At 38.8% G+C, this 144,179-nt stretch overlaps 9 protein-coding genes across 26 annotated transcripts in view; 3 read left to right on the top strand and 6 right to left on the bottom strand.

Annotated features, from left to right (window-relative positions):
• PHLDB1 (pleckstrin homology like domain family B member 1) overlaps positions 1-18,659 on the bottom strand; it is a 72,342-nt gene extending 53,683 nt beyond the window's left edge. For 6 of the 12 annotated variants that reach the window (XM_072426427.1, XM_072426428.1, XM_072426426.1 and 3 more), the window contains exons 1-2: positions 10,326-10,684; positions 2,505-2,612 (exon numbers count right to left, since the gene is read on the bottom strand). In XM_072426427.1, the coding sequence (XP_072282528.1) occupies positions 2,505-2,612; positions 10,326-10,559 (342 nt within the window). In that variant the 5' untranslated portion in view covers positions 10,560-10,684. Of the gene's footprint in view, positions 1-2,504; positions 2,613-9,589; positions 9,805-10,325; positions 10,686-18,582 lie in introns of those variants that run through there. The other 6 variants (XM_072426423.1, XM_072426425.1, XM_072426434.1 and 3 more) reach the window with 4 other exon arrangements.
• A 10,089-nt stretch (positions 18,660-28,748) lies between these two features.
• On the bottom strand, positions 28,749-42,373 carry ARCN1 (archain 1). Its single transcript, XM_072425770.1, has 10 exons — positions 42,240-42,373; positions 35,934-36,197; positions 35,067-35,246; positions 33,511-33,722; positions 32,893-33,057; positions 32,597-32,762; positions 32,315-32,462; positions 32,005-32,113; positions 30,032-30,236; positions 28,749-29,416 (listed from the first exon to the last, which is right to left on the bottom strand). The coding sequence occupies exons 1-10, from the start codon at positions 42,240-42,242 to the stop codon at positions 29,327-29,329; spliced, it is 1,542 nt and encodes a 513-aa protein (XP_072281871.1). The 5' UTR covers positions 42,243-42,373; the 3' UTR covers positions 28,749-29,326.
• Positions 42,374-48,431: 6,058 nt separating this feature from the next.
• Positions 48,432-60,732, top strand: IFT46 (intraflagellar transport 46). 4 transcript variants are annotated; one of them, XM_072427356.1, is made up of 12 exons: positions 48,432-48,721; positions 51,358-51,448; positions 51,543-51,616; positions 53,175-53,359; positions 54,275-54,346; positions 55,314-55,407; positions 55,956-56,084; positions 56,976-57,100; positions 57,438-57,504; positions 57,582-57,642; positions 58,681-58,766; positions 60,296-60,732. In XM_072427356.1, exons 1-12 carry the CDS (start codon positions 48,614-48,616, stop codon positions 60,389-60,391), a joined length of 1,188 nt encoding a protein of 395 aa, XP_072283457.1. In that variant the 5' UTR covers positions 48,432-48,613; the 3' UTR covers positions 60,392-60,732. The 4 variants fall into 4 exon arrangements, with proteins under 4 accessions (XP_072283457.1, XP_072283458.1, XP_072283459.1 ...); XM_072427357.1 differs by having other exon boundaries at positions 48,433-48,721; positions 56,979-57,100; XM_072427358.1 differs by having other exon boundaries at positions 48,435-48,643.
• FOXR1 (forkhead box R1) lies at positions 60,243-75,470 on the bottom strand. Of its 2 annotated transcripts, XM_072427361.1 has the most exons (7): positions 75,340-75,470; positions 71,900-72,001; positions 71,135-71,328; positions 70,508-70,707; positions 69,945-70,177; positions 62,123-62,311; positions 60,243-61,719 (listed from the first exon to the last, which is right to left on the bottom strand). In XM_072427361.1, the coding sequence occupies exons 1-7, from the start codon at positions 75,458-75,460 to the stop codon at positions 61,463-61,465; spliced, it is 1,296 nt and encodes a 431-aa protein (XP_072283462.1). In that variant the 5' UTR covers positions 75,461-75,470; the 3' UTR covers positions 60,243-61,462. The 2 variants fall into 2 exon arrangements, with proteins under 2 accessions (XP_072283462.1, XP_072283461.1); XM_072427360.1 differs by lacking the exons at positions 69,945-70,177; positions 70,508-70,707; positions 71,135-71,328; positions 71,900-72,001; positions 75,340-75,470 and adding an exon at positions 66,398-66,531.
• Positions 75,471-80,882: 5,412 nt separating this feature from the next.
• HMBS (hydroxymethylbilane synthase) lies at positions 80,883-94,256 on the top strand. Of its 2 annotated transcripts, none has more exons than XM_072427315.1 (14): positions 80,883-80,963; positions 83,293-83,346; positions 83,456-83,528; positions 84,015-84,064; positions 84,176-84,231; positions 86,077-86,154; positions 86,243-86,320; positions 86,935-87,010; positions 87,865-87,978; positions 90,165-90,203; positions 90,314-90,433; positions 91,613-91,666; positions 91,781-91,867; positions 92,649-94,256. In XM_072427315.1, exons 1-14 carry the CDS (start codon positions 80,961-80,963, stop codon positions 92,820-92,822), a joined length of 1,056 nt encoding a protein of 351 aa, XP_072283416.1. In that variant the 5' UTR covers positions 80,883-80,960; the 3' UTR covers positions 92,823-94,256. The 2 variants fall into 2 exon arrangements, with proteins under 2 accessions (XP_072283416.1, XP_072283415.1); XM_072427314.1 differs by lacking the exon at positions 80,883-80,963 and adding an exon at positions 82,070-82,976.
• A 946-nt stretch (positions 94,257-95,202) lies between these two features.
• H2AX (H2A.X variant histone) lies at positions 95,203-97,973 on the bottom strand. Its single transcript, XM_072427316.1, has one exon. The coding sequence runs from the start codon at positions 97,917-97,919 to the stop codon at positions 97,488-97,490; it is 432 nt and encodes a 143-aa protein (XP_072283417.1). The 5' UTR covers positions 97,920-97,973; the 3' UTR covers positions 95,203-97,487.
• Positions 97,974-101,453: 3,480 nt separating this feature from the next.
• DPAGT1 (dolichyl-phosphate N-acetylglucosaminephosphotransferase 1) lies at positions 101,454-110,479 on the bottom strand. The gene is made up of 9 exons (XM_072425930.1): positions 110,265-110,479; positions 108,816-108,936; positions 108,009-108,222; positions 106,876-107,022; positions 106,209-106,293; positions 105,008-105,196; positions 104,782-104,869; positions 103,485-103,637; positions 101,454-102,695 (listed from the first exon to the last, which is right to left on the bottom strand). The coding sequence occupies exons 1-9, from the start codon at positions 110,408-110,410 to the stop codon at positions 102,630-102,632; spliced, it is 1,209 nt and encodes a 402-aa protein (XP_072282031.1). The 5' UTR covers positions 110,411-110,479; the 3' UTR covers positions 101,454-102,629.
• Positions 110,480-113,421: 2,942 nt separating this feature from the next.
• Positions 113,422-129,599, top strand: C2CD2L (C2CD2 like). 2 transcript variants are annotated; one of them, XM_072426009.1, is made up of 14 exons: positions 113,422-113,864; positions 118,376-118,471; positions 120,214-120,333; positions 120,839-120,946; positions 121,549-121,659; positions 121,737-121,839; positions 122,926-123,046; positions 123,493-123,557; positions 123,657-123,784; positions 124,745-124,901; positions 125,141-125,239; positions 126,198-126,331; positions 126,933-127,197; positions 128,529-129,599. In XM_072426009.1, exons 1-14 carry the CDS (start codon positions 113,622-113,624, stop codon positions 128,735-128,737), a joined length of 1,959 nt encoding a protein of 652 aa, XP_072282110.1. In that variant the 5' UTR covers positions 113,422-113,621; the 3' UTR covers positions 128,738-129,599. The 2 variants fall into 2 exon arrangements, with proteins under 2 accessions (XP_072282110.1, XP_072282109.1); XM_072426008.1 differs by having other exon boundaries at positions 113,423-113,864; positions 126,177-126,331.
• Positions 129,600-131,810: 2,211 nt separating this feature from the next.
• On the bottom strand, positions 131,811-143,699 carry HINFP (histone H4 transcription factor). The gene is made up of 9 exons (XM_072425754.1): positions 143,384-143,699; positions 140,846-141,072; positions 140,068-140,179; positions 139,794-139,946; positions 138,223-138,300; positions 137,380-137,500; positions 134,330-134,468; positions 133,084-133,208; positions 131,811-132,522 (listed from the first exon to the last, which is right to left on the bottom strand). Exons 1-9 carry the CDS (start codon positions 143,547-143,549, stop codon positions 132,303-132,305), a joined length of 1,341 nt encoding a protein of 446 aa, XP_072281855.1. The 5' UTR covers positions 143,550-143,699; the 3' UTR covers positions 131,811-132,302.
• Between the last annotated feature and the right edge of the window lie 480 nt (positions 143,700-144,179).

Raw genomic sequence — 144,179 nt, 5'->3', positions numbered from 1 at the left:
ATCTGGTCCAGGACTGAAAACATTTGCTAGCAAGTTGCAAATGATTTTGAAGAAATCCATTCCAGGTTTTCTGGATCACCCAGCTTCACTGATGAAAGTGTGTTCTCTCCAGCCTGGGAGAGCTTTATTAAATCAAGACCCAATGTCTTCTATTACCATACCATAAGTCTATAATGTCTTTGACTAAAGTCAGCCATACAGTAATCGCACTACCTCTAAACCAGCTGTAAAACCTGCCCACAATGGCAGCCACCTTCACTTTTGTTTTGTCAGAGACTTGAAATATGTGGTGGGATAATGGAAGAACTGCCACAGTGTTACAAATCAGCCATTAACCTAACAAACATGCAAATTATTTAAATACCATTCTTCCAAAAGATCCTTTTTTTTAAATATTTATACTTCATTTGTCCAATGGTCTAAAGTCAGGGTATAAATATAATAATTTTCTTTTATTGTTGGTTCAGTAAATATACTTTGGCTGCTGTAGTAACAGTGGTCTAGTAACCTAGCAACAGCCGCTGCACGGGGAACCTTATAAAAGGGGAGAGGAACAGAGTGGGTGAAACAGGAGTGTGCAGGACAATTAACTTGTCAGGGCTTTCAGATAACCGCCCCAGCAATATCCCAAATGGGATCAGTAGAAAAATAAGGCTCAATCGCAGGCAATATGTTTGTCAGAATACACAGAAACAGCTAACCCAATGTGAGAGGCACATAATAGGCCACAATAAAGAAAACCTAGCCAAACACTTCATGAAGCTATGGGTCAGGGACATGTCACCAACCCCATAGTGGATGGTAGCGACCAAAATACATATGTCCAGACACAGTGCAAGTAGACAGCCTAGGCTAGTGATGACATGATAGGCACTAACATAATTATTATACTATGAAGTGAAGTTTTGCCCTATACATTTACTAATGGTTATTTAAACAGGGTGGTAGATGGCCATGAGGTTATGAAGTGACCTTCATGGGGCAGCGCAGTAGCTCGGAGGTTAGCATTCTGGCCTTTGGAACGCTGGGTCCCAGGTTTGAATCTTGGCCAGGACACATCTGCATGGAGTTTGTATGTACTCCCTGTGTTTGCGTGGGTTTCCTCTTGGTATTCTGGTTTCCTCCCACATTCCAAAAACTTGCAGTCAAGTTAATTGACTTCCCCAAAAATTGTCCTTAGACTGTGGTAGTCACATGTGACTATGGTAAGGACATTAGATTGTATGTCCATTTGATGGACAGTTGTAGTGTAATATTTTGGTGCTATATAAATACAAAATCATAATATCTGTGCTGACATTGAGCTTTATGAACAGGTACCTCAAGTTCATTCACATCGACATGTTCATATTTCTCCTTGCTCGGTGTCCTGGATGGGCACACCATAGAAGGTGAGTGGTCAGGAGAAGGACCCCGCTGGTGGAGCGGGGATTCTTGTCTGATATAGTCCCTGAGCTGATTATCGGACGAGAACTATTGGACTTGTGTACGCAGCCTCAAGGCCACATCCCCAATTAAATAATATAATTATATCAAATATAAAAAAATGTATCCATCATGTATTGGTACCTCTTGTAGAAAAGATGGATGGTGTTCACAGATCATGAGCTAATTGTGTTATTTTCCTGTGAAGGAAATGGGGGTAGAAAAGATTAAAATGTATAAACAAAAGGATCACTAGGAAAATTGTTGTTATTGGATATACAGAAATGGATGAACTGTTAGGCAAGTTCCAGATAAATTGGTACACATTCATGTGAAATGAAGGAGAGACTGTACATTTTGTACATAAATAATTATATTGTGGGGGCTCTAATAGAGAAGGGGTTGTGTTGCATAGTTTGGAGTCATACAAGGTAAAGTTGAACCCTTTTCAAGGGGTGTCCATTTCCATCTATTGTACCAAAAAAAGATCTTAGATGGGCCCCTACAGTGGTTAGTTTCTAACTACAATGTTCTCCTGATGCCCGTTTTGTATTGTGCAGGCATGAGTAAAAACCTTAGGCTATGTACACATGAAAAATCACTGTCTTCCAAAATCATTTTTAGTGACGAATAAATGAATGAGCAGCGTACACTCAGCGATATTCAGTTCTATGTAAAGGGAAGCACCAGTGGATGGTAGCACGCTCTGCTCTCCTTTATAGGAGTGAACAATGGTCATTCGTGATTGCTCATTCATCAATCCACATGTCAGATTTACACCCCAAATTAGGAAAGATTAATGTGGGCATATCTTCATTGCTGGATCACCAGTCACTGCACTTAGTTGAATATATATTGCTTTAAATGAAAAAAAAAAAAAAAACATTTACACAATAGGTTAAAGGAAGTGGTAAGGATAGAGTGGGATAAAATATCTTAGGAATAGACAGGTTTAGGTTAACATTTAAATAAGGCATGTGTATGGTAATTCATATCATGAAAGAAAAGACATTTGAATGTTCACCTTTTACCACATTTGACCCCCCTAAAAAATACAGCTAGGTCTGTATCTGTATTACCTGAAGGACAGTGTGAGCTTTCCTGCAGGGACTTGTCATCTCCATGTTTGATGCTTTCATTTCTTCTTCCACCTCTGTGTTGGGAAGGGAATCGGTTTCCAAATTATCCTGACAATGCAAAAAGATTTAAATGAAATGCAGCACATCTCATAGTTTTATTTACTGTATATATTTTACTTCATTCATAAGAAATTCACAAGAAATGTTTAATGAATCACATATTACATATGTAAAGTAACCAATGGTAATGAATCACAGTTCTGCTTTTGGCTATTTACAGTGATCTGACCACACAAATACTCATCACTATTGCATAATATTGTTTTTTGTGCTTTGGTATCTAATCAGATCACTTGTGTGGCTGGATACAGTTTTGTGAGCTCCATTTGTGTCTGATCTGATCAGTTTGTTTGTACTTGTGCCTGTTTGTATCTGCTTGGTTTATCTTTGGCTTGCGCTGTGCCTTAATTCGGTAACGTTGGAGGGTGTATAAGGAAGCCTACTTCCTGATGTGATTGATGGTACATTGTATGACATCCTGTGAAATCATGTCTGCAATGTAGTCATTATATTTACTGATCCCATTTCACTGTTACCATATTTAGATGTAGACACTCATTTCTGTTTCCTCGTTGTACCATGTGCATTTAGACCTAATAACAGAGCCTATGTATTAAACGTTTATCTAGATTATCATGTTTTTTTTGTGTTGCAAATCCATCACTGCTACCTTGGTGTATACACTGGCCAGATTTCTGAGGTCAAGTCTCCAACCATGTCAAGATTACTCTACATTTTATTGCAACCTTTGTCCTGGGTTTCAGCTCTGCATTTTTTCATTCTGCCCCAATTTTTCCTGTTAATAGATTACGTTTTATCCTGTGCATTGTGTAATTAATTTACCTGGCAAGCTGGGAGAGCTGTGTCTATAGTTAGGGCCACCAAATAAAAAGTTTCCGCTATAAGAGTCCTTATCCCCAATCCTACCTCATTCCTTTACTTAACAACTTTATTTTAAATAAATACCTTATGGTATAAAAGAAATTGTTACACCTAGGGTTACACCTGTGTAAGGCTGAGTATACACGTGCAATAATTGTCATTGGAAAGGATCTTTCATGATCGACAGATGACAAGCGCTGTACACACATCAAATTCTCGTCCGATATCAGCCGATTATGGGATGAGAATAATCTGACGTGTGTAGGGAGCCTAAGGAACAAGAAGTTGATCAATAAGTTAGAACAATATAATTGTTACTAAGAAGCAGAAATTTGCAAGGAATGTGATACTGGTTGTTTATACTCTTACAGTAACATACAAACAAGAACATACAACATAGAGTAACATACACAAACCTACATGTTTAGGAATAAACATGTAATATCTAAATGATGGAGAAAGTCTAAAATTTGCAAATATGAATGTTGTTTGGACTTTGCAGATGTTACATATTGAGCTCCAGATTCTCCATTTAAAACTCTGAGTCTTATTTCTGAAAAGCCTATTTCTAGAACTCCCTCTGATCACTGTATGCAGTCATAACCTCACATAGGCTATTGTTTCTTTTCTGAAAGTCCTTATTGTTTGGAAAACGTTTTTTTTGAGAGGGGAGAACTATGGTATGTATTTCTGACTTCGTAGATTACTAAATCTGTAAAAGCTGTCATGGCTAAGTTGCAAAAAAGATCATTTGTTTAAAGTGCATCTGTAAAGCAGCACAATGGCTGGGAGATCAGCACTCTGGTCTTTGCAGCGCTGGCCCCTGGATTGACCTTAGACTGTAATAAAGACATTTGACTGTGGTAGGGAAAATAGATTGTTAGCCCCTTTGAGAGAGAGTTAGTAACATGACTATGAACTTTGTACAGCGCTGCGTAGTATGTCCGCGCTATATAAATGCTGGATAATAATATTTCCAAAGGTTCTTTAGCTTTACCTAAGCTTCATACACACACTAAATAATTGTCGCCCAAAGTCAAACAGTCATGATCATTTTAGGCAAAAATCTAGCATGGCCTCCTTAGGCAGAGTTACTTTTCTATGAAAGAGAGCACAAAGGGGTGCCACTCTCTCATCCTCCCCCTCCCCTCTCCATAGAACAGAACAGCATTGTGTGTCCAGCCGCAAAAATCTGACTTATGCCTGACATCTGTACAAGGCTTTAGTTTACACAGGTTGTGGCAACATGGGAAGCTCTGATCATCCTTTACAAATGTGTAAGGTTTAGTAAATGTGCTGCAAAATAGTGATAAAAGCCAAGTTTATAACAAATGAGCTGATCCTGACAAATCGCTTTTAATTTTCCTGAATGGAGCAAATTAAATAATTCTGTTCTTATAGAAAAAAAAATCAGCTGAACTTTTCTGGCAATCTGCCCATTCGCTCTCTATTCATATGCCCTTTAAATCAAATACCTTTAAACCAGGCACATGTTTGCGATTTCTTTTACAGCTCCACAACTATAATCTGTGTATAGTAAAAGAACTATGCAGGGAGATGTAACAACAGCATTAAAACAGTGCCAAAAAAATCCATGTAACTGTTGCTGGGGAAGGGGTGATCATTTTAAAATCTAGTATTGGGATATGATGGTCTACTGGTTTACATAGGAACATGCAGAGAGCAGGAATCGGGGGCAGATTTCCTGTCACATTTCCTCTGTTACATATAACATCCTCGGTATCACCATGTAAATTCCTAGTGCTGCATCACCTTCCTCTAAATCAGAGGGGACATTTCTATTTACTCATCTGCAGCTTGTACACAAAAACATATTTGCTTTGAACATCTCAGTAATTTAAACCATCTGAGGTTCAGTTTTCCTTCAAGGCACTCTGCACTAAACAAGAACTGGCACACTAAACTATCTTAGGAAAGTCATAATGAGAATAAAATTCATTGTGTTGGCATACAGCTTTAGTTTCAGTTTAGGTATTTTTAAAATAAAAAGGGAAAATGCAGAATATAAACATATTTAAAACATTTTCTTGAAAAATTATTGCCAACTAATTTCAAAACGTTTGGTTTTGTTTTGAGTTGAGAAGGGTTATAACCTTTTATGAGGTTTATTGCTATCTGTGTTCATGTTGGGAGAGTTCAATTTAATTCTTGTCCTGTAGACCATAAATGAAGAGGTAGACCTCAATAGATTGAAAACAGGCAGCAGTATAACCTGGCTGAAAATCCAACCCTTTCCAGTTAATTTTGAAACAGGACTGACAACTTTCTAAAAGTTTAAGGCACTTTCTAAAAAATGTTTTTCCTATTAAAACTGTGGATTGGAAAAGCTGATAACAAAGTAGAAAGGTTAGACAATAAATGAACACTCCACATGTGCAGCCCTGCAGGCAGTTGATTTAATATTTGCTAAGCTTTAAAATGAACGTGCCTTCATGACTTCTTTGCTTACCCATTCCTTAACAATCTCTGGGCTTCTGTATTACTCACCCCTGGCCTCCTGCATAAAAAGAAGAAGATGGAGGCTTTAGCTGTTCTGCCACCTGTCCCCTGTGTCCACCCACACTGCAGACTCTGCATGAAATGATAAGTTAATTAAATGAAAGCTGTGCCAGGGGGCTGTGTAGGTGGCAGAATTGAAAATTAGTGTTGAAATTCCATCCTGGCCCTTACTGTCTAACTTTAACCCTTTTCTGCCCCATGACTAAGCATAACCCCCTCCTTTGTAATGCCTAACCTAACCCTCCCATCTGGTGTTTAAATTGAACCCTACCTTTCTGGTGCCTACCTAAACCCCTTTATTCTTGGTGCCTAAATTAACCTGCCCCGGCATATGATGTAACCTTAAAGCAAACCTTTTTTGTCAGCTCCCCAGAAGGCCATTTGTAAACCAAATATGCAAAAGAATGGGCACCTGGCTCCAGCCCTACTGGACGGCTCGGAGAATGTCACCTTGTCTTATTTCATAATTTAAATTGTCATTTAAAAAATGTTTCTTTTAAAATGTTCTATGTTTTTTGCAGTAAAAATATTGTCAGGGGTTGTAACCCTATTAGGAAGAATGTTTAATAACTGTCTGCGCTGGCATTGAGGAGATTTAGCTCACTTCTTGTCTCTAAAACCACACAGGAACCAAGAGAAAAATTTCCCAATGACATAAAAAATAGCAAAAAAAGACATCCTGACCAGTTTCTGTGGTTGGAGTTGTGCTTTAAATCAATGGAAGACCAATTGTTTCTGTTACAGTTTCAAATTAGGAAGTATACATTGTTGCAAAACAACTGGAAACATATAATGTTACAGCAGCTATACTAAAGCTAGCTACACACTTGCAATAATTATCGTTAGAAAACAAATGACTAACGATTATGCACAGTTATTTGAATGATCGTATTGTGCACAATTCTGTACATGTTGTAACGATGTTGTAACGATACGATTGTTCAAATATAATCTACCAATAGTGTACACACGCTAAATACGATCGTTTGAATGATGCAGAAAATGACGTGTAAAGTAGAAAGTGTACTGCAGAACCATCCACGATCACTGAACGACCGTACACACAATAGATAGTGAATGATCGTCGCCCCAATCAGATCCGCCAGTACAGTCATTCATTTCTAGCGTCATTCTTCTTTCATCGGCGTCGTTGTGCACTTTTTTTGTTAACGATTATGAGACGATCAGTCGTTAGTTGTTTGTTTCCAACGATATTTATTGCAAGTGTGTACGCAGCCAAAGGCTGTAGTGGGTGGTTGATTGTGCAGCCATAATATGAATCATGTTCAGGGAATGCTGTCCTCACTGACTGCACTATTAATTTGAAAGCTGAGCTTGACTTAACTTATAAGTGATTTAAAAAAAGTTGGCGGGACAGGGTAAAGAAAGTGCCTGCTGATCTGTGTACAACTATAGTGATCAGTAGGGATCATTTGCCTTGGGGATGCATTCAATGAAATAAATAATTACACTGCTGTAATGTGGCATGGCAGGAAAAAATATATATTTTAGAAACTAGATCATGACTTAACATACTCACTTTTGGGAGGTCAGCAATGTTTGCACAGGTTTTGGGATACTTCTCCATTGCTATTCTTTCCCTAACCATAACCCCAGCATATATATTGACTGTATCCTTCTGGGGTGTATAATTATTCAATTGCTCTCATTACTGGTGATGTCAGAAAATATGATGTGTCTGCCACAAATAAAGTTTGCCAGTTAGGGAAATCAGCATGGAGCAAGTAGGGATTCTGTTACCTTAAATGAACCTCTAGCTACAATAGATGTGCCAAGTATGTTTATTTTAGGAAGACAATGCATAGTCTAACAGCAACAAGAATGCATCCTAGACATGTTTCTAATGATGCAAATGGTATTTCTACAACACACATTTGGGAAAATATAAAACAAGAGTGGCCCTACAAATTTCCTCCTGTTACTATGAACATTGCTGCCCTTTATAAATCAAAAACATGGTTTGAGTTTTTTTTGCCATATAGATACTTAAAACATGTCTATGCTGTAATTATCAGAGCTCCTCTGTCTTAATGTCTAGATTCCTAAATACATTTTCCGGGTGTTATGCTAAATGAAAACTATAATATTGAAAGATGTCCAAACAGATGTCCATTAAAGAACCCTTAAAAATGTTTATTGCCTGACTACTATAATAACTCTGAATTATGTTTAGTACTATTTAGGCTACAGATTTGGAATAAGTATACATATCAGCAATATGGGAGTTGAGTAAAAAGTCCTTGTGAAGTCCCCATACTTCTTTGAGGTTAGTAGTAGTTGAATTAAACAGAGAATCAGCATGATAGGCAACTAATATTTTCAGAATAAAATGTCTGCAATGGCAGTGTTTCTTTAAGAAACATTTTCTTTTCACAAAGCACAAATATTTTCTCCACTCAGCATCATGTTACATACCTTTTGTAAAGATAAGAAAGACATTGGAATGCTCATGAAAAGAAATACCAGTACAATTCACATTACCATACGTATGTTTCTTTAGTAAAAACTATTGAAAACAATAAAATAAAATATAAAACGCTTCTTCTAAGATCTGAGGAACCAAAATTTCCTTTAATGGATTTTGTATAAAATACATCCAAAATGTAAAAAATATTTCTTTATTTCAGAGCAGAAGAGGTCATGTTAAAACCCCTCCTAGTTTTTTTTTTTTGCCCTCTGTATTCTATTAGGTAGATGTCTCTTTATTTCCTGAAACACAACTCAACAGAAAATAAAAGGACATTTTTCCAAAATTAGGAAAAATTAGGGAAATTCTCCTCCCTTATCTTTTTTAACAACTTATAGAGTTTCCATTACTTTCAGCCCTGGTCCTAGATGCACATTAACTGTGTTTAGAGGAAGCTGTTAACAAATTGAATGGTTAAGTACAACTAAGGAAAGGTCCAAATCCAGTTAGTATAGGATGAACAAGTCTCATAAACTAAACAAAAAACTTCCTTAACTTCCTCTGACCGAGCCAAATCTTCCCTCATTTGTGTCTCAAATATTTCCCCTCCCAGACACTGCAGATCACATCGGACCATGGGTGGGACTCAGCGAACGAAGGCAGAGCTCCCAATCCAAAAAACAGTGGGTATGGCTAGGCGTGGCCAGGTGATGATTGAGGAGCTACATGCTTGGGAATTAGAAATGATAGTACTGACAACCACAAAACCTACATGGGAACTGCAGTTCACAGTGTAGCATCATTGCCACCCCATCATAGAGAGCTACATTAGGTGGACATCATATCAGATCCAACAAATATTCATAGGGTTTTTTAGAGGCACTAAGACAATACCTGTAAGTTTAGATGCACATATAAAAAGTAATACTGCACATGTTTATTTTATTTTTAATGTGATCCATAGTTAGACTATTTTCTTCGTGACTGTGGTGTTTTAACACATTTAATGTAATCGTTATATTTCTTTTAAACAGTGCTAAATTGTCCATGTTTACCAAGCCACAATAATTAAAGTCTTTGATGAATGTTCAAAACTAAAGCACATGTGATTTCCAACAGCCACAAATCCTGGATATGGAATAAAAATATATATAGCCAAAAATAGGAACTTAAGATTTCTTTGTTATGTACTCACTTGTTTTTCTGTGTCCCTGCGGTGCCAGCAGGAAGGGGTAATTCTGTGGTAAAGTCTACTCAGTGATCCACAGCACCTCTCCATGTCTCCCCTCGGGGGATGTGGAGGGATGGGCCATTCACCATACCTGACCTCAGTGGCAGAGGTACCACTCCACCTTGCTTTGTTACTGTGCTTGTGAGCGGACAGTGACCTAGCTGTGTGATTTTGGCAGGATGTGAGTAAAGGAAGCGAGGGAGGAGAGAGCCATTGTGTATCCAGAAGACTGGGGGTGGAGGACAAAGAACAGAGCAAGTAGTGGTTTCTGGGATAACAGGAAGAATTATATACTGAAGCTAAAATGGTGAGCAATTTTATGAAGAAGCAGTATGTCACTAAATGTGAGCAAGTATACAAAACTTATAATGGGCTGTTGAGAGCAAAAAAATAAATAAACAAATAAAATACTTTACCGCCTGCTTGTTGTCAACTGTGAAAAATCATCCCGGCCTGGCCAATCAGGATGGTTTGAGATCAAAACAAGGTAGAAAAGAAGGAATAAGTTGGTGGTACCAATGACCGTGACAGTGACTGAACACAGGCAGGTGAGCGTATTTTAAAAAAATGTAATCCGGCAAGTTATTTTATTGCAGCAGGGATATTTGCAATTAAAGACCTACTAGATCACATTTTTTTAAAAGGGTTTAGTTCCGCCTTAATGTTTAATATAATACAGCTAGGTCATATTCCTTCTAACCTGTGATCGGGCAGTTGTCAGAATCCAATCTTCTGCTACAGTACCTCCTGTCTTCCCAGGGTCCTGGTGTTCACCTGTTGCTCTTGTTGCTCTTTTCCTCCTTGGGTCCTGCGGTCCCTGTTTCTTGTTCTTTGTGCCTTCCCTTTCCTTCAATTCTTTCTGCTTTTCTCTGCTCTCTAGGAATCTTTTCTGAGTCCAAAACCACATTACATATGTTCTGAAAGGACCATACATCTCTAAACTTGTACATTCACTAGTTTCTAGTTGTAGAATTCAGGTTGTTGTTTCTAGCATATGCATCTTTGTTATTCTGTTTTTTCCAATATTCTGTTCTTGTTTCTTGCTGCTCTTGGTATCCTGTCCTCAGAGTGTTTCTAGTTATTCTGCCATTGCCAAGTTTATGTTCCTGTATTCTTGGCTCTGTCTTCTAGTTTGTTTGACTCCTGGTTCCTGTCTGTTCTCAGTCTGCCTAGCCCCTATTACCAGGGCCATATTTAGATATCTTGTGGTCCTAGGCATGCTTGAATAGTGACACCCTTTTGTTCGAGCTCTGCCTCTTAAGTCATGTAATTATTTTGGCAAAAATGTAAAATGAGCTATTGGTGGCTGTATAAGTTTGCTTTATATATGAAGGCAATTTTTTGGCACTTACAACCAAACAAAGGAAAAGAAAATTGGTCTCACATTTCTTTAACCTTAGTGATTATATTTTATTGCCTGCACCTCCTTCACCCTATAGTCTTCTTGCTGAATTTGAAGAAATTTATAGAAGTGGCCACAATTCACAAAAAGGGTTAGCTAACCCCTGCTGCCCTAGACACTAACCCACATACCTTCCTAAGAAAATATCTATGATCTTGCTAAATGAACTGTTGGGATCTCTTGATGTGACTTGCTTACGTGATAGAATCACGTGACAAATTAGATTTGGGAGCTTAACAAACAAATCTGCTAGCCCTGTACCCTATCACTCTACCTAAAATTAACCAGGATCTCCAACACAGCTTTTTCACTTATGGGTAACTCACAAAATTTGATTACATAGCCTCGAACTGCTAGGAGACCTGTATTTGGACCTGTGCTTCTGAGACATACAACGTAAGGTGGTTAACACCTAACCCATATCTTGCCACTCCATCAGGGACCGCCTCATCCAAACTTTTATCCTCTAAACCACAGTCTTGTTCACCACTATTGAAACATTTTTTTGTGAAACGCGTTGGGTCAAAAAGACAAAAAAAGTAGATTACGTGGATACATCTTGCATTCTCTGATTGTGTCAGATCATTAAATGTACACAAGATAATAATATTCTGTTCATGTATAAATTATTGTATGAATAATTATTTTGTATTTACATATATTATTTTTGTTTAAACTGCCCATAATAAGTCCTCTACTATTACACTCATCCCTATCCTAAGAGATGTGTTTTTTTGATTCTTTACTTATAGAGTAATACTCTGCCTGCCCTAACCTTGGCTTGGTTAAAGACTACATTCCTGCTCCTGGTTTTGATACTCCAGTCTGGTTAACCCCAGCAACAATTTTTGGCTTTATATCCCAAATACTACATAGTTCCCAGCTCACCAAATCCATACAAAGACATCATTGAAAGGTGTCTGGTAAAGGGAAAACTCTTTTCTCCAATATTGAAGCATCAGAAGCATTGTAGCAGTAAACTATGGAGGTCAGGAAACTGAGAGGAATGTAATAACAGGTTGTCTTTAATAATGGTATTAAATATAATTTTAACCCATCCTGTGTTAGCTTGAATGGCTTAGGTAATACAGTCAGCCTAAAATAAAGTGTTTGAGGGGACGTTTGGGCAGCTGCAGCGCTGGAACAAGGTAAATCTGCCAGGAGATGGTGTGGAGACCTTCCTAAACTCAGTATTATGGCATAAACAAGGAAACAACCAGAAAGAAGAGAGGAAATGCTTCACCTGTGGAATGCAAAATGTAAGCACACACTTGTGCATGATTAAAGGACTGGCTGTAGGTGGTGACACCACTCATAGAATGAAGTGTGGATACACTCGGAAGCACCTGAAGCAGTTGTGCTTCAGTTCTTCAAGGTTGACCTGGACATACAGCAGATAAAAGGGCTGAAACACTGAAAGAAACTGCATTTGCTCAACGCTGGAACTGTAATGAAATTTGGAAGCTGCTTACAGTCACAGTGCAGCACCACAAAGCCCTGAGCAGTTGCTGAGTGAATGCAGGTGGAGTAACTGGAATGCTGTAACCTTCAAAGGAATTCTTTTGGAGTGGTAAAAAGTTCAGTTGGTATGACTTTGCTGTTTCCCTGAAAGGACCATTGTGCAGCATTGTTTAAAGGTCATCCTTAGCCAGCCTAACAAAGTTATATTTATGTTGTGAAATGCATTTATTAGCTGTGAAAAAGATTTGTATGTGAAATAACTTGCTGTTTTGTCTATTGACAGTCAATGCATTGCAGCAGGAAAATGTCTGTGATCACTGTGAGCAGACACTATTTCTTTATTATTAACTTTCTAAAGTTCATATTTATGTTTCTAAAGCTCCAACATGTTCTACATGACTCTAATAACAGAAACTCCTATTGGATAGAACAGTGTATCCACTTGGGCCTAGTGGGCAAAGCATGTTTCTCTGAATCGTTATCTTTTTGTCTTAGAGATACAAGAAGTGAGAGTTCAATCCTGCAAAGTGAGAGAAATAGCCATCATAGAAAGTTGTCACCAGAATGTTTGTCCCAAATGGAAGACATGACATATTGCCAGTTAGGAAGGTTGTTTTGTTGTTTTACAGTTACATGTTTTGTATAATTCTTGCTTGGCATAACATGTTTTTGTTCTAATAAAAACAACCCTGTTATTGTCTACCACAAGAAATTTCTGACTTCTGACATCCACCCATTATAGGACTCGATAGTGACTTTAGATGTCAGAAAAAGGAACCACTGATCACTGTAGGCGAACAAAGAGATTATCCATCAAAGTGTTAGTTTTCCTCCTGGCGTCAGTTGGGGATTTATCATGAACAGAGCGGCAATCTGGTAGCATGCATATCATAGAAAGTATCAACTTGCTTCCTTTTTTACAAAATTTTTTTCCATTGTGATAGATAATGACAGGGCCACTTTAAGAGCAACACTACCCTGAGTGATACAGAAACTGCAAAATGTTTGCATTATTCAGTTTTAAAAGGATTGAGTTAGCCAAGACCAATATAAATCATTGGTTACTTTGCTTGCTTTTGACTTTGTTTTAAACCCTGGATGGATTCTGTGTTTGCTCATAAAAGTGTCAAAAAAAGCTGATAACATTTATCGGGAAGGGACTGCTGTGTTTGTTTGCCCCTCAGAACAATGGAAACCCATTAGTATTACATATAGATCTTTACATTGTCACACAATGCATTTGTTTAGTAGAACATTCAGCTTACATTTATTCCACCCTAGATATATATATTAAATAGTAGCTGTAGGAGCCTTTTTATTTTTTAGATGCATCATATAAATAAAATTATTACAAAATTAAAGCATTAGTATCTAGTGCTCCTGTCTGATGCATGCTGGGTAAAACATCTTGATTACTACACTTTTCTGTACGTAGCTGTTTGTCATCCCTTCTTTTTGTGTCACCTAATATTTTGTACATATTAAGAAAAATCTCAAGATTTATCGTGGAAAATAACATTTTGCTTACCAAAGTAACAGCTAAAAGTGCCAGAATTCAGAAGACATAGTAAAGGAAAAGCACTGTTAAACCTATTGGAATTCTGAGCAAATGCTTAAAATAGATTTCCTGGCTTCATGCGGACTGCATAGTGTACTGTGGTATATAATGCAGACATGGAAAAACAGTTGTGTTGTAGCCTTTGCACACAGCTGAAAAAATATGCAAGTTTTATTTCAACAGAAGCTGATATGACAGAAAAGAATAAAATGAGCACAGACATGAAAAAAACGAGAGATGTATGGGATCTATCCTACAAAGACCAGTCATTTGATTTGATATAAATTCTTGAATTCTAAGCCTTCTGGTATGCTTTGCAACTATGCATTACAGTGCACAATATATTGTGCTATCAGGTTTTATTTCAATACTTTACACCTTACAGGTTTGTTCACACCAGCTGCATTGCCCAATAAAGCTCGAACCTGAGAACAAGTCACTTCTGCACTACAGCTATAGATAACACCAATGTTCTTTAACAAATAGAGCACTAATATTTTTGTGCAGTGCACTGAAATGCAAAGAATTACATACAACTTTAAAAAAATAATTACAATAATGCATGCTAACAATGACAGGCAAAAGAAAAATGACTTTTCAACAAAAGATGGTTATTGCTTAAAAATAAATGACATAAAAGAGAAACTGTGCTTAGAACTTCCCTTGTCTAAACTGCCAAAATAACCCATCCCAGATGCAAATTAAAGTGAATCTTTCACTAAAAATAGACCTTGCGGTCCATAACTATACTGTAACCCCCTTTTTTCCTAAATCACTGGGTCTAAAACAAAACAATTACAAAGACTTTGGACCCAGACTTACCTATACAAAGGTGACATCACCCATAGGGATCCCAAATATTTGCAATATATATATATTTGTATAAGTCACTTATATACAGTTTAGCGGCAAATTCTCACAAGTTATTTTATTTACTTTCACCAGAGGTAATCAAAAACTCTGATGTTTCTGATATTTGTAAAGATGGCAAACACCATCTTTCAACAGTGAATCTTCTGATCTTGTATGTAGTACTCCCTTATTGTATCAAGGTCCCTTTAGGATACAAGGGGAAAATTTATTATTTGCTGAACAATTCTAGAATTTGTTCTCCCCTAGGGAGTAATGGTTGGCTACCTTCTGTTGCAGAGGAGGAACCCTGCCCTAGCAAGGTGGCAAACAAACACTACCCTGGTGCATCACCTGTTGGATTTGTTGTGACATTTGGCACCTTTTTGGTGGTTTCTACAACAGGGTAAATGTGAGGGGCATGGAGCCTAGGGGACCCTTGCCATGGATTAACAGAAGGAGCTAAGGAGGAGGTCATGGCAGGTCGGCTCCAGCAGTCCTGAGGGACTGAGCTTGGTTTTCAATGATGGAACACTGAGTTTCAGCAAGGAGAAGCTTAAAGAGTTGACCAACCCTAGAGGAGAGATTCCTTTCTAACTACTTGTTGTGAATTTAGTAGTTCAACGAGGATATTGGAGGCCAGCTGTGAGTGTTGACTATTATTGATTGCTATTGGATGTAAACTGCTACTGTATAATCTCTGCTATTCTAACGCTCTCTCCATATGTACGCTCTCTCCATATGTGAGTTACAATAAATCCCCATAAACTAAGACGAACCAGTCTCTGTGATTTCTTATGCCACGCTACAAGGAGTAAAAATTTGGCTGCCCCTATGGCGGAGATTGAAACATCTAAAAATGCTGATCCTTCTAAAAAGTGCTGATCCTTTCAACTGATCCCTACTTTTTACATAATGCCTGTTCCGCCAATTAGAAACAAACCCCACATTTCTTTGGAGTGGTCGTCTGCAGGCTTTTATATGTTTGTATACTGATTGTATTAGTTCACAAACTTGCAACAGTACAATGCGTTAAACATTGTTGCAAATACCAATCAGGCCCAGGAGGAATGGTTTGTCTGGTGTGATTTTTTTTTTTGGAAATAAATTGTCAACTCAAGTTAAATAGTCTGTACACAGTTTTTTATTGGATGGCACAATGATTTTTTTAGTGATCTAATATCATTTGTTCAATCAGTCTAGAGTGTATACAAGTGTCCTCTGACGTCCTCTCTCCCCTCCTGTCTATAAAACAGACAAGATGCTCGGCAGAGAGCCAAGTAACCTGTCTGTACAGACAACAGTTCTAAACTGTAATCCGAAATGATCCTGAACAATTATTTCAATTGAAAGTCTGTACTTGGCATGACACAGAAAAGTAATTTTATACTAAAACTTTTTGTCCCAAATAAATAAAGCTTTTAGTATGATGGGTTTGGAAATAAACGTTCAGCTCCTTGGACTCAAATGTCAAAACTCTTTATCAAAACTGAAACTTTTGGTACATTGAGTGTGAAAATAAAAAGTCAGTTTCAGGATCTAAGGCAGTAAAGTGATTTTTCCCAATCAAGGCCAATTATTGCTTTCCATATGATAAGTTTATCTTATGCTAAAAGATCTTCTGGGCCCACAACAGCAATGCTTTTCAAACCTTTATTCTTTTCCAAAAAGAAAAACAGCTCTTGGTACACTGAGCTTGGAAAATAATTGTCAGCTTCTAAAACTTGAAAGTGATCAGGGTTGTAAATGTATAATGTTGTACCTGCCTGTCCAACGCACAAAGCCCTCACACTACTTCTCCATTCTTTTACTATTAAGAGACGGCCCTTACATTTGGCTGCTCAAATACTCAGCAAGTTGCTACCTGTGCCAAAGGTAAAAGAAGGAAGGGGAGGGGGGGTGTCTGCCAATACAAAACAAGCAAGTTGCTAAAAAATGGACAACTCATTATCTGTAAACCTGGGTACAAAATGAACTGACCACGTTTGTTCCCTATTCATTCCCCATTCATTCCCCATATAAATGCTGTACATTTCATTTGATTTTTTCATTTAATTTTCTACATATCTTTTTTTGGATAATCTGCCACTCTTGGTGTGTGTGCAGTGTATGTGCCTGTGTGGAATGCAGTTGGAATGCGGCACAGTCTACAGCATTTTTCTTGCAGGAACAGGACAACTGGTTGCATACCAAAGTAACAACGTACCTTATACCATTCTGCGATTAAACAAAAGGAACAGACTACAAAATTATGTGAAACCATTGGATGGTGAAATCCACAAGTTGGTTGTTCAACCACTACATTTTTATACTGGTATTTTGCATACTAATGCAATAGAGGCTAGATGAAATATTTAGTGCAGTAGAAAAGTTTTGGTAGTTAAATAATACAAATAATGTGTATAGAGGTTTATATCAGTCCAAAAGGATGGACCCTAAGCTTTCAAACCTTGAAATTCTTCATCAGGCTAAATAAACTTGGGCAAAAGCTACACAATTTAAATTCACAAAAATGTTAATTATTCTGAAACTCATATTTTTTGCTGGGTTAATTACAATAATGTTCTAATCAGGACTTAGATTTAGTACTTAGTATCTGGAAAATCATTTATTGCAAGCACTAACCACAACAGGCGCTACATGTACAAACGTTTGCCAGAGATCTTGCATTAAAAAAACAGATCTGTCTCTAAAACGTAATGGCATTTTGCATCAAAGTTAAGGTCTGAACTATATTGAGGCTATACGAAGATGGACGGCTGATTTGCAATATGGTTACGACTCCTGGGTGCCAAATTTCAAGCAGTAGGTACCTAGAGCAGTAACAAGTGGTTTTTGCAGGCATTTTCTAGGTTGTATCAAATTCTTGTTTTGCATTTTTTATCTACAGAAAAATGAAGGCTATAGGAAATAGGAAAGTCTTCGGAAGCAGGTGGCCAACCTGAGATGTAAAAATAGAGTTTTCAACCTTTCTCATTTGTTTCGGAGATAATCAGGGGTCCTGGTAGTGCTTTCACATTTAAAAAGCAATAAACAGCTGTGGTCTAACTTTCTCCAACCTATCAAGAACTAAGTATACCATTCCCCTATTACGCCTCTAGTTACATGGACCGTAAAGGAATTGTATTCAAAAATATTCCACTGACACATTTTTCAACACTAATTATTCTATTTCAAAAATAGCAATGTACTACATACAATGTAGAGGAAAGACAGCAAGTTAGGTGTAATATATCACACAATACATAGCACTTCTATAATAAGAGCTCTTTACATCAGATCCAAAAACAGGCACAATGGAGGCGGAAAGGGAGACAAAGGGATTTGGTTTATAAAGAGGGATGGTCCAACAACTTTTCAAAGAGAAATTTTTTTTTCCAACGCAAACTAAAAAGACATCATGGTAACTGAAAAACACTTGCCCCAACTTTACTGAATATTCTGCACGCCACTCACCCATCTGTAATACATAAAACCAAGCTAGACAGATGCCGCACATACAAACGCATGAACATGACACACAGAACAAAACTTTTTGCTTTTTAGAACATTTCATTCTTTTTTAACAATCTTACAAATTCACATATAATACATACAAAGAAAAAGAAGCAGAATACAAAATAATACTCAATAGTATATTCTGCATCTTATATGTATACAATGTAAATGTGAAGCAGTACTTCTTACCTTTCCATATACTCCAAATATGCAGCTTTCCCCTCCCCCTCCCTCCTCTTCCTCCTCCTTGTACCACGTCTGCGAAGTATCCAGTTGTGTGATGCAGCCAGCTGCAAGCAGACAGAAGACTCACTGTCAGATCAGGGTTGTGGGGGCATTTCCCTCCCACAGCTGGCCTAACTTCCGCTACCAATAGCATGCAAGAAGAAGGGGCCGAGACCCCGCCCTGTCCCCTCCACTACCCAAGAACAAGGAGCAGCTTATTCTGCAGCCAGAAAATAAACACTCACTGCCCTTTACACTTGAAAAAAAGAAGCCTAGAGCTTAAAGCTGAACTCCAGCTTAGCCGTTAGTGTTGACGGTTGTACAACCCTGTATTGGGTTTACTCGGGGGCATGGTGGCCCGCACCTTTGCAGTGCTAGGTCCCGGGTTTGAATCTCAGTCAGGACACTATTTGCATGGAGTTTCTATGTTCTCGCTGTGTTTACGTGGGCTTCCACAGAGCACACTGGTTTCCTCCTACATCCCAAAAACATGAAGTTTGGTTATTTGACTCTCACAAAATTGGCCATGGACTGTGCTAATGGCATACAGCTATGGAAGGGACATTAGATTGTGAGCTCCTTTGAGGGACAGCTAGTGACATGACTATGGACTTTGTACAGCTCTCTGTAATATGTTGGTGTGCATTGTACCTGGAGCAGATTATTGCCTTATTGCTCCTGTTACTTACTAAATTTTAGTCCTTTAGTCATGGAGGCTCAGCATCCTGTATGAACATTACCTAGAGCACCCTTTCTCAATGGGGGAACTCTAAAATACTTTTCAGGTCTCAGGGAAACCCTGCCAACAATCATGATATGCCCAATTTACGGTAAATTAGCCTGACAGACAATGGGATGATTGCCTTTTACATTGTTGACCAGTATCACTTTTACAGATACCAAAAATAGATCATTGATATCAGTAGTACCTGACCTAAGAAGCACAAATTGCTCATTGTTCATGAAACTCCAAGCAACATCTGGAGGAACCCTAGTTGGGAAACGCTGCACTAGAGTGTTCTGCATGCATTTGCAGCATTCTTAGTAATGTCCACTCCTCCAGAATGACATCCATGCATCAATCAGCATTTTGGTATTTGTATACCTCTTCTATAGAGCCAACCAAGTGCAAAGCGATCATAAGAGATGATGCTGCTGGGTCTAAAATGAAGTACACAGTAATTACAGTATGGTTTTAAAAACAGTAGCATTTTGATGAGGGGAAAATAGAGAAGGGGAGGTAAAATAATATTAATATAATAAACTTCAGCTGTAACTACTGTACTTGCAATATGGTATTGGCCAGAAGGTTGAGGGACAGCTAGTGACATGACGATGAACTTTGTACAGCGCTGCGTAATATGATGGCGCTATATAAATACTGTGTAATAATAATAATAATAGGCATATTAAAATGATACTCCTGGAATCCTCCGATCTCTCTAGAGCTGTTCAGAAAATTTGAAAAAGTTTTGGCAGTCTTTGGTTAAATGTCTAGTTATATTTCTGGGTCAGTAGTAAAGTCATGTTAAAGCTCAGTGGACATTTTGCATTGGTTAGCTTCGTCTTAGTCAGCATTGATAGGTTTCTTTTTAAGGATGGATGTAGTGGTGTTTAGTGGGGAGATGCACCTTGTTTTTTGGTGGTATGTGGAGAAGTGTACCCTTATATCATTGATCAGCAGTGAAGTCCCTATTGTGGTCAGTAGTGTAATACAACATTAATAATGGTGGTCATTGGTTTAGTGCCATGTGCCAGTGGTTAGAGATGTGCCAGTAAGGTGTCCCTTTCCATTTGCAGTTAGTGCTCCCTTGTATTGGGATTGCCAATTTATTGACCGCTTTTGTTGGGGGTTATTGGTGTAATTAACATAAAGTTAGTGGGTTTCCCATGCCACCAGGAAAAGGATTTGAATTACCGAGACCCAGAGAAGCAGGGTCACAGCACTGCCAAATGATGCTGAAACGATACCTGTGTGGCAGTACCGCTGGTGAATGCTAATAAAAGCTGGATTAATGCAAAACACTAAGCCGACTCCAAGGACAATACAAAATCAAAATTTAATAATAGCACTAAAAGACAAGATTTATGATTTTATAAACTTTAGGTTAAACAGTAGGTAGCAGACACAACAATTCTAAAGATAAGCCAGGTAGGTTAACCTGATAATTGGAAAAAAATTAGGATGCAAACACTGGTCACAGAGTATTTATATTCAGGTAATGAGCATAGGATGAATCTGTAAATGAATAACAGTAAAGTATGCAGCTACTTCCTGCAGAATAGTGCAGACTATGTGCAGTCTCCAGCAGATGGTAGCAATGTAGTGTAAAAGGCAAACACACTGCTTTAAAGTGAAATATCTGCATCCATATATTCAGTCTTTATGTTTAGGATGGGCCATGATAGTGCTGCCTTATATTGGTTGTCAGGGGTGTAGGTGCTTCTTACATTAGTGTTCAGAGATGGAATGCCTTCTTACATTGGTCATTACTGAAGGATGCCTTACATTGCTAATCTGTAGTGAAGTGCTCCCTTATGTTGATGTTTAGTGGCAGCTAAGTAAAACATTGGTGTTGCTAGTTGATTAGTAGATAAAATAAAATAAAATAAATAAATAAAATAAAAAAAGAAGATGCACCGTGCACCCCTGCCACCTTCAGTTTTGCTAATGACTTAATTGTCCAGGAAGCAAATCACTCTACCAAAAAAAAGAGTCCAGGAGCCCTGGGGCACATAAGTCCTGAGGCTTTGTAAGTCCCTGATGCTACTATCTTCATTGGCTTACATATTCACTGCAACCTAAGATGACCAACTACTATATGTGCTAAACTTACCCACTATACACAGCTCTATTAAAAATTAACTAAATCTGGTTTTAGAGCTCCATAAAGGCTTTCCAAAGATCAGTCAACTTGCTATGACAACACAAATGAGTATTTACAACCTATTGAAGTGGGAAAAAAATCAAAATCAAATATTTTCTACTCAACCCTCACCGACCTCAGTGTTCATATGGTTTGAGTCAGATGATAAAAAGCCAACCTTTTTCTGACCAGGTGCAGGTTTTAACTGCAGACTTGAGAAGGTTCAAGAATGTGTTCCAACTTCTGCAACAACACAAAAGAAAAAAGTATATAAAATGTGGATACTTTTTTCATGATTTTTCTTACAGTCTACACTCACTTTTCAAGATTGCCTTCTGTACTGGGAGAAGGTTCACTGATTTATTTGTGGGTCACATTACCTTTTTGCAGTGCTCCTTTGGCCCTTTGGAATAAATCTTCAACTTAAGTTCATTCTAGATCTTTTAAATAAAAGGATTCTCAAGTATGTATGGGTGGGAGTAAGGTTGTTTCTTCTTCATCAAACTTTTGCTCAAGTTCCATGTGCTGTTTAGGGGAAATAGGATCTGCTTGGTGAGCTTTGATGTTTTTTTTAATGTGTGTGGCATTAAATTAAAGTAGTCTGGGGTTCAGGGGTAGGACTTTTACTCACTTGATATCTGCATAACATTGCACTTCAAGCCTTTGTCATTTTCTATTTATCTATTTTTTTTGCACATTTTTAACAAGCCTGCTGTCCTTTTTTTTGGTGATAGAAACCCAGGCAGCACAAAAGGAGGATAAGCAGACAATGAAAATGGTAGGCAATTTACAGTGGCTATATGCCCTTCATCCAATTACTCCACTAATAATTCCCACCCAATGCATGTATGCATGCTATAGGAAGTGTGCTGAAAGGGTATAAATATCCATTTTGGCCTGGCTATGCAGGTCCATCTCTATAACCGGACTTCTCACAATCCATATAAGGAAGCAGGGATATTCATTACAAATAGGATCTCAGTTAATAAATTGTATGGGGAATGTAATTGTGACAAACATTGTAACCTTGTGTTTGTTTTACATCTTAAGAGGGCCAAGCTTCAAGGCAAAATTCACTGCAGCCAAATAAGAGGAGAGACCATCTGACAATGAAAACTTGGCCAGTCTTGTGGAATTGCTGCTGAACAAGAAAAATGACAATGTTGACACTTACACAAATAATATATGGAAATACCTTTGGCATGTAGACCCACAGCATCAAATGGCTCCTGAGATAATTGTGAATGAGGTCACATATGTTTAAGGCCTTACAAGGGAATTTAGTGCTTACCAGTCCTTGCAACATTTATTATTCAAACTGCTAAAGTTGTACTTTATATACCGACACTTACATTACAGTTTTGGCACAAACACACAATATGCACAAGGATGGAAAGCAGCAAAAGGTAATGGATTTCCTACAAGAAATTGCGGACATAGAGCACCATGTAGTGTATGTTTTTCTAGATTTATGTCCACATTGATTTAGGTTATTTAATTTTATATTTCCTGTTATTCTGGTTAACAAAAATGTTATTCCTTTATTTAAAAACCCTGGCTTTCCATGCATTTCAGTGTGCATGCAATATTCCCAGTCATGAACAAAGAAATGATTTTATAAAAACATTTATTCAATGTATGTAATGTATTGTATGGAATAGCCAGCATTTCAGATTGGTTATTATACGGTCAGTATATTTTCTTTATAACTGTAAGATTGTAGTAGGCAAATATGCATATACAGTATTTTGTTTAGTAATGGTATGGTAATTTTAATCTAGTTTACAATTTAAACTATTTAATTTACAACTAATCCTTGTACTGCATGGAGTTTGCAGGTTCTCCCCATGTTTGTGTGGGTTTCCTCCGGGTACTCCCATTTCTTCCCAAATTCTAAAAACATGTAGTAAGATTAATTGGCTTCCCCCCAAAACTGATCTTAGACTGTGTTAAAGACATATGACTGATGTAGGCACATTATAATGTGAGCCCCTTTGAGGGACACAAGTGACATGACAATAGACTTTGTACAGCACTGCATAATATATTGGCGCTATATAAACAGTGAAATAATATTATTACTACAGTTGAGAACCTGAAGGCTGGGATCACACTGATATTGAAATGCAATGGGATCATTAGAGATCAGGGAACTGATCTAACCTGCCTGTTCGATTCAAAGATGGCCAATTGCTAGGTTAGTGGTTATGTATAGCAAATAGCTTGCTAATCCTCATATTGATGGCAAGGCTATGGACATTAAGGTTTCATATTCCAAACATGCAGCAGTAAAAAACTAGTTCTCACTGACCCCTGTGTCTGAAGTCACTGTACACTAATTCATCCCCATGGCTTGCAGCAAAAACTTAATTTTCTCTGCATAGCTCTGCACCCTTACTTCCTTCTGATCTGTAACATAAACACACAGTAGAGATCTAGACTAGGTAAGATCCTAACCCACTAGTTTTCTGGTTAGTTTAGTTTTGACATGGGGTTGGAAGGACTTAGACCTTATAATTCCTCTAATATGGAAAATATGTAGCAGGTACAAAGAACAATCTCCAGCTTTTACAGGAAAGACCACCAGGCTTATAAAAGTATGTAGTCTGTCAAAAACTACCTTCAGCCAGGATCAAGGTGTCAGGTGCCCTGTATAAGATGCTGGTAGTAGCAGGGCCAACCTCCGCTTCTTATTTCGCTAAAAAGCACTAATAGTACTGGGTGGGTTGGGGAAACTTTTGTATATTGTATTTTTACTGCTCCTAGGAAAAAAAGCAATCTTCCAGTCTGGGCTAAGAAGGTAAAAAAAAAGGTAGGAAAAAAAAGATCAAAACCCAGTGCAGATGCAAAAGGTAAAACCAAAGGAGAAAAAAGGTGTTTTTTGTCAATTTTTTGTATATTTTAAATAAGAACAATTTATGCGATTCAGTACAATGTAAGACAATTAAATAGTTTTGGCTCACTCCCATTCAATCTCCATGGGAAGTAGGACCACTTTTCTATACAGAGGATCCCTAAATCAATAGAGTGTGAAAATATAAATATTTGTAATGTCTTGCTTACTGACGCGTTTCGCCTAGCAGCTTCCTCCGGGCATTTGAGAAGGGCATTGTATACTGTACATAAGCATAATCATAAATAAATAAAGGTCAATAAGGTCTTAGCAAAGTTTTTACATTACATAAATGTAATGAAAATTACATAACCGAGAACATAGTAGCAACACATATGGTATGTAAATTGCGTGAATTGTTCTTACTTAAAATATACTAAAATTTGCAGCTTTTTTCTCTTTTGTTTTTACCTTTTGCATGTTCAATACTGGGGTTGGCACCCATGTAGAACTTCTGGAGGAAGGACAGCCATTTTCCCTTATCTTTTGACATTGTGAGTGACCAATGAACAAAGGAGCATTCTATACACAGCACTGTTCCGTTTTTTAGAAAGGAGGATGATCAAGCTGCACTCCACTGTACTTACTTCTGTATACTTAGACATTTCTGAGACAACCTCAAACATATAAATCCCCTTAACAAAGACTTATTAAGCTCTTTCGGAAATGAATTTTACTGGACACACCTGAAGATGTATCAAACCTCTTGATAATCTCTGTAATCTCCCTTTAACCCCAGCTGTATTTCCACTCTGGAGGATCCTATACATGTTTTGTAGATACCCAAACTTTGTTTGCTACTGGCAGGAATTGTATGATCACATCAATCACCATTTCACCTACATTAGACCCATGAGCCCAAACTGGGAATAACGGGCATCCTAGAACTCTGAACAACACTGTGCCATATCAAGGACACAATTTCTGGCCTATCAAACAGCAATGGCAGTTTCTCCAACCATGTGTCTATGAAATGAAAGTCACATTTATTTACAACTTGGGGAGTTTGACCCGTAATCGTAGGGGTAGTTCTAAATAGTTTGACAGGTCATGGAATATTCAACTTCGAGAACCTGTCTTAACATCAGCAAAAGTAGTTATGAATAGGCGTTTAGCGGGACCTTCAGGTCACTGGAAGAAATAGTTTAATACTAGAAATGGACTACTGTATATAAACCAGAAACAAGAATGACACTGGGGAATGATTTTCCCTATTGCAATAATAGCTCTTAAATACTTATTCTTTGTTTACGAGACCATATATCTAATAAACCTCTCATATATCACTTTTCTATTTTAGAATACACTGGATATTTTTGTACATTATCACTGCAATTGTACATTCAATAACTGTGTGTTTATTTCTTCTCTTTTTCAAGTTTAATGTTCCCGTTTATAAATGTGTCCTTTTTGTTCTCTAAACCCAAACTGTGAAAAAGAAACCTTGTTTTTTTCTCAATAGGAATAATTTTAAAGGAAATAAAATATTTGTTCAGACACCAATAGGAAGCCACACCTAGTAATTCAGAAGAATTTTTGGGAAAGCCAGTTGTCTGCCATTATAAAGTGAGGAGCACAAGGACTGTCAAGACAAAAATAATAGCATGAATATTCACTCCCCCAAAATAAATGAAACTATAAGTAAAAGTGACACATAACTGAATTAGGGAAGAACTCAAACAGGTGTATTTAAAAAGTATTTGCCTGCCAATTTGGTTGAGATTTGGCAGTTTGTTAGAACAGGGTCGGCCAGATACGGCCTAGCCGGCAGTTTCTTCCCACCTAACCCTGGCCGATCCGACCTAATGCCAGCCGGCAACCCACGGCAGAGCCAGAACAAACTACGGCGCTGCATGTGGCTCTTGAGCCTCCGTGTAATGGCTCCCTTCTCTATTTACCGCGGCCGGCGTTAACACTTCCGCCACCAAGGTAAAGAGGGAACATTCCCTCTCCTCGTATGCATTGCAGAGGAGAGGGATTTCCCTTCAGGGGGCATTCCTGGTAGGGGGCCGAGCCATTAGGACGGACTCGAGAGAAAGTTCAGCCTAGTGTGCTCCTGCCTACCCCTGAAATGGCTTAGTGGCCAAAAAAGTTTGCTGACCTGTGTTAGAAGATAGAATTCACTACTGTCTAGGGACAGCTGTGCGCTTTTGATAATTAGCCACTAGGTGGCAGAAGGAGTCTCAGTTTTATTATACATTGAATCAAGCAATGAATAGGGATTTAAATGGCTGTGAATGATACAGAATTATGAATCAACAGATTACTAAAACTGAAATTTTTTTAGGATTATCCACACCGTTCAGATGAACTGTACAACAAAAGTGTTACGTTTTTTGGCGAGATAAAACAGTCAAAGGACAGAGCCGACTAGACAGCTAAAAATCCATTGTGTACAATATAGACTACACACATGGATACCTGTATGAAAAAGTCTTGTAAGAAATGCTTTGGAATCCAGTTAGAGCATTTACACTAAAATGTCAATCCAGATATTTTCATAGGTCATAATTTTGCACAAAATAAAATTCCAGAAGCAATTGGGAAAAACACTGATAGGGGAAAGGAAATAAAACGATTATGAAAACACAGCAGTGTGGTAGACCTTACATTTCATCCACGGGGGCTTTAATATATCTTTTGTTGGTCTTTTAAAGATAATGTAGATGAGATGATACCTTACTTGACTCCAAAATAATTTGTTCATTTTAGATAAAAAATAGATAGTGCACCATTACAGAGATTACATATAGAGTATAATTTGTGATTTTTGATAGTGGAAGTAGAAACATTCTTGAAAAACTGACCTCTGAAAGCCATGTCCACATATAGTGATTGCAGCAAAAGGACGAGTTGGCTTCGGAGTTTTTGCAACTTACTAATCTTTGTTATATTCTGTGTGTTGGTGGCCATATTGGTGGAGACTGGAATTTGCCTGCTTGCATCAGGGACTCCAGCAGGTAAATCAGTAAGTAGCACAATACAGACATCACCAAAATACCACTCCAAGTCTCCCGAGTACAGATTAGGCACAATGCACATTTACAGTTGGTTCTTCACTTGTTTTTTGTTCAGGTCCAGTTTAGTAACCAGCAGCTAATATTGACCCAAATAATAACTGATGCTTTATTATTTTTTTTGCTTTATGCTCTTCTCACTACAAACAGTTGGAGAAAGTGGGGATAAATAAAAGAGTCTTCCCTAGAGATCAAGGCTGTGTCTACCAAACAGGAAATAGTTTCTTCCCAAGGTCAGTTTCAGTGGAAAGTTAAGAAAATAAAGAAAGAGAAAGAGCACAAAACCAGAAAAGTTTGAGAGGAGCAGTTTGCACTGATTTTTTTTTTTTGGTCCTCTTTTCACCTATAGTGTTAATATGCCAAAATAAACATTTTACTTGCCATCATTTAGAATGCCCCCCTATGCAATGTACTGGTAGGTTGTAATGTACAACAATGCATAATTTGTGAGCAAAAACCAGAATAAAAAATTCCCCTGATTTTGGAGCCATTGTTATACCCTGGCAGCTAAATTTTAATAAAAAGGCTGCTTCAACACTCTCCCTGGAGAACTATAAAGGGGATTTACACTTTCTCTTTGCAAATCACTGCTTTCAATAGAAAATTTGAATCGTAATCTAGAAGTTGTGTCATTTAGTCAGCATAGTAACAGTTGGTGAAGAGGGAAAATATAAATGAGTAATACTCAAAACCTATAATTCCTGCGGTCAGGATAAAGATCTAATTACTGCATAATTACAGGATAATAAGATAATTACTGGCCAATTGCACAGGCTGGTTTGGTCAGGAAATGATTTCTCTGAGTACTTCAGCCCCTCTAATATTCTTTAATATAAAACTATGTGTTAAATGTTAATGTTTACATCAAACAACAATTTATACACAATTCTGAGATCTCAAAGACCTGACACTTTATTGGCCCCAAGAACAGTTTTTTTTTTTTTTTTTTTTTTAAAAAACACCGACAGAACTTTTACACAAATTCTTGGGCTCGTTCATATCAGAACATATCCACTGAATTTTAAATGCTGACATGACTGGTAAGGAGAAGGCCAGTGAACAAAAGTATGCGGAACTTTTTCTAAAGCAGTAAAACATAAAAAATGGTGTGAGCGATGGATTTTCACATCTGTGCCTTTTTTCCTATTACAGCAAAGTGAACAACAAGGCATCTGGTATAAATGAGCCATGAATTTTCAGCACTACATGGGTTGCTTCCTAAAAAGCTAAAATATTAGGTGCAGTAAGGTTGAAAATAGTAAAGTGCTTATTAGGAAGGCCATTGCAATAATATAAATTTGTAACCAAAATTTGGGAGGCATCACAGTATAAAAATAACACAACAACAACACATTCCATCTCACCGCATTTATTTAATTACAGAACAGTATTTCTATGTGGTTTGGAATGTGTATATTCTCTATGAAGTTATACAGGGTTACAAAAAAAAAAAAAAAAAATCGTCCTGCTAATCCTTTTTCGTTCCCGCTTTATTCATCAATATCATTTGGTATGCTAGACAATCTTTTGCCTGCAAAAATATCTCTTACATTTGCGTTCAAAAATAAGCTAAAGAATATAAAATCAAATATTCATGAAAACAGAGAGGCTTGTTGCTGACAACAGGACATGGGTGCATAAATTTAACTTTTCAAATCGAAGCATCCCTCAATATCGGGGTGCCTGAAAGAATATGGTCTTCATTTTTGCTGAAAGGAGAACTTAAATGTATTGCCCTAGAGTAAGGAATAAAAATATTAGAAATAACACAATTCTGGATCCCTTTCCGTAAAAGGAGTGCACAGAATTTGAAAGATAGTTCGTATTTGGGATTTCTGCATGCCTCCGAGACATACAGAAAAATCCTATAGAAGCTTCTATCCAGAATCTTGAAGATCATCAGTGGGAACATGCCACCATTTCTTATCTGGTTACAGGATTTCATATTTGTCCACAAGGAAAGCCGTCTCATTTGAAAACCTCACAGGGCTGTTCCCGTCCACTTGGGTCACTTTGGATACCTGAAAAAAAACGCACAAATATTTGTGACATTGCATTGCAAAAATTAATTTTATTCTCCACATTCAGGCCAGGCCTGCACACATCCCTGAAGCCAGGTGGAAAAAGTTTCATATAAAATTACATCTGGTGACTAAAGTTTCTTTCTTTCATCATTTGTGATGGAACCTAACCACATTTTTAAAAGAACCAGATGCATTTTGTAGTGCCAAATAACAAAACACAACTTTTAACTTTTAACTTTTAAACTGCATCCCTCAAACACATATACATGTTTAACATGTTGGGAGTTGTGATATTGCATGAAGTTTCTGTATTCATTTTCCAGACAGGAAGTCATTTTCTTTCAAGGTTGTGCACTGAAATATACATGTGGAGGTCCATTTATCCAAACTTTACAGCTGAAAACAATACATGTCTTCCCATTTATTTGAATGTGGTTAAAGTGACTGTCACTAGATTAAACATATGTGGCGAAGTACCATTTGCAAAAGGGTTTGTAGTGTAATGATCCCCTCTATGTACCTGTACGAACTTCAGGTCAGTGGCAAACACGTTTTATGCATAAAGGAAGCAAAAATAATAGCATAGATTACAGCAAGATGCCCAAGCCTTACCTGTATGTTGCAGTAGTTCTTTTTGGACACAAAGGACACTGTTACTGGGAAGAAATCATTAGGGTGACCAGCAATACTAAATTCCAAACTTCCAGTTTTGTTTTTGCTGTCAATGACGGGAAGTGTCCACTCTAGTATATTCCTTCGGCTGTCATGGTGGTAGTCTCCATCTATGTCTCCAATCACTGGGGCCCCGACTCCTGATCTGTAATGAAGAATTAGGCTCATTTCACTAATTTAGATGTGTTAAACATGACTTTATATTGGGATAAGTTACCCCTATTAAAATGTTCGATCCACAAACAAACAGGATGTACAATTCTTATTTTTCCACATCGCTTTCAAGATCAGACTGTTCACCTAATGCCCAATATATCCCAACACTTGAGACAGGTGACATTGTAAAAGATGTTCATTGGTTTTCACGCGTCAGTATTGTAATGTTTTGGTTGACTAGCTTTACCATGGTTCTTGACCACCGTCAAGGAGGGACACACAGTGAGGGAAAGAAGTATTTGATCGCTTGCTAAATTTGTATGTTTGCTCTCTGACAAAGAAATGACCAGTCTAATTGTAATGGTAGGTTTATTGTAGGTGTGAGAGACAGAATAACAACAAAATAACCCTCAAAAACCCCAGTGCTCAAAAGTCAGAGCTTGATGTGCATTGTAATGAGTGAAATAAGTATTTGATCTCCTATCAACCAGTCTGGAGACTGGCTAGGCCACTCCAGGACCTTCATGTGCTTCTTGAGCTACTCCCTTGTTGCCTTGGCAGTGTGTTTTGGGTCACTGTCAAGCTGGAATACCCATCCACAACCCATTTTCAATGCCCTGGATGAGGGAAGGAGGTGCTCACCCAAGATTTGATGGTACATGGCCCCATCCATTGTCCCTTTGATGCAGTGAAGGTGTTCTGTCCCTTTAGCAGAAAAACAACCCCAAAGCATAATGTGTCCAACTTCATGTTTAATGCTGGGGATGGTGTTCTTGGGGTCAAAGGGCAGCATTCCTCCTCCTCCAAACACGGAGACATGAGTTGTTGCCAAAGAGCTCAATTTTGGTCCGATCTGACCACAACACTTTCACCCCACTTGCTTCTGTGGACAGGTGTCTTTATTACAGGTACTGTAATAAGCTTGGATTATGTACACTCCCTTACAGAGGGTGCTCCTAATCTCAGCTTGTTACCTGCATACAGTGAGCAAACCTGGGAGCCTGAAATCTTGCTGGTTGATAGGGGATCAAATACTTATTTCACTCATTACAATGCACATCAAGCTCTGACTTTTGAGCACTGGGGTTTTGAGGGTTCTTTTGTTGTTATTCTGTCTCTCATATCTACAATAAACCCTCCATTGCAATTATGGACTGGTCATTTCTTTGTCAGAGGACAAACGTACAAAATTAGCAGGGGATCAAATACTTCTTTCCCTCGCTGTAGATGTCTCAGGCTATAAAGTTGCAGGTAGGGTTTTTTCTTATGAACCCTTTGAAATCTGACTGTAATAAAAACAAACTGAGAAAGCTCCTAATTACGGTAAGATGATCAGACTTTCTGATTTCAATACAGTGTTTAATAAACTTCAGCAGTTAATTTACTAGTTTCACTTTTTGTCTTAAAGTTTCTTTTTAAGAATTTGAAGATTTGTGTTTATTATAAAAAAACAAAAAAAAACAAACAATGACAGCATTGCAGTGGTTTGCCGATCTGATCATTCTTAACTAAAAGTACTTTGAGTTATCATGAAAGATGGGAGGGCAATGCCTCTGACCCCAAAAAGGTTCAGAGAGTAGAAGTCAGAAGTCTTTTTTTTCATAATGGGCCCCAAAGTACTGAAGCAAAAGGCTCAGCATGACAGCCAAGTGGCAATAACCTTTTTCAATAGGGGTCAGTAATGGCTGCATTCGTCACAACAGATTACCTTTCACATAGAACAGACTGGGCAAATATTAATTTAGTATATGACTTACGGTAATGGGATTGTAATGACAACATCATTCAGTTCTAGTTTGCCTTCCTGAAGTTCATACTCTATATTCACATCGCACCCACTTCCACTTTCTGAAGGCCAACAGTTAACTGTTAGGAAAGAAACCAGTGTTAAAAAAACAGTTTTTTTTTTATTATTATTTGGGCTGGATTTTTATGAAGTTAAGAACCATGTTAATCTGTAAAATTAAAAAATAATTTTTCTTTTTCTTAAAGGCCGTCATACTGGCATGCAGCACACCAATCCCTTGTGTATCCCTGTGTATGTTTATAATCCATATATATACTTACTAGTTAGAGGAATTAGGGCCTCATCTGTTGTCTGCAGTCGCCATTTTAGGACTCCAACATCATTATTAAGGGGGAAAGATTTTTCTGGATTTTTCAGTCCGATAATAGAATCTGTCGTAAAAAGTTTTTTGTCCACGTTGGGATGGGTCTATAAAGAAAAAAAAAGTGCACTATTGCTTTGAAATAAAAACTGATAAAAGGAAAAGAGGGTTGAAATGATCCTACCACACCTAATGATCAGATGTGTTACTTCATTAATAAAAGAGCTTCATGGAGACTCACCTGGAGTTGAACACCTTTCATGTCTTCATTTTCAACATGCACACGGATCCTTCCAAATTTATCATCAGCCACTCTGAGCATAATGAGACCATGGACTTCCATATTTTGCAAACCACCATCTCTGCTGCAGGTTAAGGTAATTTTCTCTTCAATCTTCAAGTGAACGCTACAAATTCAGATAGGATTGGGATTATTAAAAGGCTCTCATTTTAGTGTTGATAAATAAAACAAATGGTCAGGTCAATAAAAACTGACAAACCTAAAAAACAAACAAACAGCACTGGTATAGTACAGACCTTTCTACGTGGGCTGGTGGTGGAAGGACTTTTGTTGCTTCTGGTTGTCTCTTTCCAACAGATGGAGTAACAATTGTCTCTCCTTCAGATTTCAATTTGTCTACAAAGTTGTCTACTTCCTTTCCTTTAGCTCCAAGTTTTAAAGCCTTATTGGAAGCAGATGGTCTAAAATAACACAGGAATAAGTGCATGTAACAATGTTTTCCACATTATAAGCAGAAAACAATATACCTGTTCACAAACAATTATTGTGGTTTAAAGTAACAATACACTTTTTACTGATGCTTTCGGATTGAGTGGTAAATAGTTAGTGACCCTGTCAAGTTTTCTATTGATATCTGCATCACCACTGAGGAGAGAGGAATTTTTACAATAGTGATACTTTTTTGCAGTGACAATTTTCTCGGGTGTGGAGAAATTCTTAACTTCCTTTAGATTTTTATTTAATTTCCTGTTGTGTCTAAAGAATATTCAATAGGACACAGGCAGATGAAAAAAAAAATTGACAGGCGTTTTACCATTTCCAAAAGTTAATATGTATTGGCTTTAAATATACTTTACAAGACACATTCTTACAAAAACAACTACATGCACATAAATGTACAAATTAAATGTTACCTTGTTGATACAGGAGCAGTCTTTGTTTTCTCTGATTCAATGATGTTCTCAGTTATTAAGGCGGCTGCATTACTGGAAATAGATGAAGTACCAGAACTTCCGAACCCTCCAAATCCTGGAGCTTTCTTACCCTGACGCTCAGCATCCCTCCTAGCCTGCTGTAGCTCTTTAGCTTTACGTCTCATCTCAGCCTTTGCCTCTCGTTCCTGAGTCTAAAGCATAAAATAAATAAAAAATGTGTTTGACGTGTATATAAAAATATGAGACATCATCTAAATAAGTTATACCCAGCAAGTGGAAAGTAATGCAGAATTCAAAGGATATCCAATTTCGATAAAATTAAAATTAGTCACCATTCGATGGACTTTCTTGTGTTCTCTGTTTTCAACTTATTTCACTTCTGAGTCCTTTACAAAATGTATCTATCGCTGCAAGAAGCTGGACTCCAGCTAACAGCTTATATCCTAAAGGACTTCTTATATGTAGTGCATTATTACCACTGCCTGTGGCTCCTTTGTGCAATAACATGATGACGACTACAACCAGGTTTAGGACTCAAAATCTTAAAAGCCAACGTTGGATGTGGGGTAACCATCCAGCCCCCTTAATTTGAATACACAAGCATGATTTTTGAAAGGACAACTTTAACTTTTAGTAATAGACATTCAAAAAGGTCCTAGGTTCTTGATGATGTGTTCTAAAAAATTAAACCACAGTCACATAGCTACCAATTCTTAAAATGGGGGAACAAAATTCCCTATTACAATTAAAGCCTGGCAATCACCAAACAAGTCTAATATATGGATTAGATTTGTAATACAAGCAAGTATTTGGGCCAAGTTTATAATTAAGGCATTGCTCATTTGTAAGGATGGAACTACAAAAACCACATCCTTTACATTCCAGCATTAGGAGGCAAATGACACTTTCAGTAAAGTGTACCTTTTTTTTTTTTTATTTCAGCCTTTTTCCCCCCAGTGACAGCCAAGTAATACTGCATGCTGGTTTACATAATTAAAGGTTAGTGTGTTGAAAGACAGAATTACAGAGCTTAATAGCAGCTGAAATAAGAAATTGTTCTGAAGGAGAACAAAAGAAATGCAATGTGGGTCTTCCTATGATCTTTATCACCTGCAGATGTGCAAAAAGTGTAGATTATTAAAAATGCTGGGGATGGGGGGGATTGCTCTTTGGATGTGCACTTTTTGTTAAACTTTTTTTTTTTCAATAAACTGCATATATCCTTTCTTTACCCAAATATGTCAACAATGCTACCTCAGATGTGGAATGAAGAAAACCTAATCCACATTGGAGATTAGTATTTAGATATGTGACTTTAATAGACTTGCACAGTAAATTTTAACCAAGAAAAAAAACTGGATATAAAACTTGACATTATTGCTAAAATAGAAAAATGGTCATGAATAAGAATATTAAATTACTGACATATAACCAAAATAAACTGACTATGCTATATCAAAAAGACAGATAAATAAATACTAACTGATCGACATACTTTATAACCATGCATAGATAACTTGTTTCAAACATCTTACCTCTCTGACAGCTCTGAACACTTTCTCTTCATGAGAATCCATCTCAGTGAATGTTCTGATTTGGGCCAAGTTCACATTTTCTCTATATCCCAAAGCAACAATTTCATCAAAAGCAAATATTAAATCAAAACAGTGATCAGAGATTTCAGTCTCTTCCAAAGCTCGACAATATTCTGGAATCTGTAAAATAATGCGTTATGCATATTATGTAGTATTTTTACCCATGCAAGCAAAATAATAAACATTAATAACAAAGTTGTAACTAATGTAGGTAAGTGTAAATAATACTCCTTAGCAAAAGGCAAACTGACTATAGAGTATCCATAAACAAAAATAGGTACTGCATTGTTTAGGTATTTATAGGCCTTGGAACTCCATACAATTGGCTACATTTGGGATGTAAAAGCCAGAACGTGGCAATATATAATATAATAACCACTCGGGTATAAATAGGGCTCACAGTGTTTCCAATGTGGCCTCATTAAATACATTTTTTCTGAAGTACAGAAAAAGGCTGCTATTTCTAATTTTTATTCAACAAATTTTAGTTGTCTGTCATATTGATCCTTTAAATTTTCCTACCTGAATAAAAACCATTACAAACCAAGAAGAAGTATGAAGGCAAGGACTGATGACATTATGCAATAAAGTCAGCAAGATAAACAAACATGAAACCAGCAGTTTGAGAAATAGAAATAACACTGTCAGTTCACGCTTCAAATAACTCCAGAAATCCAAAAAAAAAAAAGGAAAAATAAAGACAGATTTTTTTTAATATCCTTACTAGTTTTATTTTGTTTATTCATTTATTTATTCATATTAAATTGTTTAGGTTTGCCTTGAGCTCCATGATAAGATATCACTTACCACTCTAGAAAAAAGTCTGAGAGTTTCAAGGTCCTCAAGAATATTGCTATTCTTTGTAGTAATGAGAACCATATACAGTTTCTCCATAGGCTGGTAGACATATCGAACACTTTCGGTTTCCACGAAGGTGTGCTGTTTTCCAGTATTCATTAGTTTTGGGAAAGCAGCTAACAGTCCCTCAATCCGTGTCCGAGTCATTTCCACAAACTGTCGTGATACTATGGCCTTACCAGCCTTCGTACAGACCGCAGCCGCCAGTAGCACCTGAAATTAAATTGAAAGAAGTATTTATATAGTGCCAACATATAATGAAAAAGGTAGCCAGCTGATATTCCCAAACCCTAGGAAAAAAACACAATAAACACAATCACATGTATATGAAAAGTGTATGTGTTTTATTAACACAATCATTGGTATACTTTATGTAGCAAACTGATATTCAGAAGTCTGTTCAGCCATAAATATTAACAACCACACAATGGACTTGTAACTGGTAAGGACTACATTATTATAAATTAAAAATGTATTTACTTTGCATGAGCCATGCCCTTGCTGCGATACGTGACAAAGACTTCCTGAAAAACATCTGAAGATTAGAGAGGGTAGGCTCACTTCTGACCCAATCCAAAAACACAAAGGGCCAGCATGTCTGAAAAGGTTTACACCTAACCCAAAAAAGTTACCAACTTATCAAAGCACTACAAGTAGCTTCATGTGCAAGACTAAAGTTTTATGGCTTTTCATAGTGGGGGATTACACCTCTTTACTGCTGACTTTGTGCAAGACCCTTTTCTTAGGTTTGTCATATTGGGTGGATGCATTTAACATGTCATTAGCTGTGTTTTGCTATGCTGGGGAGAATTCCAGATAGGATTAGTTGCAAATCAATTAAAACTGAAATATATCCTATTACATCAGGGTTGTTACTGTTGGGTGTTGCAATGCATAACACAGAGGCGCCTTGTCATGGCTACACAAATTCCACATATACACTAAACAATATGTATGAAAGAAAGCTATCTATGTTAAATCAAGGAACAGAATATTTTCCTGATTGGTCGGGTTATTGATTCTTTACACCGCACATTATTGCTCATTATGTAGCAATAGGCTTATCCCAATATATTAAGCAGCATTATACATAAAGTTTAAGGTAATCTTGTTTAAATTCATTATATGATACAAAAATGTGTAAGCCGGGGGAACCTTTAAAAAACAAAACACATAAAAACAATCAGTGGATTCAGAAATAAAGTAAACAGCCAAAGTTGTATGTACTTTAGGACCTTTCTAAAGAAAACCACTGGCTGTAATGTAAGCTGCCATTGCTGAACTCATTCTAAAACAGACTCAACTTTTTTAACATGGGGGAACCCTTGCGATACCTTGCAGGTCCTAAAGAAACCCAGCTGTAATTACTATAACCACAGCTCACAGTATATTAGCAGGGTGGACAATGGAATACATGCCTTGTACATCACTTTTACAGACAGCCAGAAACTGACCAGGGAGAGGTCTAAATTGCCCAGGGCTCATGGAACCCCCAACCACCTTTAGAGGAACCCTGGCTGAGAAACATTGCTCTAAAAATACTAAATGTCTGGTTGTAGAGCTGACGTTTTGGTGTCAGTACTTTGCAATTACATCAGAAACAAGCATGAAGATAGTTGTGTGACAACTAGACAAACACTAACTACATATTCATTCTGAGTCAGTGATTAAAAATGTAATAAAGGAAGATTAGATTACCAGTTTACATAATCTCTCAAGGAAAGGTTTACTTTAAAGCTCTGCTCCTGAATGGTTGGGTTAACTTCTGTAAAATGCATGATCATTCTGCATAGCACCTCAACTTACAACACATTAAAATGCATGTACCTTATGCTATGTGTGCTGTGTCACTACAATAAGGGTCACTTCCTTTTTTAGATCTGTTGCAACGTGTTGTCGGCCCATTATTATTGTCCTTACTAAGTTCCTTTTATGCACAGCATTGAAACCTAAAAGTGAAGATTAGCTCCATTTGTCCCATCAGTTCCTATTAGTTCCAAGCACACTTCTATGTGTAAGGGTATTGTTAATGCCTACTATGAATGCGTATCATGGGCAGCATGGTAGCTCAGTGGTTAGCACTCTGGTCTCTGCAGCGCTGGGTCCCAGGTGAAAATCTCGGCCAGGACACTATCTGCATGGAGTTTGCAGGTTCTCCCCATGTTTGTGTGAGTTTCCTCCAGGTACTTCGGTTTCCTTCTACATTCTAAAAACGTGCAGTTAAGTTAATTGGCCTCCCCCAATATTGTCCTTGGACTGTATTAATAACATGACTGACATAGGCCCATTGGATTGTGAGCCCCTTTGAGGGACAGATAGTGATAGGACTATGGACTATGTAAAGAACTGCGTAATATGTCGGCACTATATAAATACTGTATAATAATAATAATATCAAAGTATTTATTGCAGCTCTTCATGCATGAAGGTCACCCCAAATGCAACAGTAATATCCAAATTATTAAAATATTACAGACCTTATATAACTGGCACAACACACAGTGACCAGCCCAATGATTTCAGACAAAAAGGGATGAACTCTGTGTATGTCAGATATTCTGTATGAGCACATCTTCATTTATCAATGGGAAGTGGTTTACTATACCCTATGGAGTAAATATATAAATGTACTATACTATATAAATATTTAAAATGCAGACAATAATGTTATATCCTTGGCAGGGTAACATTCACTGCCGGATTGTTTTTTTTACATGCCGTGGTCTCCCCAGTTCCTTTTAGCCAGGTGTACCACCTGGCTGATTTTTGGTAGTTACTGAGGAAGCCACCCATCTACAGCTTTTTTTTCCACCACCTAGTTTTAAAAAATTCTGGAGAGAATACTGCACATGCTTTACATGACAAGATGTAATAAAACAAAACATACATCCTTTAAAAAAAGTACAATCTACAAAAATATGTCAGCATGGCATATTTCAGGAATTTGTGTGAATATATGCGGGGGCAGGACGTTTATAAGGGGCAGACATGAGTCCCTAATGCCTAGTACTATGTACAGGGCCAGTTTATGGAGACATTAGAGATCGATAGATGGAGCCCCCTATATGTTTTCTGTAGTTTCCTCAACGAAAGGTGCCCAGTCTGCTGTTTATCTGGTTCTGCTGACCAGGATCTGACAGCTCTTACCCAGACATACTGTACATACACACAGAAATCTATATTGTATATACACAGTGATCAGAGTATGTATAGTATCATTTTATTATAGTAAGTACTGGGTGTTGGACCGCTGCACTTTCTGTAAAAGTCTTGTTCTCCATCCTGCTGCTGACACAGAGAAGCTTCTTTTACTTTTCTGTGAGTTTATTTCCAATCAAGTGTCTGAAAATCAACCTAGTCTGCTCTCTTTAGAAAACCCTCAGTTCTGTGACTATATAATGTCTATAGAGATCCAGAACCATTGTGTGATGGTCCCCAAGTAGCAGCTATTAATCTGTATACATAGACCCACCAGGCACTATGGTTCTTCGTGGCAACTGATGGATACCAGCAACACCACAACTAATAAAGACAGTGACAATTTCACATACAGGTGGCATAAATATGAATAAATATGCTTTTTTACAGAATGCATGTAGTTTAATCATCCTAAGTGAATAGTGAACTGTACCAAACAAGTAATTGGGAATATAGGATTCTAAATATCTTTGTGTGTGCACTGTGAAGGGTATGGACATCACAGGGAGCAAACCAGATTTCTATTTTACTTTGTGGAGTCTCCATAATGATTGTTTATGGTTACATTAAAGCAGAACTCTGGGCAAATGTTTGTTATATGCCCCTAAATTTACATGCTCCAAATGCAGTCACCCTTATTACCTCAATTCCTTATTCCAGTATTTTTTAAAACTGGATTCCTCCAGGAATAAACTGGGGGTTCTTTCAGCAATTTGTGCCTCTCAGGTCAGTTTAGGGGTAATCAATGATACTTTTGGCTATCTGCAAAAGTGACATTCTTTGCACTGGCCAGCAATGTAAGACATTCTTCCCACTGACCACCAGGCTAATGTACTGTGAGCTGGGCATGTAGGTGTTATAGCATGGCTACCCTGATAACCTGAAAGTTACCTCAAGGGGTTACTCATGTTCAAAACGTTGAGAAAGGCCACCTTATATTAAGGTAATGGTTTTTACCCATCTAACAGATGACCACAAAAAATTTTAGGTTGAAAACTTTCACTTTCCTATCCATTTGCAGTCCCAGTCAGCCATTGAACAATGTGGAAGTAGCACGGTGATAAAGCCACCCCTGGTCCTGTCCCTTCTTGCACACACACTCCCAGACAACACTACAAGAGAATTATGCGCGGGGTGTAGGTAAAATACATTTGGAGGCTCTTTTAACCTCCATGGCCGTATGCATATTAAGTATTTTTAAATGTAAAAGCGGTACATTTAAAACTACTTAGTATTTTAAATTTCCCACCTGGTCCCACCTCCCAGCCACACACTCACGCACAGATGCCTGGCCGGCATCTACTTCTCCTGACCTCACGTCCCCAACCTTCACACGCCGGGGATGCAGATGCCGGAAAGGCATTGCCAGGTTACACAGGTGCCAGGTTGGCATCACGAGGGGAAGATGCTGGGCATCGCTGGAGGATTCCACCCCGAGTGTGGCTCGGGGTTACTGCTTTTGATTTGGATAATTACCAGTTAATAAGGTGTGCTTTACTGTTGCTTAAAGACAAAAAAGAAAAAGGGCGCAGTATAGGATTACAAACCATTTCTGCACTGAGCAAGGGGCAGAACTCTAAAGATGGTGTAAAAAAAAAAAAATGGGACGAATCATATTAGTTTCTGCAGTTAAAAAAAAACAAAAATTTGGTCCTGTTGAAGTCACATGTCTGAATCTCCACAAATCACAGAGCTCTCTTGGCGCTCAATTAAACATAAAGTTGTGTGGGGCTTTATTGCCTAAACACTGCACCCCAATTCTTATAAGAGGAGCAGGTTGTGATGTGCACAGAGAAACACCAACTAACAGAAACCAGATAGCACTAAACTGACCCCATGGAAAATTATTTGTGGAAATCTGTGCATGTAACCATTGAGTTCTTTCATTGCACAGGGAAGGATTAGAACCCCTGTTCTGTTAATATTGGGAGATTCAATGTCCCTGAAAGTGAGAAAGATTTTAAGCGTTTCCTAAAACTACTACAAGAGGGAATCCTTACAATGGGGTCACTTGTCCCAGTAAGAATTCCGCATAGCAGGTGATCGGTCCGGAGGTTTCTTCTATTGGGTACCACGTCATCCTGGCATCTGTCTTCAGGTCAGCGCTCTGAGCACCGCCATCTTCTCCTCTTCTTCCAGGTTCTTCTTCCTACCTCATCTGGCCGAGGCGCGAGATCTGGTGACATGGATGGGAAAAAAAACTTGCAAATCTCACGCCGCATGCATGAGATCTCCATTTTTTTTCCCTATTTGACAAAAAGGCTCCTTCTGCACATGTCCAAGATGCCCAAGCATACGCAGAAGGAGCATCCAAGAGTCGCCCGGGATGTGTGACGTAGGTATCCCGGGAGGCTCTACACTTATTCATTAGGGGGAGGTGCTGCACCCTTTTTTTTTTTTTTTAAAGGGTGTTGCACTTAAAAAATACAGAATTTTTACCCTAGACAACCCTTTTATGTAAAGTGAAATTTCTGAGTTTAGGTACACTTTAAGAGATTTCCTCTTCCTGTTGTGTCTGTGGGACAGGAAGTAAAGGAAATTCTCCCCAATTTGATAGGTAAGAAAAATCCAAACAACATTTTTAAACGTATGAAAAATCTACAATACAAAATACTTGATATTACAACAGGAAAAATCCATTCCGCATAGGAGGGCACATCAATAATTTCCAATGATTTCCAGTTCTGGAGGTGAAATGTTTGGGGATGAATAGGAGATTGTGATGGTATAAAAGGGTTCTGATGGGTTATATGACCCCAGTCCCTGGCAGAGGCCATGACACCCTGATACCTGACAATAATGGGATTACAATAACAAATCACCATGGCAGCACACGATGACGGGCCCGTCACCGCACCCAGGCGCCGCCATAACATCCCTAAGGAGCATTGGCCCCATCATAGGGGCCCTGGACTCTGCACTGCCCGTCACCAGCTGACAGGACGCACTGACAGTTCCTGCGCTCCGTCCCGGCTCCCAGGCGCTTAGGAGTCCATGAAGACGTCCAATTTCCTCCTCATACCATACAACACACACCCCCGGACCTCCCCTCCTCACCATGTTTGCGGTTCTTAGCGCCGGTTATTTCGCCTTTCTGCCCGTTCACTGGACTCCGACAGCCCTCTTCACAATATGGCAGTCCCGGGGCCACGTCTTCAACAGGAAGATACGTAACGTCCGGGGGAAACATAGGTATGGCACGTCGGACAGGGGAGGCCAGAGCAGCCATCTTGGTTGTGGGCAGTGGTCTCTTTATGACGTGGTATAGGGTTAAGTCCGAGATTTCCCATGGAACACGTAGTCACTTTATACGTTCCTAAGTTTGCGCTGTAAAAAAAAAAAAAAAAAAAAACTTCCCTGACGTAAGCGTGTTTAAAAAAATGTTCAGAGATGTTAATTTTAGCAACTACATTATCTTTAGAATAAAATATATGACAAAAGCAGATTGTGAATAAAAATATTATTACTTTTCTATAAATCTTAGATTGTAAACTCTTTGAGGCAGGGTCCTCTCCTCCTGTATCACTGTCTGTATCTGTCTGTCATTTACAACCCCTATTTAATGTACAGTGCTGTGTAGTATGTTGGCGCTATATAAATCCTGTTTAATAATAATAATATTTTTTCAATAATGCCTAGTACACACAATATAATATGCTGATGATTTTCCACTCAACTAAAACAATCCAAAAAGGGCACCAGGATTGCCACCTTTACTAAGAAGAATATTGGCTTTGTAATTTTTTCTCCTATCAAAGTGTACCTAGGAAAGTCACGCATCCCGGGAGGCTCTGTGTGCTCATTCTGCACATGCCCTGATCTTGGACATGCGCACAAGGGACATGAGATGGTGATCTCACGCAAGTGATGTGATATTGGCTCACTTTTTTTCCCCTTTATAGCGGTATAGGTCACCCGATCTCAGGCCTGCGCAGTGCGAGATCGGGTGACATGCCAAGATGACCAAGGAAGACGGAAGGGAAAAGTGAAGATGACGGCGCCCAAGGCTTCCTCAGCGCCGGGACAAAGAAGAGTTCCAGGACGACGCGGGACCGGATTGTGGGAAGGACCAGCGATATCGAGGGATCTATCGGGATTAAAGGTAGGTGTCATTTTTTTTGGTTTAGTCCCGCTTTAATTACATTGCCAACGAGTACATTTTTTTTGCTGCTAAACGGGTAAAATATCAGCCAGATGGTAACCTTTCTGGGCATACATGTGTACAGTATTCTGCCCATCAGGGCATGGGGTAGGGATGGGGTAAATGTCAGCAAATAAAAACTTCCAAATGGATTTGCCTGATTGTTCATCCACACAAGTATGCTTGCAACTGATTTTTACCTAAATGTCTGATATGTCCACATTATTATTATTTTTATTATTATTAAACTGTATTTATATAGCACCAACATATTACACAGCGCTGTACATTAAAAATGGGTTGCAAATGACAGACAGATACTGACAGTGACACAGGAGGAGGAGAGGACCCTGCCCCGAAGAGCCTACATGCAAAAAGGGACCTTAAATTTAGATGCTACTTAGCTGTCAGACTTCACACCATATCCAATCATTATATCAGATAATCTGATCAGTGAAAATTGTACTAGGCCCAACGGAGCTACAGCCATCAATGTTATCTGACACTTCCAGGAGTGTCATATGCCATGTCGTCCTCATATGCTGCAGATCCCCCACTCACTGTTATTACACAGCGGTGCCATAGCAGCTGGAGGGAGAAATCACAATACACAGCATAGAGACTCGCCATGCAATGGTCCAGCAAATACCTGCAGACCTCTGCAAGATAGTGAAGACTGATATTACCCAAATTATTTCTATTTTAGGATTTATTACCTGGGATTCCAACCTCACGTTGAAGATGATCAACAGGCTGATTCTTTAGCAAGAACCATCCAGGTGGAAATGCTATTAAAAATCACTCACAAATGTGATACATTTACTAAATGAGTATTAGATATGTAAAGATTTTGTTCATCATCCAAAGGTAATTCACTTTATTACTGCATTACACACAATGAATATCCATTCTGATTAGCACACTATAGCACATATACAGTAAGTGAATACATATTGGTGGCTCAGTGGTTTGCAGTCCGGCCTTTGCAGGCGCTAGGTCCCAGGTTCATTCCTGGCCAGGCCACTATGCGTAGGTTTCCTCCTACATTCCAAAAACATGCAGTTAGGTTAATTGGCTTACCCCAAAAATTGTCCTTAGGCCGTATTATTGACATATGACTATGAAAGGGACATTAGATTGTGAGTTCCTTTGAGTTCACAACTAGTGACATGACTAAGGACTTTGTACAGCACTGCGTACTCTGTCGGCGGTATATAAATACTGTGTAATAATAATAATAGTGCACTACAAGACACAGAAATTGTGCAGGTGGTGTTTTTCACAGGGATTGCAGCCGAATAAAAACTCAAGCACTTAATTTGCAATATAAGAGTGTGAATTTACCCTAAAGTGGCATGTTCAGATCAGAAGTATTTTACAGTGGTGTTCACCAACTCCAGTCACCTACTATCAAATACTAGCCGCCGGTAGCAATAGCAAGTTGGCACTGAAGGACTTTTGCCAGTGTTTGGAAGTGCCTGTGTAGATAGCGGCACTCCTGTACTCCTTTTACGTATTTTATTTGTTTTTGTAACTTGAAACTTACTACGCTCAAAACTGTTTACAAACGCTTGCACAAGCATCTCTAAATCTATGGAGGCAGCAGGGGAAGTAAACCACCCCTGGAAGCTCCAAATTGCATCTAAAAGAAATGGTGCCTGGTAAATACATGATAATGAATGAACCAACTCATTCCAATGGTAACTATTTTTTTGCAAATACCACTAGTCTGAACATGTTCAAAGAAGTTGGAAGATAGAGCTTGATATAACTCAGGGAAAATGAAGGACCTCAGATGAACTTTGGAAACACGTTGGACAGAACTCAAGAGAATGTGGAAGGATCTCAAAGGAACACATAGACTTCAAAGGAAAGAGCTCAGAAGCCAGTTTCTCAACAAGATAGAGATAGGTCATGGATCAGATGACAGACATTCATACAGTATGGCAGGCTTCAAAGAAACTGTGTATCAAATCTTTTATAATTTTAAAAAAATAAATGGTTATTATTACTTGTTCCTCTATTTCTGAATCACTTTCAATGCTTTCAGAAATATTATTATTAAAAAGGATTTATATAGCGCCATCATATTACGCAGAGCTGTACAATAAACTTGGGTTGCAAATGACAGACAGATACAGACAGTGAACCAGGAGGAGGAGAGGACCCTGCCCCGAAGAGCTTACAATCTATGCTTTTAAACTGAATTTATGAGCAATTATACAATTCCCAGGCACATTTTTTAGTTTTCCTGGCATAGAAGTAAATAAATGATAACCACACTCCATTCAAAATGTATGTCAATGTATCAAAACTTGATACATTTAGAAAGTCACAAGGCAGTCACAATACATCTACAGAAAAAATCTGCTTTTTTTTTACCCTTAAAGTTCTAACTGCCACAACGGAAAAGACCTAATGGGAGCACAGAGCCTCCTGGGATACCTACATAATGTATATTAGGCTTCAGGCTGCTACTCCCAATGTCAGGCATGCGCAGAAGAGGCTTTTCCAGACATTGAAAAAAGCATGCGCAGTGAGATCAGATCATTATTTTACCAAATACAGCAGAATACTTCACCCCCTCTTGTACCTGCGCAGTGCAAGATCGGGTAACGTAGGCAGAAGAAGAAAGAAGATGGTGGTGCCTGGCGCTTCCTCCAGGCTGGAGAAAAGGAAGAATCCAGGACAGCGGGATACTCAATCATGGCCAGCTCTCATTTATAACTTACCGTATTTTTCGGACTATAAGACGCACTTTTTCTTCCCCAAAACTGGGGGGGAAAAGTGGGTGCGTCTTATACACCGAATACATGTTAAATATAACGGTAATTAAAAAAAATCATACTCACCCGATCCCGCGATCCTGTGGGCTTCTTCTTCTCCTCGCTCTCCTCCCGGCTGCAGTGCGTGTCTCCTCCTCCTCTGAGCGAGGAGAAGCCGACATGCATGCCCTCGCGATACCGTAAGCAGGATCAGCCTGCTTACGGTATCGCGAGGGCACGGGTGTCGGCTTCTCCTGGCTCTCCTCCTGGCTGCAGCGCGTCTCCTCCTCTGAGAGAGGAGAAGCCGACACACGTGCCCTCGCGATCCGGTAACCAGGCTGGATCAGCCTGCTTATGGGATCGCTGGGGTATGCGTGTCGGCTTCTCCTCACTCAGAGGAGGAGGGGACACGCGCTGCAGCCGGGAGGAGAGCCAGGAGAAGAAGAAGCCCACAGGATCGCGGGATCGGGTGAGTATGATTTTTTGGCACAGGGTGATCAGAAGGGGATACATTGTGTCAATGTATCCCCTTCTAATCACTCTGTGTCAATGTATCCCCTTCTGATCACTCTGTGTCAGAGTGATTAGAAGGGGATACATTGACACAGAGTGATTTTTTAGTATTTTGTTCAGAATCTTTTTTTTCTAGGTTTTTCTCCTTCAAAATTGGGTGCGTCTTATAGGCCGGAGCGTCTTATAGTCCGAAAAATACGGTAGATTCATTTTAAATTTTTGCACAGGCCCATCTTTGTTAAGCTGGTTTGTCTACACCTTGAGTAATGAGTGCCAAGTTTCAGTTGGCTCATGTTCCTATAAGCCTCTTCAAACCTGGACAAACAAAATCATATAGACTGATCTCTTAGGATCCCCTAATTTATACAAATTCCCTATAAAAGTAATATTTAGTAAAATATTACAATTCTAACAAGTGGACAGCGGCAGTGCTATTTTACCTAACCTTTATTGGTTTCAGTGGCATTTTTTTTATTTTACCAATAGGTTTTGGTGACCAGTGGTTACTTATTGATTTTATGCTGTGCCAGGATTATAGTTGCACCATTGAGTGGATATCACGCAGACACAACCTGTTTTATTACTTTCCCGGGTGCTGTAATGCAGCTGTAATGTTCCAGACTCAGAATCTTGCTTCCATATTGCAAAGGTGCAGAGATCCCAGCATAAGGACATAAAGCTTAAAGTGAGAACAGGTGCACTTTGACATAGCACAAACTGCCAAATGAATGAAAACAAAATGTATAAAGCAGCCACAGCATGAGCTAAAAACAATTAGTGAAGGACTTAAACATCTCTGAACCTATTGATCTCCAATCAAAAATAGTCATCATATTCCTTTATGGAATGGGAGGCTAGGGCCATAGCAGACCTCTGCAGAGAGAGGGCTGTTTCCATGCAGAGAGCAAAGGTCCTGCTCTGCAGATGGTTAACAGGGGACAGGTTTTCTACTCAGGATGTGGCTGCTATAGAAATAAAATAAACTGGAAGACATTGCATTTAAACACATACGTATTTAAATATTATAAACCTGCAATAAATGACCTAACAGAAGCTCTCATGGACATCTGTAGCTGCAGGCTTTGTGGAGCAATTAATCCTCACAATCACAATCCAGAAGTCGTTTATTAATTTTTCTTCAGCTATGCACTGATGGTAGATTGTTGGTTCATGATATGAATGTTGGTGAAATTCTACCAGTCAGATAGCTATACCCTGATGATCACTGAACAGCCACAGGCTAACAATCATTCATCCTTCCCTTTCCTTCCATAGACTGGTGACTGGGATCCAATCAGAACTTCTTAGATTGTAAGCTCTTCTGAGCAGGGTTCCTCCTCCTCCTGTGTCACTGTCTGTATCTGTCATTTGCAACCAGTAATGTACAGCACTGTATATGTTGGTGCTATATAACTACTGATTATTATTATTAATAATAATAATATTAATAATTGTTGACAGTGATCTAGTATCTGTATGGGGCTTTAATACCAAAACTGCTGCAGGTGTGATTTTCAGTCTTCAGACCCACAGTCCAAATGAGCTTGCCTTATGCATGCACTGATATGTGTGTTGTGAATGGGCTCCTAATCTACTGCTATACAGGAAAGGGGTCACCATTGTCACATTCCAGGTGCCTTTTATTACTTGCACATAACAGCAGCCACAGGAAGTAGTTGGCAATCAGTGTGACACACACCCTGGGTCACGGGTCCCTATGTATGGCTGTCAGAGGTGGGCGGAGCTACATGCACAAATCATAACAAGGCACTGAACATGCAGCTCAGTCTTCTCAATCGAGTGTAGATAATATGCGAGCCCGAAAACCTCCGGAAATAGCCGAGAGAACTCTAGCGTAGACGAATGCCGATCTCACACCTGTCTGACGTCTGCCCGGACCCGCCCACATCACTTCCGGTGTCAGTTCTTCCTGTGTAGCTGTCACCATAGTGATAGCTCGGCGACCTGATAAAGCTGGAGACGCTTCGGTAATTCGGTACGAGTTGGGCGGGATGGACAAGGGGAATGCAGAGGGGCGGCAGGTAAATGAGGTGCCTGATGCTGTAAAGATGAGACATCATATAGGCATTCATATGAGTGCCGCGGCCGGGTGTCATTTTGTACGTAAGCTTATTTTTTTAATAGATTTTTTACAAATAATTAAATTAAAAAAAAAACTTAAGATACCTGGTGAGCTTATTGGAAATCCAGCGTTTTTTACTTTGCATTCATTAGCACTGCAGAATGTGTGCTATGAAGAAATGAAGAAAATTTCTGTAGTTCTAAAACATTTCTGTCCAAGGGTGACAACACTGATAGATGGATACAGAATGCTGAGAGAGTGTTGTCACCCTGCCAAAGGAAGTGTGTTACTGACAGGATCAACTCCCTAGGTATTCCCCCTTTTTCCTCTTCTGTTGTAATATTTCCTTCTCCTTGGTCAGATTGTTCATCTCTCCTCCTCGTTCTCACACTCTCTTTCTGTGTCCTTACTTTCATAACTTTCATCTTCTCCACGGTTATTCCTCTCCCTTCTTCCTGGCCATCTCTGCTCTTCTCCTCCCCCCAGTCATTCCTTTCTCCCCCTCACCTCCGGCCTTACCCGTCTTATATTCATGATCACCTCACTCTCTCCTTTGGCCATCCCCCTACCTGGTCATCTCTTTCTCTCCCTCTCTTTGGCTGTACCCATCTTTCCTGGTACATTTAAAAATACTCAGTATTTTAATTTTCCTGCCTCCCATCTGCACAGTCGCGAGCAGATGCCAGGCTGGCATCTGATTCCCCTGTCCTCGTGTTCCCAAAAGAATGCCAGGTACGCAGATGCTGGCCAGGCATCACCAGGTTACACAGATGCCCGCCTGGCATCGCTGGAGGATGCCCCTGGAATGTGGCAACCAGGTAGGACTTTTAAACTCCCTGGAAATTTCACCCTGAGTTTGGCTCAGGGTTACCGCTTTTGGTATGGAAAATTCACTCGGGATTACTGGGAGGTTAAAAGAGCCCCCAAAACGCATCTTTTCAAACTCGCCTACCCGTCTGCTTCTGCATATCTCCCCTCCTATTGAGTGTTACTTCCCCCACCTCCTAGATTGTAAGCTCTTCAGGGCAGGGACCTCTCCTCCTCCTGTGTCACTGTCTGTACCTGTTTGGCATTTGCAACCCCTATTTATTGTACAGTGCTGTGTAATATGATGATGCTATGTTTATAATTTATATATAATATAATAAGTATATGTTTATAATAATAATAAAATCCTCTTCAGCTAAGAAAAGAGAGATTGTGCTGCATTTGAACATGTGGTAAAGAAAAGCACTTGTGGGTTTTACTAATCATTTTATTGTGCCTTCTTCTACAGAAATATAATAAACTTAAAGAGGAACTAAATTCAAAACTCAAAAAAAGTCACCTCACCCAGGCGCGAGATCGGGTGATGTAGTATAAAAAAAAAAAAAATTGACAATCTCACTTCGCATGCGTGAGATCGGCAAATATTTTTCTTTGCGCAAAAAGGCTAAGAACACCTAAGAGCCTCCCGGGATGCCTGATTTAGGTATCCCAGGAGGCTTTGCGCTTCCATTCATTCTTGGCCGCCTAGGCAGCCGAGAATTAGGGGGCGGTGCTGCACCCTTTTTTTTTTTTTACCTTGCATAAAATTTACAGAATTTTTACCTCACATAAAAGGGTTGCCTACCACTTTATGTAAAGTGAACATTGAGTTTAGGTACGCTTTAAAGTGATTTCCACTGGAGGAGAATTTCCAAATATAGTTTAAAAATAAACTAGTTTAAAAATCCACCTCTAAAAACTTTTAGTGTTATGAGCTGGGAGGAGGTGGAGCCTCGGTCAGGATTTCTGCTGCCTGATTGTGAAGATCTATTACTGGAAGGATGACAGGACCCAGCTGATGTCTACAGAGGTGGTGACAGATCCATCTGAAAGAATAAGAAGATTTGGGAATATGAGGCTAGGCGGATACCCCGAATATGCATGGTGGCCAGGTGGAGGTAGATAGGTGTGTGCTGGGCATGGGGGTGACAAGGACCTGATACATATTTTCCTCACTTTAGATTTGTTTCATTTTCCTGGCTCTTAGGATTTATGTGATTCCAGCCCCTGCCCAGCAACAATCAAGGAAAATCAAAAAGGATTTTCTGGTCACCAAAGGCAGTTTTTCTCTTTCATCCTTTGGGATTTCTTTTAGTGGGGCTCTCAGAAATGATTCATCTCTGACAGACTGCTGGCAAGGTTGTGTGAATCAAGCCAAGGGTGGGTTTCTTATAATAATCATTGATTTTTCCGATCAGATAGTACTCCCGTGTACATAAAGGTGTTATTTCATACCTAATGCTTTGGAGTTTTTTAAACAAATGAAGGAAATGCGTTTTTTTCACACTTAAAATAGTTCTTTATTGATCAAGTTCAAATGGAAATGTCAAAGTCATTACAAACCAAAAGTAAGTACTTATACATTACATTTTCAAAGGATTACAGAGCATGTAACATAAAAAAACAAGTTACCATGAAAACAAAAAGGAAACAAAGACATTAAGACAATGTAAGTGAAAGGAGAGGGGAGGTGGGGGTATAGGGAGGGAAAGCCATAGCATGTACATAGGTAATCGTGTTGATAGTCCGTGAATGGAAAATATATAACTTTTAACAGCAACAAAAAAAATTAGGCATTGAATGTGAAACTCTGTTTTATTCTTGCCAATATGCTGGTTGATCCTATTCTTCTCATATTTATTCTAGCTTGTCCAGAACCAGCCGTATGACGAGAGCTTAGATATTGAAGATTCAGAGGACGTTGCTAGTGTTCACTCTCCAACTCCACGTAGGTCAGGTAAGGAGGAATTTGGACAAAAGGAGAACGATGAAAACCGTCAGGAGGCTTATAGCTTATTAACATGTGTGAATATTTTCTTTTATTAATCCAGTTCCTCCTAAACTTCTGCCTGAAATGAAAGAAATGATGCATCCAAAGAGTGGTGAAGAGGATACAAGTACGAAGGTAATTATTAATGTTCCGATGGGAATTTGTTTTTTTGCAAGAAGATGAAGTTTGCGCTTTACATTGTACCTGTAATTCGGAGAGGATTGCATGTATAGAATAGAAGCTTTTCTATCCAAGAGTGACAACGCTTATAGTTAGATACAGAGCACTGAGTGAGTGTTGTCACCCCATCACAGGAAATGTGTTACTGTGAGGATCAACCCCTTTTTTTTTTTAATTGTTTTTTTAATTAAGAGAAACCTCATTCATTTTAATCAAAAGTTCTATGTTCTATGAGCCAGTTCAATCCTGTAAACACTAAATATCTAAAAGCCATTTTTTTTCAGGAGCTACCCCTTTTGATTTAGGGTCAATTTGAAAAGATCAGGTGCCTTCTGGGTAAGTAAACCTGTACTAAACAACTAGAAATGGAAAACATCTGAATTCCCATCACAATTCTGGAAGATCTGTAATTAAGAAAGAACAAGTTAAGTGTAATTAACTTATGCAGACCTCCTGCTGTCTTGTGCAAAGATATACAAAGAAATAACACGAACAAAAAAAACAAGTGAACAGAAAAAGAAGTCTGGTTGTTTCTCTGCGTGAGGGATTATTGCAGTCTGGGCTATCTTCTGTTATGCTGCAGAAGGGGACAGTTGGTCTTTGCATGGAAGCAGGCATTGCCCAGCATAGGTCTGACTGTGCTGGTGGTGTTTTAGGCCAATGTGGAGACCTCTTCTTCCATGAAAAGAGCAAGGGCCCTTTTCTGCATCATGCTAACAGGGGAAGAGGCTTTTCTAATTGAACCGTGGCTGCTTTCCTATTAGGACAAAATGGTTCTGGTTTGTAACTAAAAGTTCAGTAGGGTTTGAACATATGATAATTGTTCTTGAGGTGCTCTTGCAGGGATCTGGAAGGCAGGGACCAGAATAACAGGCAAGGGGTGGAGTGAAATCTTCAGGTGTCTTACTATGCTTTATTTATAATTTGCCCAAAATAAACAAAACGGTAAAATAAACATTGGTCATCTGGCTAACTTACTCAGCAAACGACACAAATCAAAGTCCATTGGCAGAAATGGGGCAACTCGCAGTCTCTGGGAATTTCTTTGGTAAGTGTTCATGGATTTCTTTCCTCTGCAGCCTCCAGCTACCTACTGCATGCAAGGCTCCCTGAACTCCAAATACCACACCTGTGATCAGGCTGCACAGGCAGGAAGAACCTGGATATGGGCCAGGTGGTCAGGGACACTCCCATCTCTTCCCAGACCATGCCCGGGACCCTAAACTGGTTTTTAAGTTTTCTAACACCACCATGCTAAACTCTCTTTTTCTACTTTTTCTTGAGCTTTTACCTAAATACTTGAAACAGGGGGCAATAAAAACACCATCGCACACCTTTCCAATCAAGCATTGTGACACCTTGTCACTGTATGTTCTATTTTTATGCAGCATTGTTTCCATATATTTTGCAAATTGTCAGATTGTTAAATCTCTTATGTATTCGCACATTTTCTTAAATGTTAATTTATTAATTTTTATTTTTAATGCTCATGTATATTTCATTCACCATAAAGAAAGAGAAAGTTGCTAAAAAGCGTGGAGGTGTTCATGTCAGCTCTCAACAAGAATTCAGTGATGAGGATCTAGATGATACTGGAGATGGGGATGATGATGATGATGATGACGACGAGGAGGAGGACGATGACGATGATGATGATGATGATGATGATGAGGAAGGAAATAGCACTTTAAATATTGGGTGCGTGTAAGGGAAATGCTTTGTTATAATGTAAATGAAATATAAAAAAAGGAAAATAAGGTTATTAACCTCCTGAGCGGTAAAAAAAAAAAAAAAACAGCTGATAGCCGTAACCCCGAGCCACATTCGGGGTAGCTAAAAAATTGAAAATAGACTTACCTGGTCCCATTGGCATCCTCCAGTGTACTGCCATCCTCTGGCCGTGTCCTCTTCATCCTATCTGTCGCCCGGCGAGTGTGCTTACGTTCCTCGGGAGTTCTCAATGACGTCAGTGTGTGTGTGGGAACGTGGCGGAAATTTCAAATGATTTTGTATTGGATTCAATACAAAATAACTATATTGAATCCAACACAAAGTAATCATTATATTTTATCATATATTATTTTATTTAAAGTTTATTATTACATTTAATAAATATTGGACATATTTCGGTGAGTTATGCCTTAGAATTACAGGCCTACAATGTAAAATAAATTTTCATGAAAGACAATATACCGCTTTAGATATATAAATCTGGACAGAATTTTTTTTTTTTTTTGCTATCCAGGGCTCCGTTAGATAAAATTTCTTCTAGTTATCTGTTTGGGTAACTGCAGTTTCACCCCTAAAGAAGTAAGAAGGGAAATCCTACTACAGTAAAAAGCTAGTATGTTGCCAAAAGTTCATGTTGTTGCAGGACCTATTATTCACTTCATTGTCACTGTGAAAGCAAATGTGGATTATTCCCTGTAATGTAGCCTTAGTTAGCAAAATTAAAACATGTTTTAATTCTTATCATATCTATCCAAAAATATATTTTATTTCTTGTGAAATAAAATATCTAAAATAACAAAAATATATTATTCTGTAGCATAACTTGGCAAAAGTTGGGAACTTTTTTCTAAAATACATTGTCTGTGTTCTCATCTCTTATAGTTATGATCCTGCAGACTTTGAACATCTCCCAGTGACGCCAGAAATTAAAGAACTGTTTCAGTACATTACCAGGTAAAATCTAAATTGTATAAAAATTCCCTTTACATTACAAAGACAACAAGGAAAATCTGAAAAAATAAATTTGATTTAAGGAATGGAACTAAATCTATTGGTCTGTATCGCATCCTTTTTTTTTTTTTCTCCTTCACTTTTACTTTTTTTACTTAACCTTTCTGGAGAGATTAATTCATATTCCATTACCACACCAGTACCTCCAAAGGACATGAAGATAATGAGTCTGATTTATTACAGCTCTCCAAGGCTGGAGAGGATTCACTTTTATCAGTGAAGCTGGGTGATCCAGAAAACCTTAAACGGTTCTAGTCCAGGATTGGAAACATTTGCTAACAAATGGCAAATTACTTTTAGGAAATCCATTCCAGGTTTGCGGGATCACCCAGCTTCACTGATGAAAATGTGTACTTTCCAGCCTTAGAGAGCTTTAATAAATCATATACATATTACCAGGTCTTGGCTTCTAGGTCAAAAACAGCAAAGCCAAAAAACTTTTGTTCATGCCAATATTATAAGAAAATACTTTCTGGGCATTTACTCTACACATTTAATTGTCATTTAATGGCTGTATAGAAAAAAGCTAATGTCGGCATATTTTCCATAAACCTAACCAAAGATACCTCAACATTCTGATCCAATTAGTATTTGGGGAAGTCACAAAACAAGTACTTTAACGAATCAAAAGTATTGAAGTATTAGCGTTATTATTATTATTATTATTATTTTATTTATTTATTTTTTTTAAACTGAACGGACATTAATTGAAATGCTACTTTAGTAATGTATTGGGGTGTTTGTGTTGCAGCTGATATACACTTGTCCTTGAGTATAATTCATAAGTTTTCATTTTCAATTACAATAACTTATTGGACCTGTCTCCCAATTAAAGAGACAGATGTTATAAGTTGTGGTTTAAACATATCGGGATCTTTAGTTATTTCTAATGTTTTTCTTATTTTACCAGATACACTCCACACACTATACATTTGGACCACAAATTGAAACCTTTTATTCCAGACTTTATTCCAGCTGTCGGAGATATTGATGCATTCTTAAAGGTATTGTGTCTAATGCAGACTTAGTGATAATAAAAAAGAGATGTTGCCTTTATTAAATTTCATCAAGATTAGCTTTGTGCAAGTAAGAAACCAATATTTGTTGGCAACACACTAATTTTTGTGTTCATTGTTCAAAACTTTGCATTTTGACTGCCCATGCTATGTAAAGCTAATCATTACTGGTTGCTGATGAGAGGCGTAGTAAAATCTGCTCATTGCTTGTTTTAAAGCTGCCCACTGAAGACCATGGGCCTAATTTATTAAAGCTTTCCAAGGCTGGAAAGGATACACTTTCATTAGCTAAACTGGGTAATCCAGAAAACCTTGGATGGTTCAGGATTCAAAAAATTTGCTAAGAAATAGCAAATGACTTTTAAGAAATCCATTCCAGGTTTACTGAATTAGTGCATTTTACAGTTTTGTCCATTGGCATATGTGCACCATGAAATTTTTTTTATAAAATACGTTTGTTGTTGGCATTCCATATATACATAATATAGGTAAATGGATTTAACTAGCTGATAATATTTCTTTTCTGTTTCATGTAGGTTCCACGGCCTGATGGTAAACCCGATAACCTTGGCCTGTTAACACTAGATGAACCATCCACAAAGCAATCTGATTCCACTGTTATGGCACTCTGGTTAACTGAAGGATCAAAGCAACACAGTGTTTCGGTGAGCAACAAAACCCAAGGATACCGTTTGTGTACATATTTTAATACAGTATCTACAATATTATCACGTGATAACATTGCTTGACATTATCAGAATCAGTTCTTTATTAGGAATTTTGGTATCAAATGTTATATATATATATATATATATATATATATATATATATATATATATATATACTTTTTGGAGATCATGTCTGTAAGTAGCAGCCCAGCACATCAAGCATTTAGCATATGCAGTGCCTGGTTATCCAGAGAGATTGTGAATAGGTGAAGTCTACACGCATGTGGTTTGCTGGGTAGGTCAAAACTGCTGCAAATATGAAACTGACTACTGGGTGGCTGCAAAATAATGGCAGGCACTGCATTCAAATGAAGCAGCCAGAAGGAACACTGCCCTGATACCTAAAAGTGAATGGGGCTTAAAGTTTGCATAACTTCACAAGTGGTCATAGTCTTCCTTCTTAATCCAGCATGTGCCTCCTCCAGTTCTTTACCCCAACCAGGATATTAAAGCCTGAACTTGGCCTAAGGAGAGAATTTATCGCAGTTCTAATTATACATTAGAGTGCAATAAATTCAATAATAACTGTCTTACGATTCCAAATCACAATCCTGGTATATCCAGCATGCCAGGCTATTATGTGTGTGTGTGTATGTGTGTGTGTATATATGTGTGTATATGTATATATATATATATATATATATATATATATATATATATATATATTACCTCTAGTGCTAGTCAGTAGCAGATCAGTGCAACTATAATTGTAGCTATTTTTGTGAATAATCACTATTTAGATTGCTAGTAAGATAGTAAGATTTTCTAGAGCTTTTGTGTTACAGTGTGAAAACTTTTTGGATAGATACAAATGTTATATATTCCTAGCAGCAGCAGATAAAAGTGAAGAGTCTGGAAAATGCCGAAAAGAACCATAAAGCTATAGATTCTTGGATCACAAGCATCAGTGAATTACATCATTCAAAACCACCTGCTAGTGTTCACTACACTCGGTAAGTTCCTTATATATTTGGTCTGTAAATTAAAAGGGTTTGACGACAAGCTGGAAGAAGAACACCACATGACATTCATGGCACACATAGCTCAATTTATAGACTTTGACTGTTTAACCAGGATAAGCAGCAAGTCAGAAAAATAGAAGATGGTGAAAGGATTAAAAACATATGTACTTTGCCTCTCTCCTTTGCTACATAATTTTCATACAATATATCAGTCATTTACGGACATAGTGAGCGCTCCCTAATAAGTCTCCAAATTTCTATTTTAAACTGATCTCCAGTACATTTTCCTCTTTTCTTGTGTTTCTTAGAAATGTTAATTTGTCTTTAGGTCTATGCCAGAAATTGAAACACTAATGCAGGAGTGGCAGCCAGAATTTGAAGAGCTTCTTGGAAAGGTTTGGTTGTTTTTATAAATATCTTATTCTTGGACTTCAAGTACAGTCTTTCTAAACTTTTCCCTTTGTTTCATCAGGTTGGCTTGCCCTCTGCTGACTTGGATTGCGACCTTGCCACTTATATTGATATTATATGTGGTAAGTTATCCAACATGAAAGTCTCTAATGGTTTTTTGACACATTACCTAAATAAGTTAATAACACATTTGACTGTAGCTAGTCTAGTCTTCTGAGTGTGCTGTATGTGATGTCAGGCAATACTTGTCAGGCTTCAGGTGATTAACTGTCCAAGTCTACCAAAAGAAGGCTGGGTCTACACGGATGTTTTTAAAAACACATGTAAACACTCCTACTGCATTTATATGCATTTTTATGAACTTTTATTATTTCAACTGTGTAATTAGCTGCTTGCATGGAGTGTAAATTTGCACCTATCGAAAACGTCTATTTTCCTGCATTTTTAATGCGTTTATGTTTTAAGTGCTTATTAACACGAGAAAACGCTACATTAAAATCATTGTAACCCACGTTTTTGGGCGTTTTCCAGTGCCAACCCTGCCTTCTCATTTTTTAAATGTTGCAAGCAACGTTAACAAATAACACTCATAAACGTGCCTCAAGGAAACATCTTGGCGTAAATTAGCCTATGGGAATTTCAAACATGGGCTTTTAAAGCCTCAGGTTAAACACTGGGGAAAATGTTCATGTAGACTAAGCCTTAAGCTAAAAAAATCAGAGAATATTTGTTAACATACAGTTTTAATTGAAATCTACATATTTTGATTCTTGCATAAGCCCGTTCACAAAGGCTTTGATTTAAATTTATACTCCAGGCAAGCAGCTAATTACACAGTTGAAATACATCTATACTGAAATGTATACCTATGCCATATATTATATATGTGTAAGAACTGTAAACATTTGAAAGTTCTGTAAAGATAGTTTCATGATTTCCTGACAGGCTGTTACATTTTAAGATAAGAATCTGCGAAAACCCTGTAAAGATAAGAGTAATCGTTCACATAACCACTAATAAAACAAAAATGATTCATACTATTTTAAAAAAGAAAGCTGGTTTGTTGCTTTTTATTACTGTGAAATTACAATTTGAATGTAAACAAATTCTGCAATTAAAACTTAACAAACACTAAAGAAATGGTATTGTTTTTCTTTAAGGTATTTTGGATATCCCTGTTTACAAGAGTCGGATACAATCTTTGCATGTGCTTTTTTCTTTGTACTCAGAATTTAAAAACTCTCAGGTTAGTATATAAGGGCTAGTCATCTTTTTGAACATCTTTCATAACAAACAACATGGGGGTTATTTGTCACTTCAGTGAAACATTAAAGAAAAAAAGATTTTCAGCGTAGTATTTGGTTTCTTCGTGCTCTAGCTGTCCCCTCTTCAAGCCTTACCCATGGCACCCCTTTGTTCCTTCTTTTTTTCTTTAATCTTTACATTCTTCGTCCATATTTATTGGCTGTTTCCAGGATGATATACAGGTAGTCCCTGGGTTACATGTGACTACAGGAACAGGTACATTATTTTAATAAATGCAATTAACACAGATGTTTGTCCCAATATTTTATTAGGCAGCGTGGTGTCAGTTACCGTATAAAATCCTCACTGTGAGTTAATTACAAACAAATCACTGTGAGTTAATTACAAAAAAAAAAAAAAAAAACTGTATGGAGTCTAGACATTCAATAACTTCTGCAGCAAGCTGTGCTTTGATATGCAAAAAAAACAACTGCAGACTTTGTCTTGGTCTTTAAGGAGTTACAAGAGGCTGCAGAAAGAGCTCACCCCCCCTAATATCACCCACAACCTCAGCTGTGTTTAGAAAAAGATTTCTTCTGCAAGTCATCCAAACTGTCCCCCCCCCCATCCTGCACACAAGGAGCAGGGAAGTCCTGTTTGTGTCTAGGAGTCATCTACTTCGGATATCCTTAACTCTGGGACTACCTGTAATTCCAACTTCACTCATTCCCAGCACATACAAGGGAGGCCAGGAATACTGGTTTTCCCTGGCAACCACCACTGAGGTGCCATGCGCAGCTCCGTTTTTTTACCATTCCCCAGCATGATCAGGCAGGTAAGATGGATATTTGCAGATGGTACATCGCCTGCCCCTTTATGCAATAACAACCTGCCTGATCATTAATTTTGCAAAGCTTCCTTGTACAGCCTTGAAGCTAATTTATCAACTTGATGTCTTTACAATTCTGTTATATTTCTGTTTTGTTTGCCTTACTATCTGCCCATTTTTTTTCTGGCAGCTTAGTAAACAAGCAAATAATATATAAGTAAACTCGATTTGGCAGAGTTCTCTTCTCCTGTGTCAGTTTCTTCCTGTTCATAAAGGTTTGTCACCTGCAATCACTGTATATTGTACAGTGCTTTATATTATGTAGCCCTTTTCTATATTTAAGAGAATATTGTGTGGTATAAATAATTTTTATGGTTCAGGACTCCAGGCAAATATACAAACATGCAAAAAAATGCAGCTGGTTAACTATTATGTGATGAAAATATTTTTATTTGTAACCAGCTGTGTAATAATCTGAATATTACCTGGTATCAGTCCTTAGCAGTCTCTGTACATTTTTTTTTTTTTTGTAAGCTCTTCTGCGTAGGGTCCTCCCCTCCTCCAGTGTCACGGTCTGCTATTTGCAACCCCTATTTAATATACAGCGCTGCATAATATGTTGGCGCTAAATATATACTGTAATAATAATAAAATGAATGACCATTTATTTTGCTTCATATTAACTCGTCATCTCATTACAGCATTTTAAAGCCTTAGCTGAGGGAAAGAAAGAAGGAACTTCATCTGGCAATACTGCAACCACAAGCAAGGATAATGAAAGTACCCCCATCAACTAAACAGAAGAATTTCTATGTTACCTTTCTGATTATGTTAACATAGTTAGAGAAATCTATCCAATGCTGGGATTTTAGTTTTTGATGGATGATAGAATGGTACAATAGCTAGACACAGCAAATGTGGGAACACCTAAACCATAAATTATGGCAGTCCTTGTCCAAAGTCACAGAGGAATTTTAATAGGATCGGTTAACTACGAAATTTGTCTCATTACAGCTGTTGAAACAAAAATGTAAAAAGAAACACTATTTTCTAGCACACTATTTATTTATATCACTGTATAAGGGATAGGAAGGATTACATTATGAGTGTAGTTAATAAAATAAATCTTTTTCTATGATGCTTTGTGAATTTGTATATGATTACTTGCATGTATAATTTGCCCTGTAGATCCCTGTAAATACAATTGTCCTTGAGTATAATTTACTTTGAATGTTCTGTACAAGTAATGTTCATGTTTCATATAATTTTTTTTTTTTCGCAAACCACTGTGTATTTTATTTTAATATATTAAAGAATGTCATCTCCCTGACTGGAGTTCGATGGAACTGGAGAAAATCATTAATCTGTGCATACCAAGCGTGATTACTGTAACAGTTGTGAGAATGTGAAATGACCTTTTGGTAGGCGCTATCCTTAGGTGATCTCATAGATTATTCAAAGTGAAACATCTGAAGACTGGGCTCATAGGAGATGGAGATGGCAAATGATGTGACAATCATTCTGACCAAAGAGGGCTGTTGGTGCTGGACTGAGGAGGGAGCCAGACCGTGATGGACCATGGGGTGGATATTAAAATTGGGAAAATGCAAAAACAAAAGCAAACAAAAAATTAAGTTAAACAAATGGATGTGTTTCTACATGTGTAAATGTATAATATATAAAAGAAACAGCACTGCAGAATGTGGATATAGGAACGTCCAAGTGGGATCTGAAAAAACTTTCTGCGATGAAGCAAAATGGACCACACGTGAGGTGTTTTTTGTGGGCTTCTTCCAAGACAATCTGGATTTTTAGTTGTTTTTTTTTGTTTTTGTTGAACTTAAAGTAGACTGTGTAACTAAAAAGCCCTATGGGTCTGGAACACACAATTTTTGTATCATGTCCCTAAGCATTCTATTACAAAGTGCAGCATATGGGTTGAGGACAACTAACTGCTGCTTAGCAAATTCACTGCCTTGATTGGCAGCTAGAAGAAAATCATTTTTAGCTGCTTCTTCATTTCCTTTTAGCCGGAGAATTAGTCCTCGCTGTACCAGAGCCTGGCGTCCTGCAACCCCTTTCCCTCCACTCAGCTCCAGAGCACGATTCAGATCCTCAAGGGCACCTGCATATAAAAAGAATCCGCAGATTTAGTGAAACGTATTATTTCCGTGTGCCACAAAATGTAAGCGATAAGAGGGGATTAGTACATTAGCCAAATGAGGCTCTATTACATGCACATGTGCTGACAAGGAAGACCTCATTGATGTGCCATTGCTCTTTCATTGTCCAGTCACAAGCTAAAGGAAGACTGGAGACCAAGCTAAAGTGGTTACCTCGAAAAAAGAAAAAAAAACTAGAAAAAAAGAAATACCCAACCTGACTGTACTGTCTGCTAAGGTTGTAAAAATCTCAGGAGTGGCCTGCTTAGCTTTCTATTATAAAAATATTACAAAAAGTTTTAAAGCAATGTTTACATTGAAAAAATGTAGCTGTATAGAGTGGCTGTATAATATGAAATGCAGTACCGGTTATGTCTCCCTGTAGGCGTAAAGCTTGAGCACGGTTGTTGTATGCAGATGCACGATCAGGGAGAAGCTCGATAGCCTTGCTAAATCTCTCCACAGCTGTATTTGGATCCCCAGATTCTGCAGACTGAACACCAAGCAATTCTAGGTTACGTGCCTCTTCCAGTAAATCAGCTGGGAATTTGCAATCTGTATAAAAGAGAAAATGTGAAATCAAAATATCTGTCATCTCCTATTACTTCAATGAATATGTGCTCCAAAAACAGAAATAAAAAACGGTGTCATCCATGTGTTCATTTCATTTTTTGAATTGTTTGGCAACATGTTAAACCATTAAGTGTTTGTTTTTCCTAAAGACTTTCTTTCCAAATGGTGGACAGTTCGAAACTCTTGGCTAGGAACACACAGCTTTCATAGTGTGTAAATTTGTGTTGAACAAAATCTGCTAAAAGGCCATCTATGCATACCAGAGAGCCAATAATATTAGGGATTCCTGCAAATTACTACAGCATAAAGTACTAAAAAAAATCATCAGAGGCAATGAAGCAGAATAGATAGGTGAGATCAGTGATGAAGGAATAGGTTGGGGCAGGAGGCAGTGTGGATCAGTGAAAGAAGATAGGTGAGGAATCAGCAGAGATCAATGACAGAGAAGCAGTTTAGAAGAGACAGTGAATTTAGTGAAGGTCGTCAGAAAAGAGTTAGGCTAGGTACACGCTTCAATAATTATCATTAGAAAACGAACGATTACGATCGATCAACGATTATGAGTGATTGTATTGTGCACATTTCTGTACATGCTGTAACGATACGATCGTTCAAATATAATCCACCAATAGTGTACACACGCTAGATACAATCGATGCAGGGAGTGACATGTAAAGCAGAAAGTGTACCGCAGAAACATGCACAATCACCTTACGTCTGTACACACGATAGCGCACGATCGTCGCCCAATCAAATCCGCCGTGACGGTCGTTGATTTCCAACGACAAAAAACGGCGTCGGCGGTCACGTTTTTTGTGAACGATTTTTGGCTGATCGGTCGTTCGTTTCCAACGATAATTATTGGAAGTGTGTACGCAGCTTTAGAGACAAGCACATAGGATGACTAGAGTGGGTGAATACCAGGCACCAAGGAGAAGTCAACAAGGAACAGAGACCAGGCACAAAGGAGGTTATGGATGTGAAGACCAGGTGCCAGAGAGTAAAGCCATGTGGAAACCAAGCATGGGAGGGGTGAATAGGGATCAGTAGTAAGCTGCGTACACACGTCAAATTTTTCTCACCCGATAATCGGCATCGGCCAGACATCGGGCAAGAATCTGCCGTGTGTACAGCCCAGGTCGTTCATCGTCCGTGGATCAGTCCGGGCGGATCCACGGACGATGAACGATGAGCGATCCTAATGCAAGGGAAGGGGGGAGCGCGCAGCAGGGTGCCGCTCCGTCGCTCTCCCCTTCCCTCTCCATAGAGCAGAACGGTGCTGTATGTACAGCATTCGTTCATGCATCTTGCGGTTCTTATCGTTGGAAAGGATCGTGAAAGATCCTTTCCAACGACAAGAATTGCACGTGTGTATGCAGCTGTAGAAAGAGTGAAAAGTGGAAGGAGAAGGTAACAGGGAACCAGAGACTAGGTTCAGAAGAGGAGCACACAGGACCTTGTGGTTTCCCTCTGTCCCCTGATGCTTTTTCAATAAATAAGAAAACTTTCTGTATTCCAGTTGTTATTACTGACTGTATTACCTGCAACCTTCTGGTTATGTGCTGCATGGAACAAAGCTTTGACATCAGTACAAAGGAAGACATAGAGGTTTGGACAATGGAAACAGGAGAGGAGAGGATAGAAACTAGGCACTGAGGGGACCAAGGAGTCCTCAGTGCGGTCTAAAAGTGGCTTTTCTTAAAGCGGAACTGAACCCACTTTATATTCCCCTGTCCATGTCCGGTTGCAGATTCCATCATCTTCTTCCTTTTCTTCTTCGTTTTAGTCTTTATTCGGTCCCAGATGCTGCAGGGGATGCCAGAATGTGCCGGGTATGCTGGCAACCAGCAAACTTTGACAGAACAGATAATGATTAGGAAGGTAAGAATGCTTATCGCAGAAGGGATAGCTGTCCCTGTCCCTGTCCCTTTCTGCAGTAAAGCCCCCAAATTTTTAAAATGGAACTGTGGAATAGTAATATCCCTAACTCTGAGGGCTCACAGTTTTTAAATGGGGTTTTAGTTTATGAAAGCATTCTTTATAAACTTTTGCCCAATAAAAAAAAACTGTTTTCAGCTTTTTATTCTGTGTTTTGCTGTTGATCTCTCATAAAAGTGGACAATGCCTCATTAAAGTGACAAGGTGGCTGCTTGTGGTATCCAGTGCCTGTGTGACACTGCAGGAGCATACTTGGAAGATAAGGACAGAGCGTTGTCACCCTATAGCAGGAAATGCCTAAAACAGGCCTTATTATGTTAATAGTAAAGATTTTAAAATATTGAATATATCTTTTGAAATGAAAATAAAGCTAGATTCACACCAGCACCAGAATCCAATGCTAAGCAATCATACCGGTAGTAGATGTAGAGGAGGTGCTGCTCTGAAAAACAGCCAATGGGAATGCTAATAGCTGTTTATATTAGAAACTCAGGTCCTAACTGGCTGCAAAGTACACTGCAAGCAGCGTTCCCATTGGTCAGTGCCTGGGTACCATCATCCTGTACAACCAGCATTCACAAATCCAATTCAACAGGCATTCAGGCTGGTTAGATTGATATTTATATTCATGATCCACCTTACCTGCAGCCAAATGAATGCCGGGAATACCATCAGTCTGAACATTATATTAGAACATTTCTGTATTATTTCACCTAGTTGTATGAACCTAGTCACCAACAGCGAGATTTTTCCCTTACTTCCTGTGAGGTGTTTGGGACAGAAAGTAATTTGAATCATAACAGCGGGGACACACAAGGCAATAGATTTACTTTTTAGATTTTAAAATGCTTGGAAAGAGTAGAGGAGCTGCAAGGTTTGTATTTCCGTGTGTAGGTACAGTGGTTACATAAACCAGTGATTTTCAACCACTAGTGTGCCATGGGAAATCATCCAATTACCATAGTCGATTGTCCGAGCTGTAGTGACTGGCAGAGTAACGTAATACTCTTCCATGTCAGTGGGTGGCAGTAGGTAGCTGAATTGCCTTGTTTATTCTTAGACACAAGAGAATTAGCTACAGAGTGCCATTTTGTAACATTTTTGATTTGTGGCGTGTCCAGGATTTTCCTCAATGTAAAAAATGTTGAAAAACACTGTAGAAATGGTTGAAAAGCACGGACATAAACCACATAAATATGCGTTAAAATGAGCAGGACGCATAAGTCAAGATTAAGCAAAGGATCATTGGGAATTGGTGAAAATGGAGTAAAGATGGATCCATGTCACCTGCAGCAATACAGAGCACATTTAGACTCTGAACTCTTTTGTACATATTAGCTAACCAGTATGCAACCTATGACCCATTTCTTTAAAGCTATTCAGATCCAGTTTGTGCTATTTATCGCAATCAACATTAGTGTCTCCACAATCCCCTGTACATAGATCATCACTCCAGTATTCACTACATGTACCAGCATTTCCTACTGATATTGCTAAAAGTACTACAGGTTATAGCATATATTACTGGTGTGTATCCTGTATCTTGTTTCCAAGGTACTGATCCACAAATGCCAGCATGTCCACTGTTCGCTTTTCCCATCCTAATTTATAGTCTGGGACTCATCATTGGACTGTTTGTAGTGGGCAGCATGGTGGCTCAGTGGTTAGCTCTCTGGTTTTTGCATCGCTAGGTCCCAGGTTCAATTCTCTGCCAGAACAATATCTGCATGGAGTTTTTACGTTCGGTGTTTGCGTGGGTTTCCACCCACATTCCAAAAACATGCAGCTAATTGGCTTCCCCCAAAAATTGTCCTTGAGATTGTAATAATGACAAATGACTATGGTAGGGACATTAGATTGTGAGCTCCTTAGAGGGACAGCTAGTGACATGACTATGAACTCGGTACAGCGCTGCATAATATGTTGGCGCTATACAAATCTGTGTAATAATAATAGTGTCATGTCGGATACATTAATCTCCTGCAGTCCTCTTTGTTTCTCATAGAATTTTGTACTCCAATACAAGTCAGATTTGGTTTATCACCTTGATCCCTTGTATTGGGTAAATATATAATAAATATAATAATTTATGTATTATCAATAGGTTATATTAGACAAATCCTAACTCACCTTGATTTGCTTCTTCTTGCAGGTTTTCCTCATTCCGCTCACTTATGTCCCCGAATGGAGCATTAGGATTAAATAGGGCATGCAGGACTGCGGCATCATTTTGGGTGGACATTATGGATTTCTTCTAATCTGTGACTGAGGATGGAAAAGTACAAACACTTTTATCTGATAGACACATAGGGAGGGACATGACCAACCAATAGGACAGAGGGGTGGAGGTGGCTTTTAACCAGATGCTACTTACAGCTGCTTTTGTTTAACCCAAACATGAAAAAAATAAAAATGTCCTGTGCAAAATGTAGCTGTGTGCTCATCCTACAGCTTCTCCATAATTCCTCAATATGGCTTTGGTCTCATCTCAGGGAGTCCAGCTAATATTCTATTAAAGTGAATGGCAGCATTAATTAAATAAAATAAATTCTCTTCTATTTGCACTTTATAAGAATAACTACACATGGCTGGACAAGTATTGATAGGGGCAGAATTATGGAGGTGACAACTTTCTATGTTCTCTGCTTGTGCTATGCTGTTAGCACTTTGCATTATTTTCAGAATAACACCCCCCACCCCTTCCCTCTTCTGTTTTATAGTTCTATCCTAGGGTGACAACACTGCTGCTCTATTGATCGGTACAGAAAGTGAGTGTCACCAAGACAGGAAGTGTGTAGCTGCAGGTATGAAAATAAAGAAAAGCCTGAAAAAGCAAAGAAACAGAAACAGCCAACACATTAAAAGTCTGATCAGCTGGCAGGGTCCTCCTTCTGCATCACTGAATTTGTCTGTCGATTGCAATCCCTATTTAATGTACAATGCTGCGTAATATGTTGGCGCTATATACAGTTCAATACCATTTGCAATATAGAAATTATCTTTTGAGTTGAGAATAAACAGGCTTTAATGATCAGCACATTCAACAGCATTTTGTGGTTTTCAAAATATTTTCTAATACATCAGTACCAGGCATGCTTTCCGTATGTGAAACTGCATATTTATTTGTAATACTAGAAAAAAAACCACACCGTATCCAGTAAGCCAAGCATTCTTTATCAACCTTTTGGCTGGGTCTACATGAAGGGTTTTCAAAACCCATATAAACGTTCCTACCACGTTTATATGCAGTTTTACCGGGATTTTATATAAGCGTTTATAAAAGTTTTACTTTTAACCCTTCAACCACAGCCCTAGAGGAGCTGTAGTATGCGTTACAGATACAGAACATGTCGCAGCTCCTCCAGGGCTGCGGGAGCAATCAGGGGAATTGAGCTGTCAGCATAGTAAAGCTCTGCTGACTGCTCTGCTTCCTGATTGGCTGAGGAAAGGGAAATCCTGATGATGCTTGAGCTGTCATTAGGGTTTTCTATTTCTCAGCCAATCACAGAGCACTAGAGATGAATGGGCACAAGTCTCCCCATTCATGTCTAGTGCTGAATGGCTGAGAAACGTAAAACCTCACCCAATCACAGAGCACTAGGGGTGAATGGAGAGGCTTGTCCTCATTTAACCCCTAGTGCCCTGCGATCCCTCACTGTCAGGAGGATTTCCAGGGCTCTGTTCATTGCAACCCTGGAAATCCTCCTGTCATTGGGATGACCTGTAAAAAAAAAAAGTTACACAAACACACACACATTTAATAAAATAATTTAACATTAAAGCCTCGTCCAACGTTCCACACATATTTTAACCCTTTCAGGGAATGAGTAAGGGGTTTTATGTACCCCTGTACTCATTCCCCAGGGTGGGGTGGTGATGATTGGGAGTCTCCTTATTAAAGGGGGATTCCAGAGTCCAAAGTCCTGCTAAAAACGTTTATAAAAGCCCCCACCGTTTTCAATGAAAGATTTCATAAAAAGCTTAAAAACGCTTGTAAAAGCCTCCATTGAGTTCAACGGAAGCGGTTTCAGGCGTTTTCATGCATTTTCTTGCGTCTTAATTTTTTAAACGTTGAAAGCAATGTTTAAGATAACACTCAAATACCTGCCTCAAGGAAACTTCCTGGTGTAGATTAGCCCATTGGAATGCATGGGGACTTCAAACATGGGCTTTAAAAGCCTCAGGTTAAACGCTGGGGAAACAGTCGGTGTAGACAAAGCTTAAAACACAAAGGAAAACATATATAAATGGTATTGAATGCAGACAAATGCGTTGTGTCCCCGATGACAATGTCATTTTACATCAGTGATCAGCACATTAGTAGTCCATGTAGCTTCCTCATTATATTGGTGGTTAGTGGAAAAATGATTTATTTGAATGCTTTGCTGACGTTAATAAACATGACACCCAATGTTTTATGCTTGCTCTCATTTTAAACTTTATTTCTGCATCACAAACAATGGCAATTACAAACCATAATGAAAAGTCATCTATATGTATATCTATATCCTATATGCGGTATACACAATTCTCAGCATTTCAGCCCAGTTCACCTTTGCCAGAAGCTCCCGGGAGACTTGTTCCTCATGCATTCAGACATACTTCATAAATAAGACATCCATAAATTGAATTATGCAATAATCATTTAAGATTTTGTGTGATATAACAATAGAAAATTAGCACCAGAGTTTTCATTATTTTTATCCTTAAATTCAGGATTACATAAACAGTCATTTTCAAAAATGAAATAAATATTCTTCAGGAGAAAAAACAAAACAAAACAAAAAAAAAAAACGATTTCTTCACATGCCGAACATCAACTCCATGAGTGCTAGAAAGGGAAACACCATTGTCAGTCATCACTGTCAATCTTTGAAGCAGAACGGCAAAAAATACATGTAATCAATGCAGAGTGTGTAAATATAAGGAAACAATATTTGGAATGTACTGGCCGGTGTAGAATTGAGGTCATTACTGCAGAAGGAACAAGCAATGTTTGCAAATACGGCAATAAGGACAAATTTAGCAGCCTGTCCAGGATCTTCTGTTACAGGTACACCATGCAATGTACAATCCCTACATACCTGTATGACAAGAATGAATGGGAGTTATATCAACCTGGTGAGGATAATGGAACTGGTGAAGGAGCAAGGATAGGAGTTTAGTTCAGTTTTAAAGGGGAGCTCTAGGCAGATCTAGATTTTGGTTTTTGAAATCGTTAATGGGTCATTAAAGAATTTGTTTAATACAAGCATTACAGGCACTGGATTTTAACATAGTATTCTTTGTTTTGTCTGCTGCTTCTCCTTTCACTGTCCAATTACATGATGATGGTGGGTCTGTAAGGAAGTTGTCATTCAGACTGAATTACATTGTGTAGTGGGAAAGGTCTCTGAAATGAAGGTTGGGATTACAGCAAGAGATTATTTTTTGGTCTTTACAACAGTAGTTAATCACATGTGCTTTCGTAGAGAAGTTTATCGTAACATTTTTTGCTTTTACTAATTCTCTCTAGTTAGCTGGATTTGTTCTCAAGATAAAATAAAAAAGCACCGCCATGTAGGGTTATATCTGGATAAGCATAAATCAGAAAAAGTGAGTTATCAACAAGGAGCCACAGACAGAGCAGACGGCGAGCAAAAAGATTTATCTGCAAGATATAACACACACGTTGTACCTGGTTTGTTCATGCTCCTTCGTAATATATGCAGTAGATCATCCGATAAGGCGTGCATTTCTGTGCAGAACTTCTTATGACCCTGGCATGTTAGTTTCCATAGACAAGATCGTCGGTGTCCATCAGAACACACCCAGCCCGAGATCTTCTCAAAGCTGCTGCTGAAACACAAGTTGTGACGGACGGTGTTCTTCCAACCATCTGGGGCAGCACGAAAAAATGGAAAGTGCTCCCTGAAAAATGAAGAAGGCACAATCTAATAATAACTATGTGCTATCCCCCAAAATTCCAAAGTGCTCCAGACCAATCACCCTTAACCCAAGCTGAAAATCCTTTCACCTCTGCAGAGAACAAATGCCCTCTGAGTAAGCACCAGGCTCTCTGCATTGGTTCAACACACATACATTTATATAAAATCACATACACCCTATACATTTATATTGCCTGTACATAACCAAACATAGGTACAATATTGCATATAGGCTTTGTTTTGCCACCTGATATCCAACAGGGCACAGAGCTTCCGTAACAAAAAAAAAAAAAACGTGCCATTATCAGTTCACCTAACAAAGCTGTAGATCTGTTGCACATTTAGACTTCCATCCTCACTATTCCTTAGAGCCAAAGATATTAAGTTGCAATAATTGATTGGAGGTCGGGGCCAATTGTCATACTGAGATAAAGTTCTCCGTAGGTGTGCCTTCCTGCCATGACACCTCAGGATGTGGACTGGAGGTGACATGGGTGGCTCATCTTCTGCATACTGTAGTAGAGAGAACATGGCATGTAAAATAGTGCACAAACATTTCATTCACAGAAAAATTAATCAATCAAGTTCCAATTTTTTTTTGTTACTTCTAGTTTTAGGACTGCCAATTTGATCCAATAATTTGAAAAGTAGTCTGCCATTGTATAACCTGGTAAGCAGCAGTATCCCTGCTATGTGGGGGATTTGAGATACAAGGCTTGGAAGCCAAAGTTGGCACATACTGGCATGGGATCACTGGATCTACAACAAGCCACAAACTTGGCTTATTATAGGAGTGTACAATTTTGTTGGGATCTCTGGAAAAAGGTAGTAATTCCTACATTACAAAATTCTAATTGTACAGTGTTTTATACTGGGCACCTCTGTTGGGATGATCATTCCCAGTCTGTAAACTACACACATAGGTAAACCACGGCTTTACCTGTTCACTGGCTGATGTGAGATGCTCCTCTTCAGAATCTTCTGTAGTAAAATAGTCTGCAGGAGACTGTGCTGGAATCTCTGGTGTGGAGGGATTGGAGATACAAGGCTCCGAAGCCAAAGCTGGCACATACTGGCATGGGATCACCAGATTCGGATCCACAACAAGCCACAAACTGGGCTTAATAGAAAGTTCTAGGAAAACATAAAATAGAATTACTGCAGAAGACATGCTTTACCACCTCCCAATTTTTATATCTTTCTAGTTGTTTACTAACTCCAAATACTCCTCTTCACATTCTACACAATATACAGAGCGAGACTTCTAGACCACCACACTATGGGCAAGAATTATTATAGAATAATGTGTCATTATTCTATAATAATGTCATTTTATGCCCAAATTTCCTTGTCCTAGTTATCATAAAGCTTCCAGGGACTGCATGGGGTTTTATGATTTCACTGAAAGACAGTTAACTTTACCACCCTAATATAGGAAGTACTGGCAGTTAGCAGTTAGTATTTTTTGGTACATAAGAGATCCCTCAGCGGAATGATGTACTCAAAGTCTTACCTCTTTTCTTCCCATCAAAGCTACTTTAATGACACAATACATTTTTTGGTTAAATTCTTTACTTTTTATCACCACTAAAGGAACAATCTTAAACAATGCCAGTAACACCCTGATTTCAATACTAAAATCCTTGATGTATGTTATAACAATACATTGATGAATGTACGTTGCTGATGGGTATAACTAAAATACCTTGCTCACTCTGTGGAGATAATTCATTGGACATACAGGGGGTCACCCCTAACTTTTGCGGACATTTTTCTGTGCACTGTTCCGTCTTCTCTTCTGCACCTACTATTAAAGAAAATAGACACTTCTTAATCATTTTCGGATATATATCATCCAGATAAATATCCCCCCACAACAACCTTCTCTGCCCAAGACATAGCCACCTACTTTTTTCTCTTTGCGCCAAAAAGCATGAGCAGAGAGTGCCCAAGAGCCTACGTCAGGCATACGTGGAGGCTTTGCGCTCCCATTCATTGCGATCAGGAAATAGGGGACGGTGCTGAAGCATTTGTTTTTTTTTAAAAAAAAAAAGGTTGTTACACCTAAAAAAATAACTCTACCCTTTTATGTAAAGTGAAAATTCTGAGTTTAGGTACGCTTTAACTGTACTTTATTCGCTAAACTAAGTGAATATTATCTGCAAAGTGAACAGTCTGGAAGTAAATTAATCCCTTTGTCTCTTGTCCTTTCAGCTCCCTCTAGTGGTGGCCTGGAACAGCTGCACCATTTAGACAACATGTATTTAGACTGCTTCAAAGCTGGAGGCTTCTATGTATGAAATTTCTGTTTATTAAAAAAAAAACACAGGAGCCCATTGCAGTTTTAATATACAAGTAAAAATGTATGATTTTTATAAAAATAGATAAATTGACTTGCTCCTAAACCCCACACCTGTTTCCCCCACAACTAGCACAAATAGCCACCTACTTTAGAGATAAAGTTGACAAAATCAGACATGATGTCTCTACTCACCGGGCCCCTCCACCCATACCCACCCCTTCCGCCTGTAAATCATCACTGGCCTCCCTCAGCCCTGTTACTGTGGACGAAGTCTCCTCTCTTCTCTCATCATCTCCGTCTACTACCTGTCTGCCTGACCCAATGCCCTCTGATCTACTCCGTGCCCATTCCTCCACCCTGGCCCCTGCCCTGACCGAACTATTCAACCTCTCCTTTTCTACTGGTAAATACCCCTCTGCTTTCAAACATGCTACAAAAGACTCACCCATTACCTGAGCACCAACTCTCTCCTTGACCCCCTCCAGTCTGGTTTTAGAGCTGCCCACTCCACTGAAACAGCCCTTACTAAAGTGGCCAATGACCTCATCAGAGCTAAGTCTCAAAGCAACTTTTCCCTGCTCCTTCTCCTTGATCTTTCCTCTGCTTTTGACACTGTTGATCACCCCCTTCTAATACAAATCACGCGCTCCATTGGTATCAGTGACACTGCTCTCTCTTGGTTTGCTTCCTATGTGTCTGACCGCTCCTTTCAAGTTTCTTTCAATGGTAACTCCTCCTCACCCACTCTCCTCCCTGTTGGTGTTCCCCAGGGGTCAGTCCTTGGACCGGTTCTCTTCTCTCTGTACACCTCCTCTCTCGGTAGTCTCATATCCTCCTTTGGCTTACAGTACCATCTGTATGCTGATGACACTCAAATCTATCTGTCCACCCCTGACCTGTCTCCCTCAGTCCTGGATAAGGTCTCATGCTGCCTGTCAGCCATCTCATTATGGATGTCTGACCGATTCCTGAAACACAACCTGGATAAAACAGAACTCATCATCTTTCCCCCCTTAAATTCCAAATCTCCCCTGACATTTATCTAACTGTTAACAACACTGTTATTCGTGCCTCCTCATTTACCCTCCATATTCAGAACATTTCCAGGTCCTGTCACTTTCACCTACGCAACATCTCCAAAATCTGCCCCTACCTGTCCCCTGAGACCACCAAACTCCTTGTACATGCTCTTATCATCTCTCGTCTGGACTACTGTAACATTCTTCTCGCTGGTATTCCACTAACCCGACTCTCTCCTCTACAATCTATTATGAATGCTGCAGCCAGACTCATCAATCCTTCCCTCCGCTCCTCTTCCGCTGCATCTCCTTGTAGTTCTCTTCATTGGCTTCCATTTCACCTTAGAATCAAATTCAAGCTCCTGTGCTTTGCCTTCAAATCCCTACACAGTTATTGTCCCACTTACATCTCTGACATGGTACTTGATACTCCCCCTGCCGCTCTCTCCGCTCCTCCAATGACCTACTAATGACTTCCACACTCATAACCTCATCACACGCACGGTTACAAGACTTCTCTAGAGCTGCTCCAACTCTCTGGAATGGTCTTCTTCGTCCTATTTGGCTTGCTCCTACTTTCTGCTCATTTAAAAGAGCACTCAAAACCCATTTTTTTAAACTTCTATAAACTTCTATTTTTTAAACTTCCACCCATCTATTGTCTTTTGAAGCCATCACTACTTCCCACCACAACATATCTCCCCTCCTATTGTGTGTTACTTCCCCCACCTCCTGGATTGTAAGCTCTTCGGGGCAGGGTCCTCTTCTTCTGTGTCACTGTCTGTATTAGTCTGTCATTTGCAGACCCTATTTAAAGTACAGCGCTGTGTAATATGTTGGTGTTATATAAATCCTGTTTATTATTATTAATAATACCACCTACAGTAAAACAGATTTGTTTACCAGACCACTATGCATTCATTTATAATAAACTAATCTATTTTAATGTACCGTAGGTAGTATCTGGATGACTTTTAGTAAACCCCGAGCAAATAGTGTGCAGGAGAAGGCATCAGCTATGGCACACTGCCTCAAATTTGTGGTCCTTGACACGTATCATGAAACGTGGCAAGATCAGGTCATCCTAGTAAAATGACAGATCTGGATCTATGCTAGGTGACTACAATGAGCTGTCTAGGGTACAGGAGAACATCCTCCACAAAAAAATATTATAAAATAAAAATATTATATTAACGCCCATTAATATTTGCAATTGAATAGGCGATACAAGCAGCAAATATGGGACATGGTTCCCAAATAACACCTAAGAAAAAGAATCACAAACCCATAAAGTTCCTGTGCAAAGCTCATTCATCCTTCCTATTAACATTGTCAAAGATCAAGGTCAGACTGTTTTTGCAAACAGTTTTACCACTCAGTATTGGTTGCAAAAAAATTGTTATCATTGAATCAAATCCTTGGTTTTGATTTGACATTGTGGTAGGAAGCCACAGTGTTGCTGCACACATATGGACCCTACAAGTAGCGTTCAGAACTTTAGTACAAAAAAGGGGGGGGGGCTCTTACAGACACTTGCAAACCCCTGAAAATCTAGATGGGGACCAGCTGTAACTGCATCTGGCACACTGTGTTTGAGAGTAAGTGTTCAGGTGCAGCAAAACATCCTCATTCTAAATTTAGTCTTAGGCTTTAGTTTGTAGATGTTCAGCAAAGTTTATTATAGGAAGACTGTACCTCTAAAAAACAAAAGCTGCTAATAAGTGCCAGAGTTTTAAGAGCTTACTAAACCCCTGCTATGCTTGCACCCCCTGAACAGGCCCTGAACACCATACAAGCACTACTAATGGTCAAACATGTGCTCACCTGCAAAGTACTGATCTATGGTAATGCACTGCTTGAGTTCATCCAACATGTCCCAGTCTTCTAAAGCAGTTGATAAATGAAGGTTCTCATACTTGCTCCTGTTAGCTAAGTGTAAGAACATGGTTATGTTGGTGGTCCCAGACAGCAGCCTAATGATGATGATGAGCCTTTGCTGGGCAGGTGTTATAATGCTCACATGTTCTTCCCTCCCCATATAGACTTAAAGGGTCAGTGTGCCTCAAACTTGCAGATTCATTAGTAGTGAAGCCTAAATATATTCATTGCTAAAAAATGCTTATTTGTTCTTCAAGAATTATGTAACACTTGCCTTTGCTGTACAGGGAAATAATAAAGCCATATGCCTGTTTCTGCTTAATAAATATTAGTATAACATAAAGATGGTTGATGACAGTCATCCTACTAGTTATCTAATTGTTTACTTAGGAAATATATGGCGTAAAAAAGGAAAAGCAGACAATATATTTATTAATGAAGCCTTAAATGTAAAAGCCACCAACAGCTTGCTACCCTCCAAAATGATGACTTCAACAGGTACAAGGCGGCCCCTGATCACCTCTCTGATTGCACTCACCTGGGTTAGGATCACAAACTCACAATACTCAGGGGTTGATGAAAGAGATTTAGGATACTTGAAATTGAAATATGTCTTGTTGAAGGTTATATGTGCGAAAGTAACAGAACAGAGTTTGAATTATTGGGGTTTCGTGAAACTTTTAGGAAAATACAGATAATCAGCACCCCATAACAACATGTACAGTACAGGCCAGTAATAGGCTACGTACACGTCCAATCTGGCGTTTGTACAGTGCCCGTTGTCCAAACAACCGATCCACGGACGATGGACAACGAACAATCATAATAGAAGCAAAGAGCGCACAGCAGGGTTCCGCTCCATCGTTCTCCCCCTCCCCTCTCCATAGAGCAGAATGGTGCTGTGTGTACAATACTCGTTCATGCTTCCTGCAGTCCTTAGTCGCTGGAAAGGATTGTGAAGGATCCAACGACAATTATTGCACGTGTGTACCCAGCCTTAGGCAGCACAGTGATAGAAGTAACAGCTCAGCAGCCATAAACAAGTAATGCAGATAGTGCATTCAGCATAGTGCTGAACAAGGGGAAATAATAACTGATACATTTGCCTTGTGATTCCCAGGGTGGATTCATATCTCTCAGGCTCCTTTCACATTTGCATACTTTGTTAACACACACTATTTTGACAATTTAGCATGCAGCTAAAAAAACTTTTTTTTTAATGTTACGTTTATTATATGTTATGTTTTTTGTGCATAATGAGAGCATGGCAGGGGTGTGTTATTTTGCCTAAATACTTTGAGAAAGAAATTCCCCTTCTTCCCTATCCCTAAAAGTTGGGGAGTACAGTGAATGCACCCCATTACTTATATGATGACTTAACCCTTTTGTTGCTGTGGACTTTCCCCAATAAATCAGGATTGTAGTCACTCAGAGCACTAAAGAATCAGAGCACTTAGGCATTCATTCAACAATCATGGAACCATCTCGACTTTCTCTATTTTTTTTTTTTTTTTATCCACACACTTAAAAAAAAGTAGCTGTGAATGGGAATGTTTCCCATTCAGCATGTTTCCTCCAAGGATCTCTAGCATTATCCTTTCTTATTCTTATCTAATACCTCTATTATACAAGAGACAGAGATTTACAAAATGACGCCATTATTTGGGTGTGCAGGGAAGGCATGATGTCTACATACAGGCCTTCCCCAGATGATAAAATCAGTATTTATGTTTTCCTCTCACTTTGATAAAAATGTACATTTCTGATTTAAGAGATTGATTGCTTATTTATTTCAAATTGGACATTGGAGGGTGCAACATGTGCCACAGCATGAGGGCCCCAAACCCACCACAGCCTATAAGGGTCCCTATAGGGGCCCCAAGTCAGTTCTGCACAGGGGCAAAAACTGAATATCCGTGGATGAGCAGAACCTGTGCTTACTTTAATCATTCAATGTGAGGAAAAAAATAAAGTTTTTGTTTTTAATCTTTTCCTTGCTGCTATTTGTGTATTTATTGTCAAAAATTTAAAGAGGAAGTAAACTCAAAAGTGCCAAAAATAAAACACATCTTCAATCCTACAGGGCAGTCTGATCGCTCCGGGGGTGTCTTGCATCGGGTCCTGCGTCATACCAGGGCCGGCGCTCTGTGCACGGCCATCTTCTCTTCTTCCTGTTCTTCATGCTACGTCACCCGACCCAAGCGTGAGATCGGGTGACGTAGGATGAAGAACAAGAAGAAGAAAAAAAATTGCCGATCTCACGCATGCACAGAAATTTCTTCTCTTTGCGCAAAAAGAGCACCCAAGAGCCCTTTGACTCGGCCCTCTCATTTACCCCCCCATATTCAGAACATTTCCAGGTCCTGTCACTTTCACCTACGCAACATCTCCAAAATCCGCCCCTACCTGTCCCCTGAGAGCACCAAACTCCTTGTACATGCTCTTATCATCTCCCGTCTGGACTACTGTAACCTCCTCCTCTCTGGTATACCACTAACCCGACTCTCTCCTCTACAATCTATTTTAGAATGCTGCAGCCAGACTCATCCATCCTTCCCTCAGCTCCTCCTCCTCTGTAGTTCTCTTTGTAGTTCTCTCCATTGGCTTGCATTTCACCTTAGAATCAAATTTAAGCTCCTGTGCTTTGCCTTCAAATCCCTACACAGTTATTGTCCCACTTACATCTCTGACATGGTTAAAAAATACTCCCCCTGCCGCTCTCTCCGCTCCTCCAATGACCTACTAATGACTTCCTCAATCATAACCTCATCACACGCACGGATACAAGACTTCTCTAGAGCTGCTCCAACTCTCTGGAATGGTCTTCATCGTCCTATTTTGCTTGCTCCTACTTTCTGCTCCTTTAAAAGAGCACTCAAAACCCATTTTTTCAAACTCCCCTACCCATCTTCTTTTGTATCCCAAACTGTCACTATTTCCCTCCATTACATAACTCCCCTCCAATTGTGTGTTAATTCCCCTACCTATTAGATTGTAAGCTCTTCGGGGCAGGGTCCTCTCTTTCTGTGTCACTGTCTGTATTAGTCTGACATTTGCAAACCCTATTTAAAGTACAGCTATATAAATACTGTTTATTATTATTAATAATAATAATAATAATAATAATAATATTAAAACTGAACTCCTTGAAAAATGTTAATCTTATAAATGTACATTTATTTCAGCCTGAGAATGCAATGTATTGCACCATGTACACAGGGCAGCTGTTTGTGGCACACCTTTACAATTGCAGCCAGTGGATGAAGTGTGTTGTTGCAGTGGTGGTCAGTGCAGACATGTCTGGCTGCAACGGCAGTCAATAGAGAAGAGCAGCTCAGGTTCCACTGTTTTCTTTTCCCATAAGGAAACCGCTCTAAGGGCCATTTCAGACTTGCAGCTGACCGCAGAGATGTACCGCAGGCTCAACCATGCTAACCGTTTCTATTCGAACTGAACGGGAGCAGCATGGAAACATTTTAAGTATATATTTATATGCAGTTGTGGCACGGTTCCTGAAAGCAACATGTTGCTTCTGGCCATGCGGTTGCTTTTTCTTTTATGAAGAAAGAACTGCACTGTCACTGCAAATGAAAGGAAAGGTTTGCAAATGCTTTGACTTGTGGTACAGTTTGCCAGTCCTGGGCACATAGTGGCAGTGAGGAAGAGCAAGGTAGTCATGATATGCACCTGGCCCAGCAACTGAAATACTGGGCAGGGGCAAACAGAAGGTAAGTACCAAAGTATCAAACGAGGTGGACGTTGTGTAACAAACAGCAGGACTAGCCTATAGAGATAGCAGCAAGTGAACACACACCATAGTGTCTGCTGACGTCACTCCCTAGTAATCTACCTGTGTGCCAAGTGTCTTTGGCACATCTATAGTTGGTGGGCGTCCTTTCTTCCTAAAGATGACTGCACATAGCTCTACTCTGTACACTTTACATAATTTACTCCACATTGCTTCCCTCTGCGCTGTACACTGTATTGCACATTGCACTACACAAAATACATGTACGGTATTTGTCTTTATACTTATGCAATTGCAGAAACTAAACCATGCTGATCTGAGCGACAGATACAGAGACTGTACAGAGACCGAATCCCTCCTTGTGAAACAACTACATTCCAGCATTCCCCATTGAATCTTCCTGTGATTTCCAGCATTCACCATTGAATTTCCCTGTGATTCCCAACATTCTCCATTGAATCTCCCTGTGATTCCCAACATTCTCCCTTGAATCTCCCTGTGATTCCCAACATTCTCAATTGAATCTCCCTGTGATTCCCAGCATTCTCCAATAAATCTCCCTGTGATTCCCAACATTCTCCATTGAATCTCCCTGTGATTCCCAGCATTCTCCCCTGTGATTCCCAACATTCTCCATTGAATCTCCCTGTGATTCCCAGCATTCTCCCTTGAATCACCCTGTGATTCCCAACATTCTTCCTGTATTTCTCCGAATTATTTTACAATATTTCTGTGACTCTCAGCATTATCTGCAGTCTATCCCTGTGATTCCCAGCATTCTATTCAGTGTTGTAGCTACAGACCTTTGGGTCCCAATGCCAAATTGTGACTTGAACAACAATTCTGCAGCCCATTTACTTGCAGGAAAGCTCAGACCCCTCAGTGACAGCCCCCTCTCCCTAGTGCAGACCCCCCATTCTCTGTGGAGTATCCCCTTTATTCCCCAACATTCTATGCAGACTATCCCGGCACTTCCTGTGACAGTGAGGTAAATACAAACCTATAATTAGGTGTGCCTCATCCCATAACACAGTATACCAGGACAATATGGCAGAGCACTTCTTAGCAACAATTTGGCATCCATTTAGCACCCATAATGATTCTACGCATTTCGCAAACAAAATGCTTCATCAGGAGAGAAGGAACCCGCAAAGAAGTTCATTCGGCCAAAGTAATTCAAACTATCCTCGTTCCAGATAATGCTCAGATTATATGAAACCCCCAGTAAGAGGAGAGGAAGCAGAGGATTCCCCATGGTCCAGGCTGATAATATGAATGGCGGAGATGTGACTTCTTTGGACACCCCGCTCTCCTGATGAAGCTTTTTGTGAATCAGAGTCATTGCGGGTGCCATATTGATGCTATGAAGTGTCCAGCCATATTAATGGTTGTTTATATACTTTTGCTATTTAGACATGATTTTATTATCAGATAAAACACTTTATGTTATTGCTGATTTATTAAGATTTTAACACGAGCCTACAAAATCCCTTTTCTATCTTCATTTCTTGTTCTAACTACAGATTATACTACCTCATAGCAGCACACCACGGAGAGACAAACTTCCCTACGGGGGGCGCTCAGTGCAGACCCCCCCAGTGAAAGAGCACCTCCCCCTGCACACTGTGTGATTCCCGTGTGAATCCTAACCACATTCCTCACTCCACTCTGACTACAATAGACTTGTTCAATAAAGTTTTGTTTGAAAGAAAAAAAAAAAGCGAGGTCACATGGCTGCTGGCCGAGTAATGTGACAGGCTGAGGTGTGATTGGTGGGGCCAGTGACAAGTGCCGGGCTGGTATTGGGCCGGATGGCAGCATGGTGAGTCCCCAGCACTGAGTAATGGCCGAGTTATAGAGTGACCGCAGCATTGTGTGACCTTCCTGTGATTGCTGACAGGTTATCATTGTGTATGTAGAGCTCAGTGTGCAGCATTCTGCTCCCTACTGCAATGAGTTTAGGTTCCCAGAGATAACCCCATTCCATCCATTGCACCTTGTAATGTAAAGGAGTGAATGGAGTGGTGCTTACATCCCATAGTGTGTACCCGGGGGATCCCTGAACCCTAATGTATGTGTACCCCGGATCCCTGAACCCTAATGTATGTGTACCCCGGATCCCTGACCTCTAATGTATGTGTACCTGGGGGATCCCTGAACCTTCTTGGAAGACTTGGGGTTTTAATTGTGTTCACTGGGGGGAAAGACTCCAAGTTATATTATGTGTTATTCCACCTGGGGAAATTCCAAGTTAAGATGTGTGTTTCCAGGAGGGACGACCCCAGGTTTTACTGTGATCCTTATGTAAGTGTGTGTGTCCTGTGGGTATAACATGTCCTCTAAGAATGAGTGGTGGTGGTGGGGGGGGGGGGCATTGTATTTTAACACATGGGTTTTAGGGTGGGAAAATTCAAAGGTATAAGGTATGTTCTCTGAGATTGGGGGGGGGCTGTGCTTTAATTTGTGGCCTCAAGGAGTCCTGCATGGTAAATAGTGACCATAGACTAACTATGACTATGCCATGGCTTTCAATGCTGATCATGCAGGACAGATTGCTGCAGAAGACAACTCTACTGTAAACACATGTACTGCACATTTTTAGCCTGGGTTTAGCTGATAGCAGATTTAAAATCTTCTGTTTATAGCTCCGCCCATTTATACTCACCTACCATGTGCACCCACCCTTTGGTCGACACATATTAAAATGTGCATAAAAAGATTAAGACATATTTCCTAAAATACGCACATAAATGTGTGTAGAAGTGTGTTACAGCATCGCATTTAGCTTCTTATGCAATGTCTGATATTCCTGTGGATCAGACATTATATGAGGCTCCTTAGCCATTTTTCAGACATTCCCTGTTTTATAAATAGAGGACATAGTGTAAAAGAGCCCTTACATGATATTACAAAAAAACTTGTATAAATATCTCCATTGATTCACCTTATGTAAAATGAAATAGTCACCCTGAAATACTAAAAAGTCTCCTGAGTCAAGGTACATTTAAAAGCAGGTGACAGTTCAATAAAATATATTCACCAATCTCTAGTGTACACAGAATGAATAGTCAGGCACTTTTACTGAATTAAGCAGTGCAATAAAAGAAGTGCATACACTTTTTTTTCTTATAGTACATAGCTACCACATATACTGACAATGATATGTCAAATAATAATACCCAAACATGCATTAGTCCTTCAGCCTGCATAGGGTCCAGTACCAAGTCATCTGGTTTACTGGATCATAATAATTTTACATGCCAGGTTTTTTTCTGTTGCAGTTCATATGGATAGTTAGGACTGTGTGAGGGTCTCATATTAAAGGTTTATATTTGTAATATAAGGTAATATTACCAATCTTGGTGCTTGGTATGTGAGTGGAAATAATCCTAATAAGTGTCTTTATAGTGTTGTATGGATCCCTCCTGTATTATTACTATATTAGAAGATAGTTGGGGGTTTGTCATAATGAATCATTTGATAGTCTGTGCAGCCTTATGACACATCTTTCTTAGTTAGGAAGCAGTTTTGAATTTTGGCAGCTCAGCACTAAGAGAGGAGTTACCTTTATGTGCCCAGATAACTGTCCCCATCATTTTGTGGCTCTGATAAGAAGTCCAGCCTGTGCTCCACTGATAACATAGTATGAGATTCTGTGTTAAAGTATGCTGAGAGGTGGGGTTGTAGAATAGTATCTCTCCCACCCCCCAATGCTGCAACTTATCAGCCTGTCCATATTGCCATTAAGAAACTGTGACCAAGTAGAAGGGAGAAGAGTTTGGAAGAGTGCTGAGCTCCTCAGGAGGGCTTAGTGCTAAAGATGGAACATTTTGAGGTAACAAATTTAAACTATTGTGTAGTTGTAGCATACCTGCTGTAACCTTAATATACTAAAATTATGTTTTGCATAATAATTTTAAAATTCTACATTTAATTTTCAGAATGACTTTCAGCCTAAGATGTTTTTTCAGCTCCAAGTAATAGTCACAGCCCACAGTCTTTGTTGGCATAAAACATTTATTTATAATGTTTTTATATATTTCAAGGCTCACAAACCAGAACATGCATGATCAAATATTGAATTTCTGTTGAAGAGAACAGCTAATAAATAGAGGTTTTACAGTTAAATCTCATGTTATATTTATTTTTAGGATGGTGCTGGACAGAGGGGAAATGTCATTAGAGTTGGCACAAGGAAAAGTCAGGTGAGCCTTCTTTTTTTAAGCAGACAAAAAAAAATTCACACATTTTTAGGAGATTTGTATGACTGTAATTAGTGTATTCTTGGTGAACATGTGCTTTATCTTTCTACAGCTAGCACGCATCCAAACGGACAGCGTGGTGAAAATGCTGAGCCAGAAGTTTCCGAATGTTCATTTTGAAATTGGTGAGCAAATTTAACTTATCGATTACTTAGCTAAGACACTGTTCTTGCAATGTATAAATGTATTATGCTGAATACAGTTTGTGACCATTGAATTTATTTATATTTTGGGATTTATGATCTTGTTTTTTTAACAAGGGTTCCTCCAGAGGTTGTTAGAGGTTCTTTGAGCAATGAGTGATTTGTACGACGTATATGTATCATGTTTTTTTAAGCTATCTGTAAGGGTGACATTAATCCAGTTGTCCAGAAATGTAAAAGGCATTCTTCCTACTGACTATCATACTAATGTACTGTGAGTTGTGGCTATAATATCTATAGAAGGGTTTCCCTCAGAACCAGAAAGTCATTTCAAAGGGGTTTCCCCCATGTTGAAAAGTTTGAGAAACACTAATTTAGATATCTAATGATCTTATATTTTTCTGTCAATTCCCCACTCCCTTCATTTTTTCAGTGTTTGTGATGTTACTGTCACGTTTTGTTTTCCAGTTGCAATGTCTACGACAGGTGATAAAATTCTGGATACCGCTTTGTCTAAGGTTGGTTTTGTTATTTTTATTCTTTAAAACATGGTGTATGTTATATGAAATAAAGTTCTGTATGTATGTATGCTGCATAAATGAATGACTGCTTTATTTTTACCTTTGCAGATAGGAGAGAAGAGCCTGTTTACTAAAGAGCTGGAGAATGCACTGGAGAGAAATGAGTAAGTGGAGAAATAATAGAAATTCCTGAAGAAGCATATTTTACATTAAGTGTACACCTGTAAGCTTTTTTACCAGTCCGGCGGAAAGTTGCAGAAAAAGGGTTGTGAAGCATGTCCATTATACTCCCCCCAATCCCCATAGCAATCAGACACCTACAACAATGTATTCTTTTGTAAATAGTTTATAGCAGTTCAGGCATTTGTTCATCTTGTTTGAGGATATGGGGAAAGCGGTTGATGGTAAACCATCAAACCACCGGGTAACCAGACCTCACATAAGTATGGAAAAAGCATGTGACTGAACTAGCCAAACTTTTGCCTGCTTGCCATAAAACTGTTGAACAAATAAGCTGTGCTTTTACAATTACCAGGGTATTGTCTATAACACTTATTTTGGCGTAAATGGTGGATATTGCAGGAGAGGAGTTTGCAGTTGCAGAAACCATGTGACAGTGATAGATGGAAGTTATGCAGCACGCCTGTATTGCTAATTGGGAAAATAATGGTTTTCAAAGACTAAATCCAAAATTCAACAGGGCATTTTTTTTAAAGAAACAACAGTAATTACTGTAAATTTTAAGTATTACGTTTGGAACTGATCTGTAAAAAATACTTGGTGGTATCTGTGCACCCATTTAAACAGCCAAACCTTCTCATGTATATAGTTTCCTGTTTAAAACAAAATCATTTTCAGCAATTGCTCACCACCTACTTCCTGTGACTACAAGTCCTGCCTTCTAATAAGCACATGGTTTCTTCTGTAATGTGGAGATGCTGGTAATTGTAGTCTACCATATATTGTCCTTTCTGCTTTGGGTGTCACATCTCATTCCCCAGTTCAGAGATAAGAGGAAATAGCTGACAGACATTTTGGCCAGCACTTTTTCTTTGTATTCACTTATCAACCAGGTTGCTATTAGTATTTGCCTGGTTTAATATTGAGTTTAGTTAGTCTTTATGGAAAGAAAAGGGCTTCGGTGGTTGGGCAGACACTGTTCTTTTTCGCTGCATGGAGGATGTCAGCGCTAGAAATATATAGGATGTAGTTGCTTTACTAAAATGTAAGTTGCCAGTAAAGCTAAAACACCAGATCTGTGTACTGTAGTGGTTTATGGTAATTTTCTCAAGTGTAAATAACTGGGATTCTAAATATATATATATATATATATATATATATATATATATTAGTATTGGAACTTGATCCAAGCACCAATGCTCTTATCATTTCTCTACAAAGTTATGCCAATCAAAATATATTCAGGATTTACTACACTTCCAGTAGTGTTCACCATAAAACACTGTAGTTCCCCTGTGCTACTGTATCACTACTGTGTAGGTCTTTTCAAGGGGGGAGAAAGCCTCCTAAAAGGTCACTTGCAGGCCCAATACTCACTTTAGCCGCCATTTGCCTGGGACTCTGCTCTTCCAACACAGATAGAATTCCAAACCCTGTGTAAGCTCTGTGTTTGATGGCATCCTCCTCCTTTTTTAAAGGGATTTAAAAAAATACATGTATAGGATACTGCTAAACAGTTCTAGATGTTTCCTATAACAAAGCAAATCACTTTGTGAGTTCATGTCTACTTAATATACATTATTACAGAAATACACATTATAGCTGATGAGCAAGAAATATATGCACAAAGTTGCAGCCTTATTGTATCACTCTTGTATCATTTTTCCAAAGGATTTTCAATGATTAATATAGTCATCATTCTTTCTCTTTTTTTTTTTTTTTTTTGTATTTTCCTTTCTCTTCCTTTATCGTTGAATATCAGCTTCCTTTATCATAGAATTTCAGCAGTGAAGTGTTACTATTTGTAATTTGCAGTTATTTCTTTTTAGGGTTGACCTGGTGGTTCATTCACTAAAGGATTTACCAACGATATTACCTCATGGTTTTACTATTGGAGCCGTATTAAAGTAAGATTTTACATTTCTAAGAATCCAATTTGGAATATTTAGTTTGCTTTATTGGTATTAAAGTAACTGCTTGACTTTTATTTTCCAGACGTGAAAGTCCATATGATGCAGTTGTATTCCATCCTAGGCATGCTGGGAATAAATTAGAAAGCTTGTCTGAAAACAGGTGACAATCTTTGTTTCTTAAGTGCTGTGTGGTTTTGGCCATTTGCACTACAGCCAGAGCTTTCTACATTATGCAAAAATACAATTAATGAGCGAATGCTGGTGTTCACACAAAACCAATCTACGTGCAGTTTAGATGCACAAATAAATATATATTTTTTTCATAAATGGACTCCTGTTTATGAAAATGTATTTTTCTGTGTCAATTTTTTTACAAAAAGTTTGCAAAGTTTTAAATGAGTCCACTAATGTATATCTACCATATGGTACATATTCAACAAACAACACATTGTTGTAATCTACCATACTCAACAAACAACACATTGTTGTAATCTACCATATGGTACATTACAACAATGTGTTGTTTGTTGAGTACATACAAGGTTTTGATTGTTTTTATGTACCACTATGTCTAATATAAAACATTCTATATGTTCATTCATTTTTTATATCTTACTGATTTTTTTCCCCTAGAGGTGTATAGTCAATGTGTGCAACAAAAACTGTCATTAAAAATTGTAACTTTGCCATTTTCTCACCATTGTGTCAGTACAATGTATTCATGTTTAATATGGTTTATAGGGTTTTATTGTATTTTTTTTTTCTTTATTTCAGTGTAATTGGAACAAGTTCTCTGCGTAGAGCAGCTCAGTTAAAGAAAATGTACCCTCATTTAGTGTTCAAAGATATTGTATCCTTGTTTACATGCATGTATTTGTTTCTTATTATCTGGGATGTCTTTTAATATATATGTATATACACACAAAGGTTGGTAATACCTTCCTTGACAACAGAACTAGCGTCTGTTATGCTACCCAGTAATTTCTGCCTATGGTAATTCTGAACAGTCTATTGTTAAGGAGTGTTCAGGGATATTAGTGCTATCTTGGGAGGAAGCAAAAGAACATATAAAGTATGTATGGGCAAACAAATATTCAGTACCTTTCTCCATGTGTAATCTGTTTAACAACTCTGCAGGTACAGAAAATACCTACAGATACCTACCATAAGTGCTTCTAACTTTATGTAGTGATTCTCCAATACTACTTCTAATATTTAGAAATCCTGAGCAGTGTTGTCAGCCCTGAATGTTTTTTTTTTTTTTTTAGGGGGGTGTAATATTTCATGGCAGAGGACAATTTTTGGAATTATAATACAGCAGGGGCAATTGTTAGGAGCTCACTGTATTTCTGTCTGGATCAAGAGGATTCATTATACTTTCAAAGGGTTACCCTCAATTTAGAGGGTTTTACTTGCACTTCCTGTTTACCCAATTGGGACTAATGGAACCCCCCACCACCACAAGGTGAGAGGGATGGTAAATAGACCTAACAGATGTGTACAGCACAGGGAGTACAGAGAAATCCACCCCCTTCTCATCATCAATGGTAAAAAAAATAATTGAGGCATACTTTAATATTTTGGTCTTAGATATATTTTAACTGCATCCATCTGCCTATACCCAATGTGTTTATCTTTTTTAGATGGGGAGAAAAATATTTCAATTACACATATTATTTTCAATCCTTAACTCCATTTTCTCAGCGGGGTAACTTAAATACACGCTTGAAGAAACTGGATGAACATGATGATTTTAGTGCCATTATTTTAGCAGCTGCAGGATTGCACCGCATGGGCTGGGAAAGCCGTATCGGTCAGGTAAGTGGAGAAAGTGTTATATTAGCACTATGTCAAGCCTACAGCATAGGGGGATAACTGTTGTTTACATGAAGAAAACAATAATGTGTGTGTGTGTATATGTGTATATATATATATATATATATATATATAAATATATGTATGTGTGTGTGTGTGTCTGTGTGTAATGAAATTAGCCTAATGCAAACAGTGTCAGGTTCTCATTTGACCAGGTTAGGATATAGTGAGATTGTTTGTCACATTCAGCTATACGTGAAAATTTGGAAATTTTTTTGCAGGTAATCCTAGCAGTATTTTGGCTTTAGTTAGATTTGAATAAGCTGCTTCAAGGCAGCTTTAATATTGGATTCCAGCTGAATATTACAAACTACAACTGGTTAATTATAACAATGTATGGTAACATAGGAAAACATTATTTCCATTCATAGCATATTATGATGTAGCAATATTTACATAATGTATATGTAGTCGCTGCTTCCTAGTTATAATTTGTGAATAGCACAGCAAGACTTACAAAGTCTGATTTACAAAAACAATTGACTCTCTGTATTTATTAATGACATGAATTCCCATACTTCCACTCAAGATATTTTTTAGTGTTATTTTATTGTGCCAACGTGTCCTATTAACTTGTGTGCAGAGTAAAGCTGCGTACACACGGCAAATTTTTCTCGCCCGATAATCGGTATCGGCCAATTATCGGGCGAAAATCTGCCGTGTGTACAGTCGGTCGTCGTCCATCGTCCGACGACCGTCCTGGCGGATCCATGGACGATGGACGACGACCGATCCTAATGAAAGGGAAGGGGAGAGCGCGCAGCAGGGTGCCGCTCCGTCGCTCTCCCCCTCCCCTCTCCATAGAGCATGAACGGTGCTGTATGTACAGCATCGTTCATGCATCGTGCAGTCTTTTCTCGTTGGAAAGGATCGTGAAAGATCCTTTCCAACGAGAAAAATTGCAGGTGTGTATGCAGCTTAAATCCATAGCCTAGGAATAGTGATCAGATTTTTTGCTACTATAGTAGCTGATTAGAGAGCTTGGTGAATAACATTGCACTGATATGGTGTTGTCTCTAGCTGGGGCTCACTTGTAGTAGAATCAAACACGTTTTTTTTCTGATAACTGCCTTAGAATTGACCTTTAAAGGAGAAACAGGGAAATTGGCTACTGTATAAAAACTTTTCCTGTTTTTCCAGACTTCTCTGGTACCAAGTTGCAACATGCAGGCTGTTGTCTTGGAAAGAGGATTAGAAACAAATCTGTGTGGTTTCTGATCATGTGATCATTATGAGCAGAGTAACACATTTTTATCTGCCAGCAATGCCGTATAACTCACCCACGTTGTTATTTTACAAACAAAAAAAGCAACACTTGCAGCAATGTGCACAATGAAAGCTTTATTCCGTTTTCTTTACTGAAGGGTTAGTTTGTGAAATATTGATCACATATTTTAGGCACATTGAAAAATCAAATTTTGTGCAATAAATTTTACCTTTAATATTTGAAATGTTCACTGCAATGCGTGGCACTATTACTACTAAGTGACATGTTTGATTATTATGGGTTAGGCCAGAGGCAGGCAGAGATCTGTTCAGATGAAAAGGAAGCAGAAAATATTGTCCTCAAGCTAGTTCCTGCTCTACAGGGTTCTGTTGATTTATTCCGCTACTCAGGCTGTGTTACTAGTATATACATGAAGACACAAACCAGCAAACATGAAATGGATTTCTCAAAAGTCATTTGCTATTTGTTAGCAAATGTTTTCATTCCTGGACCAGATCCATTCCAGGTTTGCTGGATCACCCAGCTTCGATGATGAAAGTGTATCTTCTCTAGCCTTGAAGAGCTTGGTTAAATCAGACCCATATACAGGGATACTTTGCTTTTCTTATTTTAATTAAGGCTTTCATATTGGGTAAGGGTCCCCAGTTCTAAGGCTGGGATCACATCTGTATGGCCACAGTAGCGCATACATGTTACTGTACATTGTGTTGACTTAGGATAGCCCAGTCATTTGTCCTAAGGCATAGCAGCACAAGAAACTTACACTTCCTTTGTTAGCATGTTAAGCAAATTTTACCCAAAAATGTTTTTGGAGAAAAGCATGAAGTCCAATTGTTGGTTGACATCCCATACTTACAGGACATCTGTTCAAACGGCCTAAATGTTTCCTTTCTTCTCGTAGATCCTTTCACCTGAGGAGTGCCTCTATGCAGTGGGTCAGGTAAGCATTTGCACATAGGCAGTCTTTGTTTGACTATTGAATAAATATCTGTTGATATGACTCTTTTAAGTGTGCCAGTATATCATAATAATGATTTTTTTTTTCTGTAGGGAGCTTTGGCTGTGGAGGTTAGAGCCAAAGACGAGCATATCTTAAACATGGTGTCTGCCCTTCAGGATCCTCAGACTGTTTTACGCTGTATAGCTGAAAGAGCTTTCATGAGGCGGCTGGTAAGTGAAACATATTAAAATAAAAATGCCATAGATTACAGCAGGGGCCGACATATTTTGGGCTTTAGGCCAGATATGATAGTTCGTTCCGGCCTAACGCCCCCTGGCCAATCTGGCGGGTTGCCAGCGGATCCGCCAGGGGGCGTTAGGAACTACTGGAGCCGCTGGAGCTCCGGTGCCGCCTCCTTGCAGTTGCTCCTCTATTTACCACGGCTGGCGTTGATACTTTCGCCGCCGTGGTAAATCGGGAAAGCTCCCTGCAAGTAAATCCCTCTCCTCCACAATGCATATGAAGGACAGGGATTTCAGGGGGTGTTCTCCGGTGGGCGGAGTAATTAGGGCAGGTCCGGCCTAGTGTGCTTCCACCCCTGGCTTACAGTCTTTAGATGTGTAGTTATTAGTGTAGACAATAGGAGACAGTGCGTTATTCTCAGGATTACCTGGTTAAAGCGTATCTAAACTCAGTGTTTGTACTTTACATAGAAGTGTAAACAACCCTTCTATGGAAGACAAAAATGTTTTTTGTTTTTTTTTATAAAAAAGGGTACAGCACCAACCCTCTAAGTCATAATAACTGCGGCAGAGAAAGATGAAAATAAACTGGTATATTTGTTTGGATTCCTTGTTTTTATTTTTATAAGCCATGACTTTATTATGTTAGGCACATTTTTTTGTCTCCAGCACAGATTTAACAAGGGTTTGGTTCCCTGTCCCTAAATTCTTTATTTATAAACTCTTTTATTATTAAAATCTAGAACTTTTTTATGGATATAATAACCTGACTGCAGATGATACAGTCTGTAAAAACTAATACCTATTTAATATGGATCTCCAGCCCAATCTTTTTTTATATAATGGTAAAATCCTCTGTTTAACTTTTTAGTACCATGGTGAGGTTTTACCTTCATGGTGTTTGTCTACTTCCTGTAGACATAACAAGAAGAGGTACCCCACCTTTGACAGATGTCCCCCAAATTGGTGCCATTTACGAATTCTCCTCTACTCCCATTCCAATGACAACTGTACAATGAATCCTCCCATTATATACCAAAGCTAGGGAACAAGTTTTGGCTGAATACAGAATTACCTTGACAAAAATGCAATAAATAGATTTTGTGGTATGAAAATTACCCGAACATCTGATCAGTATGTAACACAAGATGATGTATTTTCATGCAGGAGGGTGGCTGCAGTGTGCCTGTTGCTGTGAATACATTTTTACAAGATGCTCAGGTAACTCAGTGGTCATTGTATTGAACACCACAATCTTGACATTCATATGTTCTGTTTTTTTGTGTTTAGTTTTATATTTTACACATTTTTATCTAACAATTTGTGTTACCCTAGCTGTACCTCACTGGAGCTGTCTACAGCCTTGATGGTTCCGAATACCTTAAAGAGACAATGCAGAGAAGTGTTGTGTTCCCAAATGTGGTAAGGGCATGGATACAATACACTGACACCTGAACTGTATAATTATATAAAAAAACATGGATTATGTATATGAAAGCTTCAGTTATAGCAAAAATAATGTACATATATTCTATTTTTATGATCTACCCAACAGCTCAGACTTTTACATGCTTTACAATGCTATCTTCACCAGGCCATTCTTGACTGCTATGATAAATTGGCCATCTCTAGTTTAACAGGGTTTGATATTTTGGTATAAAATGTTTTTTCTTTTGACAGTTTTATCATGATTTTTATGCAAACAATATAATGTTATACAAAAAAGCAAATATTTGTTTCATAATAATTTGAATACTGGATATAGAAATGAAAGAAAAATAAAACATAAACTTAGATTTATATAAAAAAAATATATTATAGGAGTCCTAACTAGGGATTATATGAGTTTTGCAAAGTTTTTTCCAGATGTGACATTTTTGGAAAAATTAGGCTAATATTTTGCTAAGTGGTAAAAATGTATACAAAGATATTACACTGAATACATTTTATTTTATAATTTATTTAAAACTTGCCATACTTTCCCGAAGACATATTATTTTGTGCAGTATCTGTCTTTATAAAGTGGGCTTGACCTACAAAATTGGGTTCAAAATCTTTTGAGGTATAACACACTTCACACTTCTAAGCCACATTTGTATTTAATAACTTATGGTTTCCTTTGCTTTTATTGTATATTGCCAACACATCTCAGTGATCTATGTAAATGTAAAGAATCTAAACTATGTTTACATTATGCCCACAGGAAGATGAATGTCCTGATGATGATATCCAGCACGTGGGGATCACAGCACTTGGAGTATCTCATAAAGCTCTGCAAGCTGCTGAATGTTTAGGAGCAGATCTGGCTGACCTGTTACTAAGCAAGGGGGCCAAGGAGATCCTAACAGTGGCTAGACAGCTCAATGATGCCAGATAATAGTCGATCACTACAGTTCAAAAATATACACCACTTCAGCTTTGGGACTTGGATATTCTTAAACAACTCTGTCTACTCTGCTTTGTTCTACTCTGATTTTTGCCATGCATCACTGCTTTGAGAAGTATATGGCTTTGTAAATGTAGACCTGGAACTGGAATGGAGTTGGGTCTTTTTAGATTCTCCAGACAGTGATTCCTGTGCAGAAGCTAGGAGTTTCTGAGGTATCAAGATCATCTCAAGGCAAAAAATAAATAAAAAATTGAGATATCTAATTTAATTGTGCGAGAAAGTAGAATGGTTGGGTCCAGAAGTAGTCAATTACAATGTGCTGCTACTGAGGGATCCTAACATTTATCCTGAGGAAAGATGAAACAGCAATTGCCATATTTTATCCTCCCTCCTTTTACCATTGTAGTGTGAGAGCCCCATAGAAATGATTGCACTGTACCATGGGGATATACAGGGCATTCTAAAGCACTGCATTGGGTAAAAGATTGTAATTCCATACAGCCCACACCATATGTGTATTGTGTATACTTTTTTGATCAGGATTTGAACTGTATACTATAGGTATTTGACCACTTTGGTTACAAAGCTGATGGCAACATTTTATGAAGGTTTTCCGACCAATAATTCAAACCCACCAACCACTCGAAGATTGTATGTTCAGATATCGAGTTCATACACACAGTATTATTTCTCAGGTTGAGTTTGATACATATTGTGATCATGAGATGAAAGTTCTATTCACTGAAGATGAAGTGCTCAGGCATCATCACTGTGTGCTCTTTTCTGTACTTCATGCTTCCCCCTTTGGGTTTAAATCAAGCCCAAATTTAGGCAAAACTGTTTAAGGATTAAATGGAATTAGGATGATTTTGTTTTGCTGTGTGAGGCCTTGGTTGAGTCTAGCATCACTTGCTGTGCTTGTAACATCAGAAAATAAAAAGTAGTGTATGAGGTGCTTTTGTCATTGAGACAGGGAGACCAAGAGAGGTCAAAACCATTCCCTATTTTACTGACAAACTGTCTAACTACAGATCAAATTCCCACTTGAGGGATTTCCAGTTACTTCCTGCCGAAAGAGGAAGTGAGGGAAAATCCGCCCCAAGTCGGGACAAAGACTGCAAATAAAAACAGTTTTATCTCCATGTCCAAAAAAAAAAGTTTTGCCTGAGTTTTGGGCTTCAAAATAGCAAAGTTTACAGGGAAATGTCCCATATGTGCGAGCTCTGTGCTACATTTATGTACACATGTGACATGTACCTCCTTTTTCTTTTAGAAATAACATTTTCTAAGCTTGACTGAATGTTAGATGAACTATATAGTGCCTTGATATAATAATTTTGTCTTACAAATGTCATTGATGCTACAGAGAAAGAAATATATGTGGCTAGGTTGTAAATTTCTAAATAAACCCAAATTCCCCAAGCTTTGCATCATTGTAGATTGTTATTCATTTTAAAAAAAACTTGCATGTTTATTTTAACTTTTTATGGTCCTTAAAATACCACCCTACTTTGAACAACCCTCTCTCCGTCTGACCATATATCCTCTATAAAGTGAAATAAAATTGAAAGATCCATGTATGAGAATATCATTATTCAAGGTGAAGTCCTTTGGAATGCAGGACAGGCAAAATATTGTGAAGATATTCTAGCCAATTGGAAGAGGGTCTTTCCATGAGATCATGCTGTTTCATAGGACTACCACTAGGTGATGTGTGTGTAGCAAAGTATTTGTATTGCATGTAAAAGGTATGAACGTTAAATTTTAACCCAAGACCTGACCTGGTGATTGGGTTAATTTTATTGGGGGTTTGGATGGCTGTGGCTTAGGCAATAAAATGAAGGGCAGTTGTCAGCCAGTGATGGACATAGCCAACAGAGGGCCCTCTATGCAGAACTGACCTGGGGCGCCTGCAGAAGTCCCTGTTGGATAGGGAGGGTCTGAAGCCCTCAAGCAGCAGATTAATCACCTTCCTGTTTTTGTCCCTGTTATCAGCAATATTTGGCTTTATTAAAATAGTTAGCATTGAGTTCAAACCCCACCTACCAGCATGGATGCATCTTTTAGATTGAAAGCTCTTCTGGCCAGGGTCCTCTCCTCCTCCTGTTTCACTGTCTGTCATCTGCATCCCCTATTTATTGTACAGTGCTACAGTTACATAGTGAGTCAGGTTGAAAAAAAAGACATAAGCCCATCAAGTTTACCTACTAGGGAAGTAAACATATCCCAGATATAAAACCCTATGGACATAGCTGACCAGAGAAAGTAAAAAAAACCCTGGTTGCATCAGTAATATGATGGTGCTATATAAATACTGTTTAATCTAAATGTGGAGTACATGAAGCAGTAAAGCAATGTGGAGTGGGTACACTGGCAAATGTCATTTTACTTTGTTGCCATTACAGCACGTCTGCACAAAGCATCAATATGACCATATCTTTAAATCATTGCTCCTAGAAGGTGCTCAATGAAATGAAGAAAAACTTTTCTATGTAAATTCCACTGATTTGAAAATAGGGCATTGGAACAGCAGCAGTTTGATTGGCTCAGGCTCAAGTCAGTGCTATTTGTATACAAAAGGTATTACAATCTAATTAGCCTAATACATCCAGGAGTCCCACAATCAGTTGGCATATGGACTGCAGGACATTCACCCCACTACCTACTCCTGCCTGATATGTTGCATCAGTTACCTTAAAGATGACCACAATATATTCTGCTGAAGCAGGCGCTCAGTGCTATTAAATGCTTCAACACTACATTGTTGGATATTTGAGCTGGATCACAGCCACTGGCATAGAAGGGCACCATATACCTTACAGCTGCCGTGCAGGAGGAGCTCGCCATCCATTACCATTATGCACATTGGAGGCACTGTGATCGGCAGACACAGAAGCTGAGCCACAGAAAGAATATGGCAATGGAAGCCACTCTGGAGGAACCAACAGCCACTGGGGGCCTAGAAAGATTGTCAGATACATGCAAGGCACCTTAAAGCATACCTAAACTCAATTTTCACCTTACATAAAAGGTTAAAAAAAAAGTGTTTTAAGTGCAACACCCTTTAAAAAAAGTGCAGTACCACCCCCTCTTAATTCTCTATCACCTAGGCCAGGGGTCAGCAACCTTTACTATCAAAAGAGCCATTTTGCCTCTTCCACTAAAGAAAAATAGTCTGGAGCCGCAAAACATAACACAGTTTATAAACTTTTAAAAGTTTTAATATTTTTTTTAATTTTACCTGTTACAACAAGCGTGCATGTGTAGGCCTACTTTGAAATAAATTAAACACTGAACTATGCCCCTAGAAGCCTCCAGCTTCTAACGTATCATCCTGTTACATTAGAAGCTGGAGGCAGATTTTTTTGATGGGCAGAGTTCTTTATGTTCTGATGATACCCCCTAAAATTTAATTTAGGCTGTCACAGGTGTCCCCCACTTGCACCTACATTTTTGGTTTTGTACATCTCCCCATTCCAGAGGAATTGGGGTTCAAAGGAGGGGGATGTCATTGTACACACCCATTTGTACACACCCCGTGGTAGATTTTTTTCATTAGAACACTGGATAGGGAATCCCCCTCCGCAGTGTCTTGGGAGGAAGGGGATCCCCCATCAGAGATCTCCCCGCAGCAGCCGAAGGGAGCCACAACAAGGAGGCTGAAGAGCCGCAGGTTGCAGACCCCTGACCTAGGCAATTGAAAATGATTAGGAGCATAGCCTCCTGGGATACCTACATTGCACATCCCAGGAGTCTTGGCTGCTCCTGCCCAAGCACATGAAGCATGCATGGAAGGGGCCCTTTGGCAAAGAAGGAAAGAAATTGCCAATCCCACACATGTGCAGTGAGATCAGCAAGTTATATTGATTATCTACATCACCCGATCTCAGGTGGTGGTAAAACAGTAGATGGCCCCTAGCACGTCGGCCTGAACACAGATAGCGGGACAACACGGGACCCGATGGAAGAAACCTCCAGACCGATCTGTGGGATTGAAGACAAGTTTTTGTTTTAGGTTTACTTCCTAATACAAAGCCAGGGGTAAGCCACGGTTAACCATCATCCACAACATTCTGCCCCACAATGCAACCCCTGCACCACTACCCACTGGGCTCTATTCCTAAATTTGAATCTTGGTAACACCTTGCCAGCCACTTGAGGACTTGCAGCAGATACCATGTGTAGTCTTCCCATGTGGAAACTTCCTGGTATGAGGAAGCAGTAAATGTTACAACCTCACAGCCAATGAGAATAATTACTCAGTGACGGCAATTGTGGATTGGTAATAACAGCCACTGAAGGCTTGTGCACACTAATGGTCTGCCATCCTGAAAATGCTTCTACCCCTTAACAGGTCCCTACACCCCACCTATAAAAACTCTACACTATGTTGGTCTAATGCCCCACTTCCCAGTAACATTGGATTGTCTACAAGTTGCTGCCTTACCTCTACCTGGGATGGAGAGCCACGTGACTAACCCCCCCCCCAATACAGCAGCGCGGTCTGTATGCCATAGTTTATACTATAATGCCCCGGGTATACCCAGCACTTGTTGAAGTCTGGCGCCACATAGCGGCAGTATCGAGCTCTTTCTAGATGCCTTGGTGGCCCTTATAAGGGCCTTTGTGTAAATGAATAGGGTGAGGAAGGATTTAGTAGTCTTGGGACTGCTGGGAGCTCTTCTTCCCGGAGGTTTTACCGGCGGGAGCGGCAGTGCCGGAGGTCTTCTTGGGCAGCAGTACGGCCTGGATGTTGGGCAGCACTCCTCCCTGAGCGATGGTCACCCCACCCAGAAGCTTGTTCAGCTCCTCGTCATTGCGGACGGCCAGCTGCAGATGGCGGGGGATGATGCGGGTCTTCTTGTTGTCTCTGGCGGCATTACCAGCCAACTCCAAAATCTCAGCGGTCAGATATTCCAGCACGGCGGCCAAGTACACGGGGGCTCCAGCACCGACCCGCTCGGAGTAATTGCCCTTCCTCAGCAGCCTGTGGACTCTGCCGACAGGGAACTGCAACCCGGCTCTAGATGATCGTGACTTAGCTTTCGCCTTAGCCTTGCCGCTTGTCTTTCCTCTTCCAGACATATCTGCAAACTCTTCTGCTTAGAAGTACGAATGTGAAGGGAAGCGGTAGTTCGATGTTAATATAGGCCCCTGTGCTCTAACCTGATTGGCCAGATTTGAGCGGGCTTCTAAACCTTTTTAAGAAAACGCGTCACATTGGTTGTATTTTCTATCCGGTATGTAAAACCCCCCTATTAGCCAATCAGTTAAAAGCGCGGTCTAACTTAAATTCCTGACCGCCCGTAGATCGAGTCCGCGCTGCTTTTTCATTGGATGGCGATTTTGTTTCATTTCTTCATAGAATGGAACTGAGAGCGCGTGCCGGCATGTGTGAGGAGATTTGTACCACGTGGGAGGTGCAGGCGCCTCATTGTGTGTTATTGATATTCACACATGAAATAAATACATTTATTATGAATGTTCCTGAGTTTGTCAACCCTCCTCACACACAATGCTTGTTCAATGTAAATCCAGGGCTGTGAGGGAACTGCCTATATACCAATAAGGACTATAGAAGAAAACATTGCATATGCATTGTCCTGTCTATGGACACTATTAATATATTTATGTTTGTATCCAGGGGTGTAAATCTCCCAAAACCCAGCGAGTTCCCTTCTATAAAGTCATGTCACACACCAGAGCAATGGTTGCCGGTCATATTTACCTAAAGGAGCACCTGAGAAATAAACAAATAAAATAAAACAATTGGATGAGAATCGGTATTCATGGAGTGACTGTTGTAATGGTGGAAACAATACTGAAGCTTACGGCTTGGGAACGGTTACCTTATACAACCTAAAACTACATTGACGTCACTCTGCGCCTCACTTGTTTCTCCGTCTCTAGTATAGTTCTGTAATTTAGTGCAATATGAAGGTGAAAATTGTCATTCAGAGAATAGGAATTTATTAGAATATTATTTTTGTTTTATTATTAATAATTTTTTCTGCGTACCACTGGTTGGCGACCGCTGCACTAGATGATTGTTTTGGATGGAATTGTGGCATGTGTGCAGCAATTACCCAATGCCCTTGACAAATCATCCCATGAACAATAATGAACAACCAAGCAAGTCTGACTGCTGTGCACATGCACGCTTGTCCATTCACCTATCACTAGAAGATCATTTCCAGCTACAGTTTACATTCTGTAGGGAGCCTCAAGCATGCGCAGGTAGGCGTAGGAAGCCAGGATACCACAATAGATCCGGTCTTCCCCTGCTGCTACAGGGGACTAAATGAAATCCAGCGCTTCCGCGTGGAATTACAACGTCACAGCCAATGGAGATGTTAGATGATTGAAGCGAGAAAAGAAAAGGAAAAATGTGTCAGGGTCTGAGACAGAATGAGGACAGCTGAGTGTATTTAAAAATTATGATCAGGCAGGTAAGGTTATTTTATTGCGGACGGGACATTGGCTATATCTTTTGCAATAAAGGACCTGCAATTTTTGATTTAAGGGTTTGCCTGGGGGGGAAATGAATGAGAAAGGTGACCTGCTCCAGCAGGATTCCTACTCTTCATGTGACTGGAGTGCCTTCTCATTGTGCCTGGACCAGTTATAGCTCTCATACCGACATACCGCCTCCAGACCAGAATGATAGACGGCGGTGATGGACACCAGCTCACCAGGGAAAAATGAATAAAAGATGTATATACATTTACATATCATACTTTTTGAAAAATGGACAGGTAACCCTAATACCATGGTCAAAGCTTATTTATATTACACACCTCATGAAATAACATCTCACATGTTACTTATATACATTCTGAACTGCACCCCCAAGTGTCTCTCTTGCCTTGGCACACATTTTGTGCAGCGGTAAGGTCTTTCACCACTGGACATGCTTAATATGCATAAAATGCAACTTCTTTATGTAGATTGCATTGACTTGAAAGTTTGTCTATCACACTATGCAGCTACAAAGTTTGATTGTCTGAATTTAAAGGCATTGGTATTTGCATACTAAAGGCAAATGGTTTGCATCTCAATAAGGATTTCTAGACAACACACAACACCAGATAAGAGAAAGAACTTGTGATATAAGAACTGGCTGGAAGACAGCAGGATGTAATGCACATCGTAGCCCCAAACTCTACAAGGTAAATTCTAATAGCAATTAGATTGAAACCTGAACAACATAAAGCAGCAAAGTGGTGGGCATGTTTAATAGGTTCTTGTACACTGCATTCCCTCTCATATCTGAATTCAGCGGAATGTTCATTTAAGACATACCAATTACTTTTGTATGAAAATTGCACTGAACTAAAAATGGGTCAAATTCTGCAGTTTGAGTTTGATTGGCTCAATTTGAAGTCGGTGCTATTTGCATTACAAAAATATATTTGTTGCATAATAATTAGGTATCTCTATTCAGAAGGCTGGATGGTCAATCAGCTTTGTCCATGTGATATTCATTGTGGTAAGGACAATCAATACGAGACTTCATTTACCAGCATCACAGTGGATACCAAGATCCTGCATGAGAACGGACGTGTAGTCAAAGGAAGTAGGCGGTGAGCAGTTGTCTGACCTGAATCTGTTACTAGGAAAATAAAAATGGAGAGGTCCTGGCAGCATAAAGAGATGTACAGCTTCTCAATGAGGTTTTGACTTGTTTAAATTTCACAAAGGCCATACTTATAATTTAAACCAATAAAAAAAGATTGTTTGATTTGGGGTTTAGTTGGCCGTTACAGTGTCCTGTATATTTCAGATATGTTGTACTCTTCTGTCTGGAGGTGAACCTACCTCTAGATATAAGAATCCAGTTCTCCAATTTAGCAATAATCTCATGTCTACCATCTCCAGATCACATGGCAACATATATAACTATGTACTTTATTACCTGCTAAGATATTTAAATATTTGAAGGTATAGAAAATGAACAGCTGTTTGAGAATCGGGATATGGGAATTGAAATAGAGAAATATCTAATAGAGATATAGAAAAGGGGGATGTGTTTTAGAGGGGTAGAAAAGGTGTACTTGAAAATTGAGCATATAGATCAAGGCTGTATGAACAATATAGGATGTTAGACTATCAACAATAATATGCATTACAGGGGCAGAGATAGGCTAAAGGGTTGGACTAAGTTGTCACCCTTCAAGTCCAAGTCATTGGCACCACATCCCAAGTCAAATCTCATGTCACCAAGAATTCATCCCAAGTCAAGTCACTTCATTTATCACCATATAGAAACAGAGCTCTGATCCTGTTCTTGAGCACAGGATCGCTAAGTCCACGGCTTTCAACTGACAGCTGAAGGGGGCAGAGAGGAAGGCAGTGAGGCTTCTGTAACACCGCCTTCCTCCCTGTCCCCTTTAGCTGTCAGCAGAGAAAGCCAGAAGTCACGTCGCTAGGCAAAATCCCCAAGTCGAGTCGCAAGTCGTTCATTAGGCAACTAAAGTCAGACTCGAGTCCAACCTCTGGACATAGGGAGGTGCAATGTGCCACTGCACAAGAGCCCCAGACCCTCCTCAACCAACACGAACCCCCACATCAATTCAGCACAAGTGCCCATTGCTGGTTACATCCGCCACTGCTCCACTGCAACGTAAAGTTGGTTTATTATAGTAAAAGGATGACGTGATATTGCACAATAATTATGGTTTAGTGAGAGATATTAGATAAGAGAAAAATTGAATAAGACAGGCCATGATAGCTGGAAGAAATCAATAGGGGTCGGTAAATTAGGAGACATTAAATAATTTTTAAAGCAATATTCCACTTTAAAAAAAAATACAATTATACACTAAAAAGTGTAAAGTAGCTGTTACAGTAACATTCTCCATCACTCCATAGCTATTCTCTGCAAAGTGTTACCATTAGATCACACCCTCCTGGGTTCAGAGCCACTTCTTCTAAGTTGAGGTTTTCATGCACTCACACCCCAGGGCAGTGTCATCCATTGGCTTGGCTCAGTGTTCCCCTGCTGAATGTCATACAGTAAGATACAGGTGCAGAGGTAGGATCAGTGATATCGATTGCATCATAAATATTCTAATGTTCATTTCAGCACCTGAACAATACTACAAAAATTCCTAATAATATAAAAAATAATTTGTATAATTGTCATTGTATTCTGATCATGCACCAATTTACAGGCAAGAAAAGCTTCCAGCTTTTATTAGAAATGAAGGCTGTAGACATGAGGTCTACACTCCAGAAATGCTCACCAAGATTCAGTATGTTTAGATACCAAATCCATACAGCCTATGCCTCCCTTTTTAGAAGGGCCGCATGAGGGTGATTTATTGTTTCCATAATAACATAAAAAAGTATGGCAAGCGTATATGCAAAAATATGAATAAGATTAAACGTCAACAATAAAATATTACTATATTAACTCAAAATGAACAATAGAATAGTTTTTCTGATGAAAAATAAAACGTTCCAAACATGTAAGAGATAAAATAAAAAAAAAACAATTGCATATTTCTTCAGAAGTAAACTGTTTTTCCTTTGTTTTTCTTCAGCACAGATAGATCTCAGTAGCAGAATCCCTTCCAGGCATTGGACATCTAATTCTCAATCTTTAGAGCACTTGTACAGGAACAGGTAAGTCTCAGTTCTCAGTATTTGTAAGTGTAGGTGCTCCTTAGACAGACATGCTCCTATTGAACACCATTATTTGTGATGAATTTGGCATCACCAAGTCCATTGTAATGGTATTACTTAGGTGGTTAAAACAAAGCACAGCAGGACCAGAAAGATTCATGTTGGCCATCAGACATCATAGAAAAGGCGAACCAATTGATATCGGATTAGAAAGGCGCTGCAACTTCCTAAAACCTACAAGGAAAAAAAAATGGTATACAATTATTTGAATTACCATTTCCAAATAGATTAGGGGGAAAAACAGTTGTTTACTATGCACCTAATTGTGTATTTAGTTTAGAGTTCCTCAATTTTATGGAGCCAAGCAGCCCAATAACATTTGCCATTTTTAAAAGGGAGAACACCAAGTGAGAGCAACAATAGAGACACTATTAATGTTGGAGCTTCTGTGCTATATAGCGTGTTTCCCCGATGATAAGGCATCCCCATCAAATAAGCCACCCCCAAATTTTTTGCTCAAAAAATTAAAATAAAGCACCCCCCGCAAATAAGACACCCACCGATACCTGCCACTGTGTGCCTCCTCGATGCTGGCTGCAGTGCAGAGTGAAACTGAAAGTAACTTCAAAGGACAAGCAAGCTGCTGATCCCTGCCCTAACAGAGTCTGTTACCCGGCCGTAGAAGCCAGAAAAAAGTGAGTCAGTGAGCAGAAGGGGACAATGAATGGCACAGAGTGATCAGAAGGGGACAATCAATGGCACATGAGTGATCAGAAGGGGACAATCAATGGTACAGAGTGATCAGAAGGGGACAATCAATGGTACAGAGTGATCAGAAGGGGACAATCATTGCATAGAGTGATCATGAGTGATTTTCAACAATAAATGTGTACTGTAGTCTTCTTCATGGAAAACTAAGACATCCCCCTGAAAATAAGACCTAGGGCATATTTTGGCATTTCAAAAAATATAAGACAGTGCCTTATCATAGGGGAAACAGGGTAAGTTTCATGTCTGCATTACCTGTATAATAAGTAACACTATTGTTAGGATCCTCTCATTTGTAGGCCCAATTAGTTTCAGCACAAAGTTTATCAGAGTCATGTTATTTATTTCCATATATTCTTCATCACTCTTATATCGTTTGACATCAATCACGTGTAGAGTTTCGGCAACCTAGATGAATACATCACAGAAAAAAAATAAAAAAAAATCATACTATAATTAATACTAACACTAATAAACTCTTTTTTGTTCTTTGTTTTTAATAGTCTGGCCTAATTTCCCATATGCCCAGTGAGAGACAAGCACATCAGAGAGAATGAGTGACTACATAGAAAGTCTGAGTTCACTCAGTGCTGCATATCCTGGCAACAAACACTTACACTGCGCATGCACAGCTCAGAGATTTTCACAGTTTAAGGTAGTGATTGGGCAGCTGAGTATGTTTTATTGCAGAAGAGACATTGTCTGTCTCTTACTGCAATTAAACACTGCCCGTTCACAAATTCTTAAAGTGAAACATTTCTATACAAACTTTTCTGTTGTTTAAAGTATTTGAAAGTATTAAAAATAGCATTTTTATTTAGCACTTTTACAAGCTAAACTGAAGCCAAGGAACTGGCATTTTCAGAGGGGAAGCAATGGCAGCCCATATGTCTTCTTGTCATTTTCTCTTAAAGTTTATAAAGCTTTTTAATCTCGGTGTAAAAAAAAAAAAAAATGCAAAAAGCGGTAACCCCGAGTCACACTCAGGGTAGATAAACCTATAGGAAACAATAGTAAATCGCTACTTACCTGATCCGCTGTTGTCCCGCCTCGTCCTTCTCTGCGATGTCCGTCTTCCTTCTTCCTCCGGCCGGCTTCCTCTGCACTCAATGAGTCACTGGGGAGTTCCCGGTGACATTGGCACGTGCAGACATTGCCGGTGGGGCGGGAGATTCAAATCCATTTGTATTGCATTCAATACAAAATAACTGTATTGAATGCAATACAGTGGATATATATGTGTAAAAGCAGTACATTGAATTTCATGAACATTTATTTTACAGTATAATATATTAGTAGGAGTATATTATTTTTTTATTCATTTAATTTATTATTTTGACATGATTTTGTGTTTCAAACTTTATTATACTCATACCATTATATTATACTGTAAAAAACGCTTTTAGACATATAAAACCAGACAGAAATGAACCGCCCAGGAGGTTAATCTACACTTATTTTCAATTTGACATAAAGGTCAGAAATGTCACTATCTTTTGTCAGTGTCAACATTTGGGCACAAAACGCTTGTGTAAATTTAATTTTAAATTACCTTTACAATCAACGCTCCAAGTTGTGATAAATCTTTTGATTTGAATTTGGAGTAACTCATTGTAAGCTTTCCTGTTTGAGGATCAAACCTGGAAAAAAGGAACCGGCCATTAGTGCCAGTTTGTAGAATTTTTAATCTGTGATATGCTGCAACAACTATTTTTCTGCAAGTAACTATAATGTGTGAGACATTAGCGACAAAGTCATAATAGAAGATATGCTATTACCTTGGAAGCCGATGGCGTGGACATGGGATTATGTGCAGTAACTGTGGCAAAGAGTAAAGGAAATTAAGGACTTGTGGTATGAAGAAGAGCAACATAGTTTTACTGAAGTGCCCAACAATGCCAACAACAGCAAAGGTCATACCAGCAAAGTAACAAAAAGTATCACCAACAAAAACTTTGGAAGGGTACCTAAGACAAAACAAAATATATATATTTAGAGACAGAACCATTGAGAGAACAGATTCTAAAACAATATAAATCAACCTGTGTCTATTAAAAATACTGACAACTTCTGGCTGAATGATGAAGAATTCTGAAGTAAAACATCCAGCTTACCTTAGAGAAGTTTATTCTGTTAAAATTTTGCCTTTGGTGCCTCCTCCCCATCCCAAGGTAAAATATTTTATTATTTTTTGACCCAGTGAGATAATTTATTAGTCCCAGCAATGCAGGCAGATGATGGTTTGTGGAAAGTTCCCGTCAGGATGCTTTATAAAGCTTTCTGAACCCAGAAGCTGTTGTAACACCCATTTGATGAGGCGACACCATGTTTGAAGAAAAATTACATTTTATGAATGAAAGGGGCAGGCTCTGACTGGGAGTAGCTATGTGCAGTGAAATCAATGTAGTTTACCTGACTTGAGAAAAGTACAAAGATTGCACAGCTGAGCCCTGCTTTAGGAATGTTGGTTCCTTGGCTGTCGTGCTGATACTTTGGCTTTAGTGTTTTCTGAGTTTCTAACTTGGAACAAGTATAGAGATAGGTAATTGTAATTTGTACCCTTGGAGGTTTGCTTGTTCCATGTGACAAACTATCAAAGCTAGACACAAACAAGGATTGTTAAAACAGAGTCAGCCAGCAATGGCACCCCCATACTTTTTTTAAAATGGTCAGTATAAGGTAAGCAGGGTGATCAAACTTGTGAGCTGAGAAGTCCCTAAACTAATGTGTAGCAAGAAACTTGCAGTTCACTTTAGCTATGTAGCATGAGGGAATCTGGATGTTTTAAAATCACAAAAAAACTAATAAAATTAACATTTTTTTTTTTTAGATTAAGATGTCAAAGTCTCTAATGTAATGGTAATTATATTAAGGTTGTTGAGACCTGGATCTAAGAAATCATTAAAATAAAACACATGCTGTTGAGTCATTAGTACATAAATGCATGATATACAAAACAACTTCAGAAGTAGATCTTACCAGTTATGGTACAGTAATCCCAGGGTTGTGAAGAAAAATGGAATAAGAAAATAAAGTGAAAAAAGATGATCGTCATGGCAGTCACCTATTATAGAAAAGATCAGACAACTGTAAGAAAGGAGAATTATTTAAACCTACAAATAATAATAAAGGACTTTAATACAAATGCAACATTCATTCTCACACATTTGTCTTAAAGGATTGATGTGAGGGCCTTAATTTGGAGGATCTAAGGCTACGTACATATGTGCAATAATTGTCATTGGAAAGGATCTTTCACAATTCTTTCCAATGACAAACAACTGCATGATGCACGAATGAGAGCTGTTCTGCTCTATGGACAGGGAGAACGATGGATCAGCACCCTGCTGCGCTCTCTTCCCTTCACTTTCATTACAATCGTTCCTTGTCCACGGATCCGCCTGGACGGTCGTTCGGATGACGAGCAAAATGTACACATGCCAGATTCTCATCCAATATCCTGAGGCGATTATCAGACGAGAATCATCTGATGTGTGTATGTAGCCTAAGACTATCTCTATCCAAAGAGAATAATTCAGATTTGTATATCCTTAGAAGAGTTATTTCCCACAAAGTAGGAGTTTAGAAGCAGTTCATACATCTAATAAAATGTTATATATTGAAAACACTTAAGTCATTGACTCACCATTGAGCTCTGCAATGTTAAACAGAATGATAGAGCCAGCTATGATTAAGGATTGACCAGCTTCAAGACCATTGATTCCTGCCAAAATGTTGATGGCATTGGTACAGAAGACTGCTAGCATACCCATATAAACATAGTAAAGAATACCTGCAGAAGGAAAATAAAAAATAATATAGTACACTGGGAAAGAGCAAAAACTAAAATACTTTGGTCAGTATATAAGATGTGCTACAATCCGAGACTCAAACTACAATTGTGATTTATAAAGTTATTCCTCTTCGTAGTAACAAATTAAATTTAAATATGGATCCTCCCTTTATGCTTTGTTTTTGTACAGATAAGTCTGGTAACATGCTTGTAGTATACATGATACTATTGCTGACTTCCCAATAAAACTGATAGCTGCTGTCCATTTTACTTTCTAAAATACAGACCTGAAGCATATCAAAGTGTATATGAAGACATTTTTATCTTTTGGTTAAAGCAAAAAAAAGTTCATACCCTTTGTCAAGTGTTTAATGCTGCCAATGTCTCTGCTGGAAGGATTCACCATTTTTGACAGAAAAAGGAAAGGGAAACCCTTGAACTTGGCTGTCATCAGGAGAAATAGGTGAGGGAAAAATCCTAATGGGAGCAGCTGTTCCAAGAACAACTCTGGCATAAAAAGTTTTTCACTTTGAAGAAACATTCCATCATTACCTTTAGGCCAAAGGAAACTGGAAAAAACAAAAATAACTCACTTGCCTTTACTTTCGCAGATCTATCAATCCCTCAAGAGGTTGTGTCCTGTGTTGTCCCGGTGCAGAGGAATCGTTTGGCCCCGCCACCTTTTTTGCCCTTCTGCCTACGGGATCGGGTGACGTAAATGGGGGGGGGAGGGTGCGATCTCACTGCATATGTGTGAGATCTGCATTTTTTTTGCCCAACTAAGAAAAAATCCCAGCCACAAGTCTCCTGGGATTCATGACTATCCCAGGAAGCTTTGTGCTCCCGTTCTGCGATCAAGACAGAAAGAGGAAGGATTTTACTCTCTACTTTTTTTTTTTTAATTTCATTAGCCGTCACTATCAGAGAACACTGTCCTTGCCTCTGTGTCTATGCGTGTCACCACTTATAGAATAAAGCTTACTCACCGAGATCCACATGAAGCCCCAGAAGAGGTCTTAATGGCTTGGGTACTACAATGGTTGTGTTACCGAATGTTATAAAGTAGACCATGAGAAGCGGCAATGACGCTGCAGTGGGCAGCAGCAACTTGTGTCTCCAGCGCAAGTTTAAGACATCGTCCGCAAAACCCAGAAAGATCATACAGCAAATGGCAAGTAATGAGCCAATAAGAGCCACAAACTGGAAACGTCAAAGAGAAAAAGTGAGAAGATGCATGACAAAAAAAAAAAGAGCAATGGTCTGTCTCTGCATGTCAGATACAAGTCACACAAAAGCATGTTTTACTCCAACGTTAACTTAGATTGTTTATTTTACATGTAATTTAATTAAACTTTAAGTGGTAACAGAGCTCAAGCATGCAGCTTCTATAAGCCTGCAATTCTTAACCACAGATTGATAGGGGTTCCTTTAACAATTTTCACCTCTCAGGTCAGTGTAATCGACACCAATGATCTTTTTGGATATCTGTAAGGAAGGCATTCTTCTCACTGTCCATCATGCTAATATACAATGAGTTGTAGATCTTGTAATTATAGAAGGGGTTCCTTAGGACCTGCAGGGTATTTCAAGGGTTACCCCATGTCAAAAGGTGGAGAAACACTGCTGTAAAGTATCAGACGAGAAGTCTGATCTGCAATGTGTGGCAAGTGACAGAACACTTATATTTACTGTGATCATATAGAATTAAATCTGATTGGTTGCTTTGGGATATGCATCACCCTTGCTATAAAGAAATAATGATATTTCACAGTTAGAACAAAGTAAACATTTACCTCATCGTGTGGGAATTCTCTACACTTTTCTTCAATAAAACAGCTCAAGAAGGGAACAGGAATGAAGAAAAACAAGATAAGTAAAAACACCGCCCCACTGATCACACCTTGAGATTCTGGGCTATTAAAACAAAAAAAGACAAAAACAGTTTATTGACATGTATACAAGATGACGGAAATTGTTCATTAATAAATTATTCACCTTCATCCATCTTATGTTCAGCCTTTATGAGAATTGTCTTGTTTCTAGTCAGAAAATGTTTGGTTATTTAGTTTTAAAATATCTTCTGATGTTTCATACTTACATTTTCAGCTAAAAGGATTATTGCTAGAAACTCAAACTCATATTTACACATGTAAAGGAGTCAGATGAGGATCCCATCACCCCCTCTCCAACTGCTCTGCTCAGGGAAGACTCATTGTTCATTGTGTGTAAAATGCATACAGGATTAACCCCCCTGGTGGTATTCCCGAGTGTGGCTTGGGGGGGAAAAAAAACCTGCTGAAAGCGGTAACCCCAAGCCACAAATTAAAAACAAAAACACTTTCCTGGTCTCATCGGCATCCTGCCCGTCAGATACCAATATCTTGAGCAGCGTCCTCTTTCTCTGATCTTCCGCTGGCGAGTGCACGGACGTTCCCAAGGAGTTCTCGTTGACGTCGGTGCATGCAGTGCGGAGTGGCGGGAAATTCAAAATATTTTGCATTGGATTCAATACAAAATAACTGTATTGAATCCAAAACAAAGTAATCATTATAATATATATACTACTGTACAGTTATATTACAGGTTTCAGTATTTTTATGCATCCTTGTTTTAACAGATGTTTGTGTTTTTTTCCTTAAAGTTTATTATTAAATATTGTACATACTTTATGAGTTATGCCTAAGAATTATAGGCCTACAATGTAAAATAAATTTCCATGCGCAAAAATGTGCCATTTTAGCATAAACATACTGACATATTTACACCACCAGTGAGGTTAATGGATGGGGGATCATTCCCATTATAGGTTTGTGGTGCTTTGTGCACAGGTGCTCCATACAAATGGGGTGTATGGTGCACATTGTGTGGTAATATACAGCAATGCCCTGATTTGCCACACATCACATTCATGCCATTGTTTACATGTGCCAATGCAACAATCTAATAGAAAGGAGCCCTAACACCCAATATACATGAAACCTATATTGTCAGCAATCCATTTCAGCTTCGGTTTCCATACAATCAGTACAATTATATTTGTCATAAGCTCTGATCAATAAAAATATATACAGCTCTCATTTCCCACTGGAGCTATAAATACAAAGCCAGCCATAGTGTCCCCCTGATCATTATACAGGGCTCATACAGGGCTCTGTGCTGACCCCCTCATAGCACTGATTGCTATACATTGTATATCTGTGCAGAGCTGTCATCACAGTGCTGTCAGTGTGTGTGCTCCTTACACTGGCGCTCTGCTGGATTTGTTCATATCGATCCCATAAAGTTTAGCGGCGATGAAATGCTCCTTGAAGGCGGGGATGAGCATGGCAGTGGCCAGGCCGCCCAGGACAGAGCCCGTTAGGTTAACAAGCAGCGGCACGATCGCCATGGCAGAGGAGAGCTCACTTCTCTTCCTGCTTCCGCCCCTGTCAGCGTTTGTTATGCACACGTGTTTCTAGCCGGGTTGGCGTGCAAGGATACTCTGACCTGCGTGCTCGCCCTCGTGCTCGCCCCCGCAGTTCCCAATCCGCATTGCGCATGTCTAGTGTCCCGCGCCTGGCATTACCATGGTGACAGTTATTTACAGTGCCTCAGCCAAACCAAAATTCCACAAAAATATGTGGAAATAGGAGCACATTTGTGGTTAAAGTACAGTCAGGCATTTTTTTACCCTCGGAAACCTTCCAGTCCTGTCTGTTAGGTGGGATCTGTATTAGAAATGCTTCAGATGCCGAAAATTCAACTTTTGGATGCAAATTACACTGACTTGAAAATGGATTGTGCAGCTGTAGAATTGTTATCTTATTAGGCATACATATTCTGTACACACATATGGATTCAGGTGGAATGGGCAAATGTTATTATTAACTAATATCTATATAGCACCAACATATTGCAGAGCGCTTTACAAAGTCCATAGTCCTTCAAAGGGGCTCACATTCAATAAAGCAGCCTTGGTCCCCTATCCCTTAAATTGACATTAATTAGGATTACAATTGGCCAAAAAAAAAAAAATCCTCTTTGTATTGTGTGAATAAGTGTGGTCGGGTAAATCAGGACTAAACTTACATCTGTTCTCCCTCCATCACTGACTCCTCATCCGATTCTTATTCAGGTTTTCCTCTATCTTGTTTGGCCAGGCCGTGATGATGGAACTCTGTGTATGTCCGTCCTTGCTACACATGTACACGAGTTCATTCATTCTCAGCACCCAGGAATGATGGGATCGTAGTCTGTACATACAACACAAGTTTGTGAGCAAGTAAGTTTATTGCAGAGGGGACATGGCCTGTCTCTTATAGCAGCGATCGCCAACCAGAGGAAAATTGTGGTGGTCCGCAGCTCTGTCCCCCGTATGGACACGACCCGCTCCCATCGCAGGCTCAGACCTGCTTGCTAAACATCCTTGGGGGACAGTAGCGCAGGGCTGTGGACACAACTTTTGTCCCCCCAAGATGTTTAGCAAGGTCTGAGCCTGCGGTAGGAGAGTGGACCGGTTCTGGCATCATGACGTTACTCTGGGGAAGCTTTTTCACCTTTGAGTTACACATGCGCGATCCAGATTCCGTGAATTTAGTGGTCCGTGAGGTCTAAAAGGTTGGCAACCACTGCCTTATACCGTGTTTCCCCGATGATAAGGCATCCCCATCAAATAAGCCACCCCCCCCCCCTGATTTTTGCTCAAACAATTAAAATAAAGCACCCCCGCAAATAAGACATCCTCCGATACTTGATACTGTGTGCCTCTGTGTGACTCCTCGATGCTGGCTGTAGTGCAGAGTGAAACTGAAAGTAACTTCAAAGGACAAGCAAGCTGCTTGATCCCTGCCCTAACAGAGTCTGTTACCCAGCGAGTCAGTGATCAGAAGGGGACAATGAATGGCACAGAGTGATCAGAAGGGGACAATCAATGGCACATGAGTGATCATGAGTGATTTTCAACAATAAATGTGTACCATAGTCTTCTTCATGGAAAAATAAGACATCCCCCTGAAAATAAGACCTAGGGCATATTTTGGCATTTCAAAAAATATAAGATAGTGCTTTATTATAGGGGAAACAGGGTAGTATATTTAGAGGTAATTCTTTACTAAAATCATCCATATTTGCCTACCAACACATTCTCATTGGTCAGTAAGGCTGCCCATCAGCGAGATGGACCAATAGGAATGTAGGGTGAACAGAATGTAGTAAGAAAGTTTGAGCTAAGAAGTGTTGGAGTTCTGCCTAATCAGACTGGTGTGATAAAATAACCAGTTAGGGGATAGAGGGAGAGCTGTAATACATGCATGCACAAATTCCACACTGATTATCTGACCTTTTTGGATCCCTGTTATGTGAAAATGGTAAATTCCTATATAGAGCACATCTCTTAGTAAATATACATTATTACATTTCCCTGGGGGTCAGTCTAATACCCTAATCCATGATCTTCCAGTCTTCTTACCCTCCTTATCCTGATGATGACCAGTCCCCTGTTGACCGGTCCCCTGGGGTCCCCCTTCTTGCTGATCTCTGACCAGTCTTGTCACCGCCCCTTTTGCCAACATCAGTGCTGACGGTCATGTGATCAGAATAGAACATGGCTGCTGGTCCTGTATTGTACATGAGGCCATAGGAATGGCACTTTGTATTCCAGAGGAAAGGAGAAAGAAGTGGGGAAGGGAGTTCAGGCTGTGCTATTATTTTTATATTACTGCCCTAAGTTTACTCATTCATATAAAATAACAAAACAATGTGCGCAATAACAACCACAACATCTAATGAAAGACAACATGTGAGTTGTACTGCGCTACAGCCTGGGTGTGATGTACCAGACTATAGCAGTTCCTTGGGCTTGCATTCTAAATACACAGCACCACTAATCATACATTACCACACATTATGGTACAACACGGGATTTACTATTTGTTATCCATAAGTAATAATGCTCAGATTTGTCCAGGATGTGGCAAATTCTGAACCACCACTAAACCTGGGAAAAATGGATCCTGGACAGATTTAAACCAAACACAAACAATGTTTCCAGCTGTTAGGGTGCACAGCAGTTCCTATCAGATAATGGAAACTCTGCCCGCTCTGTACCCTAACAACAGGCCCACAGCTGCCTGCAGGTGGTCGGTGTACACATCAGTTGACCCCATTGTTGAGGTCATGGACAGGGAGCAGCAACGTGCTGTGAAAGGCTGAATACATTTTCAGTAAATATCAGGGTTATTCTGTCTTTTTAGATGATAAATCAAATCCTGGATGTTCAGGTAGTGTTGCTGTTTACATTCAGAGTCTGGACATTAACACTACCCATAATGCAGCAGTGTGAATGAAGCCTAACAAAAGACCTTCTACCACACAAAGTCCCCATCATCTCTGCCCCTTATAGATGAGGATGGTGTGTATACTGCTGACATCCAACCAATTGCAGGCACAGTCACACATGTAGAATAAATCCAGATCTGTGATCACACTGGGTCTCCTTCCATCACAGGGTGGGAGGGTTGTGTGAGGACGTCAATATGGAACACATGTGAGCAGATCCAGGCAGCAGACAGGTGCAGGCGGACCGATGTGTATAGCCGATCTCCTGCAATCATAGCTGAGGCATGGACAGCGATCAGCCCCCGGACCCCCATGGGGTGACACTGGGATTTGTCACACAGCTGATGATCTTTGCCTTGTCAGTGCTGACAGTGCTGGCCTGGTTGCTGCAGATGGGTCGGAGGTCCGGTCCTGCAGCAGTCGGTGCCCGGGCTCTTCTGGCTGCACTTTGCCGGTTTCCTTCTGCAGGAGATATCTGGTGCTCAGCCTGGGCCCAGGCCCTCAATGTGGAGTCCCAGAGAAGCCAAGTAAGTGCCCCCTGTACCCATCCTGATAGCACTGACACTTGGGATTATTCATATGTAGGATTAGAATTTATCTGAATGAAGGGGAGGCTGGAAGACCAGGGATTGCATTGGTATTATTGCATGAAAATGGAAGATCTGCTTATCAACCCCATCCATTACAAAAGCAGAAATAAATAGAATTGTGGAAGAAATTGTGCCACATGAGTCTTAGGGAGGTATCACTGGGATCCTGGCAGAATGTACATGGATGTCACCACCACCAACTAACATAAGGAAAGAATTAGCGTATATGGGAAAGAAAAAGGTGTGTGTGTGTATGTGTGTGTGTGTATATATATATATATATATATATATATATATATATATATATATATATTTTTTTTTTTTTTTGTAAGAGTTTACCTAATTACCTTTAATTTTTATAAGAAGTGTGCTGTTAGGGGCACCGAAATCCAAAACTATAGTAGGGACTGGTTTAATCCACAGCTTTGTTTGTGTGTAATTTCTTAGTCTCGGAGACATAGCAGGAAGTAGTTTCCAGAGACAATTAAATGATTTTGGATTTTATGTCCGTTTCACCAAGATAAATCGGGTAAATTTCCTTTCCTTGGAGAGACAGCAACAGGGGTGGGCATAGGGAAGTGCAATGGCCCCAGACCCTCAGCCAACAGGGACACCAAGTCAGTTCTGCATTGGGGACCAATGGCGGCTATGTCAGTCACTGGACAACAATAAATAACTTTAGCCCCTATATACTGTATTCACAAATAAAACTACCCAAAAAACAATAGTTGGCTAAAGGTGTGTGTGAGTATGTATGGATGGATGGATGGATGGATGTGTGTGTGTATATATATATATATATATATATATATAATTTTCATGATTTATAGTCAGTGTGGATGGGCCCTCAGACTTGGAGATTTGCAGCATCATGTGATGGGCTTCCCAGTACATGGATAGAATCAGATTTTTATCGCAGCTCTGTATTATACGGACATGTTGGTAGTGCCGGGTATTATTAAGTCATGTGGAGGGGCTTTCCTGAAGGCTTCTCGGAAATGTCTCAGGAATGTCTTGTGAGTAGTTTTGTTTTCAAACATGGATTCAGTGTTATCAGACATGAGTAATATTACAAATTGGGACATGGACAGTATTGTACCACTTCTCTGCAGAACATTTCCCTCCATTAGAAGATATGGAGGGGGGCAGCCTGTATACTGAGGGTGAGTCCAGGTGTCACGCGTTTTCAAAAGGACAAAGATTGCTTGTAGTTTTTTTACTGCTATAATAATGTTTTTTATATAGTTATTTATAGATAAGTTTGCGTATAATTTTATCAGCTGTTTATTCACCTCATCTGATTCACCTGATTTTTTTAAACAAATGAATTGTCTATTTGGCTTCCTCTGTGTTTTCAAAACGCCTGCTTTGACTATGGTAATGACAGGTGTTTTACATAGCTTGTGGGAGAATGTGCTCATATTTCTTGTGCCAACAAAGCCTAATCAGTTGTACATCAACAACTTGGCTCCTCATTGCCGGACTCATCCCACCCGACATCAGGGTTCTCAGCTTGGAGGCATTAGTCACATTCTTCATGCTAATTTGGGCATATCATTTTGGGTTATAAAAAAAACTGAGAACTCAAGGAAGTGCAAACTGGCTTCCATGCATTTCTTAAAGCTATAAATGATTTTAGTGCTATTCTTGCAGAATCTGCCTAGATACACGCTGCTTTTGTAGGTGTAATCATGGTCCGTACAGTGTGGCACTTTGTGGTCAATTGTTATTCTAATGCCTAATGTGCACCCAGAAAAACTTCACAAAATAAACCAACTTCAGGCTCAACCACTGGGATAAAGCAAGATAGATTCATGCTCTATATGTGGTATTTAAACAATGATATTTGGTCAGTTGTAGACGTTTATCATTTTGAACAAGCCTGGCCATTCTATCTGTCACAGAATTCCATTTTTTTTTTTTTTTACCTTTCACTATTTTTTGTTAAACCAGATCCAAGTATAGGTGCTGTGGTACCTACTTTTACCTGAAATAAAATAAGAAAACGACATAGATTTGAGTATAAACCTGGGACATGAAAAGCAGACATCGCTGCAAATATTCATAACAGAAATCAACAGTCTACAAATGCCATTAAAATGAATGTAAATAAATACATCAGTAGTGTGTCATTTTTAAAACCTTTATTTAGAAGGGGGGTAAATGAAACATGCTCAGTCTGTTTATCCTTTGACTTTTTTTTTTTTTTTTTTTTCTTAGAGGTAAAAGTATTTTGTACTTTTGAGTTGGTTATAAAGGATCACTACTTACACCTAAATGATCTTCTGCATTGTTGGTCTACAGTAGATGGCACTGTGTCCTCATGTAAAGTGGGTAACAAACTGTAATAATGTCTTAGACCGCATGAGTTTGCTATATGCATACTTTATATCAGTGGTCCTGGTCTGCCATATTGGCCGGTGCACCCCACAGCGGGGTAAGGAGAAGGTCCCCGCTGGGGGGTGCACCAGCTGGAGCGGCAAACCATGTCTCGCGTACGGATTGCATGGTGGGCCGGTTGCGTCTCTGGACACAACCTGCCCACTCTCCCATTGCAGGCTCAGATCTGGAAAGTTGGGGGGGTTCTGGCATCATGACGTCACTCTGGCTGAAGTTTCTTCCCTTTTGAGTGACACATGGCTCCCCGCGCATGCACGGTCCAGAGCCCGTAAGTTTAGTGGTCCGAAAAGGTCGGCAACCACTGCTTTACATGAGAACACAGTGCCATCTAGTAGTGTGACCCAAGTATAAACTGGGATTCTTGTTCTAATGGCATTTTCAGGTCCTATAAACATTGGTATAGTACTCAAGTATATACTGTAAGAAAGACAAGAAAGCTCTCATCTATAAAATTATCATGCTAGTCTGTTAAGTAGTATGATCATCAGCTTTTCTGTTGCTCAACAGGTTTTGGTTCAATAGATTTTTCTTTTTTCCACATAGTACAGTATTTGAAGTTGTTGATCCAGGATAAGCATTGTAGCCAGTCCTTTTCTAATCTGCTAATGTGTTGATGATCAGTGACCTGAGAATGATTTGGACCTCATAGCATTATGACTGCTAGAAAACTGATGGTTCCCCCATATTGTCACTTTCTTATGCTGCACCCACCAGTGGTGGAAATAATATCAACTTTCAGTTATCAAAAAACTGTTGCCATGATAGGCCAATAATTATGTTTTTTTTGTTAATCTCTAAAAAGGTTATTTGTAAAGTCTTAGCATATAAATATTAGCTTATATCTACTGTACACAAATGTAATTTTCATGTAACAAACATCTATGTATGTAAAATTTGTTTAGATTTACATATGTTTTCCTGAGGAACAGTTATCATTTTAAATTAAATTATCATTTTTTAAGCATGATCTTATTGCGCAGGCTATGATACATTGGGAATTTTTGTAACAGTAGTAGTAATGTTAACTCCAGTCCTCCAGTTAATTTGAAGTATATTTTCAGAGACTTATATGTGGAAATGATCTGTTGTAATATGGAATTAGCAGACTTTTATTTGAACATGTACATTTCTACACATTTTACATTTAAATAAGGTGAATTTATAGCCTTAAAACTAATATTTATTTTTCTACTTGATCAGGGTTTGGTATGGATTACCTTTCTATAAAAACATTCACCCTAATTAGGATCTGAGGTTTGTAGTTTTTAAGGTGTATACCCCATGTCTGTTGTGGGTGGCATGGTGGCTCAGAAGTTAGCACTTTGCAGCACTAGGTTTTGGTTCTCAGTCAGGGCAATGTCTCCATGACATTTGTATGATCTCCCTGTGTTTGTGTGGGTTTCCTCCCACATTCCAAAAACATGCAGTTAGAATAATTTGGCTTTTCCCCTAAATTGTCCTTGGACTGTATAAATGACATATGACTATGGTAGGGATATTACAATGTGAGCCCCTTTGAAAGACAGCTAGTGACATGACTATGGACTTTGTACAGTGCTGTTTAATATGTCAGCGCTATATAAACACTGGCGTTATTTATCATATTTACCTTAATCTAATTTTTGAGTGCTTCTGCTGTTTTTCTAAAAATAAATTCCTCCTTTTTTAACCAATAATCTCAGTTAGCCCAGAGGCTAAACTTCTTGGTCCAGGGTTCTTTTACCTTTACCTATATAAAAGGAAATCTATATAAATATTAGCACAATAAAAAAATGTTATCGCATTTCAGAATATTCCAAAAATAAATACGGGGCCTGATAGCTTAGTGTTGTGAGAAGACAATGCTAATGGCTGAGTCACATTATTTAGTTACAATTGAAGATGGTCAGTTAATGCATTCACTATTTTTATTCCCCTGTTATTTGATATGTACATTCTTTTTTCTGCTAGAAATAATACATTCAAATTAAACACAAAGCAATGCTTAGGCAATATGTAATGTGTATCTCTTTAATGGTAAATATTAATACATTTTATTTCTTACACAGAGCTCCCTAAAGATGCAATTTGAAGAAAATTCTTCACTTCAGCACAATGTGCATATCGGTGACATTACTTGTACCAAGCATTCCGACAACTGCACGGTGAGAGCATTGCTAGCATATAACGTCAATTATTAGTGCTGACAAAATGTAAAAATGTTCTTTCGTTTCTGGTTTCTTAAAAAATTGCTTGATTTAGGTTGCATGGAACATAGATTAATTAAGAGAAAATGGCACAATGCGGTTGATTTAATAAAGAAGATGAAGCATGTTTTCTTGGTGAAGTTGGGGAAACAAAGCTAAAATGTACTTTGTAAAAAAAGAAAACTAATCTAACTAATGTCACGTGCATGGAAAATAGAAAGAAAATTAGAAAATTTGTGCTATAATTGAATGATTGTAGTCAGCACAACTCCTCATTTACAAAGCCAAATAACAAATTCAGATTGCAAAAAGAACATTTACTTTGCTTTATGAAAGGGTTGAAGTTATGCAGATCCTAGCCGTGTGCAAACATCTTGTAGCACATGATTGGGTATTATTTACAATTGAGTTTGATTTTTGAAAGTTGAAGTTGCAATATTTAAATATTTGCCTCCCCCTGGTTTCCAATAATATAAATGCTAATTAAATTACTAAATCAATACATTGCATTACATACCAGATTTTCAATCATTGAAAGCATTACTAAGCCACTACATGCTGTCAGATCTTGGGTGGTGGAAGGGAAGAGTAAGGTGCTACATATAGCCTCCAGAGAAGAGAAGATTCTTTTTTTTTTTTTTTTTTTTTTTATGTACTTATGTTATGCTGAATGTACTTGATTGAAAGAACTGACATCCAATTATTGAAAAGGGTGGACTAGTCTAGATGATGCTGGGTGCCCATCATGTAGGATATGGGTCATTTTACTTCTCTTACCTGAACAAGGCTAGTGAAAGAGACTGGAGCAGGATGCCGTACGTAACTTCTGAAACATATTACAGCACCATTCCTCAGTACTCTTCATGAGAGCTATTAGCTCTGATGTAAGCAGTGGCCTGGCTCTTGGGAGGAGTTGCAAATATCAAAAAACCTTGATGGGAAGATCAGAGTGTTGAAGAAGGTGTTCTTAGGAAGTCTGTGGTTGCATTTAAACTGTTCCAGACAATACTGTTATGCAGTGTTCTCCCCAGTCCTTTTTAGCTAGGCGCACCACCCGGCACATCACAATACAACAACCACCACCCGTCTACAATTTCTTCCCACCCAGCTTAAAAACCTTACTGGGTTCAACACTGCACATGCACATGGGATGCTAATTCTCTATGATGGTAATTCATTTACAGAAAGAGGAGCTTGTGCAAGGTTGAGGGTAAGACTGGGGTTTAGTTTATAATAAGTAAAAAATCATTTTGGAATAAAAAAAATCTGCACTCTGTTGGTAAATCAGGGTCCATGACTGCACCAAAGAGTGAAAAAAGCTGAAAATACGCAATGACAAGTTTAACATTCGGGTTTACCCAGCAGGAACCCATTAAAAATTAATTATTTGTTTTTATATATTTTTGAGTGAATATTTGGAGTATTAAAAACTGGGGAAATCTGTGTGTAATTTGTTTAAGTTTGGTAAAAATCAACTGAAACCAAAGAATCAGTTTAAAACAGTCTATCACAACCAGAGAGGTTTTTAGGGGTTCCTTGTTCAATGAGTAATTTCTGTGTTCTCAGGTGTGTATGTGTATGTATGTATGTACGTGTGTGTGTGTGTGTGTGTGTATATATATATATATATATATATATATATATATAATATATATTAATCTTAGTTTAGGACTTCATATCAAAATGTATTTCTCTTCCAGGTGTTTCTCTGCAGTGTTTCCGCAGACACTGTCAAATTTCCAGTCTTGGTCACCCAAGAGTCTCTTGCTGCTGTATCCTGTGAGACGTACCAGGTATCCCTAACTATACAACAGGCAAAGGTAAGCTATAATGGAATACATCTTATTAATAATTTATTTTGAAAGATGACATTAGAAATCATGTTGATGACTATGTACTGATAACTTGTGCTTTGTTCCTGGGAACTGATTAGCCTCTTCTGTGTATTTTGTTATAATAGATAACAGATTATCTGATTTAATACATTACTTGCCCTGTATTTAGTGGTAGCTGTAGTGCTGGGCGGGTAAAAACCCTCAATCTGCCTCCCCCTATCTTATTCTTGCTGTCCTCTAATCACTTATTAATAAACAGGATTTACTGTATGTAGCGCCAATATAATATGCAGCGCTGTTAAATGCAAACCATGGCACGCGTTGGCAGAGACGATTCTTCTTCTGATTGAAGGCTTTAGTACTTTTCCTTTTTTTTTCTTTTTCCAATAATGATGTGTGTGGCTTTTATCAATGTTTTATTACCAAAGTGATTTGAATGCTAACCAAGGAAAAACCAGAAATGTAACAATTCATTTTATTTTTTGTCCAGGTAGAAGTTAAACTACAGGAAATGGTACAGGAAGGACTGCTGGTGTCTTGGAGTTTCAAAGATCGACCTGATATGTTGCTTGAAATTACACCAAGCCGTTCACATCAGGTAAGCAAGATAAAACAGTTCAGTTGTGTGTATCCTAATTTATGATTAGTGTAGCCATAAGAACCACTTTAAATAATGACGAGTGAGTATTAAAAATATGCTGTAGCAGCCTTTTCCTCCTCATTTTAAATTTCTGAACAGGATGACCTGTCTTTATTTTCATGCAGACATATTAACTTGGTCAACTGCAAATGAAACACAGTTTAGGCATCAGAACATGCATTCCTCTGTGATTCTTAAAGAACCATTTACACAATTTACAGTGGTTGGTGCTGAACCCCTCACTGCCCCCCCTTAATTTTCTTTGGGCTGCTGTGGGTAATACACTACATATAGTATCTCGCCCAAGAATATGGTTTAGGAGTGTAATAAAATCAATCAACCACAACCTTTGAACATGGCCTTAGTAAATCAAACTTCAATATGTTCACTGAGAAGGACAGATAAAAACAACATTTCTTCAATATTGAATTATACATTTCCTAATAAAAAATGTACCGTTTTGTAATATACTTTTAAAATATTTTAGCCTTTAAGTTGATTGAAAATCCATTAACAATCTACTGCAGATGTGACTTAGAATGCCTCCTTTTCATACACAGGACACAGAGCGAAATGCAGATCTTTGCACATTAAAAGATCTGATGGTGAATACTCTATGCTCAGCAGAACCTGCCATGCTGTTCACCCTAAACGCTAATAATGGTGATACGGTGAGTTTCTTTTCTGATGTCCTATTTTTCTTTTTTTTTTCTTCTGTTTTGTTATAAAAAAATGTTTTCATCTCCAGGGTATTTGTGACAAGCTGCTGATAGAACCTTCCACGAAAGCGGATCCTTTCAGACTAATCATTCAGCATTTGCGTCTGCACAATGTAATGCTGTTTGATACAGGTAAGGTTTGTTTTATTATACTGTACTATAGGTCATGGCAATAAAGTGAAGCTAATCAAACAATCTACCAATTAGAAGATTTGCTGCATGCTACTAGCATTTTCACCTAAATGTGTTTTCCATAATAATAATTTTTTTTTGTTCTGGGGATTTTAAATTTTTTTGTCTTGGAAAAATTAGAACTTGGTTGTATTATCTACTGAAGCTGACAGCAATAGATGCAAACTGCTTCCAGAAAAAGTTATTTGGCACTTTAACAGTGTTTCCCTGAGCAGAGATATTGGGCATAGTCATTGGAATTGTGATAAGGGGTACCAATCACTATAATAGCAGGTATTGCATTAATCACAATACTATACTAATAACTTTATATTGTAAAACTGATTTGTACATAGCAGAATGTTAAATTTGGTTATGTGAATCACAGTTTATAATCATACCCCTGCTAACATGGCATATGGGTAACGCATAACCCTCAAAGTAATCACATACAAAGCTAATGATATAGATCATTAGCAGCTAATCACTCAGATAGGTGGTTCTATTGATAGGGGCTCTTGATTGTGCTGCACATTTCCTTTCCTCCCAATTCACAAGAGGTGACTTTTTTTTTTTGGACAGGTTACATATCCATTAATAGCCATATTATGTTGGCTTACACCCATGTATGGGAGTGTGCAGTGTTGTATTTTGTTCTTACCTAGATTATAACTACAGTATGCACATGCAGCCATATCACCTCATTCCAAAAGTGAGACCAAAGTGCAGACTGTCACTTTTTTCATATATAAAGTACTCTGATCATAGAAGCAGCCTGTATAGAGAGTGATGATCAGCAATAATGCTGCAATGGATCATTGCTGTATAGTGTATTGAATGTTAGCATTTCACTTTAAAAACCTCTCTGGTTTAATTGAGCTTGTCCCTACTTCAGTTACATATATTGGAAAACTTGGGTGGTAAAGTACTGTAGACAAGTCTATATTTTCCTTACATTTTGAATATGAGTTATCTCACCTTATTGCACGCTCCATTTGTAATAATGCTTCTTCATCTTCCATCCTGTGTATTATATTCTTCTTTCAGATGTTCAGTTGATGTGTGAAGCTGAGTTAGACAATCCCTTCCAAAGGAAACAGACCCGAGCAGTCAGATTGCAGAACAAAGGGGAGGTCTGCAGTGTCTCATGGAGTGAAGAGATAACCTTGTGAGCAGGTGTAATGGGAAGGGGTAATGTGTCCGTGTTCAGTAGAACATAGTCTTACATAGTTACATAGTAGGTCAGGTTGAAAAAAGACATGTCTATCAAGCTCAACCATTAAAGAAATAAACATATCCCAGATATAAAACCCTATAGACATACTTGATCCAGAGGAAGGCAAAAAAAAAACCCTGGTACAATTTGCTTTAACAGGGGAAAAAATTCCTTCCTGATTCCATGAGGCAATCGGATGTTCCCTGGATCAACAGTCTCCATTATCTTTACTTTAAAGCCTTAATACCAAACCTATATTCTGTGCTTCTCTAAAGCTATTCAAAGTGTTTTTTAGGGTTCAATACTTGAACATTTTTGATGCATTGAACATTTGTGCTCTGTGAGAGATGTTCTCTTGGTTTTAAGGAGCTGGCAATACCTGTGTTTTTCTTGTACAGTGACCTTTCCCTTCAGAGTAAGGAGCTTACCTTGAAGGTATGGCAGCTGTCCCAGAGTTCGGACAGTAAGTATTAATTTGAATGATGGGCTGTTAAATGTTCTTCTTGAGTAAAATGTGCTTCTGCTTCCATTCAAATATCTATGCTACCCTTTCTCCGGGCAGGTGTCCTTTTGGGGTGCACCTTAGTGGCTCTGAGCTCACCGAGTAGAGAAATGAGTCGAAGGCATGTATACCCTCTGACTCCAAGTCCAGTGTTGCCTAAAACCACAATGCAAGCCATCTCCGTGGAGGTGAGGAATGTTTAACACTACACAGTGTAACATATATATGTCTCTGTACACATGGGAACTGGATGCAGAAGAGCATACACTGCCTTTGTACATCGGGACTGTGTTCTGCCTAGCCCTCACATCTTGGTGGGAAGAGGCTGTGTCAGTTCAAATGCCCTCTCATGGGCAAGGTTGCAGTGTTTTGCAGGTTGGTTTTGGACTCTTCTTGCACAGAATAGAATATATGGTTTGGAATTGTCTACCTAAAATGCATAAAGATTGGCTTCAGTTTATAGACCTATTGGAAACCTAAATGTATCCCTGGGAAAATATAAAAACTACTGATCACCGCACAATCCGGGATGTTTGATCCTGCGTTTTACAAAGAAACAAGAGGGAAATTTCAACAATTATAGAAAAATGTATTTCTTGTCCCGAAAGGATATGAGCTTTTACACCGTTGTGTTGCGGCACAGTAGCTGGAAGCATGTTGCTTCTATGTGGTTACACCATAAATGCAATGCATGCAAACAAATTAACCTGTTCTATGGTTTGCTGCTCCTGGATGCATTGCAGTAGTTTGCTGTGCATCTGGGAGCAACTAACTGTGTGATTTGCAACCACAAGTGTGCAAAGGGCCTAAATTGAAAACAATATAATAATTACATACAAATACAAAAAAGGAAGAAAGCTCAACATTAACTTCTGCTTAACTGAAACATATAACTGCCTCAAATTGCAGCCAAATATTATTTAAGTATTAATATTGTCAGAAATTGTAGACTTTGTAAAATAGGAATGGTCTTTGCAAGCAAACTAAACACATTTTTGTGTGTCCTATTTGTAGTGAACCCTTTAAATGATTTAAAAGACTTTGCACTGTTGCACTTTGTACTTTGTGTTGTAATATTATACAATGATTTGTGTAGATTTTAGCTGGCTTTCAGTTTTGAACATCATTTACACTTCCATATACTGTAGGTTAACCTTATTTATTCTGCTGCGGGAACACCAACTAAAAGACTGAGCATTACACCTACAAAGAAGGTGGAGATGGATCGCACTGTTATGCCAGATGGTACCCTAATAACTACTGTAACCACTATTCAATCCCGACCTAAATTTGATGGAAAGATGGGTATGTTTTTTGGGTTTTTTTTCTTTGCTGTTGCCTGAATGATCCTCAATCTTTGTCTGGAATGATATTTTAATACCTAGTTGATGGCTTGATGAAGTTATGATGTTGGTTATAATCAAATTTGCATCAGTTTTCTACTTTTCACATTGACTGAATTGAGGAGCTGACTTCATCTTGAGCCATCTGAGACAACTATAGCACGTCCATCACCTAACTTTCCAATATTGTTTGATTTGCAGATTCTGCTGTCAGGTCACCAACTAAAGTAGAAGTATCTGAGAATACATCAATTGTGCTGCCTCATACCTGCTCTTCTGGCTCCTTTACAAGTGGAAGTGGTAACTTGCTGACTATTTGTGATAAGAATGTTTGGCTTTCTTAGAAACAGTCTTCTCATGGGACATATTAGGATCACTTAAAGAAAACCAATCTGATTTTTTGTAAAAGTAACACAGAACTGGTCAAAGCTACAAATTTCAGAACCTAGATTTAGGTTCTATTCTACTCTGTACCTAAAGTGCAATAAAAAGGTTTTTTTCTTTAAAAGGTTCTTCTTTTTTTTTTAAAGAAGCATACCATTTGCTTCTGCAATAGAAACATGAACATTGGTCAGACTACAAGAACTACCTCAATCTTTATCATATCCATTATCCTATGAAATATACCAAGTACCTACTCTGGGACTATTATTATTATTACTATTATTATTAATAAACATGATTTATATAGCACCAACATATTACGCTGTGCTGTACATTAAATAAGGATTGCAAATGACAGACTAATACAGACAGTGATACAGGAGGAGAGGACTCTGCACCGAAGAGCTTACAATCTAGTAGGTGGGGGAATTTCACACACAATAGGATGGGGGATATGTAGTGGTGGAAAGTAGTACCGCAGAAAAGGATGTATGTCTATTTTGTGAACCCTGATTAAAAGCATGTAAACATTTCAGGAACCTCAACGCATGTGATAAGGTTTTGGAGTTTACATTTGAATTTTTGTGCCTGTAAAATAGGCTTCTGTTTAGGCAACATTGCTTGTTCCGCTGGCCTGCAGGGCAGCAAGTAATACCACTGCACCACTAACAGGTCACTGGAGTCACAAGTATATAGGTTGGTACATTGTTTACAGCAATAGTGGTAACAGCCAGGACCAACAGACCAGCCAGAAAAGATTTAAAGTTGAGCAAATAATATAATAGTTATTTCTTCCTAGTTTAGGGATCTAGGCCATATACAGAAAATAAAAATGTGTCTTTATGACCAACAGATAGTTTCAATACTTTACTAGAGGGATCTCCAGTCTCCATCAAACTGGATCCAGTGGCAGAAACTGCAATTAGGCAACTGACTGAGCCAACAAACAAGCCATCCAAGAGGACACCCACCAAACGTAGCACCTTAATCATTTCAGGGGTGTCAAAGGTAAATATAATTTTTTCTATTCATTCTTTGATCACAGTTTACTTCTATAAAAGTAGCTAGGTAGGTTAGGATTTACATGTTTTATAGCGGAAACAGATGTTAGTGGTGTGTGTGTGTGTGTGTGTGTGTGTGTATGTATATATATATATATATATATATATATGAATAAATGTGCTGCTGCAGATAGGCACTCCATCAGGATGGAAATTGAGGATAGCTTGGAACCCCATGATTGATAATAAAAGGAAACCAATCATTCTAGGGGGGAGTTGGGGCCTGAGGCCAGGTGTGCAGTCTGTATGCTAGGAGTGGCCAGGAGGTCCCCCAAAGTTAAGGTCTGTGGGTCCAACAGCAACAGGGCCAGGATAAATTTGTGTTTTTTCATGCTGCAATGACCCTGATCCCCGTGAGGGAAAAACCCTGGAAGATTGCTTGTTTACATTGATGTTTTACTGAAAAAAAATGGCAGAGCTCTCTGAAATTGAAAATACCTCTCTGCAGTGAGTGTGTTTGATGCTAATCCCCCACAATATTTTATTTCCAAACTATTCTTGATATATAGAGTATCTGGACTATAATTTTGATTCCCCTTTTACTGCAGGTTCCTCTTGGAGAAGATGAAATGGCTCTTTCACTTGGATATGCAGCCTCAATGGACGCCTCATTACGGAGTCCTTCCAACGTTGTTCAAGACTCATTAATTGGAGCTTCTACAGATTTTCTTTCAGAGATGGCACTTTCTATGAGCCGGGATACATGTGACACCACAAAATCGGATATTTCTGGCTGGCCATCACTAGATGATGTAGATTCTGAAACAGGATCAATTCGGGCCTTGGAAACACGAAGCCTTAAGGATCACAAGGGTGAATAACCTGAAAAGAAATAAAATAAAAGACACCCCAGCTGAGTAGAGATTGTCAGCTAAGTCCACTGTAGGAAGGGCTTAACTAATATTTTTTATAGGGGGCATAGTTATGTGGATTTAGATACACTTATATGTACATAAAGGTGTGTACTGGAGTTACTTCAAACTGAGGTCCACCATCTAAATCTGTGTTTCTCAACCTAGGCTTCCTCCAGAGGTTGCTAGGGGTTCCTTGAACAGTGAGCCATTTGTGCTGCTCAGGTCAGTTTAAGTGACACCAATTACCTTTTTGGCTTTCTGTAGGGGTCCTCCCACTGGCCACCTCGCCAATATACTGTGAGCTGTAGATATAGTAGTAGTTATAGCTCGGGGTTCCCAGGATCTAAAATTTTTTTTATCAAGGGCTCCCCCATGTTAAAAAGGTTGGGAAAGTTTGATCTAGAGTATTAGCTGCAATTCATTTTCAAATTACTGTGTTTCCAGGGTTAATGGTTTATAAACTGCATATTTATATTGATTGCAAAAAGTTTCTAATAATATCCTGACTCCAGAAAATCTTGTAGAGATAAAAATATATTGCAAACATTAATCAGACCTGGAATGTAGGGAAGACTAAAAATAAGCTTAACCATGGTGAAAACACAGGCCAGTGCTTACATCTAAAGGTCAATGGGTCTGACCCGGTTTTAGAATTTTTATTATTGTACCCTTTCATTTGCTCGATGTGTGTGTTTTTTCCTGCTGTACTCTGCACCATTTTCCCTAAATATTAACCAATCCACCTATGGTAATGGTAAATATAATGCTGGCACTGCATCCACTGTAATTTTAATGAAGACCATTTTGGTGCTTAGGTTGGCTTTAGTAGCTGATTTCTGCCATGGCAATGCTAAGAGACAGACGGATGCTGGATTTTTTTCTGTATCTTTCCTATTTTCTTTCAGAACATGCATGTGTCACCCAAAGACAGGGTCCTGTCTTTAAAAAAAAAAAAAGCTTCAACAAAATAGCTTCTAGAAATGTTTATTGTGCAGAAGCAGTGCCCTGAAAACTGTTCCCATTTTATATCTTGATTTCCTTCTAAATATAGCAGTGCAGTTGTTAGAATGTGTGTGCCTACTCTCCTGTGTATTACAGCTTCATCCCTGTGTATCTGCAGTTTGAGGTCATTTAAGGCACCGTGATGCAGCTCAATGTTTCCTTTCTGAAGGTTCAGACATAAGGAAGCAAAGCCCAGCTTGGTTCCCTTTTTATTTTTCTCTCACTTGTTAGGCTTGAACTACTTCTAAACACACAATCATTTCAATCTTTTCTCTTCATGTTTTGCAGTTGGATTCCTCCGCAGTGGCACTAAGCTTCCACTAAGTCGGCATCATCAGAATGCGGGTCTGAGCCAATCACATGACGACTTGTCTGATGCTGCTGCTAACTCTCATAAGAAGATTGGCAGTCTTCCCAGGCGTCTGCTAAAGCACTTTTCTCTAAAGACAAAGTCTAAACCGGGTGTTAATGGGAGTGCTCAGGGTGGAGAAAAGTGAAGGAATAGATGTTGCGATTTAGAACAATTCTACCTCCGTCCCAGTTTTGCATGTCACTGCATAGCTGCCACGCTGTGATTACCTTTACCCATCCAGCCTATATATGTATAATACCTTATAAATGCATATAGCTTATGTTAAATTGCATTTTCCTGAGAAGAAAAGCAATCCACTTCAGGTGAACTATATATATGGCAATGATATTAGGACACTTACCAAAAATCTTCCCTTTCTTTATTCAGAAAATGTTTGCCTTACCCAATTCCTTATTTTTTGGAGAGACTGGGAATGGAGTCTGATTTTATTATTGCCACAAATAATCCGCATCCCTATAGATGTGAGGACCTAGGAAGTAACAATAAATGCCTACTGCGAAGGCTGCATTAAAGTATGTATCAAGTTACGTGGAGACTGTTGGGAAAGCAGGGTGCCAATTATACAAGTCGGACATAAGATTTCCAAATCCCTGCAAATGCTGGTTTACAGAACGCAGCACATTTGCTATTTTGCAAGGGATGTTTTAATTTTTAGCACTTTAAAAGATTCTAGTTGGGTGTAGATTGAATTGGACAGCTAAAAGGAAAAAATGCAGGAGATATTTATTTTTTCTAAATAAAAGTAAAGTTTTCTTTTCTTTTCCTCTGATTGAACGCAAACGCATGTAAACATTACAAGCCGAGCTGCAATTGTACAGCACAAAGAAGGTCCATTACTTTATTTACAGTGTATACTATTACCCTATATTTATTTCTGGCCAGCAATTTATTTATGTAAAGTTATCCTTGGGAAGTTTAAAGTGTTTTGTTAATGAATAGCAATAGCATGAATAAAACTTTTTTGTTTTTCTTTTTACAGTGACAAAGTGAAATTGGTTGCTAATTAAATAGAAATATTCTCTTGTATGAATGATTTGCCATGTTTTTTTTCTTTGGTTACACTGTTTACTCTGATTAGAGGTTTTAGATTTCTATTCCAGTAAAGGCTTTCTCAAGCTGTTTACCCAGGAGAACCTTTGAAATAATTTAAAGTCTAAGGAAATCCCTGCTAAAAAATTGTATCTAAAAATCTACTTGAATATAATTGATCCTAATATAAACTCAATGACTTACTTTACCTGAAAAAAAACACCCACATATGTGTGTTCTAATGGGTCATTAGTTTTCCTTAATCCTTATCCTTAGTGGAATATTGTTTGCACCATGAGTTGTTGACATGCTGCAAGAAACTTTATATGGGGGCACAGAGACAAATGCAGTTCCACGACATGCCACAAGGTCTCATCCAAGTATAAACCAAGATTCTAACTGCAATTTGAGGGCACAAGAACCTGGGTGGTGAGTCTGGTGTATTGACATTTATAACAGATAATTTAAAAAAGCTTTCACCTTATCCACCACACTTGGAGAGTTCTCTCCTGGTAATAAAAATAGACTACCTACACATTAGCACATCGCATTGCAAGCTGACAGTGTATCTGCTTGGACTACTACAGGTATTGTCAAGTCCTCTCCTTTTAAAGGAGGAAGTAAACTCAAACCCCACCCAAAACAAAAAAAATACACTTACCTTCAATCCCACAGAGCAATCAGTCAGTCCTCAGGCCAGGGCGCCGCATTCTTCTCTTCCAGTTTCTTCTTCCTACGTCACCCGACACAGGCGCGAGATTGGATGATGTAGATGGGAAAAAAACTTGCCGATCTCACTGCGGATGTGTAAGATCAGCAATTTTTTGCCCTTTTGACTAAAGGGCTTCTGCGAAAGCCCGAGATGCTGTGCAGGACCTGCAGAGACCACGCCCACTCTGATTCAAAAAGTTTTTTCGCATGGAGTCTACACTGACACCAGACTCGTGCAGAGAACTTTCTTTGAATCAGAATGGGCGTGGTCCATGCGGGTCCTGCACAGCACACGCCCATTACAAACGTAGGGGATTCCCAGAACAGCACAACTATGCGGTGTAAAACACAAAGAAGAAACACACAGTCCTCCCCCCATTATGCAGTGTAAAACACAAAGCAGAAACAAACCTGGAATCTCCCACATTAAATTATGCAAAATTACACCTGCCACATACAAAAAGAAAAAATGAGGGACTTTAAAGGCAGTGTATCTATATATACAGATACACACACATATATGATTATGTTGCCAAGTAACTAACAGTTGTAAAATTCAACAATCATCCTCCACGCATTTCGTGCTGTATTATCGCTTGTTTTTAATATATATTAAAAAATTTAAAGGTTACTGATATTGTTGAATTATACACAACTGTTAGATACTCAGTAACATAATCGTGCGTGTGTGTGTATATATATATATATATATATATATAAAATTATATATTATAGTAAAACAAAAAAACTATTATGGTGCTTGGCATGAGAAGAGTGTCCAAGCTTGCCAGTGCACATTAATGGTTCAAAGAATGTCAGGCTGAGTGGTCAGCCCCCCACACATTTTCACCTCACCAAATCTTGCCCTTTGCAAAAAGTTTGGACAGCCCTTGCCTAGGCGATCAAAAATTAGAGGGTTGTGCTGCAAACCCCCCCCCCCCCCTCTTTTTTTTTTAAGGGTGTTGCACTTAAAAACAATAAACTTTTTACCTTACATGAAAGGGTTGTGTACCCTGTTATGTACAGTGAAAATTCTGAGTATAGGGTATGCTTTAATTTGCGCATTCCATCGTATGCAGGTAACAAAAACCTTTGCTAGCTCGAGCAACCCTAGTTGAGAAAGGCTGTTCTAGGTCTCTGCATAAACTCTGAAATATATTAGATTAGTAAAAGTAGATCTAAACTTCCACAAGCTTTAAAACAAGTTAATATAATGTTTCATTTATTTGGAATCTGCAGCTTTTATTAACTATACATAGATCTTGCCAGGAAGTGGCTTGTTTAAACAGTTCCTGTTAAGAGGTGACAACCATCTGTTTGCAGGCAGAGGAAGCAGGTCTATTACAGTTTCAGCAGACCCTGGCTAGGAGCACACCAGTCAGAGATCATTCATATCTTTGTATGAATGTTTTTTCCTGTGTAAATCAACTCACATCAATATGATCTTCTATGCCAGGCTGGTAACAGAACATTTTATTCAAGATAATGTAATCTTGATTTTCAATTGATTTTGAGATGTTGACGGATGGAAAACTCACCTTGATGACTCATGCCCATAATTTGAAGAATTGGTGATAGCACAAAAATGCTAAACCTCATAGCTGAAAATTATTAACAGGCCATTAGGTATTAAAAACAAATGCACACTAAGAACTGAACAACTTTTATGATTCTGCATATAAAGTGCTTATTACAGTCCACAATTGTGCACCTTTGGAAACATAAATAATTATAAAAACTGTAATTTTTTTTTTAGTAAAAGTACACTGAATAAATTCAGGTGTATAGATGGCTCAGTACAGTACCTGAAGCACACTGCTTGTGAGGGTAAATTATTCCTATTCTGCGGCACAAACTGAGTTTTCAGCCTGTGCTAGATTTAACAATGTCCCCAATGATTTGGCTGGGCCTCACAACCTCTTTCCATAATAGAGTTTTCTGTAAACTTGTCATTGTGGCAGGTATCTATAGTCCTTCTGCAACCCAGTCCTCTCTATATCTGTCCCTTCAGCTCCAGTGCTACCTCCTTGGTTGAGAACCAGGCAAGTAGAGGCTTCATCCAATGTAGCACCCTGCTTCTCACGCTCTTTCATCAGTTGTTCTGTCAGTTCCACACTTTCATATCTCACCAACTGCAAGCGCAAAAATCCATCGTCATGCTCCTTATACCTGGGGGTAATAAAAAAATACTTATTTTGCATTCTACCTAAATATAAAGAGTCTGTACATGTGCACAATACTGATGACAAAAGAGAAGTGTATATCCGGATCAAAAGGCATATGCACTGCGTCTTTGGTAAGCATGCGCTTTTCCCGATTTAACCATTTAAAGACCCTGCCAGAAAAAAAAAAGTTATACTTAAACATATCTCAATTTTCTACATCACTAGGTGTGACATCACCAGCCCTCTGGAAAGATGCCAGAGCTGGCGTCAGTTCGCAGGAAGATACTAAGTACCATGCAAGAGCATACTCTTTTTGGCTTTTTGGGATTTTGGCTACTCTGTAGTTACCTGAATCTGCCTGTGAGGGGAAAAAATGGGCTGAAGATGGGGCTAAGGGCAGCAAGGGCTACCTTTTTTCAACCATTTTCAACCACTCGGTCTGCCCATTTCAAATATCCCTCACTACTGACTGTGTATGCTCAGATCTTTTGCACTGGTGAAGGCGCTTACTGGCAACCCTGTAGGTTATAAAGAAAAGCATCACAGAAACAATAAAAAATATTACCTGAACCTTGGGTGTCCAGATGGCCATTTGAACTGATGTTTTTTGCGTAGGTGCACAGTAAGGTTGTTTCCCCGAGTGAAGCACTTCTCACATACATGACATTTGTACCTGGGAGCTGAGTCCCCCTAATAGTGAAAGACAATTATTTATAATAAAGAAAACCTGTATAACACACTGGACAACACATACATGTTTTTGGTATATCTGTCCACATCCCTCAAAGATATCCAAAGTTACACTTGGTGGTGACTGCATACCCAGGATGGAATCTGCACTCCTTTCATAGGACAGGAAATGGTGGAGTATAAAACAGTGAATTAACTCCCTTCCTATATGAACAGCAGAAAACCCCAAGCAGGAGAAGCACAAGGTGGTATTTCATGTGTTGTCATGATATGTGATAATTACTGATAACAGTAACCTATATCTTCCACTTTATTCAATGCGATTACACCAACAAATCTACCTTCAGCTTGCTTAAAAGCCTCTGTCTCCACCATTCCAGTCAAAGCTCAAGAAGCTGGTGAATGAATCTTTTGTAATGGACAAAGAGCAAAAATATAGCTTGTATAACCTGCCTTTTTTGAGGTTGGAAGTGGTTTTGTGACATTTTTATCTATTTACACTATGCAAGAATGTTTCTCTATACACATGAAGGAATGGGATATGGCTTTCATGAAAATTTGTTATGTTCTGAAGACTGATAACGCCTGCCGTTTTATTTTCAGGGGAGATTAATACAAAAAGGGGGAAAATGTGTTATGTGTATTTTGGTTCAAATTCATCTCAACAACTGTGAAAAAAGCAACCGGTTTGTTGCCACCAGTAACCAATGTAATCAGCCACTGTGTGCCAATTGTAAAGGTAAAAGTAGCAGACAGTGTTCCCATAAACTAGTGGATGTCAGAGGCATTCATTCTGATTGGTGGTCATCAGGGGCAAAACTGAGATTGGAGTCACCCTAGTGACAAATCGTTTATTCATATTTCTATTTTTGTTTACTGTGTATATATTCTGTGCTTCACCTGATCCAAGTTTTACACCAAGCAAGCAAAATGAAACAGCAGTGCTTAGTAAGCCTTGGCCACTACAGGCTGGAATGGATTCCAGTCCAGAAATGTTTACAAATAAATTATAATGTTCATTAGATTTATATTTGTAACAAAAAAGCTGCAAACTAATAAAATGTATGTATTATGTACACATGCAGACAGAAGAACTGACGTTACCTGTACATACCACTTACCTCATGAACCTTTCTGTAATGAGCTTTGACAGAACACAGAGAACGAGCAGTAAAGCTACAATCTTCATATTCACAGCAATATGCTGGCAGCTTACTGTGTGTGTCCAGGTGTTTTCTCAGGTCCACCAGGTTCTTACAACTGAAAAAAAATATACATCTACCAGACACATTGCCCAATAAAATAGAACGGTAAAGTCTATGTTGAAGTCCAGTAATGTAATAAATTACATTTGCCTACTGCTAGTACAACTTCATAAAATCTGCCTCATATTAGCCGTATTTCCGTATTCACCTGAAATGTTTATACAGATAACTACATATTAAAATAATGTTACCATTCCCTTAAACTGCCTGGATATATTATTTTACACAATGAGCCACTAGTGAATTCTAACACAGACGTCCTCTTTAGCTTCTTACTGTGGCATTGTATGTTGTGCTCAAATTTTCCTTTAATGCTGTGGCCATAATGTGCCGTCTCAATCTCCCTACTGAATTATTAATTGTATACCACAAAGAGCTAAATAAACAAGTATAAAACCACGTGGATAAATGTTATAAAAAGGTAGAACTACCAATAGTTTACAATTACCAGAGCAGCATGAGGCTCAATTCACATAAGTGTATTATGAATCATAAGGCATGTTCAGACTTCAGGTTTTTTTAAAGCGTTTTTACAGACTTGTAATAAATAATTTAAATGAAAATGAATAGATCTGTTTTTTGAGCAGGCTTTTGGTGTTTACAAGTATTTGTTCAGAAGCTTTATGTAGCTTCCAGGGTCCCTTGACATCCATACGCCTCCACAGACTTGCATTCAACTGCTCATGAAAGCTGTGCTGTGGGCTTTTATAGGCATTTTTAAAGCTAGGGGATTGGTTGCGGAATTGAAAAGCACACAAATTATTCAAGCATTTAAAAACAAGAATGTAGGCCTATAAATGCATGTACAACTTTTGAAAGCGTTTTTTTGTTTGAAAATTATCCTGGAAGTCTAGCTGTGCAGAGTAGAATTCCAGGAGCATTTAACAGCCATGTTTTTTTAGAAAGGGTGAACATAGCCTTTGTAATATGTATTATAGAAAAAATATGTATATTGTGAATATAAAAATTTCTTGGAGAGGATCAATAATACCACCTCTGAGTTCACACTGCTTATTCTCTCACTGCAATATCTCTGGATTCTGCTGTAAATCACAAGTCATCTCTGAATCTACCGAATCACACAATAGCACTGGTCATGACAAAAATAATGCAATGCAGAAACCTATGTAAAAGTAACAAATTATTTATGTAAAAGTAACAAATGCTTTTTTTGCCCTTTTTAAAATTTTTGGTTCAGAACTCATTAAAAAAACACTAATACAACATTTAAAAATTTTCTTTTAAGTCAGGTAAATATAGTTACATAGTTAGTCAGGTTGAAAAAAAAAAAGACAAAAGACCATCAAGTTCAACCACCAGGGAAATAAATATATCCCAGAAAAAAACCCTAGGGACATAGTTGATCCCGAGGAAGGCAAAAAACAAAACCCTGGTACAAATTGGTCCAACATGGGGGAAAAAATTCCTTCCAGATTCCATGAGGCAATCAGATGTTCCCTGGATCAACAATCTCTATTATCTTTACTTTAAATCCTTAATACCCAGGTATAATATGTGCTTCTAGAAAAACATCCAGCTTTTTCTTAAAGCAATCTATAATAGTTGCTGAAACTACTTCCTGAGAGAGCCGATTCCACATTTTCACAGACCTTACAGTGAAGAATCCCTTCCTTATCTGGAGCTGAATCTTCTTTTCCTCCAGATGCAAAGAGTGCCCTCTTGTTCTTTGTAATGATCTCAAAGTGACGAATAGGGAAGAGAGTTCTCTATATGGACCATTTATATAGAGTGATCAGATCCCCCCTTAAACGTCTCTTCTCAAGGGAGAATAGATTCAGTTCAGCTAATCTCTCTTATAGCTGAGCTCCTCCATTCCTTTTATTAGTTTAGTTACCCTTCTCTGCACTCTTTCCAATTCCACAACATCCTTTTTGTGAACTGGTGCCCAAAACTGGACTTCATATTCCAGATGTGGTCTGACCAAAATATAAAATATTGAAAAACAAAAATGTCAAGGTTACAGTTTACTGCTCTTCCATGAATCATTTAAATAGCCTATTTTGTCAATAAATTCCTTGTGCTTGCAAAGATGGAACCAGTCTGAGCTTTCAATCACCAAAAGTGAGCTACGAATGCACAGGCAGTGCCCTGTTTTCCTATTAGTAGTTTGGTGTGTGCAACTTACAGTGTACAGTATGAATCATTATTATTATTATTATTATTAAACAGGATTTATATAGCGCCAACATATTACGCAGCGCTGTACATTAAATAGGGAATATAAAGCATTTAAAAATGTAAAAATATTGTGTATACATTGTACAATGTACAACGGTGGATAGGCAAGGCATGTGGGTAACATATATGTAAGAAGGCAGAATTCACAATGTGTCTGTATGATATAGATTTTGCAGCTATCCGTATGTAGCGAGCAAATAATAAATAGTATAAACATAACACTTGTTTGGCATTTTAGCTCCACTTGTGTTACAAATCTTGTAACTTAGTCCTAATACAAGGAATTACATAGCTAAAATTTTTTTTTCATGACCAGTTTTTGATTCTAATAGATATAAAATTACACATTACAGTATTCTCCCCAAAAATCTTTTGAGGTGGGTAGGAAGAAGCTGTAGGCGGGTGGCAGCCACTGTAATGTGACCAAACTTCTCAGTAACCATCCAAAAACAGCCGGATGGTTACTGAAAATTGCTGAGTGGTGCACCAGACTAAAAGGGGCTGGGAGAACACTGCATAAACTTGTATGCAGAAGTAGACAGATCATATAATATAGCGACTACTAAATTTGATTTATCCAAAACAGGACTCTATTCTAGGTGTAATCAGCATCTAATGCAATTTATTTATATTGAATCTGCCTTTAACAATAAAGAAAATATGGACAGATCGGAATAAGGCATATATAAGAAAATGTCTTAATTCACCTGTAGTCACAATGCTCACATTTAAACGGCCGCTCATCGCTGTGCCTGAAACGAATGTGAGTTCGAAGAGTGGATGGCAGAGGGCATGTCATATCACACAGAGGGCACTTATAATGGTTTACTGTAACAGAGAAGAAATGCAATAAACATTATAAGGTGGTTGCAGAAATGCATCACAAAATAAAAAAAAAATGTAATTAAATAACTTTTAGGATTATACTATAAGCTTTTACACAGAAATCACTTATCAACATGAAAGCCAATAATGGGATTACATGGGGAAGGTTGAAGCTGCCATACAGCAATTAAACATATTTTAAAAATTAAAACAGAAAAAAATGTTCATTTTTTTTTATTTTACAATTACATTTATATCTAGGTGTTGGTTTTTAACAAATAACGAACAAAAAAACAAAACAGTATACCAAATAACAGCCTTAGGCTATGTATTCACGTCAGATGATTCTCGTCCGATAATCGCCTTAGGACTGATATCAGAAAAAGATTTGGTGTGTGTACACAGCTCATAGTTCATAAGTCTGTCCTGTAATGAAAGTGAAGGGGAGAGAGCAGAGCGGGGTCCCGCTTTGTCATTCTCCCCCTTCCCTCTCCATAGAGCAGAATGGATGTATGACAACGACAATTATAGCACGTGTGTACACAGCCTTATGTAGCCATGTAAAAAATATTTTGGTAAGAAAATTAAAAGGATTTTCATTTCATGCTGCTAATTTTGGTCTTTCTATTTGATTTCTATTGAACTCAAGGAAGTAAATGGTTAAACTGAAGTGCAATACCAACACACAGCATAAAGGAAAGAGGATTTGCTTTGTTAAAACTTACCATGATTACGCATGTGATCTCTCAGCAGCCTTTCTGTTGCAAATCTCTTTGAACAATGTGTACACTGGAATCTATGTTCTGTATAGGTGACAAAAATAAATAAATAAATAAATAAACAAATGTTGGAATTTGAATAGAAGATGAGCCCCTGGGAATGGTTTAAAATAACTCATAGTATAGGTAAAAGGGGAAGAGGGGGAACGAAAGAGGTTTCAGGCTCAGGAGGTTTTTGTGCAAAAATAAATCAAGTGTGTATTTTTCAAGTTACAATTAGTACATACATCAAAGGTACATATTTATTTTAAGTTCAATATCCAAATACCTGTTTTTGTCACAGGGTTTGGATACTTTAATCTAGACAAACGACTCCTTCCAATGTCATACAAAGTACATATAAAGATTGGAAAAAAACAAGGTAAGAAGGGGACCTGTTACGGTCGCATGATTCCCAACGCGTTTCGCCTGTATAGGCTTCTTCAGGGGTATAAATTTGCAGAGATTGTATAATTTAACACTCCAACCAAACAAATTATACAATCTCTGCAAATTAATACCCCTGAAGAAGCCTATAACAAGCGACACGCGTTGGGAATCATGCGACCGTAACAGGTCCCCATCTTACCTTGTTTTTTTCCAATCTTTATTTGTACTTTGTATGACATTGGAAGGCGTCTTATGTCTAGAATAAAGTATCCAAACCCTGTGACAATAACATGCATTTGGATATTGAACTTAAAATAAATATGTACCTTTGATGTATGTACTAGTTGTAACTTGAAAAATACACACTTGATTTATTTTTGCACAAAAACCTCCTGAATCTGAAACCTTTTTCTTTCCCCCTCTTCCCCTTATACCTATACTATGAGCTCTAAATAAATAACAAAGAGGTTGGCTCAACATAACCTTGATGAAACAAAGACAAGAACCAACACCAAATACGTATTAACATGGTTTAAAAGAAGTCTGCTGAAATGTAATCATGACTTGATGGTGTCAGCCTTAATTTTTTTTTAGCTTTTATAGGCAGATGGTAATGGGTGAAATTACATTACAGATTCTCATCTGTCTGGGATCCCAGTGGTGGGATTTCTTTTTTAACCCTAGTAAGGGTATCTCACTTTTTCTGTATTTTACTGCAATAAATGCACAAGGAAATACACAGAGGTTGGAAAGAGAACTACTGTAACAAGAACATCTTATCCCATGGGACCCAAAACATAAGAGGAAAAAAATAAACACAGGGACATACACACACAACAAGAGAGGTTGGTTAATGCTCCAAGCTTTACAAGTAATGTCATCATTGGGTGAACAGACCTTTCAAATTCATAATATGCATTACTATAAAACAAAATTAGATTACAAAAAAGGTCTTATTCAGATCCAAATACAAACTTGATTACAGAATCTTACAAAGCTTGCCCAGTTTAATGTAAAGCAAGAATTAACAATGTATGGAAGTATGACTATGTTTCATAAAATTGTAACAGAGAAAAATCAAACAACTCAAAATACATTCTTCCTCTAAAAGGAACCTATTCTATTGCATCTCACGTTCCCTTACTTACGATCTAATGAAGTTTGCCGCCGAAGGTGATCATAAAATTTTGTGTTGTTGGAAAACATTCCCCCGCAGTTGGGGCAGGAGACAACTTTTTCTTGAGTATGACTGCGCAGATGCTCCCTGAGTTTGCATCTACTTTTACAGGAACAATCACAATCTGAAATGATATGAACAGACAGTGATAAACAATTTATAAAGATACAAAATATATATACATATATAATAAACATGCACATACACAATTATATATACATATTCACACACACACAGAAGCTCACCTTTCCAGGTGCACATCAAGACCCGGTTTTCTTTACCAGCCATTTCATATTCTGCACTCAGGCCATGGGCATCCACATGTCTGTAATACCACTCAGCATTGTCAAATGAGGCCTACAGAACAAAAGGAAAATACATAACCAAAGGTCCACAAAAATCAGACTACATTTATTCAAGGAGAACCTATGTCCCCAATATAACAAAAAAGCTGCAAGGGCAAAACAAAAACTCCCTTCCTGCGACCTGGCCGTTTAGTGAGTTAGCCGTTAAGCGAGAAGCATAGGATAGACCCGGACGGCAGCGCTGCAAGTGTGTAGGGCCTGTCAGTGACAAGTTCAGTTCGCCGAGGAAGAAGACAGAGAGAGACCAGAAGACCGAAGAGAAAACACTGTGTGAATGTACACTGTACAGTTTTGTACAGTGTACTTGTTGGAGGAGCCAGTGGGTAAACAGGTAAGTCGTAAAGAGAGGACTACCTGTAATTCTTCCTTGCAGAAGGAAGGGAGGTGGGGAAGGACACCCTGTGAACTTTGTTGCATGCCCAATGTCTGCAACTGAATAAAGAGACATTATTGTGTAAAAATGTGTGAGAACACACTTTCAATTCAGAAATCAGGGTACAGGGAGAAGTATTCATTGGGAACTCGACTCCCAAAATTCATCATACCACACATTGGCTGGAGGCAAAAAACATTTGAAACTTATATTTATATGTTTTCTGTTATTTAGCTTACCATAAACCTAAAAAACAAGTAATCAGAAAATACTCTTTATTCTCACCTCACACTGCTCCCACATACATACAAAGCAGTCTTGGAGTTCTGGAATCATGTTTCGGCTCTGTGTATCTAACTGGCAGGGACTGAGATCTGGCTGATTTTGTAGTGCCTGGAGCCCCATTTGCTTCAGCTTGGTGTGGTAACAGTGAAAATAAACGTGACGTGCAAGTTCTGCTGGGCTATCCAAAGAAAAAAATCCACAGTCTTGCCATAAACAACAGAACTCATCTGCAAAACAAGCAAAAGGATTTTGTTCAAAATTTATAAACAAAATGATAATTTAAACAATTTTAGATAGACAAGTGACAAAATCAATGCAATATTATATCAACAAGCAATGTGCAGATAACAGGTCCAGATCACTGATTCTTCCTCATTCGATCCAAAAGGACAACAAAGTATTGACTGCAGATACACTACAAATGTCTAATCACCTGTGATAGAGATGTGGGCTGGAGGTTTGCAGGCAGAACAACATTTGGTGTAAAACTTTTGAATTGCTGCTGTGTCAAATATATAATTTCTCGTCAGTCCCACATCTCCAAACACATGCAGTTAGGTTAATGTCCTTGGTATGTGTGGTGGCAGGTGCTTTATGGGATAATAGGAATAAACTGTAGAACTCAAGAATTTCTTTAAATATTATATTGCTCTTTAATTGTAATAAAGAACAATGTAAACACTTTATATTACCCCCTACTTATTTTACCTATATACTATTTTTGCCCGCTTAGTTTTGTACTTATCTTTTCTATATTGCCATATGAACCCAATCTACCAAAAAAGGCCCCAGAATTTCCCAGTACATTGAGGAAAACATGACACTCCTCGTTCTTCCACCATATATGAAAGAAAATGCTCCAAACGCTAAACATCTATACAGGGAATAGGGTGTTAGGGTAATCTATTAGGTAATTAGACTGAAAGAACTAAATAAAAAGCATTAAGAAGGACGGTGCCATCTTTAGATCAGACTTTACCCATCAATCTCCTACCTGGGCTGAAATGCTGGTTCAGAGGTGACCCAATTGCGTACATTCTGGTGCCTGTGCAGTTTTTGGCTGTGTTCACAAAGGTTTGGTAAAGATCTGCCCCTGTGGCAGAATTCCACTAGGTCACTTGCTATAAAGTTACATTCTGATTATGGGAAGGGGATGCGCATTAGGAAATGCTTCCTCCTTCCTGCAGTAATAGCATCATCTCTGCCTGGGTAAGGCCTCTCACTGGAGCCCATGGACGGCTCTTCTGACACAACATAGATGTGTATATAGCACCAGAAGAGCATTATAGTGGAACTAGAATTCCATTTTTAGGTTTGTATGATCAGGCAGGTCATTATTACAGAAAGGGACAGGCAATGTCCCCTCTGCTATAATGTGACTTACCTGCCTGATCATTCCGGGTTTCTGGCAAAATGCAAAGCTGAGCTGCGCATTTGTGTCAGCGTAAGCTGCCAGGGAAACTCGGCAATCCACGCATGGCCAACCTAGATAACCGAAGATCATGCATGGTGGCACAGAGGTTAGCGTTTGGTCCCAGGTTTGAATCTCGGCCAGGACAATATCTGCATGAAGTTCGCAGGTTTTCCCTGTGTTTATGTTTCCTTAGGGTACTCCGGTTTCCTCCCACATTCTAAACACATGCAGTTAGGTTAATTGGCTTCCCCCCAAATTAACCTTAGACTAAACGTGTTAAAGCGTAAGTAAACCCAAAACAATAAAAATCACACTTACCTTCAATCCCACAGATCGTCGGGAGGTTTCTTCCATCGGGTCTCGTGTCGTCCCGGTACCCGTTTTCGTACCGGCGGAGAGGGAGCACCATCTTCTCCTCCGTTCTTCTTCCTACGTCACCCAATCCAGCACTGCGCAGGTACGAAATGGGGTGACGTAGATTGGGAAAAAACTTGCCGATCTTACAGGACACGCGTGAGATAAGCGATTTTTTTCTCTATTGATCAAAGCGCTCCTTCTGCACATGCCGGAGATGCTGGGGCATGAGCATGAGCAGCCAAGAGCCTCCCGGGATGGGTAACGAAGGTATCCAGGGGAACTCTGCACTCCCGTTCATTCTTGGTCACCTAGGCGATCAAGAATTAAAGGGGCGGTGCTGCTTTTTTTTTAACTTAAAAAAACTCAAACAAGATTTTTACTTTAAATGAAGGTTGTCTACCCTTTTATGAAAAGTGAAAATTCTGAGTTTAGGTACGCTTTAAAGACATTAAACAGGGACAGCTGGTGACATGACTATGGACATTGTACAGCGCTGCACAATATGTTGGTGCTATATAAATACTGTGAAATAACAATAATAGTTATGTGGAAGCAGAAGAGGAGATTGAGGCGCTCAAAACAAACAGGTGAGTTGGCCGGATTTCGTTTCATGCTTATCTTGTTACTGACAGCTCCACTTTATACTGACGTGTCTGGATTTATACCAAAGTGTCTGGATTTATTTTTTTACAAATTACAAACACAGAAAATTCATTGAGGGGATTAAATAATAATGTGAGCAGATGGGGGAAGGACAGAGCCATTACCTTCACAAGTGACATGCTCCTCTCCATTGGCCAGCTGCTGGACTCTGAGGTGATCAGATACGTGAGAACACAGCTCCTCCATCCTGGAACAAACATAGCTACAGGAGTCCCATTCACACTGAAGAAGAAGCAAGCAGCTGCTGCGCTTCACCCCCTTCCCTGCCATGGCAGACTTCAGCGCCCACTTAAGCTGTGCTAACACCCGGGAAGACGCTTTCCTCCTCCGGGGGTCACAGCTCTATCAAACACCGATCACCCCCTCACTACAAACCTACTTCCCTACCCATAACACCAATCATAACAACCGTCAATCCTTCTCTACTGAACTAGCCAATCACCGCTTCCCTCACAGTCACAACAAGGAAGTATGCGCGCCTCACCAAGGTAGCGGTGCGACATCATAAAAAGACCGCAGCACACGCGGATTAGAAGATCAGTTCCGTGCAATCTTTTGCAAGTGGCACTATTGGGAAATGTGTTTAGTATTTTCATTTTTTTTCTAAATTAAACACAAAAAGAGCAATTAAAGTTCATAAATATTTTATATTTTGTTACTGAAGGAAATGCTGTTTTGTTATATATGTTCGTACTACCTTCAGAGTGAATGAAATAAAAAGGCAAAGCCAACCAGTAACAGATAATGATTTTTATTTTGCTGCACTGTTGTTATCTGACATTTCTTTGTGCGTCAGCATTCCCCTAATGGGAGCTGCTATTTTACTATTGTGGCCTGTGATAAATTTCCAGTTGGTGGAAAGAACCCCTAGTGCCCAGTATGGGACGCCCTATCCAACAC

The sequence above is a fragment of the Pyxicephalus adspersus genome, chromosome 11, assembly GCF_032062135.1.
Source record: "Pyxicephalus adspersus chromosome 11, UCB_Pads_2.0, whole genome shotgun sequence".
NCBI lineage: Eukaryota > Metazoa > Chordata > Amphibia > Anura > Pyxicephalidae > Pyxicephalus > Pyxicephalus adspersus.
The sequence above is the reverse complement of the archived record's forward strand: the minus strand, read 5'-3'. Positions and strand labels throughout refer to the sequence as shown.

Coding starts and splice junctions, on each gene's coding strand:
- C2CD2L (XM_072426008.1), top strand. CDS start 113,622: ATGGACAGCGATCAGCCCCCGGACCCCCATGGGGTGACACTGGGATTT. Junction 118,472..120,213: donor AGCATTCCGACAACTGCACG/GTGAGAGCATTG, acceptor TTTCTCTTCCAG/GTGTTTCTCTGCAGTGTTTC. Junction 123,785..124,744: donor TGCAAGCCATCTCCGTGGAG/GTGAGGAATGTT, acceptor CATATACTGTAG/GTTAACCTTATTTATTCTGC.
- FOXR1 (XM_072427361.1), bottom strand. CDS start 75,460: ATGTTCTTACACTTAGCTAACAGGAGCAAGTATGAGAACCTTCATTTA. Junction 72,002..75,339: donor CATAGATCAGTACTTTGCAG/GTGAGCACATGT, acceptor TTTCTTTAATAG/TAGGTGCAGAAGAGAAGACG. Junction 62,312..69,944: donor AAGGAGCATGAACAAACCAG/GTACAACGTGTG, acceptor TCTTTTATACAG/ATTGCAAATTCCCAGCTGAT.
- ARCN1 (XM_072425770.1), bottom strand. Junction 35,247..35,933: donor TCAGACTTTTTTCTAGAGTG/GTAAGTGATATC, acceptor ATTATTTTACAG/ATTCCAGAATATTGTCGAGC. Junction 30,237..32,004: donor GTCATTACAATCCCATTACC/GTAAGTCATATA, acceptor TCTTCATTACAG/ATCAGGAGTCGGGGCCCCAG.
- IFT46 (XM_072427356.1), top strand. CDS start 48,614: ATGGACAAGGGGAATGCAGAGGGGCGGCAGGTAAATGAGGTGCCTGAT. Junction 51,449..51,542: donor TCCAACTCCACGTAGGTCAG/GTAAGGAGGAAT, acceptor TTATTAATCCAG/TTCCTCCTAAACTTCTGCCT. Junction 54,347..55,313: donor CTGTTTCAGTACATTACCAG/GTAAAATCTAAA, acceptor TTATTTTACCAG/ATACACTCCACACACTATAC.
- HMBS (XM_072427314.1), top strand. Junction 86,321..86,934: donor GAAAGCTTGTCTGAAAACAG/GTGACAATCTTT, acceptor TCTTTATTTCAG/TGTAATTGGAACAAGTTCTC. Junction 87,011..87,864: donor ATTTAGTGTTCAAAGATATT/GTATCCTTGTTT, acceptor CCATTTTCTCAG/CGGGGTAACTTAAATACACG.
- HINFP (XM_072425754.1), bottom strand. CDS start 143,549: ATGGCAGGGAAGGGGGTGAAGCGCAGCAGCTGCTTGCTTCTTCTTCAG. Junction 140,180..140,845: donor GTATGTGGGAGCAGTGTGAG/GTGAGAATAAAG, acceptor TTTGTTCTGTAG/GCCTCATTTGACAATGCTGA. Junction 133,209..134,329: donor ATTACAGAAAGGTTCATGAG/GTAAGTGGTATG, acceptor TTTCACTATTAG/GGGGACTCAGCTCCCAGGTA.
- DPAGT1 (XM_072425930.1), bottom strand. CDS start 110,410: ATGGCGATCGTGCCGCTGCTTGTTAACCTAACGGGCTCTGTCCTGGGC. Junction 108,223..108,815: donor GAGAATTCCCACACGATGAG/GTAAATGTTTAC, acceptor TGACGTTTCCAG/TTTGTGGCTCTTATTGGCTC. Junction 106,294..106,875: donor TAACATTGCAGAGCTCAATG/GTGAGTCAATGA, acceptor TTTCTATAATAG/GTGACTGCCATGACGATCAT.
- H2AX (XM_072427316.1), bottom strand. CDS start 97,919: ATGTCTGGAAGAGGAAAGACAAGCGGCAAGGCTAAGGCGAAAGCTAAG.